The sequence below is a fragment of the Rhineura floridana genome, chromosome 9, assembly GCF_030035675.1.
Source record: "Rhineura floridana isolate rRhiFlo1 chromosome 9, rRhiFlo1.hap2, whole genome shotgun sequence".
In the NCBI taxonomy this organism is placed as follows: domain Eukaryota; kingdom Metazoa; phylum Chordata; class Lepidosauria; order Squamata; family Rhineuridae; genus Rhineura; species Rhineura floridana.
The window spans coordinates 61,490,091-61,611,986 of NC_084488.1; the positions used below are offsets into that span (position 1 = coordinate 61,490,091).

At 41.9% G+C, this 121,896-nt stretch overlaps 1 protein-coding gene and 1 non-coding gene across 9 annotated transcripts; both read right to left on the minus strand.

Annotated features, from left to right (window-relative positions):
- Positions 1-4,634: 4,634 nt before the first annotated feature.
- TMEM131L (transmembrane 131 like) lies at positions 4,635-115,849 on the minus strand. Of its 8 annotated transcripts, none has more exons than XM_061584560.1 (35): positions 115,517-115,849; positions 114,484-114,554; positions 98,053-98,096; positions 63,024-63,092; positions 60,204-60,327; positions 59,010-59,126; positions 54,015-54,125; positions 50,267-50,344; positions 47,635-47,788; positions 47,469-47,527; positions 46,268-46,376; positions 43,924-44,029; positions 43,018-43,171; positions 42,058-42,228; positions 41,436-41,508; positions 40,590-40,707; positions 38,897-39,032; positions 35,899-36,008; positions 35,251-35,323; positions 34,331-34,473; positions 32,976-33,118; positions 32,330-32,516; positions 30,434-30,619; positions 19,658-19,807; positions 18,507-19,120; positions 17,268-17,422; positions 13,365-13,489; positions 12,881-13,035; positions 11,915-12,100; positions 9,904-9,982; positions 9,257-9,342; positions 8,065-8,185; positions 7,787-7,875; positions 7,225-7,367; positions 4,635-5,052 (listed from the first exon to the last, which is right to left on the minus strand). In XM_061584560.1, exons 1-35 carry the CDS (start codon positions 115,638-115,640, stop codon positions 4,774-4,776), a joined length of 4,842 nt encoding a protein of 1,613 aa, XP_061440544.1. In that variant the 5' UTR covers positions 115,641-115,849; the 3' UTR covers positions 4,635-4,773. The 8 variants fall into 8 exon arrangements, with proteins under 8 accessions (XP_061440544.1, XP_061440547.1, XP_061440550.1 ...); XM_061584563.1 differs by lacking the exon at positions 115,517-115,849 and adding an exon at positions 114,640-115,050 and having other exon boundaries at positions 13,365-13,486; XM_061584566.1 differs by lacking the exon at positions 115,517-115,849 and adding an exon at positions 114,640-115,046 and having other exon boundaries at positions 18,954-19,120.
- LOC133364713 (small nucleolar RNA SNORA66) lies at positions 51,483-51,607 on the minus strand. Its single transcript, XR_009758012.1, has one exon. It is a non-coding gene; the product is annotated as a small nucleolar RNA SNORA66 (small nucleolar RNA).
- Positions 115,850-121,896: the final 6,047 nt, after the last annotated feature.

The following is a 121,896-nucleotide window of genomic DNA, read 5'->3' on the forward strand; positions in this document are numbered from 1 at the left end:
GCTAGGAGACGCCCTGTTCCCCTCACAGACCTCCAATCAAGGAGGCTGACAGTTAAACCAGTCTGGCCACTGGAGCTCTGTCAGCGGAACAGGAATCTCCTCTCAGCACCCTTCACAAACTACACTTCCCAGGATTCTCTGGAGGAAGCTATGACTGTCTCAAGTGAAATCAAAGTCTGGTGTGGCCCCAATTATGCAAGCCCACCAGCTGTGAGTCTGGCTTCTAGAACACTGACAGTTGGTTCTTACTGAGCATGCCCAACACTATCATTCAGTTCACTGCAAAATTAATTAAAAATCAGCCAGGCATTTTTGTAACCTTTAAACTGCAGAAGATGAAGGTCAGAGTATGGGGCAAGGTCAATAATGGGATTACAGGTACTCTGTGAACATGGCTGATTTTTAATGTATTTCAACAGATTATGAGAACTCTCACAGAAAGAAGTCCAAAAGGGCTCTTGGTTTTTTTTCTCTTTTTAGACTTTGAACTCTCGATTCTCTCTGTTTTGTGTATGGCCATGAAAATTTACCGGGTTGTTAAACAAGCGTTTCTGAGTTCAGGACTGTAAGTTTGGTAAGGTTTTGTTTTGAAATGAGCTTATGGAAAGCATCAGAATGGCATAGGGGTTATTTTCAATTTAACATTGCGGAATGTGAAAAATCCACGCTGGCTATAGTATACATCCACTCTTGTGGCTGTATAAGAACTCCTAACGTAGGGGTTGGGAACCTTTTTCAACCAGAGGACCACATTTCCTATGGGCAAACATCTAGGGTCACATGCCAATGGTGGGTGGGGAAGAGGAAAAATCACTGTGACACCTTTGTACAGTAGACCAAATTCAAGCCACACAAACACTCCTGTCCATCCATGCAAGCATGCACATTCAGGGATACACTGCAGCCTGGCAAAAGCACTAAGGAGGACATGGAGCAGGACCAGTGAGAGTGTGGCAAAAGGAGTCCCAAAGGCCAGATACAGAAGCCTGGAGGATCACATTTGCCCCACAGGCTGAAGGTTCCCCATACCTGCTCTAATGATTTGCCAGGCAGTTTTTCAGGTCCATGGCAGGGAGAGTTATACCTGTCTTCCCCATCCACACAGTCCCAAGATTGCTATTTATGTAACAAAAAATGTAACTGCAGACACGCAACTAATACTACCTCTAGTTTAGACCTAATGTAAGATAAACTCAATGCACACAGGACAGACTTGTATTGGACTTGTCCAATATACAGAAACCTAACTTGAATTCTCCATTATTTGAAACTTCTCGTTTTTAGCATTCTATTATTTTCGAGTTGTGGAATTATTCAGTGACGCAAGAGATGACAGTTACAATCTAATTATAGAAATGGGTAATAAGGCAATGGTCAGCGTCCACATTCTGAAACAAGCATGGTCACAAAAGAGTTTCTGTTCTCTTTTGGAGCCTACAGACAAGATGACTATTATCAACTGCTTGGACACTGAGATAGAAACTGGACTACTATATTTATTCCAAACTCACTCACTTGGCACTAGCCCCTACAGATTCCCATGAACTTAATTGAAGGAAAGGGTCCAATCCTCCGCATGATTACTCAGAAGTAAACCCCACTTTGTTCAAAATGACATACATCCACATAGATATGCGTATGACTGCAGCCTTAGCATTCCATTAACACTGCAATCCTATACCCGTTTACTCATGAAAGTCCAGGGTTTAGTAGCACTTACTCCCTGGGTGTGTATAGGATTGCAGCCTAAAAGAGTTAAAACAAAGAACTGGTAAAGTTAACACACACTTGGATGAAACGGATTATTTGGATCCATACCAATCGGGTTTCAGGACTGGACATGGAACTGAAACAGCCTTGGTCGCTCTGGTGGATGATATGAGGAGGGCATTAGATAGGGGAGAATTCACCTTTCTTGTCCTCCTCGATCTCTCAGCGGCTTTTGATACTGTCGACCACAGTATCCTTTTACATCGCCTGGAGGGACTGGGAATAGGAGGCACTGTACTGCAGTGGTTCCACTCTTTTCTCTCCGATAGGCATCAACAAGTAGCATTGGGGGAGGTTTCAGACCCTTGGCCTCTCAATTGTGGTGTGCCACAGGGCTCTATCCTCTCTCCCATGCTATTTAATATCTATATGAAGCTGCTGGGGACTATCATTAGGAGATTTGGGCTGCAGTGTCACCAGTATGCAGATGACACTCAGCTCTATCTCTCGTTTAAATCCTCACCAGAGTTGGCTGTGGAGACCATGTCCAAGTGCCTGGAATCCGTGAGTGGATGGATGGGAAGGAACAGGTTGAAGCTGAATCCTGATAAGACCAAGGTGCTACTCGTGGGGGACAAGGGAAGGTTGGGAGATATTGACTTGATGTTCGATGGGGTGAAACTGCCCCTAAAGGACCAAGTCCGCAGCCTAGGGGTTGTCCTTGATTCCAAGCTGTCCATGGAGGCTCAGATTTCGGCAGTGAGCCGGGCAGCTTGGTATCAATTACACCTCATACATAGACTGCAACCCTACCTCCCTGTTCATCAGCTCCCATTGGTGGTACATGCCCTGGTCACCTCTCGTTTGGACTACTGTAATGCGCTCTACGTGGGGCTACCCTTGAAAACGGTCCGGAAACTACAACTTATACAAAATGCGGCGGCTCGACTACTTACAAACTGTCGTCGCCGGGAGCACATCACCCCAGTGCTGCTCGATCTGCACTGGCTCCCAGTTGTTTTCCGGGCCCAATTCAAGGTGTTGGTATTAACCTTTAAAGCCCTACACGGTCTCGGCCCAGTTTATCTGACGGAGCGCCTCCAACGCCACCAATTATGCCACCCGACAAGATCAGCCACACAGGGCCTTCTCTCAGTCCCACCAACTAAAACAGCTAGGCTGGTGGGGACTAGAGAGAGGGCCTTCTCAGTGGCGGCCCCCACTCTCTGGAACTCCCTCCCATATGATCTTCGACATGCCCCTTCCCTGAATGTATTCCGCCAGGCCTTGAAGACCTGGCTTTTCAGACAGGCCTTCGGGACTTCCGGGGAGGGTTAATCTTTTTGACTAATTGTCTGCTACTCTGAACTGTCACTGTTTTACTGTTTTATTGTTGTACTGTATTTATTATGATGTATTTTAATTGAGTTGTACGTCGCCTAGAGTGACCATTGGCCAGATAGGCGACTTATAAATTAAAAAAAAATTATTATTATTATTCACACATCTATCAAAGCTAATGAGCGCAGGTTAAAAATATAAAATTGTCACATACAGAATCAGATCATTAATCTAGTTCTGTACTGGTAGTGATAGTGACTGTCCAGGCCCTCATGCTGGGGTCTTTTCCAGGACTGCTGACATCATTCTAATTGGAGATGCCACGGAATGGCTTAAATCTGGAGCCTTCTGCACACAAAGCATGTTCTCTTCTACTGAGCAATATCCATTGTTCCTTAATTCCAGTATGTCATCAATCTGGGTTTCTTGTAAGCAGCTAATCTAGCATAGCATTGTAGAGCTGGAAAGGGTCTTAGAAGTCATTTAGTAGCCCCACTCTCTGTTTAGTGCTGGATCTACAATGCAACTACATCTCCTCTGACAGATGGCTGTCCAGTGAAGACAACCCCAAGGCAGTCTGTTTCATTGCTGAACAACTCTTACCAATAGAAGTTTCTTCTAATGTTTAGCTGAAATCTGCTTCCACACAATTTTCACTCATCAGTTCTAGCCCTGCCCCAAAACAAGTTATGTTCCATCGTCTCTGTGGCACCAGATATTTGAAGACTGCTATCTTTGATGACAATAGCAAGACAGCCCTATAATAACAAGAGTATGACTAGAGGTGGTTGCAAAACTAGTTTCTCTGTGAACTTTCAGAAAGAGCGCCTATAGATAACAGAACAGAGAGCTGTCAGAAACTAGATGAAGTGGGTCAACCCTAGCAACTTTGTACAATGCACAGTTAATAATTACAAAATGTGTAATTATTACTAGTTACTGACCTAGTGGTTGAGAAAAACCCAACTGCAATGAATCCTTTGTACAGGGCAGCTCATACTACCAGGAAGTTCTTCCTAATGTTTAGTTGAAATCCCCTTTCTTGTAATTTGAACTGGTTGATACAGGTCCTATCATACTAAAGCAAGAGAATAAATTTACTCCATCATCTGAATAAATATTTGAAGGGCTATCATATCTCTTCTCCATGCTAAACATACCCAACTCCTTCAACTTTTCCTCAAAGGACTTGGTCTCCAAGCCTCTCACCATCCTTCTACCTTCTCACATTCCTTCTTTAACTAATATCCTTCTTAAAATGTGGTGCCCAGAGCTAGGCACAATACTCCAGGTGAAGTGTGACCTAAGAAGAATAGACGTCTATCATTACTTCTAATCTGGATGATATACTATTAATGCACCCTAGAAATGCATTAGCTGCATTGCGTTGCTGTCTCCTATTTAGTTTGTGGTATACTAAAACATCTTGATCCTTTTTACATGTACTGATATCAAGCCATTTGTCATCCATCTTATATTTGTGCATCTGATTTTTTTTGTGGCTTTTTTATAACCTTCTGTTTGGCATTATCATTTGAGGTGTGCTTTGTTTTATTTTTTTAGATACCAGAAAATCTAGAAACCTCAGTAAAAAAAAGTTTTATTTTCCATACAAAAGTGCCAAAATATCCACCAACATCGCAGTCTAGTTCAACAACCAGCTTATTCTGTAATCAAAACTGAAAGCATCTTTATTTCACATTTTAAAAACCAAATTCCTTTTCACATGTTTCCACAATAACCCGACTCCCTAGAAAGAGGGAAATTTGCATTCCGGTTGGCTGCTGAAGTCCATATGTCCAAGTTCATATAGGCACGGAATGGGTTAAATCTTGGGTAGTATTCCTGCTTACAAAGAACTGCCTGGTTTTCCACCTGGGTTGAATGTTGAGCGGTGGCACTGACTGGGCAGCAGCTTTCATAGACATCACTCTGAGGGGCCCAGATGGAACCAAACAGTCCAGACATAGGTGACAAACTCCTGGTGCTTGAGAGGTAGGACTGAAAAAAGACAAAACAAAACACCATGGCATGTGTGCACCATAAACATATACATTTAGAAACAAGGACCTCAAATAATGGTCGGAAAAGAAGTTTAGGAAACAAAGGGACTGAAATGTAAAACCAAACTCCTATCTAGTTACCTTAACTGCTAATATTTAACAATGTATATGTGCTCGTAACATCCTTTCCTGTATAGCACTTAAATGGATTAAAATGTGCAGTGCGTGTAGAAAAATAACAGTAGGGCCAAACATAGGAAGTGTGGGCCTTAGGAAGCACAATAAAATAACAGCAATACTCTTGCCTATTCTCTTATCCTTCCCTTCGCTCCTTCAGCCCTTAATACTATTACTGATGGAACCAAGCCTTCTGTACCATAAGCAGTGCAAGGGAAGCAGTAAGGCAAGAAACGGTTTGGTAGAAGAGTCCTGCTGCTGTCCAAACTGGAGGACTGAAGGTCTGCCCTGATTCAACCACTCCCCAAATTGTCTGATCAGCACAGTTTCCTTTCTCCAAGTAAACACTCCCAACACTCTAATGACAAAGCACTACCAAAAAACAGAAGCACAAAGAATGTTTCATACCACCTAAGAAATAAATGAGTTTGGATAATTGAAAATATTTGTCAAGCAAAGCATAGCTAGACTATTCTGCCTGTGTTGGAATTAGCGACAATTGTGTGCTTCTTTTTAGGTCTCCTTCAGAATTCAGGTCCAGCATGTTAGGAATAAATTTATTTTAGACCCCAAAAAGTTGCCTAGGGTTGTCAAGAGTGGTTTAAAAGAACCTACATTTCTGTCAGAACCAATGTTGCAAAGAATTCTGGACCCTAGAGAAACACAACTCAAAGTTCAGTTTCTTCCCATGAGAAATAACACCCATAGGCGCCTCTTTGGCTGGAATAATAATATCTTGGAAAGATAAAATGTATCCCAGTTGATTGTTGATAGTTTCTCTTGTCTTGCTTCATTTTTTCATACACACCCTGACATTGTAGCTAAATAGCATAACAGAACAAGTGTTCCTAAACACTTTGCTAGAATGAATCCATAGTTTTACGTCATACTGCTGACACAAGCACACTAAAGCCTCATGTTTACCTTTTCACCAAATGTCAATCTAACCCTCTTACTCGCATTTCCTCAGTTCTTATCTCATATTAAGCTGCTTAGATTGACATGTGTATGAATTATTTATCAAACTCTCACTTTTTAGAATTATGAGAAGTGTAACAAAGGATAAGAAAATGTGCTTGTTTTATTCTGTAATATTGTATTTTTATTCTATGATTTTAGTAAACATTGCATCTTGTTTTGCTTATGAAACCTATATAAATGAAGCTTTGGGCTAATAAAGTTTGTTCTCTCTCCTGACAGACTGTGGTCTGTATGGTTAGAGACCCTTTCTTGATCAAGCAAGTAATTGTCTGTGTGTCTGCTTTACTTTTGGTATCTGGCGGGACCACTAACAGGTAAAATAAATTATTGAGCTTGTGTGCCTAATTAGAATTAAGGTATACGCCTGCTCACCCCCCCCCCAGAGAAGGGAGGGGGTATTTAAATTTGTTCCTAACAAGCACAAACCCTGGAAAAAATTAACATTAAACTGATGGGCCTACAACCGAAACAAAAACATTTTCCAAAACAAAAAGAATTTCCTGCTGGAGACTGAACAAGTGGCAAATTAGATGTTCTCTGCATAACACACTAGCCGTGAAGTTGTAGATGGGCATCTGAGAATTTCCTCACTACACTTCCATTACCATGTTCCCCGTTTTTAAAATCCTGTGTTGATGGGGGTAGCAAGATGAACTTTGCTAGTATTTGAATTGCATTGTTGAAATACAAATAAAATTTCAATTTTTATCTCCAGGATGTACATTTTCATGTAGCGTTCTTCCACTTGTTCACAAATGAGTCCTCTAGAAACTGTACTTCTGTACAAACTGAATTATATAAACTGGTGCCAAGAAAATTTATATCAATTACAACAAAATTAGAATCAAACCTAGAGTGGGGAAAAAGTCTGGTCTGGGTTGAATCTTGAAATATGTCTGTTTAAAGAGCCCACTAAAAAGAAATGAGCAAGCGGAGAATGCAAGGGACAGTCACTGACTAGGTGGCTGTTATATTGTTAGATCATATTAATACAGACATCTATGATACTCACTGTTGAGTTGACATAATTGGTTGGTTCCCAAGTTGGAGGGAGGTTGAGTGGGGTGCTCCAAGTAGATTGACAGTTGTGATCAATGAAGGCTGTATTCTGAACTTCTGCAGGGCACGGGAAGCCATTATGATAGTTCATATTTTCTATAGTTTAGGAGATAGGACAATGTCTGATATTTGTCAACCAAGTGTGCCTTCATATTGTAGCATGGCTCTACATTTTTTCTTAGTTATTTCAACAGTTGGATCCTATAACCTGCCTTTTTGCTTTGTTTTGTTTTTGTAAGTCACTGGGAGAACGCAGAGAGTATAGATGGGTCTGCTAGAATATAACATCATCTCCCTAACAGATGTTCAAGGTGGACTTGAGCACTATAGTTACATAAGTCAGGGTGATGTGCTGGAGAGACAGATGGGGCAGTTGGGAGGCTGCAAGGCATGCACAGCAGCTAGGATGATGCAGGGAAGCTGATATCTGAAGGTGTTCACTACAACTCTAAACACCTGATGGGAAATGACAAGTGCCTGTTTTCAAACCACTTACTGTTTGGTAGGACACTTACCTTCTGGAAAAGCACTGTACTCATTCACTTCTACTGGACAGTATGCATTGGTAAACTGGCCATCACAAGATGCATTCCAATCAATGAAGCTATTAAAAGACAAAGCAAAACATCAGGAACACTGTAAATCCCCATTTGGGAAATATACTTGTACTCACAAAATGACATAGTGTTTTTATTATTTATTTATTAGATTTATATCCTGCCCTTCCTCCCAGTAGGAGCTCAGGGCGGCAATTAAAATAATATTAAAATATACAACAGGGGGGAAAACCTGCCCATTGTGCAATGAAGGATTTTCCTGGATCATGCATGGTATGTTGTTCTCAAGGTTGTAGTTTACACTGTTTGCCAGGCAGACAGGTTGAGGTGGCCACAGGTCTCCTGATGGATACAGTCCTAGAAGAACAAGTAAAATTGAAAGCACAATCTCTAAATTAAGGTGCTGTCACTCATTAGCATTCTGCAACAAACATTCTGGCTGCATATGCGTGCATATGTGAACAAGCAAGAGTGAAACATAATCCTTGGACTTGCATGCTCTCTTCCCCCACCGTTTACCTCCTCCTACATAGCCAGGAAGAAGAGCTCAAAAATACTTTGCTTAACTATGGTTTGCCATGTTGTCCAGACTGACAGCGTGGTTTTAACGTTAACTATGGTTTGCCATGTTGTCCAGACTGACAGCGTGGTTTTAACATTAACTATGGCTAACTTCAGAATAAGGCAATTTCAAAACGTAATTACTTAAGTTTTCTTATTTCAGTTTAACTATAGATATTAACAATCACAGCTCCGGATCCAATGAACACAACAAGCTGGGGTTAAATCAAAAGTAGAAGCAAAAGCTTCAGGGGAGGCAGGGAAATGCAGGAAGCTTCATCCTGCTCTTGTACACAGCATCAAACAACTTCAACAATTTCAAACAAATATAATTTGTACTTTACAATATGCCATATTCTCTCTTTATTTGTTACAAAAAGACCTCTAATGAAGACATCTTGCCATATTGACATAAAAGTATCAAAATACACCAAAATGTAACATTATTGGCATCTTGCACTGCCAGATGAGAAATTAAAATTAAAGAAAACACATACTTCAAGAGAATTTCTTCTGAAAAAAGTAAAAAGTTAGGGCTATATCAAAATATACCTAACCTGTTTCTGTGAAATTAGTCAAAGTGTACATATTCCACTAATACTCAACCTGGGAAACATAAAATTTCAACAATATTAAAGGAGGGCTGGATAATGGCTACATACAGAGGATTAACTAGGAAAAACTGATAATGTAGATTGTAGACTATAGTCAGCATCTGCATCTCTGTATACCCTCAAAACAGCTTGGATGAACTAATGCAAACTGGCTGGAAATATCCATGAAATAAAAGTAATTGATGAACACAATTATTGTTCCTATTTAATATTATTCAAATAGCAGTATCAGGTATTATTTGGATTAACTGACCTTTATTTTTGTCTGGGTCTACACTTATGTCAGTGAAGTTGGGACATACGTTTTCTGGATACTGAGAGGCACCATTTACATCTCTGCTAAAAATAATTTAAAACAAATTACTTTATATTTTGAACAATCCCACCATACTAGCCCCAATACAAGAGGATATATATGTCAAACAGATTTTTTGCACGCACAGGTAGTGATGGGCAATCTGAATTTATTTCAATTAAAAACAAAAACCAATCCACCTACAACACACAAATAAATGTGTATATTATTATTTATTAAATCTGTATCCCACCCAGGGCCACAAAAACACTAAAAACATCTTGAAAAATAAATCTTTTCTAAAACATCAAAAAAAATTTTCCAGCACAGATGTAGACTGGGATGAAGCGCATATCCACCACACATACCACTTGCATGGTAAGAGGGCGAGGGGAAGTCATTAAAGATCGTTAGCAACATAAAGGCTGTAATTACGTTTAAGAGTTACCACATACTAGAAATAAAAAATACTGGGGCACATTTTCTCCCAATTTTTGGATAAAATAATAAAATAAGATACAAAACAAAACTACTACTGAGTGTTACAATATTATCAGTTCATTTGCTAGTCAGATTTGAATGTAATTATTATTAAAAGTCTTTACCTGGTATTGCAGATGTTGTGAGACAGGTTTACAGTGATGGGTGTTTCAGCTGGAAAATCACTGCATGAAATATTTTCCCCTACAGAAAATAACAGAATGAATTTGAATAAGACATTTTGATAATATGATGCACAACAGCTTTGTAATTACAGTAGGGCCCCGCTTTTCAGCGTTCCGCTTCTTGGAGTTCTGCTAATATTATGGCAGTTTTCAATTACAGTAGTGCCCCACTTATATGGCGCTTGTTCCGATTTTTTGGTGTTTTTCGGCATGACGCACTCAGAGAAGGGCATTGGGTGCCATTTTATTGTCGGTGTTCCACTTTTCGGAGATTTTTGTGTTTCGGCGGAGGTCTGGACCCTAACCCACTGTATGAGTGGGGCCCTACTGTACTAAAACTGCATAGATTTACCAAAGGACAAACGGTAGCAGCCCAGGAGTTATGAACAAAATATTTATCATGCATTTTCTTCTGTACAGAAGTTTAGTTTAGCTTAGTCTCAAAACAAAAAGCCCTGAAGTGATTTACAACAAAAAATAAAATACAGTAATGAAAATACATAAACATAAATAAAAGTTTAATCAGAGTAAACATCCAATCATTGGTACTATCCAAATGCCTGGGAAAACCAAAACCTCTTTGCTGCTGAAGTGATGCCAGGTGGCCTTCCTAGAAGATTCTTCCATAGAGAATACATAAGGATGCAGAAAGTAGTTGTAGAGCTACGTGGACCAGCTTTATTTACCTTACATGCACCATTTGTTGTTATTATGTGCCTTCAAGTCGATTACAACTTATGGCAACCCTTTGAATACATGCACCATACTAACTGTCAAGTTTAGAATGTTGTTTTTAGGATCTCACAGCATAAACTGTTAGAAATAATTCCCAAGAGGCGACTGTTAAAATGTATTTGAAATGCTGCAGTAAAACATTTCTGTAGCATTCCAAAGGGGGAGACACACATCCCAAATTGTCTATGGTGAGAGCCACCTAAATTTAAACATGCAAGTAAGCTCTTTTAAAAATAGATGCCATATTGTTACAGATGTTTCTGTATTTGATTATTAAACCTATATAGATGCCTAACTAAGAATATATAAATTGTTGACTCAGAAGTTAGTTCAATGAGATTCAATTTAAAATAAGCTGCTTCTGTCTTCCCTGTCTTTTGGGGGCAGTGGAGTGGGTTTGTGCATGCATAGTTTATATATAATATTTAGTTAATATCAAATACAGTAATTCTACAAGATATTTTAACAGAGATGGAAGACTAAAACAGGAGGCCTTTTGTCACCCAATTAAGACTTTAAAAGACACTTTACTGAGAATATTCTGTAATAATCAATTACTGTACAGCCAGTGTTTGGAATTTCAGTCTCTAATGCAGCACCCTCAAGAAATTTCCTTGCGTTGGGTGGAGAGTAATAAACAGAAGTACAGTGTGTTCATAGAAATAGAAAAAATACAAAACAGGTGGTACACAAAATCCCAGAATTAGCCCTGTTAAATTTATTTTTGAATGAAAACCAGGCTCTTAAGGATAAACAGTCAATTAGCTTGGTTGCAGCCCTGGCATTGATTGCATGATTTTGGAAAGATTTGAAAGGTATTTCTATTTTGTTGTGGTTTGACGACTAGCACTAATAGAGAAATTGATGAAGAAACTGAAGATTGCAAAAGGACAAAAATGTAAAAATACATTTGTTGCAGAGTAGTGCTCTGCATAGACTAGTGCTATTACATACACCAATGAAGTAGACAATACAAACAAGATTCCCAAAGCTTTTCAAATCCTATGGATTTCGTAAAGATGGCCAAATAATAACAGATTATTTATTTGTATTTTAAGTGCAGGGAAATCTATTTTATATATGATGTACCCCCCTAACTCTCAATTAATGTATGATTTGAGTTGTTCTTAACTGTATCAGTAAATAAAAACATTTTTTTAAAAGTTCAGAGGCACACACACACACACACACTCACTCGCACTCTTACAGCACTTACTAGCAGGAAGGAAGTGCCTGCTAGGAATCATTGGCTTCTTATCGCCGTCAGAACTACTGGTGCTGCTCCAGCTACCCCAGCTGCCTCGACTGGCGCGTACACTCCCTGAAGAACTTCCACAGTCTGAGCTTGAATCCGAGCAAAACCTTTCCAGGCACTTCTTCTTGGGCCACTGATAGAAACCTTCTAGTGGATTTGGAAAATTGATAGCAAACCCAAATTTTATGACTTGTCAACTTATTCAAGCTAGCGGGTGAACATGCAATTGTCAAGACACTGGACATTCTCATCTGCTCTATATTTTGTTAGCTAGAAAAGATTTTACCAAACAGGTTTACCACACAGTTTGTGGGTAAGTGGCCAGAATATTACAGAAACCCATGTCTGAATATCTCCTGTGGCTGAGCTTCACAAGCCTTCATACAGATATACTGATGTTGCATAACGTCAAGAGGAGCCATAGGCTTATTCAGGCATTTGCTGAAATGTGCTCGGGCTAAAAGTGAGGAGGGGGTTGGGGCACATGTGCATGTCCCCACTTCAGCCTTTCCCACACTGAGGCCTTCACACATTCCTGCCTTATCCGCATTCCCAATTATGAGGAGGCTTCTAAGCACATTCACCCAAATGCCCTTGAAATCCCCCTTCAGACCTTCCTGCTCAATAATGAGGGTGCAGTTTAAGCCCTCATACATTCAGGCCTAAAGACTGCTTGCTAAGTGCATTTATTGCTGCTTTGCACTTCCCAATTTCTCCTCAACAGGTAAGAAGAAATTGGGAATTTCTCTTCATACCCAAGAGAGGGCACCACACAAAGTAGTACATGCACCCCACTGTAGCACTGTTCTATATTAAAGAGACTTAATAGGTGCTTTGACTTGAGGGCAATCATCAGAAGGAGTCAAAAACAAACAACTGAAAATGTTACATGTATTACTTGGTCTTAATTCATTTTTAACTACATACCAGCTTCTCTCTGTGTAGATAAGCCAGTTCTTTCATCTCCTTTCCAAGTTTCTCCATTGCTCTGAGCACACCAGTTTCTTATATTAACGTTAGCTCTAAGTTCAGGTCTTTCAAAGTTGCTGCTCACATGTTTCAGCTCAGTTTGTTCAGGAACTCTGGAACAGTCACAAAAACAAAACACTTGTTTCTTCTTACTACAATTACACTTGAAAGTTTTGACAACAACTCCCATCAGCTCCAGTTAATATAGCCACTGGTCAGAGATGAAGAAAATTGTAGTCCAAAATTATCTGGAGGGCACCAGGTTAGAGAAGGCTGGCCTAGAGGCTTGTAAAAGGCTGTAAGCCATTCTTGGTATTTTTGGAGGAGGGGTAGGACACAAATGAAGAATATTAATAAAATTAATTTAAAAAATTAAGTGGTGGAAATATTGCTTGTCTTTCTAAATTAAAGCATTTGAACATGAAGAGGCAGCAATACATACCGTACAGATATATTAACATGCTTCTTCTTGTTTTTTCTGTTTGTCCTATTTCTGTTCCAGTTCGTATTTGGTAAATGTCCTTCTCTTGTTTCCATAGGCCCACTTTTTCGGAGAGCATCTTCCTGCTGAAAGTTTAAAAACCAGGACTTACTAAGTCTTGCATGCATATATATATTTAAGATCAAAAGTTTGTATCAATGTTCTCAAAGTCTAACAGAATATCTGTTTTAAATGTATTTTAAAGCGACCCACTCTGGGACCTTAGGGTGAAGGGCAGCTAATTAATCAAAATTATTACTACTACTACTACTACATCTGCACAGCATTTTAATTAGCAATTAATAATCATACTTAATTGCCATTAATGTTACTGTTAAAAGGTTATAATTTTTTCTGAAACATGTTAGTTCCTCCTCCATGTTCCCTGATTCTTTCCTCAGCCACATGCCACAGAGGCATAAAAGACTGAAACAACAACAATCTATACAATTTGTTTTGGATTAAAACCAGAACCATCTGTCAGATTTATGACCAGCTCAGTTTTAAGTTAACCCACTATAAATTCTCCTTTTCATCACTTTTTTTTAACCTCATCTGTTCTGATGACCTAAATTTCTGTTCTAGCAAGGGACAAAGTTGCCTGAAAAGTTATCTCAGCTTTAGGTTATGTGGCTACAGCTATTCCTAAGTAACAGGAAATGCAGGTTTCAACTGTGAGATATTTTCTTTGGCTTTAACAACTCACCTGAACTACAAATCTACACAGGTGAACTCAATGGTTATAAGGAGCTCATGGAATACAATGCAGTAAATGTTAGCATGTCCTCAGTCTTTGGATATCTAAAATAGCTCACTATTTGTGTCACAGTATGACTGAAGGTTAAATTCTCATCAACATTTTTGAGGATTAAACACAAGATTGTAGCCAACAAGCCTTTGGAACTGAAAGCTGTTAATGACAGGTCTTAAAGGGTGCTACATTGCTGTTGCCTAATTGTATTATTTTAAACTGAGTTTGAATTATTTTAACTGTATGTATGAATGGTTTTAATACTGTAAATTGTTTAATTTGATTTTAATCTAGACTTTTGTATGTTTTTAATTATATGTGTGCTCTTATCTGGAAGCCGCCGTGAGTTCCAGTTTTGGAAAAAGGGCAGGGTAAAAATAATGATAATAAATAAATATAAATAACAAAGTTGTCCCATTAGCATAAGGACTTCTGCCTGTGCATCTGGACTTCCTCTCCCTCTTTTTTCCCTCTTCCAAATATGTTCTAGGTTTTCCCCCAAACCTCCAGAGCAGATGAGGGGAGGGGAGGAGAGTGCAGGGAGAGGAAGATTAAGGGTGTGCACCTGATTCAGCCGAGTCAGGTCTATTTGGAGGTTTGGGGGCCTTGGCCGAATTGGGCTGAGACAGCCACTGATCACTACAGGTTGGATTGGATGACCCAGAGTGATCCAGGGCTGTCAGGAAATGGGGCATCAGGCAGGAAGCAATCAGGAAGGAAAACCTGAGAAAATGCAAAAGCTGAGAAGACAGACCCAATGCTGCAGCTCTCCTGCCTGCCTGAGCACATCATACAGGATTCTCCACTCAACAGCTGCAGGAAAGCCATTTGCAAAACAGCATCCTGCAGAACTGACCTCCGCTCTTGGTCAGAAGGGGGAGAGGGAAGGAGATACAATGTCTCCTTCCACTGCCTTCCTCCTAGCCATATGTTAAATATGGGGGGGGCTACCTTAATTAAACATTAGCCCTGCCCCCAAGCTTATTCAGGAGTGGACCTCAGGCGAGGTATGGTGGGTGGTCCCTGGGTCGACCCAGTGTGGGTTGGCTTGATGGCACCCTTCCCTGATCAAAGCCACAGTGCCGACCGGGACAGGGCAACTTTGCTGGACACAACCCAATATATAACCTTTACCATATAAAAATGGAGAGGGCAGTTATCTTATTTAAAAAATGTCTCGGGGGAGGGTCACAAAACTACCAGTTCCTGTAAAAAGTTGGTTTTTTAGTGACGGTTCATATTGTAGCAAATGGTGGGGCACACTGACAGTCACATTTTAAAAAAATTGAGGAGGGTGGAAAAAAATCTTGCAACTATTTGTTCATCTCATGGTGTTAACCAGAGTCAGCATGCTTACATCACCTTGCATAGAAACGTCCTCAAATTGCCACATACTGAAACATTTGGCTATACTTCTCCAGTATCAAATTATTCCAATTTCATCATTGGTTTATTATGGTCAACAGACCAGAAATAAACCATTAAGTACAACAAAATCTTAAATATGAAAACAAATACAAAAAAAATGTAACATAGCAACAGAAGCTTAGGTATATCCAATAACCTCAGGGAAGTCCCTGGTAATAATCCTTTCCACTTTGGATGGTTAATTGGCTCTTTATTCTCACTGTCAGTTATAGAAATTTGACCACTGTCAAAGAAACCATGGCATTTTATGTCACAGCAATTAGTTAGTATTTCAAGTGTTTTTCTTCAATTACATTTAAAATTCCATTTCAAATGAATTACAAGTAGCATATAGTAATTCCCTCCCTCAGTAGGCAATAAAAAGGTTCCTATCCTTTTATATGCGGACGACGTGGCCATGTGCTCCTTGAATAGAATCGGTCTTAAACGAATGCTCAATAAATTAGATGAATATAGCCAAGTACAGAAATTAAAGATCAACCACACAAAATCTAAGATTATGGTTTGCGGCAAATTCTCTAAAACTAAGAATATCTGGTTATTAAATGGGTCCCCAATTGAACAGGTCGCATCATTTAAATATCTTGGAATACACCTGTCCAACAACCTCTCATGGGCAGCGCAAATTAAAGCCATGTCACTTGCCGGAACTCAAATCCTAGGCCTGACCAGAAGGTTTTATTTTTCGCAGGGAGGCCAATTAGTTCTTCCTATGGTTAAAATACTCAAATCTAAAATAATACCAAAGATCTTGTATGGTTCAGAACTGTGGGGCCTCTCAGCTAGTAGCCAACTAGAGTCAACTCAAAATGCATTTATGAGACTAGTATTAGGTTTACCAATGGGGACGCCAGCAGCTCATTTAAGAGCTGAAATGGGACTACCATCGATTGCAGCTCGTATTGACCTGGCCAATTTAAGATATTGGCAGAGAATCCTTAAAATGGAGGATTCAGCTCTGGTGAAACAATGCTGGTTGGAACAAATGCAAATCGAGGGTTTGGCCTCTGAATATCTAAAGTTACTGGCAAAATACGATCTCTCCCAGCCTGATGTACTGAATTTAAACAGATTAGCCCTTCGTAACTTAATTTTTGAGAATGATGCTAGCCAAGATCGAGCTTATATCATGACAGCCCCCTGCTCTCGTTGGTACCCACGCTTTAAACTAAACCACTTTATGTCCAACTATCTTGATACTCTGGATAGAGTTAAAATCAGAAGAGCTTTTACAGCTCTCCGATTCCAAGCTATGCCCTCGGCCTTTCTAGATGGCAGGTATAAAGGCATCCCTCTGGCTTCACGTCAATGTTCATAGGCTGTACTGCTGTAGACGAAATTGATCATTATTTACTACACTGTCCTCTCTATGAACAACCTAGAAAAAAATTCTTAAAAACACTTTTAGAACCAATAGTATCTTACCCTGATGAGATTAAGGTAATTATACTTCTATTGGACTACTCTACATCAGTTTCCCTCGCGGTCGCAAATTTTGCGATCGCCGCAAAAAAACTGAGGGAGCTTTTTATCCTTGGTTAACAGTTTTATAGGCGTATCCTGCCTTTTCTGTTTTAATATATTGCTGACATACTCTTAATATATTGTTTATATCTGTATATGTATTTGCATAAGGCTTATGGCTTGGATTGCAATAAAGTTTGTTTACATATAGTAATTCAGACCTCAGCAGAAAAAAGTTCCCGTTTTCCACAGCACTGTGATTTATCTTTAGCCCCTTTGTTTATCATCTTCTCTGTTGAAGGCCTTGTGTTCACCTGCTTTTTCAAAGACTCACAGTTTTCTGTTTCATTCCTGAGAGGCACTTGCTGACTATTCCCTTTAACAAAAAGAAAACAGACCCTATATTTACCTCATCTTGTAAAAGTAGGATCCACAGTTCATAGTAAATTTCAGAGAAAACTTTCAAATAAGCCCATTCCAGGCATCTGTTTACTCACTCAATTTTATTTATTTTTTTTTATTTATTAGATTTATATCTTGTCCTTCCTCCCAGTAGGAGCCCAGGGCAGCAATATCCTGCCCTTCAATGACAACTGGGCAACACCACCCCTTCCACTGTGTTACTCCTTCCTTGATTTCAGCCCTCCGTGAGCTGGAAGGGCAAAGATCTGAATGGAGGAGGGCAATTTTACTTGTCAAGATTCCCTGCACAATTTAAAACCCTGATTAATGACAGTATGTCAGAATCAGTGGAGCCTGGCAAAGCACAGCCCATTCTCTCTCTCACAATGACAACCATGTGACTAAAAAGAGTGCCTGAAGAGGGCTATAGGTGGCCAATTGGCTCAAAAAGTACAGTATTTATGTTTGTTTTTGTACAGTAGTGGTAAGGTTTCAAACAAAATCTTCATTTCCATTGTTTCAAACAAAATCTTCATTTCCTATAATGTTGGTGGCTATTTATTTTCTTCCCCATTTTCCCAACTGGCAAAAATGATGATATACTGCATTTTGCAGTTCCTTCTGTAACACTGGGTCATAATTAGTATTTAAATAAAACGAAAGCATTTAACCTTTAAAAAAATGTATAAATATATCAAACAACACACTTCTTAAAGCAATGAAATGGGTAAGTTTGATAAGAAATTATTGTATACTCCCCAAAATATGTGTTATCCCTTCCAAAAATCTTTTTAAAATGTCCCCCTCCTGGCTTCAAAATTTCCAGAAATGTTATATAGTGACCTTGCTGGACCAGACCAAGGTTCATCTAGTCCAGTGTTTTTTGCAAGAAAACCAGCATTAGGGTGTATTCTACAAACTTGCAAGTGTTTCAGGTGTAGACACAGTCTCTCATCTTCTGATTCCTGTTGTATGAACTGGCACAGAATCTCCCAATTAAGACTACACAAAATGATCTCTCTCTTTTTTTTATATACACATTTTTTTTTAAAGGTTACCATTTTTCCTTGTAACGTCTTGAAATTCTGGTTGCTGCTGAGGTGAATGTTTTGGGAAGCGACTTTCAGACAGCTTCTTTGATGACTTCAAAGGACACAACTCAGGTTCTTTGAGCTCAGCTACATTGTCTGAAGTCTTAAGGTTCGTTTCCTTAGGAAACATACTTGTTCGAAGGCCCTCCTTCAAATTACACTCTGAAGAAGTGTTTTTTATAGGTGTTGCATTTTTTAATGCACTGTCTTCTTTATCTAGGAAGTTTCCTGGCTGTGTTAAGTTCTTTTGCATGTTTACATTTATGCTATTTGCATATTTCAGGCTCAGCCAGGTCTCGCGAGCAGTGCAAATGTCCTCTTTTGGTGCCGAAGTTTGATTTTCAACTACTTGGTTCTGTTTGTCATCTGTTGTTAGAATGATGCTGCTAGTTGCTGTGTTTGATTTTTGTTTACCATAGTATACAGAGCACTTGTGCTTTTTCTGAGAATGACCATACGTTGCTGGACTCCTCTTGGCAGCGTTCTGACTCCTGCTAGTTGTCGTGCTCACAGGAAGGGGGCCTTTTCCTTTTCCTTTATCAGAAGAACCATAAGTATCTATAAAGGTTTTGCAACTGCTCCTAGATTAGAAATATAGATCAGAAATAAAGTTATTACATTTATTTATTGTACAAAGATTGTATTGCTCATAAATCATTTCACTGTGAACATATGGAAATTGGAAAACAGTCATACTACTGAACATTATTTTGTCCTGGAAACCATCTTGATAACTGTTTGGTCCTGTTTTGCAAAAAAAGTGTATTTTATTACAAGCCTTGTGCTTACTTTAGCCAATAGACTTAAAATTAGCTTCAGATTAGTATCAAGGAGGTACAAGAAGCACAAGTGACTCATGGTTCCTGTCCCCCTACATCTCTGTCATACGCGAAACACATTTTTCCTATTTCTTCTGATCCCCATGATGTGCACCATGATGTGTAATGAGCCAGTTTTTACCAGTTTGTGAATGGAAACATCAGTTGACACAGAGCAGCCATCCCTCTTAAGAAATTAGAATTTCCAACCTATCTATTCTCAGAATCAAACAGCAATGTCATCATTACTTTAAAAATATTTTTTCCTCTAGTCTTCTGTAGGAAGATTAGATTTATTACTTGTAGGATTCAGAGCTGATGGTGTCCACAGAACTGTTGCTTGGTAGTGGAGAAGAACTGGGATTCGGCCTTTGTCTTGTCTTTATGAATTCTATTAGAATGTACTGTGCTTGTTGGAAAGATATCAGAATCACACCCAGTAGAGACAAACTGCGTGAGACAGAGAAAGAGCAATGTTTACATCAAAGACAAGTTGAAATGTGGAAAAAATAAAGCAACAAGGATACTGCAGGAAGAAAGAACATCAAATTGAATGAGTTGATTGTGGACATTAAGTCGTGGCAACCAGCATTCAGGATCGATCAGACTGCTTAGAAAGTCTTCCCTCTATATCAGGGTGGGGAACCTTTTTGGCTCTATGGGCCAGATTGGTCCATTGGACTCACCTGAAGGGTGATTTTCACAGGTACGCCTGCCATCAACTTGGGCTTTACTGCCATCTAGTGTCCGAAGGCAAGAATGCACTTGAGTTAAAAGCTGGGCCTCGGGCCCCTCCCACTCCATTTCATTCGGGACGAATCCGAAGTGGCATATCTGAAAAGAACAGAGGCCGCAGGCCCAAACAGCAAGGAAAATGGAGAAAAAGCATGGCAACATGGAAAACACAGAACTTGCAACCTAAGCATAGAGGTTTTAACTGAGGGAAAACAGAGCAAGGCACAACAACTTACGACAAATAGACTATAAAGATGGAACCAATCAACCAGAGACCCCCACAAGGGAGGGACGTGATGGCAGGCGTACCTGTGAAAATCACCCTTCAGGTGAGTCCAATGGACCATTTTCCACAGGTAGCCTGCCATCAACTTGGGATGTACCAAAGCAGCCCCCTAATCGGGAGGGACTACACACAGCTTACTATTCAGAAAGGACATGTTGGAGGACACGTCTCCCAAAGGAGGTGTCAGCAGAAGCATATCTGTCAATCTTATAATGCTTCACAAAAGAGTTAGGAGTAGACCAAACAGCAGCCCTACATATATCTGCAAGGGGTGCATTAGTTAGAAACGCAGCCGAAGTGGCCGCTGATCTGGTGGAGTGAGCCGTGATGTTAGCTGGCACTGGAAGGTTAAGGGACTGATAAGCCAGGGCAATGCAGGCCCGCAACCAGCAGGACAATGTGGATTTGGAGACCTTTTTCCCCAAGGTCCTAGGGTGAAAAGATACGAATAAGGAATCTGTCTGCCTAATGTCTTGGGTGCGAGATAGATACAGTTTGAGGGCTCTCCGAACATCCAGCGAATGCTAGGCCTTTTCCAGGGGATGCACCGGCTTTGGGCAGAATGACGGAAGCACAATGTCCTGGCTACAGTGAAATAAAGAATTGACCTTGGGTCAGAAGGATGGATCCGGTCGCAAGACCACAGAATCTTTATGAAAAATGCAGAGATGACGGGCCGAGGACAGGGCGTGTAGTTCTGAGATCCGTCTCGCTGAGGTAATGGCAACAAGGAACAGGACCTTGAAAGTTAACAGTCTGAGCGGCGCTGAGGCAAGCAGTTCAAACGGAGGGCGCTGTAGGGCCTGCAGGACCTTCGAGAGGCTCCAAGAAGGAAAGTAGTGGCGCACAGCTGGTGAGAGGCGGGCGGCTCCTCTTAAAAAGCGTTTGATGAGTGGATGAGCGCCCAAAGGGGCGGTCGATAAGGAGACGAACAGTATGGAAGAGATGGTGGAAGCATGGCGACGCAGGGTGTTCGGCCGCAGTCCTTTAGACAGTCCTCTGTATAAGAACTGGAGAATGTGCTGAACAGTGGCTTGAGAAGCTGGAAAGCCCTTAGAGGAGCACCATTTGGAAAATGCGCGCCACGTACTCCGATAAATGCGATTTGTCGAAGGTTGTCTTGATGCTAGAATAGTATCCACCACTCCCTGGGAAAGTCCCGCGGCGGTCAGGTGCTGCCGTTCAAAAGCCGGCCGTCAAACTCAGCCAGGCCGGATCTGGATGCCAAATTGGTCCCTGCACTAGAAGATCCGGCCTGACAAGGAGGATCCAGGGATCCGAGACTGACAGTGAGAGAAGATCCAAGAACCAAGGTCGGCGAGGCCGGTACGGGGCTATCAGGAGAAGCCGAGCCCCCTCGTGACGGAGCTTCATCAGTGTCTTGCCCAGTAAGGAGATCGGAGGGAAGGCGTACAGGAGGCCGTCTGGCCAAGGTGCCGTCAACGCATCCACTGCTTCCGCCGTTGGCTCCAGGTACCTCGAGAAGAAGCGAGGCAGCTGGCAGTTGTGGCTCGAGGCGAAGAGGTCCACCAAGAGGGCGCCAAATCTGAGTTGGAGCAGGTCGAACACTGCTGGATGGAGCTTCCACTCTCCCGGGCGTACATGCTGCCTGCTGAGCCAATCGGCAGTGACGCTCAGCAGCCTGCTGAGGTGTTCCGCCCGTATAGATAGTAGGTGTTTTTCGGCCCAGCCGAAGATTTGGGCCGCCTCTGCATGAAGAGCTCTGGACCTGGCCACCCCCCGTCTGTTGAGATAAGATTTCATGCAAATGTTGTCCGTTTGGATCAGCACGTGCTGCAGGGAGAACAGTGGCTGGAAATGTTGAAAGGGAAGATGAACCGCCCTGAGCTCCAACCAGTTTATGTTGTGAGTTAGGTCTGCTGGGGACCACACTCCCTGGACAAAGCTGGCATTGCAGTGTGCTCCCCAGCCTGATAGGCTGGCATCTGTAGTGATGATAACCCTGACAGGCTCCCTGAAGGGCGTACCCTTGCTGAGATGTGCCGTCACTGTTCATGAGCGGAAAGATGCCCTCATAGAGGTTGCCAGCGGAATCATGCGGTGATTGGACTTGGCAATGTCCCCCTGGAAGGGTAGGAGGGCCCATTGTAAAGTTCTCGTGTGATGTCGAGCCCACGGGACAATATGAATGGTGGAGACCAGCATTCCTAGCATCTGGGCCAGAAGCATGATGTCTGCCCTTGAACGATGAGTCAGAAAGGTTGCCATGGCTGTGATGGGAGGCGATACGGTCTGGCGACAGGAAGATCATGGCTAGGGACGTGTCCAGTACAGCTCCCAGGTGTAGGAGGCGCTGGGTTGGCTGAAGATGACTCTTTTCCACGTTGACTAGCTAGCCGTGTGAAGTTAGGCCATCTAGAGTGAACTGGAGCTGTCTGTCAGCTAGGTCCCAGGAGCACGCTCGGAGAAGAAGGTCATCCAGGTAGGAGTAAATATGCACCCCTTGTAGGCGGAGAAAGGCCACCATGGTGGCCATCACTTTGGTAAAGACTCGAGGAGCCGATGTAAGTCCGAATGGCATGGCGTGGTACTGGAAGTGGTGTTGGCCGAGGGAAAATCTGAGGAAACGTCTGTGAGCTGGGCAGAATGGGATGTGTAAGTAGGTATCCTTCAAGTCGACGGATGCTAGGAAATCCCCTTGTTGCAGAGCTTCCACAATTGAGGCCAGTGACTCCATCTTGAAGCGGCGGTACTTGACAAAGCGGTTGACAAACTTGAGGTCTAAGACTGCCCTCCATGAAGAATCTCGCTTGGGAACAGCGAAGAGGACAGAGTAGACGCCTTGCAGCCTTTCAGATGGAGCAACTGGCTCTATAGCGGCTATGTCTAGCAGGTGATGTAGGGCATCCTGCATAACCGTCCTGCGTGACTTGGAGATGGGGAAGAGGCAAAATCTGTCCGGGGGGGGGTCCGCCAAAATTCTATGTTGTACCCCTGGGTGAAGATGGCCCTGACCCAGGCGATGTGTGTCAGGGTGAGCCAGGAGCTTGCGTAAGAGGCCAGTCTGCCTCCTATGGGGATGGCGTCAGAACTGCCTACGCTGACGGGCTCCTCTGCCATAGGAAGAGGAGGAGGCTTGCCTGTTTTGATATTGGGGTCTGCCCTGGAAGCGTTGTCTAGGCCAGGGTGCCCTGGAGGAGCGAAAGTCTGTGGACCTGGCGTCTTGTCCCCGCCCACCAGGCCGCCCCCCCCCCGAAAGGGCTGGAAGGAGCGGTAAGAGTAAATCACCGAAAGGGTCTGCAGTCATTCCTTTTGACTGTGGCCAAGGTAGGTTTACGATTGTCCTTGGGGTCAACCAAGACCGCTTTAAGAGCATCGTCACCAAAGAGCACAGAGCCCGAGTATGGGGCCATGGACAGGTTAGTTCTGGCAGCAGTGTCGGCATCCCAATGTCGGAGCCATAGGGTTCGTCGAGCAACTATCTCAGCAGCAAGGGCTCGTGCTCCTTGGTGGGTAGCGTCCAAAGTGGCATCAGCCACAAAGGCAGCAGCTTTATGCAATTTGAGTAGGCTTTTACGTAACTTGGCTGGATCAGGATTGGGATCGTCCAACAGGTCATCGAGCCACATCATGGAGGCGCGTGAGAAGATGGAGGCGGCGGCGGAGGCCCGGATGGAGTGGGCAGATGCCTCGTGGTTTTTACGTAGTATGAAGTCAAGCCACCTCTCAAGAGGGGTCTTTAAGCTGAGATTCTCCCTCTTTAGGGAGGAGAGATCGAGACACAAGATCAGAGATAGGATGGTCCACCCCAGGGACGTTCAGGAAGGACATAAATTCCGGGGCCAATGGGTACAGTTTGTTGGCCAACGGTGAGAAGCGACGTGGGCGCAAGGGGCAGGCCCATTCTTCCCTGGCTAGCTTGTTAATGGGATCTGGCACAGGGATAAAATGATCTGTTGATCTGGGAGACTTTAGAACTCTAGCGCCCTTGACTGGGGGGGGGTAGGCTGTGTTTGAGCAGGTTGAATGCCCAGGGTATCCATTACCCTGCGTGAGAGTGGGGGGTAATCAGCCGAGTCGAAGAGGCGATAGGAGAAGTCCTCATCTAGATCGGATTCTCCACTTCACTCATCAGGATCAGCCTGTAGGAAAGGTAAGTAATCTTGCATCTCCGAGGGCTCGCCACCAAGTCTGCCTCTAGAAACATCAAACGGATTAGGCGAGGAGGGAGGGATATCCTCATAACAAGCCGGTTGTCTTACAGAGCTAGACTGCCATGAAACTCCGGGCTGGGGCGACAGCTGTGCTTGGGGCAGAAGTTGAGCTTGGGAGAGACACCCTAGTACCTCTCGCAGCTGTAAAAGGAATTCCGGAGACAACTGGAGCCCTGAAGGAGGAGCAGAGGGCACAGGATGCTCTTGTGTAGGCAAAAGAGGCTGCACTGGAGGAGTCAGAGGAATCAGAGGGGCATCGGAACATGGAGTGACTGGGGAAGCCTTCAAATTCGTCCTCTGACGACCCAGAGGGGGATTGAAGAAGAGTGGGTATTGTTTCTTGTGCAGGTTTCTCTAAGGACGGAGCAGAAACGTAACGGGCCCTCTTAGGAGCGCCATGGTGAGATAAATGTTTAGTCTTGGCCAAGGCCTTAGAGTGCTTATGCTTGGAAGGCTTGTGCTGAGGTAAAGCGATGCGCTGGTGGCTTGGCCCTGCGGAATGCGCCTCCTGCGGCTGCTGGTCTGCCATGGTGGAGTCTAGATACACGCACACAATGGGGAAGGTGCGGTAACACTCGTATGCTGAGAGGTGATGAGCAGTAGGCTGTGCACTAAGGTGCCAAGAGAAAAAAGGCTTGTTCGCTATGGCACTGCAAAAAAGGAGGGAGTGGGAACTCACCACAAGAGAGGCACTAATATCGCCCTGATCAGTCAGGGAGCCAAGAAAGTAAGTCAAGCTGCAATATTGGCCACTGGCTAAGTACACGCACACAATGGGGAAGGTGCGAGACCGCTACAATACACTGCCAGGAAAAAATTGCCTTTTGAAAAAATGCAGTGTGGCCCAAGGCTAAATATACGCACACAATGGGGAAGGTGCGGTACCGCCAATGTGCACAGAGAGACTAGATTATCTGTAGAAAAAATTGCGTATAACAAAATTGAGTGCACAGAAGTAGATACACACACACAATGGGGAAGGCGTGGTATCTCAAAAAACACAGCTTGCTCAAAATGTGCAGCACTCCGCTGCAGATAGGTATTGCAACCCTTGGAAAAGGCACTGAAAAATAGCTGGATAATAAAAAACAAAAAGGAAAAAACAAAAGCCAGAAAACAAGAGCCAAAAAACAAGACTAAGAAATAAAAGGAGTACTGGAAACCAGACCTCCTAAAAAAGGCCCCTGCAAGGGTTAACGGCCACCAGAAAGAAACACTGCTGGCTAGGGCAGAGCAAGAAGCCCACACGTGGCTACGAGCCGCCGGAGGAGCCGCGGCGGCGTGGAGAAACAAAAAGCACTGCTTCCAGAAGACGGAGGCCAGAAGAAGCAGCCCAGCCAAGGAAAAAAGGGGACTGCAAAGTCTTGAAGAGGGTGAAAAAACGTTGCCCAGGAGCCGGCACGGGAGGACGGCCAAGGAGGGAGCCGCGGCCGCAAGCTACCCTACTTCAAACGAAAACGGCCCCGGGAAGGGGGGGGGAACCGCAGCCGTGGATCCCCCAAACAAGAAGGGAGCAGCCGCTGCTGCTAAAGGAGGCCACAGCCACGCACCCCCAAACGAAAGAGAGGCAAAAACAAAAGGGGAAGCAGCCGCGCTGCCAACACAAACTGAAAGGGTCAAAGAAAAAAGCAAGAAAAATTAGCGAAAAACTCCCGAAAGGGAAAAAACAGACCCAAAATTCCCACACACTCCTAACCAAAAAAGGGGAGGGGGGGAATACAAAGGGAACAGCAAAAATCAGAACAAAAAGAAACTTAGCTACGCTAGTCAGGAATCCAAGTTCTTCGGACAAAGGCAAGAATGGAATGGAGTGGGAGGGGCCCGAGGCCCAGCTTTTAACTCGAGTGCATTCTTTCCTTCGGACACTAGATGGCAGTAAAGCCCAAGTTGATGGCAGGCTACCTATGGAAAACTTGTGGGAGGGGTTACCCACCTGTCTTAATCTGGAAAGGGAAGAGACTCGCAAAAGCCTTCTCCATGTTTCTCTTTTAAGTCTCTGAGAACAAGGAGTTCAAGGGGAAGTGGGGAAGGAAGACTTGCAAAACGCTTTAAGACAATCCTACACTCCTGTCTGAGCAAACTGGAGCACAGAAGCTGTCTTTAAGCCTTTGCAAAAACCTCTTTGAAGTAGCATGCGCATTCAAACTGCTTCAAAGGGTACTTTTGCACAGGACTTTAGTCTCTGTTTAGCTGATGTGGAGATTAAATTCTGCTGCCTTAGCTGTGGAATCCTGTTCCCTGCTGGAATCCTGTTCCCAGCCAATGAAGGATTGAACCCTGTCCTCCCACCTATCAGCTGATACCACTAGTCATATCAGCTGATGGGTGGGTGGGTGTGGTTTGAAAAAAATGGTCACGGGGGGCATGATTGGTCCAGAAACCGGAGGTTCCCTACCCCTGCTCTATACTATATCCTTTTAGAGCTCTCTGTGGAACCTAATAGACTTCAGATAGTTTACTGAGCCTGCATATCCAGGTGAAGGGAGGACAGCATGTATATCAGCTGTAAGGCTTCCCAATAGCACTGTGGCCTTTATACCGCATTGGAGCCTGGAGCATTTGTTCTTCAAGTATGCTTCTTAATCTCAAACTAGCAAGGAGCATTACTGGTCCCAGCTTCTGCTTATCAGGCTGTTCTGTACAGGGCCTCATTTCCTGTCCACCACATTATGTGTTTAGGGTATGCTCTGAAGGCCTCATCAACACCTTGCTATAGCTAAGCAGTTCTGGGTTAGTGCCCCGGATGAGAGAACGTTTGAGAACTGCATGTACACCACCTTCAGTTCCATGACAGGAGATGGGATCTAAATGTAAGAAAATAAAGAAGTCTATATTGCAGGGCTATATTCCTACTAACAAGTTATTCAGAGCATTTTGCCCTGACAGCTGCTTTAAGGGCAACTTATTTAAATGTAAAAATGTAAATTTAATTTTTAGGTCGCCTATCTGGCCGAAGCCACTCTAGGCGACGTACATATCAAATTTCAATAAAATACAATAAAATACAATAATTACAATAAAATACAATATAATCAGCAGTAACAAAAATAACAACATATGCTGTACACAACAACGGGCATTCAGTATGTAATTAGCCCATCCCGGCGGTCCCAAAGGCCTGTCCAAACAGCCACGTTTTTAAGGCTCGGCGGAAGGTATCCAGGGAAGGGGCATGCCGAAGATCAAACGGGAGGGAATTCCAGAGAGTGGGGGCCGCCACCGAAAAAGCCCTCTCTCTAGTCCCCACCAATCTAGCTGCTTTTGTTGGTGGGATTGAGAGAAGGCCCTGCGTGGCTGATCTTGTCGGGCGGCATAATTGGTGATGCTGGAGGTGCTCCTTCAGATAAACTGGGCCGAAACCGTATAGGGATTTAAAGGTTAACACCAACACCTTGAATTGGGCCCGGAAAACTACTGGAAGCCAGTGTAGATTGAATAATACTGGCGTAATATGATCACGGCGACGACTGTTTGTAAGTAAACGAGCCGCCGCATTCTGTACCAGTTGAAGTTTCCGGACCGTTTTCAAGGGTAACCCCACGTAGAGCTCATTGCAGTAGTCTAATCGAGAGGTGACCAGGGCATGTACTACCAGTGGGAGCTGATGAACAGGGAGGTAGGGTTGCAGCCTACGTATGAGGTGTAATTGGTACCAGGCTGCCCGGCTCACTGCCGAAATCTGAGCCTCCATGGACAGCCTGGAATCAAGAACAACCCCAAGGCTGCGGACCTGGTCCTTCAGGGGTAATTGTACCCCATTAAACCTCAGGTCAACAGGACCCAACCTTCCTCTGTCACCCACAAGCAGCACCTCGGTCTTGTCAGGATTTAGCTTCAGCCTGTTCCTTCCCATCCATCCACTCACGGATTCCAGGCACTTGGACATGGTCTCCACAGCCAACTCTGGTGAGGACTTAAACGAGAGATAGAGCTGAGTGTCATCTGCATATTGGTGACACCGCAGCCCAAATCTCCTGATGATGGATCCCAGCGGCTTCATATAGATGTTGAATAGCATGGGAGAGAGGATAGAACCCTGTGGCACTCCACAAGTGAGAGGCCAAGGGTCTGAAACCTCATCTCCCAATGCTACCTGTTGATGCCTATCAGAGAGAAAGGAACGGAACCACCGTAGAACAGTGCCTCCTATTCCCAGTCCTTCCAGGCGATCCAACAGGATACCGTGGTCAATGGTATCAAAAGCCGCTGAAAGATCCAAGAGGACAAGAAAGGTGAATTCTCCCCTATCTAATGCCCTCCTCATATCATCCACCAGAGCGACCAAGGCTGTTTCAGTTCCATGTCCAGTCCTGAAACCCAATTGGTATGGATCCAGATAATCCGTTTCATCCAAGTGTGCTGACAATTGGTCAGCCACCACTCGCTCAATGATCTTGCCCAAAAATGGCAAATTCGAAACTGGGCGAAAGTTGTTCAAAACTTGGGGATCCAAGGAGGACTTCTTTAAGATAGGCTTTATAATTGCCTCCTTGAGGGCCAGTGGCATTACACCCTCCGCTAAGGATGCGTTTACCACCGCCCTAATCCCTTCGCCCAGTTTCTCCTTGCAATTCACAAGGAGCCATGATGGGCAAGGATCAATCAGACAAGCGGTAGGCTTCACAGATGAAAGCACCTTGTCCACTTCCTCAGAACGGAGAGGCTGAAACCGATCCCACTGGACCGGATTGCAAGTGGTCAACTCTGGTTCATTCACTGCATCCACGGCGTACGGAATCGAGCTCCTTAGGTGTTCGATTTTATCAGCAAAGTGCTTTGCCAATTTGTCACAGGAGGTCTTAGAATGCTCCAAGGGTTCCTGAGCAACTGGACCGACCAGGCTTCGGACCACTTGGAACAACCTCCTGGGACAGCACTCTGCGGATGCAATAGAGGCAGCAAAGAAATCCTTCTTTGTCGCCTTTACTGCCACCTGGTAGGCAGCTACTGCTGCTCTGACCTGTGTCCGAGCACCTTTGGAGCGAGATTTCCGCCACCGGCGTTCTAGTCGTCTCACCTCCTGCCTCAGATTACGCAACCGGGGTGTATACCACGGTGCTATCTGAGTTCTGTTCAGGGGGAGAGGACGTTTCGGGGCAACCCGGTCCAATGCCCTGGTGATCCCCTCATTCCACTCCATCACCAGGGTTTCAACCGAGCGACTTTCAGCAGGTTTCAATTCCCCAAGCGCAGTCAGGAATCCATCTGGATCCATCAAGCGCCTGGGGCGGACCATTCTAATAGGTCCTTTACCCCTGCGGAGGGCGTGTGGCATCGAGAAGTCTATATTCACCAGATAGTGATCTGACCATGACACAGGGGTAGAAGAAATAGCCCCCAACTTCAGAACACTTCCCTCCTCTCTCAGGACAAACACAAGGTCGAGAGCATGACCGGCTACGTGGGTGGGCTCAGTATTACTAAGGTGCAGTTCCCAGGAAGCCATGGTTTCCAGGAAATCCCGAGGGGCTCCAGTGAGAGTGGCCTCAGCATGTATGTTGAAGTCCCCGAGAATTAACAGCTCTGGGGACAACACTCGCACATCCGAGACCACCTCAAGCACCTCGGCCAGGGAGTCTGCTGTGTTGTGGGGCGGGCGGTACACAAGCAGGATCCCTAAACTGCCCTTCGGGCCCAACCTCCAGTACATGCAATCAACAAGCTTGGTCCTCAGGAGCGGAGGTCTGGTATTTATATATAATACATACGCAAATTGTGAAGCTTCTCGCCACAATCTCCAAAAAGTAAATGGATGCAATTTGTCTATCTGTAATCATCAGCATGTACCACACCAATGCAAACAGGGATAGAAAGTTCTTTGATTTGACAAGATTTTTGTTAGTGTTCACTTGAACATGCCTTAAGAATTTACTGCTATACCTGACAAAGAGCACTGTGAGTCTCCAGAAGGACTCTTCCCAGCTGGGTCCTGGTACCACATCTGCACAAAGTGGTAAAAGATGATGAGGAAGAGTCACATTGAGTGTGAAGTGGAACTCAACACCAGCAGCAGTCACCAGAGTCAGCTCACGAATAATCCATGAAGAAGTAAAATCTGGAGTAAACCTGCACCAAATAAAAGGAAAAGAAAAGAATGAAGTCAATGACATTTTAATGGGCTCTTTAGCTTTCTGCTAAATCCTCTATTTTGAGAACCAGGTCCCATGGAAGTCCTTTTTTTCCCCCTTCAAGATCAAGATCAAGCAACAAAGATGGATCCAGGAGCACTCCAGACTACAAACCTGCTCTTTCAGAGGGGGTTCGATCCCATACAAAGCATGGTAATTGACCAATTATCTGAACTTGGGAACCTCTTTAGCAAAAGAATCAGCAGGCCACATAACTACTACATTTTACTTTTTCTACATACCTTTGGCCAACCTGAATCATTATTCTCCCTCCCAGTGATATTTATGCCCAAAATAAGTAGATTCAATTTTGTTCCCCACACCTGCTGCAATCTTTGGCCCTCCAAATGGGAGTTGAAGTTCAGAACTCCCATCAGCCCTAGCAAGCATGGCCAATAGTAAGGGATGATGAGAGTTGTAGTTCAGCAACATCTGGAGGGCCAAAGAGTCTCCATACCTGCTCTAGACTCTTTCTACACTTATCTATTTATGCTAGGAACCCTGTGACTGGTATCCAAAATATCCTAGTAATTCTCCTACAGAAAAATCCTGTTCCATAAAGCAACTCAGAATTTAATCTTGATGAAATCAAATACTTTCACCTTCTATAAGAACTTAGAATCACAAGCTTAACAGCGCAACATGGGGGCCAGCATAGAAATCTTGAATATTGCCAGTACATAGATTCTAATTGAATAAGATGAAAAGTGAAGTGATGCAACAGCTGCCTGGTACCCAATCACATACCTGATCGAAAGCAAGTCAGTCACCTAACTTTTCTAACTATGTAAATACTGTGGGGTGAATTCAGACTCGCCCTTATGTTAACAGAAGGACTCCTTCCAATCACTTGCAGGACAGGTATCTATTGGAGGCTCCCTACTTGAGGAAGGGCCACTTCTCATGCTGTCCCAGAGAGTCCCCCCAATTCTCTGTTTTGGGGACCTCAGGTGGAGAAAGTAATTAGTAAAAGCACACCACCACCACCACCACCAGAATCATCCCATAAGCATACCTTCAACCACAGAAACTCTGGGTCCAACATAATATAAGTACAGATTTTCTCCTCTTTGGAGAAAAATAATTAATTTTGATTTATGTAGGAATAATGTTCACTATAACGCAGGTACAAACTGAGCTCATGGATAGAATAAAAATATTGCTAATTTTTTTCTACTGATGAAACATGTTCCCATTGCTGTTTCTAGCCAGGGGTTAGCAACCTTTAGTTGTGCAACTCTTCCCTGCCCCGTTCCATGTCCTACAATAGGAAAAGTTACTTTTTCTTTAGTTCTGCAATTGCTCTTCCTGAGTTACAACCTTGGAGGGTGTGCCCCTGACTGGAAAACACGTTGCTATGGAAAACACACCATAGACTGTGAGATCTGCAGCCAGCAAGGTAAACACCACATTGCTAATGGCTTATTTCAGAGTTAATACTTTAAAGAATAACACTATTCTTTAACGAGTACTTTAAAGCAGTCATAGAAATGAACTAAGAGAATCCCTTCTAGAAAAAATTGGCAAGTTATAATATTTTTAATGAAAACAGTTAAATGTTTCAGGGAACTTAGTGTCCTTCCTCTTAATGAGATTTACTCAATTCTAAAATAATTCAGTTTTTCAATACAAAGTGTGAAATGCTTACACAATGCTAATTTCCCGTGAAGAGTTTTGTGCCAGAAAAAAATCTTGGCAATTGAGTACTTCAAATCCATAACCTTGGCAATTGTACCCATTAATCTTCATAGAGGTTATAGTGATAGGAAGATGACCAATATTTTCAACCTTAAAATTCTTTGTGATAGATAAAATTTGCTTGCCATCTTTCAGTTCTAAAGAAAACAAAATTGACATTAAGTTATTCTCACAGTAGTCATTATAAGCCTTCTTGAGGCACAGTGTTACAGTACAAACAAGCCTTCATTTATATGACGAAAAAGAGCAGGGAGGTAAAATGATCATAAAATCATAGAATAGTAGATTTGGAAGGGGCCTATAAGGCCATCAAGTCCAACCCCCTGCTCAATGCAGGATGACATGTAATATTTCACATGCAACCTTTTCCACATCTAGTGAAAGTATGTGCATTAGTATATACTATCTATGTACAAATTGCACATGTATATCAAGTATGCACAGCAATAATCATGGTTATGTGTGTGAACATGGATTCTTATGACTTTCACACATAGCTGTGCCCATAGGTGTGGACACTTTTCCCTCCAGCCATACACATTATGTGTAGTTATAATCCCACTTGGCCCTTTCCTCTCAAACAGATTGTCACTCACGTCGCCTGCAGTCCATAAGGGTCGATTCTGGCACCTTAAATCGAAGGGATCCTCCTGGCCCTGGCAACCTTCCCCCGACTTTCAGAAGTTCTCTGGCTCCAATGCCTTCGACATAAACCACATCCAGGACAGTCAGATTATTTCTGCAATAAAGCAAGGAGGCCTTTATAACTAAATCACATTTTTTTTAGAAGGCCAATTTCTCACTATCTTACTCAACAGCAAGAGATGTGGGCATCTTCTGGAAAAACAGTTCACCACTATGCATTGCCAAAAATAAATACAATTCCTGTGGATACAGGGCATTTCTATTATTTATATATATAGCAAATCCAAACTTTATAGAAAGTATAGAAGACCAAAACTGAACTAAGGCAGTAGTTTTATGTGAGGGCATTTTGATGAAGGAATGGAAAGGGGAGGCTCATGTTCACCCTTGCCCACTGACTGGCTGTCAGCAAATCTTATTGTCAAAGCCATCACTCCTTCTACACAGCCCTCTTATATATGGGTTAGTAATGGGGTGAGGAGGGGGCACAGCTGTTGCTATTTAGGAAGTTGGATTTAACCCTGGGGCCTGAGTTGCCAATACCTAGACCAAGGCATTTGCATCTGTTTATTTATTACATTTATATCCCACCTTTCCTCCAAGGAGCTCAAGGTAGATTAGGCTGAAACACTGTAACTGGTCCAAGGTCACCTAGTGAGCTTCATGGCTGTGTGGGAATTAGAATCCTGGTCTCCCAAGTCATTCTAACCACTATACAAATTGGCTCTAGAGACAAGAGAGTGAAAAACTTCTTCTCTGCACTGCTATAACCTGACTCCTAGCCTTGGAATTGACTGTTTTGCATTCTGTTCTTATAGAGTAAGTAAATATTCCCCTTCCCTCCACATATAAACAATGTAAGTAATGACGACTGTATCTATTAAGCAACCCTATGAACCCCCTGCTGGTCATGTACTAAATGTTTTGACATTTGAATTGCAACCTGCTCAATTTTACAGGGCCAGAGAAGCTCACAACTAGAGTTTTGAGCTAAATCAACCAATATATGCATTTTAATGTTTTTTGCTCTTAATATTTTTGGAAAGAGTTTTCATTACCTTCTACATTTTCTACACTTTATTATGTTTAAAAAAAAAAAAAAAAACATTTCCCAATCACTATTATTTATTCTCAGTGACCCACATGATAAAACATTTTTATAAAAATGTTTCGTTTAAATACAAGGCAGAGTTTGCCTTTGAAGGTAGTTTTAAAAGTGAACCCAATGTATTTGAACGGAAATGTGAAACAAACTTTTCCAAAATCATGTCTCAATCCCACCACAGAACCTCAAGGATAGACCTACCTGACCAGTATAAGGGAGTTTACTCTTTTGTAATCAATAGGGGTAAAGACAACACCAATTCTCTTAGTTTCTAGTGGTTGCAATTTTAAATAAAGCATCTCCGAACTAGATCTGATGTAATCATGGCCCTCCTGTAGTTCATCCTGAAAAACAGCATAAGCAAACCATTACTATAATATTGATGTTGCTGAGGGAAACAGGAATGTGAGAACCAGAGGGGGAAGAGACTGCAGTTCCACTTGCCTTACACCCGTTCCCCCTGCCATGGCTGTCCCACTTCTCTAATGAGATAACACAGCATATTATTTGCCCCATCAGCCCAGTCACATCTCATCCTGCTATTGGGGGAAGGAAAAGCTGCCAAGATGCTTTAGCTACCAGAGGAGGGCCAAAGGAGAGCTAATCCACACTGCTTACAGTACACACACTGTGTGTGTGCGTGCGTGTTACAGAAAATAGAGGTACAGCCCACCAGTGTCTACTGAGGCTTCCAGTGCTCTGTCGGGTGGGGGGGGGGCAGGAAAGAGATAGTAAAGGCTCATTTAAAAGAGTTCCTGAATTCTTCACTGGAATTTCAAGCACTCTTGTTGTCTGCTGTTTCCAGTGAAGAGTGCAAAACACAAGTTTTAAATATTGTATGTGTGTGAAGATTTTTTTAAAAACTTGTTTCAGCAAAAAAAAATTAAATAGGTTTAAAATGTTTCAAAATTGCTTTCCATTTAATAAACAATTCAAAAGCTAAAAGCAGGTTACATGTCATGACAACAGCATCAGCTTCTTTCATGCTCAAACATATTTCCAAGCCACAAACTCTGGGGGGAAAATGTATTGCAAGAGTACCCAATTTTTAATTTAATGCATATATACTCCATTTTTGAGAGCAAAAAACATCCATGAGGCTAAGAGAAGACATGGCTTACCCTGTGAGCATATTCTTCTGTCAATTTGAATTCAGTGGTTGTAAAGTTAATGGACTGTACATTTGCACCAAACCTATATAAATCAAGATAAAAATATACATGTACATTCATAGTGTTTTTTAAAAATTGTACACATTAGAGCAGGCATGGGGAACGCGACCCTCCAGATAATTCCTTCATCCCTGACAAATGGGCCAGGCTGGCTGGGGCATGTGTCATAGACTTCCAACAAACTGTATTTCACATATAGAAAACAGAGTTGTACTCCTGTAATTCATTAAGAAGTCCTATGTTGGATTAAAAATGGAGTGTGGATGTACCTTTAAAAGTATTAGCAAAGCAACCATGAAAGCCCTTTTTCAAATATTTCCCGAATGTGTCTACTGAACGCATGAATCCTGAGGCTCTTTCACCCCTTGATCTCCACACATTCAGCAGAATGTATTGCAAAAGGAGTCAATGTATAAGAGGGGCCTTCCATGGAATAGGAAACTCTATGCCATGGCCACATAAGCTAATACCATGGAAGACCCTTTGCATGCACAGTTGAGAACTAGTCTCCCTCCCCAGCTATCCTGCGTATGTGGAGGTAAAGGGACTAATTGCAGATTAAGTAAAGTGGTATTCTTAAATGGTTATATTCATTACCATTTGCTCAGTAGACTGAGTGGAGCTTGAGGATCAGGATAGAAAGACAGAGGCAGGAGTTGCAACATCACTGGGAAAGATGAAGGGTTTCTTAACGTAAAGTATTTTACCTAGGTAGTTACAAATATATATATATCAATACTTCATGTTGTAACATTCAAGCCTCTTCCTCACTCCCAAGTTCTGCTATTTTTGATACAAAACATTTCTTAAAACCTTGATCATTTCCAAGATATTTACAAATATACAAATGTATTGCCAACTTTTATGTATGATGCTCAGTGGTAGAGCATCTCTTTGCCTGCAGAAGGTCCCAAGTTCAATCTCTGACATCTCCAGGTACGGCTGGGACAGACTCCCTGGCGGAAACCCTGGAGAGCCACTGTAAACAATACTGAGCTAGATGGGCCAATGGTCTGATTCAGTATAAGGCAGCTTCCTATGTTCCTAGAAACAATATGTCTGTCTTTTTATTTTGTGTTCAAAATGGGAGGAAATTTTGTAAAGGAACGAAGTAGATTTAAGGGGTTTTTTTTTAAAGAAAATGTCCCAACAACTTTTGAATGCATTATATGATGAGAAAAATGACAAGCACACTTCACGAAAATATACTTGTCATTTCACTCATCAGTTTGCACTTACGGCTAAAGAAGAACAAATAAACATACAGGTTCCCAGAGAGAAGATCACAACCACTTCTCTTCTGGTCCTGCTGCTGCCACACTATGAGCTAAACCATGGTTAGGCTTAAGAGTTACATTAGAACTTCGGTTTGTGGTTTATTTTCCCCAGACACACCACAAGTAGTAAGCCATAAAACAAACCTGGTTTGTTTGATGGCACAGTTCATGGTTTGTTTGAAGCAAGATAAATTACAAACCTACAAACGATGCTTAAACCACAGCAGCAATCTTCTCTCCAGGAATGTTTGCTCATTCATGCTAAGCCATAGCTTGGCTTACTGATACTTAAGAACCAGGTCAATTCTATGTTGAGAAATCATCTTATTTATGAGGCAAGATTTTATTTTAAAAATCCATAATGAGATTTAGACACAGATTTATACAGAGTTAACTGCCTGTAAACTATCATGACTTTCTGCTGGGAGCTATGGAGATAGTGTATAAGCAAAGGACCTGAGTTTTAACTGTCGTTAACAATGTGTCAAACAATGAGTGAGGTTTGTGTTTTTTATATACAGGCATAACGGCGTCAAAAACTGGAGAGTTCTAATTGGTCAGTTGGTGGATATTCTGCCACATCCTATTGGATCATGGCTATAGGCCAAAGAAGGGTCAGAATTCCACCTGAATTGCCCTGCTATAAACAATAAAAGGATGAGTTCTGGCCAAGGAGAGGGACAGAGATGGAGAGTTGCTGAGAAAGACTGTTCATCAGCTAGAAGTTGGTATCAGACCCTGGGACACTGAGGGATGTAGGTTTTGGGAAACCTGAAAGAAGCCAAGAGCTGAAGTCACTGACTAGAGCTGAAACTGTTTCTGGGGAAGAGCGTACAACTTCAGAGGTAGCCTTCAGGAGAGTAATTACAGCCACGAGTCAGTGGGTTTGCTGAAACATTGAGATAACAGCAGCTGCTGGGCCAGGGTGATCATAGCAGGAGACATTTCAGAGGTTGTGGGCCTGAGTGAAGTCTGCAAGTATAGTCCTCTGTGCCTGACTGATTAGTGGAGAGGAGTGGTATGGGGAAATTGGCTTTAGGTTTGAATAGGGAACGAACTGAAACTCAACTCAGCTATCTTTTTAAAATGACAGAACTCCTATACTGTATTTGCTATAGCCACAACCATATATTGTAAACCTTGCTTAAGGCAATTGTAACAAAAGGAAATCTAAGTTATTAAGCAACCATACAATCACCCTTTTTATACGAATAACTTATTTTAAATAAAATATAATTTACTTTGTTTTTACTTTAACATTTGTATATTTCTGCTCAACACATATCCGTAACTACTAGATGGTAAACTGAGGTAGAAAATAAGATAGTATTGACATACCTGGTGGCAGTGGTAATAAAGAGTTAGGAAAAATAATAGGTCATAGCCAAGGAAAATACTAATGCGTGAGAGACCCCTCCAGGATAAATAAATGAGCAGTGGAGGGTCTTTCCACAGGCCGTACTTAGAGGACCATGGGAACAAACTTATGCAATCTGTACTTGCATACTCATGCCTTTCCACCTCTTGCATGGCCATGAATTGCTTCAGCTTTTGATAAGCCACAGCTTGTTGCATTGTCCAAACTCTAAACTGTGGTCAGTCTTAACCATGGTTTGTTTGAAACAAACCAACTTATTTATTAAATACATTTACAGCCCACCCTTCACCACAATAGATTCCATGGCAAGATACAACATACAAGTGACATAAAACCACATAAAAACTATAAAACTGTGAAAACAATTTGAACAATGACAGCAGTTAAAACTACAGAGTAGGCTATTCATTGTGCTGTAAATGATAAAAGTGATAGCACCAAGAATGCTTCTGGGGGCTGAGGGGAGATTCCACAAATGGTGCCACCAGAGGCTTCAAACCATGGGTTATGAAGCAAGCTTGTTTTAAACAAACCATGATGAAGACTAAATAGTTTACATTTTGGATAGAGCACTAAATTACAGTTAATCAAAAATGGAAGCTCCTCCTTGTGGCCATGTTAGAGACAGGAAAGCATGCAAGCATAACGCTGGCACATGATTGTTACCATCATGTTTCATCAGGATATCTGGACACAGTCTATTTGAAGTTTCACATATCCACAGCTATCAGGCTTAAAAAGACCCATTAAGTTTAGAAGAACCCAGTGATTACTGGTTTCCGACTTGCTTCTCATTTAACAGATGTGATCGTGTGACAAAGTCACTTAAATTGAAGTCATATATAAACATTAACACTTTTCCTTTTTGAAAACCAAAAATAAAACTAAGGCAATCAAGGAATTCTGATAATAAGCTTAATAAATCTAAAAATGGCCTCACCATGCTATTCATTGGTGCAGCTGCGCTGAAGTTCAATGTAAGACCAAGTTCTGAAACCAAGTGGGGTAAAGATAATGCAAATGACTCTTTAAGATCTTTCTGATGAGAAGCTTGAATAATTTCCCCAAGATTTCTCCTGTTAATGACAATGTAAATAATTTTATAACAGAAATCTTTGGCTTGTAATATTGTAATGTTTTGACAGATAATCTCTTTTGGGGGAAAATCATTAAAAGCACTAGAAATATATACTATTCTTGTTTGCAATATTTTAACATCTTCAATTTCATTCTTATGTTTTTAAATCTCCTACTGGAGATTGGATGACTCAAACATCATCATCATCATCATAAAATGAGGCATTTAAATATTTCACTGCCACTTGTTTATTACTGAAAATTGGCAGTGGATTCTCAACAGTTTCAACGGCTGATGCAATGTTAATGCTTCAGATCTCTTTACCAGGGCTGTGGAGTCGGAGTCGTGGAGTCGGTAGAAATGTACCAACTCCGACTTCAAAATAAATTGTGATTGACAATTTTAAAAAAATATAAATTCACAATGTCAAAGAAGCATCCCATGAAGTCAGCTGTATTTGAGCATTTCACCATAACTCAGGATGGAAAACATATTGTGTGTCAGTGTATGACACAGGACCCAGATGAAGACAAATGCTCTGATGCCAAGATCAGCGCATATTCAGGCAGCAATAAAAATGCTCCTATGAGAGCTTCCAATTTAAAAAGACATTTACAGTGCTTTCCAGGGCTGTGGAGTCGGAGTTGGAAGCAATTTTGGGTGGAGTCGGAGTCAGACAGTAGAAAAATAGAGGAGTCGGAGTCGAAGGTTTGGCGTACCGACTCCACAGCCCTGCTCTTTACTGCAGTTAAAGCAATAGAATCCCTCCCATTTCTTCCCTTCTACAATGCAAATCCCCCTGTTGTTTTAACCATGGTTCAAGCATATGTTGGCCTCAGCTTTAACCACAACAAATGCTAACCAGGATTCACTATTGCCCAGGAACTAACCAGTTTATAACAGTCATTGGTCAAAGCCAATGCCAGCATCAAGTGCTGTTGCTCCAGCAGCCCAGGTTGGCTGACCGCTGACACCTGCCCAGTGCCTCACTTTTAAACTTTTCACTACTGTTTCCACCGGTGGCAGCAGTAACAACACTCTTGTTTTGGTGGCTTCCAGCCATCATGTTCGTTTCTCCACCTGCGGCATGGTAGGAAATCCAACACTGTGGCTTGAAGCCACTGAATGGGAGCTCTGTTTTTCCTGCTGCCATCTGAAAACAGTATAATCGGCAAAAACAATTTATTTTAAAAAAGTGAAAGGAGAGGTTGCAAAGAAGTTGCCACCACTGGCATCAGTGCTGGAGGCAGAACCTTTTTATAAGTTGAGAGCAGGGCAGTCTACAAAAGGGGGAAAGGGCCCAGAAACAGGAGGTACTGGAAGGAAGAAGCAGAAGCAGAAGCAGCATGTCATATCATGGTCCATATCTGCACCTTTAACCATGGTGAAGGAATCAGAAGTGCTACATCTGCACCCTCTGTAATTCAGGATGTGACTAATTAATTTCAGCCCCTAAAGCATGGACTACTAATGTTAACTGCAAGCCCACAAAGACTGTCACCACAGACAGAAGTCTAACTCTACTGTTGAAATTAAAAACAGTCTTCATACACACCTGCAAATTTCACTGTGCTTAATTTTCTGCCATTTTTCATGGAGTTGATATGCAAGGTCAGAATCCACATTCCATGTAGAACTGTCTAGAGAAAGGCTCCTTTCCCAAAGGAGGTTTGCTAAAATAATAATGTCCAGTTATATCAATATATAATATTTATCAGAGAACTTTATTGGCTACCTCCATCCCTTCAAGAATGCACCATGAGAACACATATAAAAATAAGTTGACCAATTCATAAAAGCTGCTTGTTCTGGTGATTTAAACAAACAAACAAAACAAAACAAAACCTTACTGGTGCACAACCCACAGCCTTTAAGGTTGTTAAAATATGCCCCTGCTGTTCTCTTCCTGGTGCACCATTTCACACCCACCTTCCCTTTTAGGCTCATGCAGCAATAGCACCCCTGCTATACTCACAAATCTGTATTGCTCCTTTTCCTTGTATAAAAAGGACATTTGAAGACAGATTTTATTATAAGATGTTCAACACAGCATGAATAGAAAGCTGCTAAAATCTATCATAGGAAGATAGGAAGCTGCCTTATATCAAGTCAGCCCATTGATCCATCTAGCTCAGTATTGTTTACACTGACTGGCAGTGGCTCTCCAGGATTTCAGACAGGATTCTCTCCTAGCCCTACCTGCAGATGCTGGGGACTGAACCTGGGACCTTCTGCATGCAAGGCAGATACTCTACCACTGAACTATGGCCCTTTCCCTTTATTATTAAGTTGGGCATTCAGAAAAAAGGATGCTTACTAAAGAAATATCACACTGTTACTAATCGTTATACTGTATCAATTAGTATTATAGATGGAAACATTCTTTTCCCCCTGCCTTTACCTGTATCTGACATTCTCAAGGAACAGTACAAATCACGATGTGCTATGGCTTCAAAACGAAGAAAATCTCCCTTCTGAAAAACATTGATTGAAACTTTTATAAACTAGACTATATATATTAATAAAGATAATCTAAACATAACCCAGCATGTAAAAAACAGCTCTATCGTTCTCCATAATTTGTCCCCTATTTTATTTAACACAAACAATTTTAAAAAGTCCAAATTTCAAGCCAGTTTGCACATTACATAAAGTGATGAAAAGTGATTGCAATTCTGGCAGTTTCTTGTAACCTGGACCATCTCCGTTAGCTTGCAGATTCACGTGTAGCTGCAAATTTATTTTCCACCATTTACAATTATATACAAAGTGGTCCATAGTACCCTGGGTTTGTCTTCTATGCCCTATTCAGACTGAAGCACAATACAAAATTAATTTAGAAGGAAGATTTGTTGCTTCAGTGAGTCCGTATAAATTAATACTTCAATCAACAGTTTCCCTAACATTAAATTTTATGCATAGACTTTCCAAAAATCTAATACCTAGCAGAAAAGATAGTATCACTCCAGAAATAGTATTATTCAACAAACTGTACACATATGCAGTTCAGATCAGTATAGTACCTGGGACAAAGCAGAATAAATCTGTAGTGGTAACTCAAATATTACTCCAACATTTGTGGCCACAAAAACATTGGAAAATAAACTTGTTACAGATTCTTTGATATGGAGTTTCAAGGAAAATACATTCCAACAGCCTGGAGGTAGAGTCAAAGGATCTGTGAAGTTCAGAACCTAATAGCAAAAACATTGTATCAAACTAACTGCATTTGCATAAAGTACATATATATGCAATTACTCTGTTTTATATATTTTGCTTCTAATGGAACAACGTATTAAATGCTAGTGTAGAGAGATGACTGTCACAACAAAGCCCCCGCCCTGTGCAAAAAGGCAGTCCAGTTCCCCATTGTATCAGCCTATCCCTTTACTTCTACCTCGCACACAGGAGCATGCACTGTTGACATTCTCTCCCACTGGTGTCTCCCTCTACCCCCGAGCTGTGGTCACAGGAACACCGTCCACATCTAATGGCACACACAGGATCGGTTGATCAAATTAATTATTATAAGCAGGGCTGACTGCATTCTTTAACTGTTATTCTGCACATGTATGGAATTTGATAATGGGTGCAAAATTCAGCACCCCGACACTCTTAGCTACCCATGAGAAAGATTTCAAAAATGTGCAGGCAATGCTTAGCAACATTTCAGACAATAATATAGAAATGGGAAGCTCAACAATTATTTCAGTGGTCAGGTTAGGGCTTCAATGCTCTGAATATAGCTAACAGACCAAAATGAATTATGCAAAATAAGCTGATTAATACAAATGTTCACCATTCATAAGCTAGCCACATAATTTAAACTTTTTTTGGTTCAGATCTGATGTTTTTAGTGTTGAGTGCACACGTCCAATATGTAAAAGGAGATTTTACTTTATTTTAAAAAGGAGAGCTGCAATACCTTGCTACTATTTTTTTTAAGGAAAAGTACTTAGTAAAAGCTTAAAAGAAAAACTTACCTTTAGAATATCCTTAGTTTCTCTTGAAACATATACATCAGTTAGCACAATGCTAAAATCAAAATTGTTTGTAAACCATATTGACCAAGATGCTGAAATTCTGCGATGTGGTTCTATATAAAATACCGTTGCAAATGGATCAATGCCAACATACCTACAGATGGAAAACAGTTCATAATATAGTCACAATTACACTCTCTTGTATGGCCTTGCCAGGATCTTCAAAGTGCAGCTTTTTATTACTGATGTTTATCAAATAATACTACTTGTTTTTACTATTTTATTGTAATATAACCTCATGTGTATTGATGCATTTTTATGTTCGTGTGTTTCTTCCCCCAAAATTGTAAACCACCTGGTGAGGATAGAGTGTCCAGGAAGTTGGGTTAAAAATTATTCAAGTGTATAAAATAAACATAAGGGCAAGATCACAAATTAAACAGGGCCATTTCCCATGTATATACATCATTTGACTCACAGGTAAGTTGTCTTCATTAAAAGCATATTTGATTTGAAATGGCTCTTCCACATGGGCCGAATCATGCAATGATGTTGCACTCATGAAGTGATGAACATGCACTTGTGGACAGGAACCTAGAGGTAGGAAAAGAAACAGCACAAGGTACTTGTGCTTCTTCCTTCTCTACTTCCAGTATGCTGGAAGTGTACCTCATACATGGCAGGATCCATATGCCCCAGATTTTGAATGTGGAAGTGGGATTTGTAGAGCTCCATGACATTTAAAGAAGCTCTGCAAGTCATTTAATGTTTTGTGATCATGCCACATGAACTAGACCCAAGTAAAAACATCAATCTGTTTTCACTCAAAATATTATATCCATGCACTTCAAAACTGTTATAACTTGATTTGTTTTGGTGTATGTTTAATCATTTTTAAAAACTCACCCTTCCATCACAGGATAAGAATGACATGCTTTTGGCAAGGCTGTACTACCTAACAGATTCATCCTCTCATTAACAACATGATTGCTTCCATGACCACACAACGTACCTGTGTCAAGGAAAACAGGCATCTTATTGTAGCACAAACTTTTAATATATAATCTGAGGATATATTATGAACATTGTGAAAACACTATATGCACTATCCCTGACTCAAGCTTATCTAAATTTTAATGTTATCGTATTAATCATGAAGTACTGTGAATCAGAGTTAAAGGTGAGAAAGGGAAAAATGGGGGGAAATTGGGTTTTGCATTTCTTTTTCCCCAGAGGCCTCAAATGGAAAAACTTAAAAGTTTAGAAATAACTGGAAGCCGAAACTTATAATACTAAAAATCCATGAAAGATATACAACTTCTCTTGGGTGACTGGGCTCAAAAAGTTCCATTTTGCCAGCAAAGTTATGTAGTACCTGAGGATATATTACTTAATCAAATGGAATGTGACATAAATCAAACAAATATCGGTTCAGGATCAGTAGTTCTCTCTAGTTATATGAGATTTGCTGTCTGAGCCTATGAAGAACTTCCACTGACTTCAGTGGGGCTTACTCAAGAAAACATTTGTAAGAATGCAGCCCTATTATATGTGATCAGAATATACTATTGACAAGTTGAAATTCTGACTTTATGTCAAGTATGAATTCCTTATTTTGTTTCTGCATGAGTACACTGAGGTCCACATATTTCTAAGCCCAGATCAGACATCCATTTGTTTACTATAATATTAAGAGCTTATTTTCCTCTTCCTTTTCCATTGGCAAACACCAATCTATTATTAGATATCTGAGGATACCATAGGCTGAGGTTCCTAATACTAGGTATATATAGTACAGATGTAGATCAGCTTTGTGTGAGGGACAAGTAACAAGGAAAATCAAGGTAATTCAGGGGTATTCTTTCCACCCTGAGGTAAAGTGTGATGTCAATAAATCCCAAATTGATCTGGGAGCCCTACAAAGCTGTACTTTATTGAGCTGCTATAGCTCTGTGTCTTCCTATATCTCTGTTTCTCTAGGTCTCTGGGCTGTCCAAAATGTTGCCTGTTGATCACTCAAGAGTTCTGAATTGTTTTTTGTTAAATTACAGCCTCATTTTTTAAAAAATCCTCCATTCCTCTCCTTTAACAACAATAAAAACAAAAACAGAGCTGTTCAGAACTCTGCCGGCAACATTCTAGACAGCCTCACATTGTGAGGCCAATCAGAGACATCCCATAAAGGCCTACTGGGAGGCTGTAAAGACCTATTGGAAGACATAAACTACCACCAAGAATGGCTGATGTGAAGCCACAAAGGTCAAGCAAGATTACACTCCACTCGGTCATCTCTTAACTATTTTAAGGTAAGAAAAAAGACAAACCTCTGCACCCTACCCGTAAGAGATTATGGAGGAAAGTGAATCCCTTTTGCTTCCTCCACAAAAGCTCCTTGACCTATTTGCCTGCATTTTGGCAGGCTTAACAGGCTCTGGAGAGGCTCCTAAGCCTGTAAATTTCATTCATTTCATTTTAGTCAAAAGGGAAAAATGTTATGGCAGTTTTTAGATGCCCTATTATAGTGGCTGGGAAAATACAGAGCTTCATTTTACAGTGTGGCTTAGGAGACTGAAATGTAAAGTGCACAGAGTGACTCAGAAACAGATTGGAATTTTTTTTAAATGCACAGATACGCGTCAAATGTTGGGGGTCTGTGCACCCTCTAGAAGTAATTCCCATCAACTTCAGTAGGAATTACTCCCAGGTAAGTGTCTTCTTAAAAACAGTAACACTAAGTTTTAAGTTGACAAGAATACAAGTATTTCACATGCACCCCCAAAATTGATTGTTTCCACACATGTACACACACACCCTGGAAATCTCCCCCAATAGTTTCAAGATTTCCAGAACTTTACATCTCTCCTTGAAATGTGTTATTGACCTCTGTTTTTGAACATTCATCCTCTAGAATGTGCTTCTGACAGAATGTGTAGAGAACAAATCGTTTGGTAAAAGGGTGTTGAGCACACACACACACACACACATATGCATATGGAGGAAAAACTATGTCCATATCTTGGGGGCTCTAGTACATGAAAGCATATGTCACAAGCCTGTTAGTCATGTGTCTCAGGACTTTCCCTTTTTCTGTCTTTTTTTGGCCTATGCTCAAAGCGGTCATGAAAATGGACACTTAATTTACCTATTTCAGGCAATATCCACTTTAGTTCACTTTGTCATATGGCATAATTGAAAAAATATAGATCAGACTATGTTATAATGTCCATATGCCTATTCACAAATACTATACCTTTACAAATAATAGAAGCAACTTTCGTGAAATTTGTGGTCGATGATGGCAGCAATATCGGCTCAAACAGCACAGAAAATGTTTCGTCCTGCGACAGGTGTTTTACATCCTACAAAAAAATCACATTACTGTTTTAGCTGAGGTAACGTTCATGACAATTTAAATTACAAGTCACTGCAATTTGTCACACAGAGCCATCATTATTCAGGGTAATAATTAATACAATATATGAATATAATTCTGTATACATTGCCTTTACATGTAATGGTATTATTAAACAGAAACACAGAGCATCATTTTAGAATTCCATGCACAATTTTAAAACTAACCAGAGCAAATGGGAGACCTATGAAATGTTGCTGGAAAAATATATTTAATCATCATCACATACAACCTTTCATTCACTCACACAGCAATCAAGAGTAATGCTCTGATCCCCTGTCCACTTCTCTCTCACACTTGCATGAGAAAAGGGGATGGATTGCTGAAATGTATGCTGGAAGCACATAGACAAAGTGAACCGAGAGTAATTTTCACCCTATCTCCTGAGCACCGAAACTCTCAGAGGAAACAGAGAGTGGAAATGAAGCCTAGTGCTCAATTCCATTCCCTTCCTCTCTTCCAATGGCAATATAATTCCTGGTACACACACTTCCCCCAAAGAAGAAGGGATGAACAGGCAAAGGAAGAAGCTTTATTATTAATTTAATCACTTTTATTAAATTTCTCTATAGCCCTTCAACTATAACAAAATATCCAAAACAACACATTAAATATGCAAAGTAATCACCACTCAAGAGATGTTATGAGCCCAAGAATGAGCAGTGTGCCTGCACATTCCCTCCTTCTCTTGTATACCCAACTTTGGTGTTTCTATCCAATCCAGGTTTCCTTAAACCAGTTTCTAGTTACATTACATCTGGAAATCTGTGGCTTAATCTCAGCTAACAAACCAGGATATAAAACCATGGTTCACACATGACTGACAAGCATTAATGTTTAGGTTGTCTAATTAGAGGGGGGGAAATCTGCCCCAAACTTATTTTTTGGCAAATTTCTGGGCCAGGAGTGCATCATAGCAAATCTTATTTCCCCTGCCTTCATCCAAAGTCAGTTCTGCATCCAATTATGATACTCTATACTGGCAGGTTAGAAATAGGATACAATGCAAATATCACTAAAGTATATAAGAAAGAATTACCTGCACGTACAGAAGGTTGCTCCCTGAATGTAACACATACAAGATTACTGGGGAATTGTCTGCCCAAAAAGAACAACAGGCAAGTCAAATGTCAAATCATAATTTTGGCTATTAGTGCAAGAACACACTATATGACTAAGTGTATGCAGATCCATCCTTGACTTACCAGAGGTCTGTGTTTTGTCCGTTGCTACATAAACTACAGAAAGGTTTTCCAGTAAATATTGTCTAAGGTCCACAAATTCATGCTGCATATTTTCCGTTCTGACCATTAAGCTTATTTCTAGGAGCATTAGGCTACTGGATGCAAAGCAGCAACTCTAATACAAAATAAAAGGAAATTCCAAAAATTAATCACATGAGAATCATCAGAATGTTTCATCAGAACTGCAAGCCTTGACCTGCTATTATTGTCCCCGCCATGAGGATTCCTTTAGAAACTGCTGGAGTTTGACATGACAAACAAAGAGGTGCCAGGATTCTGTAGAGAGATTTATACTCATTCAGGTAATTGCACAGCAGTGGGAAAGCATGATAAACATTCTGCCCCTTTATGATAAATGTTGTGCCTCTGCACGTACTATACTGGAAATCCTCTAGCTATATACAGTTAAGCAAAAAAAAGTAATTATGGTGTGTGTGCACATGCACACATTGTGTTATCTAACATAGCCATTAGACCTTTCTACTAAAAGTTCATTTCAACAGAACCTTCACAAAAGAATTAAAGTCTATAGTCATATCTGAACAGCAGACAATACAAAACTCCTCTTAACTCACAAAAAGATAATCCAGTAAGAGATATTCCTTTAACTACTTGGCATTTCTTAACATGGAATAGTAAAATGTGGAAACTGGTGGCAAGAGTCCTTGAGTTAATCTTTAGGCCACACTGATGACAAGGAAAGTCTTTCTGATGCTAGACCACTTTAAAGATTGTGTGTGCATATCTCCAGAAGCAAACAAGAAATCCCATAAATTAGAGGTCTAAAATTGTGAAGATGATTATCTAGGTTGTGCACGTTAGAGCTGAAGAGGCAGAAGGTCAAGAGGAAGCAATCATGTTGGAAGAAATGATTATCCACAGATAACCAACAAATATCATGCTCTATATGGTACCCATTATACAAAACAATTTGATTTTGAGCAATACTTTACAATTCCTACAGTTGCTCCGCTAAGAAAACCATTCACAGCTTTATGATTTTTCAGTCTGAGCCCTCTACCTATCTGGATGGGAAGTTTACCAACATCCCAATTCAATGAGTTTGTATCTGTAGGTCTGGTGAAGTTGAGGATATTGTACATTCTTTATTAAGCTGCCCCTTGTACAAGTCCCCAAGGTATAAATTTCTCACCTATATCCTCCGCTCCTTGTCAATCAGACCTTCCCTGGTGCAAAGATGTACACTGCTAGCAGGCAATGATGTATTTATTACTATCCAGTTGGAAACATTTGCTCTAGCTGCTAGAAAATTAAGAGTCAGGCATAAAAAAAACAAAACCTAGCGGGTTGAGTGGGATGTGCTCTTCCTCAATCATGACTGTAATACTTATACATGAATTTACTGAGAAGGTCAGTATGCCTTTTGTCCAGGAGAGGAAGCTTCATTGTAATTTTGTGGCTCTTGTACCTTTCTGTATGTTGATAAAATACATTTGATGAAACATGTTAAATTGGCTTGTATTTTTGTTATGTATTTTGTACTTTTTCTATATGTACTTTATAGGCTATTGTGGTAGTCTATGGCTCTGAGCAACAAAGATTCTCTCTCTCAAGAGATATAAAAGCTGAATAGAGTCTTGAGTCAAAATGGTAGCTTGTAATTTCAAGTGGGGTCAGTTAGTGCATTATACATGTTGAAGTGAGAAGATATGGGAATAAACAACTTTTATCTAAGGCACACAACAATCTCTAGATTGGAACATCACAGATTCACTAAGCCATTCACCATCCAGATTGGTTCTACTTGGTGGCATACAGCCCTAATGGTGGCATAACACTGACACTGCTAAGGCAAAGTCCTCAAAATTCTGTATGCCACAACTAGTTAGCTTCAGCTACCTGCACTATATTCTGCCTTCCTGCACTGTCAGCATCAGATTCTGCACAATGCATTATTAATGGCCAAGGCCAGGCCACAATTCAAAAGGTGGACGATGCCAGGCAGATCACAGTTGACAAGATCAATGAGGGAAATGCCCAGAGAATTCAGTATGTTACATAGAGTGTGGCAACATAATTTGTTCATCAGGCTGGCAGACACAAGATAACAGGGATCAGTGCTTTGAGGAGGAAAGGATCCAACAATGATAAAATAATCTTAACATACAATACAGCTTAAGCACCTATTTCCCAATGTGGTATAACAGTTAAGAGTGTTGGACTAGGACCTGGAGACCAGGGTTTGAATCCTCACTCAGCCATGAAGCTCTCTGGGTGACCTCAGGCCAGTAACTGTCTCTCAGCCTAACCTACCTCACAAGGTTGTTATGAGGATAACATGGAGAGGGAAGAAGCATGTACACCACTTTGAGTTCCTTGGAGGAAAGGCGGGACATAAATGTAATAAATAAAATAGTTAAATACACTGTCCTGGCTGTTTTCATAGAACAGACCTAAAGTTGCCATTGAGGCCCAGATGTCCTGATCTAGTCCTGAAGAGCCACCCTTGTTCACATGACACTCCCAGAATAATGGGCTACGGCTACTTCAAGACCAGCTCAACCAACTTAGCTGTGGAGTGTGCATGTGGTTGACATAATCTTTGATTTAAAAAGAAAAATAGACATCATACCTTAAAATGCTGATACAATTTGTTATGTAAACTGCATTCAAGATGAACTTTTAAGTGACTGACATTCCCAGTTTCTGCCTGGGGGGGGAAAAACACAATCTGAAAGAAGGTCAAGGAGTGGAAATGGAAAAAAAACTGGTTAATATTTTAATCTGAACAATAGTTACACCACATGGAACACTAGAATAAATGAAAAATGCCTCCTTTTGCAGCTGGAATCACAAGCTTTCCTATGTATGGAGAAATGAAGAATTCATGTCAGGAGCCCTCCAGGAAACACTGATATGTTACCTTTTTAGGGTCTTGTATTATTTGTGCAAGTATTTCTACACCAATGTGATGTAAAAGAAAAGTCAGTGTGAAGTAGTGCTTAGAGTGTTGGACTAGGATCTGGAGACCAGGGAACAAATCCCTACTAGGCCATGAAGCTCACTGGGTGACCGTGGACCAGTCACAGGTTTGTTGTGACGATGGAAGGGGGAGAGCCATGCATACTACCTTGAGCTCCTTGGAGGAAAAGCAATATAAATGTAATAATAAATTTGACAACTAACTTCACATTTTATTAGCATGTTTTTTTTTTTAAAAACCGACATTTACTTAATTCTGAGAAAACTCTCTAAAAAGTTTTGTTCTGTGCTTGAGTCATTGATTGCATTGATATGTACTTTAAATATTTTAACAACCATACACCCAAAATGGGTCTGTTTTTTTGGCATTATTATTGCTTTATATTCAAACATACATGGTACCTTAAATCTGGCCTTCAAGGATACTTATAAAAAAGCTTGTACATAAATATAAATCAAGTACAAAAAAATTACAGTTAAATCCAATCATGAACAGTAGGATTGCCAAAGTTAGCCTACCATCATACCAGTTTATTTTCTTGTTAACAATCCTTTCCGATTCCCATGAGGGGGAGCTATAGCACATGTCATTAAGCTGCTATTTAACTGTTTAATTATCTTTGGCTCTTTTTTCAATAAAGGATCTCAGTGTCTTTTCCTACAACCACCTTATTTTGCAGCCATTCACGGTCAAAATGTTATGTCAATAATTGGTTTTGGTTTTGTTGCAGTTATAAATACATGAGAACCATCAAGATCCTTCACATAAGCATTTACAACAAAGGATCACTTATCAACAACATGAGAACTGCAGTAATTCAAAAACTCTTCAGTGCAAACTCTAATGAGCTGAGCATCATTTATGTAGTTGTTATGGTACAGAATAAACAGCCTTCATATTATTTCTAAAGCTTCTGTTACCACATTTAATTTAGCAAACCTGTTCCCCTGCTTTTGCCACATCATGCAGAGCTAGTAATCACGTTTGCAATAACTTTATTAAGCATTTATAGTAACTTTTAAAGGGTAAATAAATACAAATCCATCATTTCCTCCATGTTTTTAAAATACTTGCAAACAGAACTTTGTGCAAAGCAGATGTACAAAAAGTGGCTCAACCAAGCAGGTTACGACTACCTTTGCTACTACTAATACTGAATCAGTAGCAGAAAAATGACAGATGTTTTCCAAGAAGGGAGATTCACAAGCATTGTTCCATATTTTAATAAAGGCAGGTATGTTTTTGTATGTTCTCATGTATGTTCTTCCTTTATAAGAGGTATTTAATGGTTCCAGTTAAACTTCTAAGTCAGCATGTCCTTAAGTTTTATTGTTTTATAAATGTATTTGGAAAAAACTAGTTAAATCTTTGGCTACAGATTTAAAGGTTATTTTACACTGAAGATTCTAAAAACAACATCATAATCATAAATGGAAAGTTTTCATCAAAGAACTTGTTAATTCGCTTCTGGGCCCAATTGAAGCTGCACTGGAGTTTAAAGCCCTAAATGAATTAGGCCCCAAATATTTGAAAGACCATCTGCATCCCTACCAACCTTATCAGGTGTTAAGATTCACAGAGGAGTCTCTCTGGATAGTTCCGCCACTGTCAGGTCTTTCACTGTGTCAGCCCCTAAACTGTGAAGCTCCCTTCCCACAAAGGTTTATCTAGCATCTTCATTTTACAGCTTTTGCCATATCTTGGAGATACACCCTTTTATTCTGGCCTTTAAGTATTTTGTTTTGTGGAACCCACTTCTTCTGCTGAATTTATACTGTTATGTAAAACCATTTCAAATGGATCAGGTTTTGTAATATAATGGTTTCACCTGTTTGTATAATTATATATTCTACTGTTGTTACCTGCCCTGGGAACTTATGGTGAAGAGTGAGTAAGAAATAAATGCAAATGAAATGAAATAAAGTAACCAATCTGGAAAGTGTGTCTATTTGTTTGCTGCTATCTGGGCTGTTGGCTTATTCTCTTCCACATACTTACTTCACTTGACAGCAATAAGCCTTTATAAAGCAGACATATGTTCCTTCATTACCTACATCAATATTGCAGCAATTCAACACAAGTGGACATAAAATCACGTCCAACTACTTCAGAATAATAGTGACAACCCAAGTCACTACTGACTTGCCAAAGAATATCAAGTAAAAGGTTGAATTATCAATTTCATTAAACAGTTTGCCTTATATCATCATCAGCATATAGAATGTGGGTCTTTTAAAGAACCAAGTCTGGTGTCTTAATACATTTTTCTTAAAATGGACAAAGTGATATTAGTAAATATTGAGCTGAGTCACAATCAGAAAGTAATCTGCTGTGGCAAAGTTAGGAAATAGGTAGTGAGTGACAGAGTAAGTTAATGCTGAATGTCAGATCATGCCCTGTAATGCTGGAAATTGTACTGGAATTACGTAACCCGGGGTTTTGCCAATATGGTGGTTATGGGCACACAGGACTTGTCCTTGTGCCTGCAAAACCTCTGAGCTACACACATACACACAGCCCTTTTTCCCACTTCCTCTTTTGGGTCTTAAGTGCTTTTCAAGGCTCAGATTGCCACCTGAGCTGCTGATCTGAGCCTTGAAGAGCACATACAACTGAAAGAGGAAGTGGAAAGTGTTACTTTCTCTCTTTCTGTCTGATGGGGCTGGGGAAAAGAGATTGACCCAGGGGACAGAAACAACCAGAGAAGGTGGTGTTCATTATACACTCTCAAAATCCCAAAATCTGAACCAAAAAGGGCCAGAAAAGTCTGATGTAGCCCATATCAAACAAGTTGTACAGATCAGAAGAGGCTAGCATTGAATAAGTTCCCCAAGTTCAGACATCCCAGATCTAAAGCAACACAAATAGTCTTGTGATATACCTTTGAGATTAGGACATTTAATTGCCCCACTACATGACACATTAGTTTTATTTTTAAAAGTAAGCAACTACATTGTACCTGAGGTACAAAGAAGACTGGATCTGCAACTGCCTACAAATCAACCTATAACCAGCAGCTAGAAGTAAGAAACATAGTTCTGCTAAAGGTAGCTACTCCTATTGTACTGGAGAGCAGCAAAGGACAACAGTGTAAATGTAACAAAGACATGCATGCTCAGTACAATGTTTTAGTGGTTACTCAACCCTGCAACAGGAATTACAATTACTTCTCCATTTGTTTTGTTGCAAATATAAGTTCTTTGTAGTCTGTAAACAATGCTACTACTTCCCCTACAATATTCTCCCGATAATCAATAAGAATGGCACTTAAAATCGCTTGCTATCACTTTGATTAATATAAAAGAGAAAGCTGAGTTATAGTTCTTTTTGAAGAATAATATAACCTTCCATGACTCCTAAAATGCAACCTAATATTTACTTTAGAAGTATACTATACCAGTGTTTGTGAGATCTGGATACTGTTGATATGTGGAAGCAGTAAATAAGTATTTGCTAGCTGCTTTCTAGAGTTTTCTGAAGTGGCCCTTGAAGTTCCTGTTCCAAAGACCTAGTACAAAACAAGAAATTACATTAACTACTTCCAAACAAAAATACCACATTACCTGCTAAAATAGCTAGTAAATGTAAACAGAAAGATTATGTTAAAAATTATTCAGTACCAGGGCTGCATTAAATGATCATATATAATAACACTTTCAGTATGAAAGGCCTTCCCCTACAATAGTTTACAACATTTTTGCCCATTTACTGTTGCTTCAGCAACCTTAAAAAATGGGAGAAGGTCTTCTTGACTAGGTGACCCCAGGCAACTGGAGATGACAACCATGCAAAAGATGTCAAGTAGTCAATAAGATTGGGTTATGTGGTGACATCACAATGTCAATCAGAGTGAAGGATATACTTTCTGCCTTATCAGCAGGCATTAAAAAAAATTGTCCAGAGCACAGCTATCACTATATCAGGCAATTTTAGACAATTTTACACAACATGCTTTAAAAAAAGGGGGGGGAAGTATCATTTTTTATCTACCAGGACCAGGTCAGAGAAAAATGAAATCTATGAGAATAAATTTAGGCATGTTATGCATCCAATAGCAAAAGACACATTAAAATATGCACAGGATTTTCATAATGGATCATGTGGTTTTGAAGCCTCCAGATAGGCTGCTGAGAGGAAATGGTTTGAAAGATAAGTGAACTAACATTTATTTCTGCTATTTAGATGGCTATATAAGTATTATACTGGGACAGTGGCTTTCTATTTAATATCCCTGAGGAAGAAGGGAGAAAACTATATCGCAGCCATTCTTACTGAAGTGGACGCTTCAGTGCAATTTATGAACCCCTGAAATGAGGAGAGCAAAGACAGAACAATCTGTCAAACAAATTATCATGTTTCCACAAATTCACTTGCCCATAGTGAATGCTCCTCCCTTTCCGATAAGTGTTACACAAAAATCCCCTTCCCTGAGCTCTTATGAACTGCACAGGAGTTGGAGGAAAGCAACGTAAAAGCATATCCCTCCTACCTGCTTCACTGTGAGGTTTTAATCCAAACAAACAGACAATTCTCTTCCCTCACAGAAGCTGAACTATAACTTGTTTGGTTCTTAAAGCAATTGAAGATAAGTCAAAAGGAGGGAAGGAAATGTCCTAATTTCCTGAACATTCCATGCCACCCACAGTTGCTCAGTCATCAGAGCTGCTGCCACCTCACACAAAAGACAAGAGAGATGATGATTGCCCACCCAAGAGTAGGTCCCAGGGAGAGTTACAGAAATTTAAAATACAGTATTAAAAACAATCAAAACACATTACATTCACAGGAGTAGGGTAGGTCCTGAAAACATACATCTTACGTGTCAAAGGCCAGGGTAAAGAGGTGCATCTTTAGCATTTGCCAAAAACTGTACAGCAAAGGTGCCAGATGCATCTCTGTAGGGAGAGAATTCCACAATTTAGGGGCTGTCACAGAGAAAGCCCTCTCCTGGGCCACCATCCCCTGAAATTCTGGAGGTGATAGAACTACCAAGAAGGCCTCCCACCTGAGAGGGTCTGTAGGGAAGGAGATGGTTTAAGTTATTTGGGGTCTAAGTCATTTAGGGCTTTAAACACTAATGTGAGCACCTTGAATTGGGCCCAGAAACAAACTGGCAACCAATGCAACTGCTTTAGAACAGGGGTTATACAAGTTCTAAAAGCAACCCAGCCAGTAACCTGGCCACTACATTTTGGGCCAGTTGAAATTTCCAAGTCATCTTCAAGGGCAGCCCCATGTAGAGCTTATTATTCCAATCTGGAAGTTATCAGAGCATAGAATACTGTTGTCAAGTCATCTCTGTACAAAAGGGGCCAAGGGGGCCAAACCAGCCGTGCTGGAAATAGGCACTCCTGGCCACCAAGGCCACCTGAGCCTCCAGTGACAATGTTGGATAAGGAACACCTCCAAGCTACGAGCCTGCTCCTTCCAGGGAAGTGCAACCCAATCCAGAACATGCCGTCTTCCCATCACCCAGACTCAAAAACTAGGAACACACAACACCTCTGTCTTTTCAGGATTCAGTTTCAGTTTGTTGGCCCACATACAGCCCATCACTGCCTCCAGACACCCATCTAGCACCTCAAGCACCTCCCCAGATTCAGATTCAACAGAGAAATAGAATTTACCTCACCTGCGCACTCTGTCTATGGTCCCGTTTCATCTCTTTCATGACTATTTCACAAGGAAAACACTGTATGATTCCTGAAATCTAGCACTCATTTATTTGCCTTAGTATATGAAAAAAAGGAAAGGGGCATAATTAAGTGCAGTGTGTATGTGTACAAGGCAAGGAGGAGGGCAACACTAGGCAGAGAGACGGGTAGCACCCTCTCCAATATTATTTGCATGAGTACATGTTTACTCAGAAGCGCTGATGAGGTTGTAGGAAAATATTTCTAGCAGTTGATCATGTGAGGGGTGCTATAAACAGGTGAGGAGGATAAAAACAGAAGACTTCTAACTATATTTGAGGGCCTTGAGTACTGTTGCCAATTTCTCTTAGCACTGAGCTGCTAAAATGCTAATTAATGATTACGCTTGGTGTCACAAAAACAACTGCATGTCATCTGCCGTTTTCTAATACTTCAAATATTTGAAGCACTTCATTTAACAGTTTTGCACATTTTGTTAACTAAGAGAAAAGGTGGGGTTGACATTTGTATATGTAACTTTTTACAAGTTTTTATAATGATGGTCTATATTCTTTAATTCTGACAGGAAATCTCTAAAATTTTGGCAGCCTCTTATAATGAAACATTAGACGGGGGCTTTCAATGTCATACTATTACAACATATCATATATTTATCATACCGTATCTCCCTGTATGAGCCTGCCCGGGCCCTGAGATCCTCAGGAGAGGCCCTTCTCTCAATACCCACATCTTCTCAAGTACGACTAGTGGGGACGCATGAGAGGGCCTTCTCGGTGGCTGCCCCTAGGCTTTGGAATTCCCTTCCTAGGGAGGTAAGAATGACCTCCTCTTTGCAGTCCTTCCACCGACAAGCAAAGACCTTCCTATTCCAACAAGCCTTTGGAATTGAAGGCTAAGGATAGGCCGTGAAGGGTGCTGCATTGCTAATGTCTATTATATCATTTTTAAACTAGTTTGAACTTTTTTAGCTATATGTGTGTATGGTTTTAATATTGGAAATAGTTTAATCTTATTTTAATGTAGACTTTGTATGTTTTTAATTATATGTATTTTTTATCTGGAAGCCGCCATGAGTTCCAGTTTTGGAAAAATGGCGGGGTATAAATAAAGATGATGATGATGATGATGATGATAATAATAATAATAATATATTAGTTGGTTGTGCCTATTTTGGCTTTCTTTTTAAAGCTTGATTCTATGTTATTGGCCTTTTATTCATTTGGTAAAACAAACAAATGTATCAGTTATTTTTTAATTTTCATCTACAAATTTTGCAATAAACTATTTTTTTTTTAAAAAAAACTTCTTATAGATCCCTTTAGCTCATTAACAAAGCTTTATTAAGCCAAGAAGTGCGAGCAGTCTTGTGATATAATCCAGACCACAGGGAAAATCCTTCTCTGCTTGTCCTTTTGAAGTGAATATAACTGCTCTTCAACTTGCCTTTTACACACACAGAACATAAGAAGAGTCTGCTGGATCACACCAGTGGCCCATCTAGTCCAGCATTATGTTCACACAGGCCAACCAGATGCCTGTGGGAAGCCCGCAAGCAGGACCTGAGTGCAACAGCACTTTCCCCTCCTGCGATTTCCAGCAACTGGTAAAAAACACACCAACCACAAAGTGGCATAAAACACCAAAGTTTATGTGCAGTTCCATACCATAAGCCATGCTGGATCAAACTAAATGTCCACCAAGTCCAGCATTACGTCCTCTCTGTTGCCAATCAAATGTCTATGGGAAACCCACAAGCAGAGGATGTGCACAATAGCACTCTCCGGCTTGTGATTCCCCAGCAGCTGGCATTCAAATACAACAGCCTGTGTTAATGTAGTGGTTTGAGTGTCTGACTGGGACCTAGGAGGCCAGGGTTCAAATCCACACTCAGTAATTAAACTCACTGGGTGACATTGGACCAGTCACAGTCTTCTCAGCCAAACCTACCTCACAGGGTTGTTGTGAGTATAAAATGGGGAAGGAGAGGACCATATTTGTACACCATCCTTAAGGTCCTTGGTGAAATGATGAGATATAAATATAACAAACACACAAACAAATGGGATTCTTCAACTCATCGTGCTATGTTCCAGGTCTGGAAGGAGCAGAAAGGGGTTGTATGGTTCACTGCAGTCATCCTGGCTTCAACAATTAATATATGTTGAAATATCACACAGACAATGGCCACAGCCATTTACTTTTCCAATGCAGCCTCTAAAATACACAACAAGAAGCTTAAGACCCTCCTTTATAAAACTGAGGTCCCATTCCCCACACCTGGGTACCTGTTGAACAAGGACTTTCTGGATGTCACTGCACAGAGCTCACACATCTTGCAGAATAAATCATGGTCATGTAGGACTACATCTCCTTTTAAAACTAAGATTTTTAATCATCACAAATTAAAATGGAGTACAAATGTAAATTTTTTTTTTTTTTAAATCGCAGTTTAGTATGCCTCTTTGAAAAGGTGCATGCAGATAGCTGTCTTCAAGTATCAGAACGGGAAGTCATTTACTTGCTCCTTCTCCAACATAAATGTAGAAATATTTTAGGCCAACTGATATCAGTGGAACAGATACCTTAAAGCTTCAGTCTCCTAAAGATCATAATGATCTCTGCAAATATAATTTACTCATGGTCAAGAACTACTGGCAACATTTCCTAGTTTTGCCCACTATTACATCATTTGAAAAACAAGTATCTTCTAAATCTCAAGCTGGTGAATAAAAGATTACCTGATATGAAAATACGCCATGAGATGAGGTATTTATAAATAATGAACTTTCAAAACTGCCTTCTTCTAATGGAAGAAACAGTACTCTGAAATAAATTTTTCCCATTGCTGGAATCACCTACAGATAAAATAAAAGTATCTGATGTTCAATATACTGAATTGCAATAATTACAGACTTGTACATTTTTAAAAACTGGGTCACCATCCACCCATTGGCCTACCAGCCTAAACCTAGACCCCACACCCCCGATCACCTTCCTACACATAGCCTGAAGACCAATATGAAGCTACAATGGGCAGCTATCAGAAACACTGTGCTGGGTTTCTACAGAACACAGCTAAAATGACTGCACTTTCTTCTGAGTCATAAGCAGAGACAGAGGCTGGGGTCAGATGCAACTCTAAATGTCAGGCAACTCTAAACACCACAAGAAGGTGAGCTTTCAGTTATGGTTAGTTGCAAACCATAGTTAGCCATGGCATCCAAACCAAGACAACCACTGTTTGTACTTAAGCCTGGATCTCTTCCTCTCGCACAAGGAGGAAACTGAAAGCATCAACTTTTTGGTTTAAAGTAAGAAGAGTTTATCATTACAGCTAAACAAGGAACTCTCATGAGTTTAAACTATTGTTTCTTGAAACAAGCCAGGATAAGCAACCATAGTTTGATCCTGGCTTGTTTCAACAAATCATAATTTAAACTAACCACAGATTGTTCTTTTGAGATAACCTACACGGGGGGGGGAGAAGCCAGTTAGTTAAAACAGGAGGGGATACCTCCAATCTCTTCTCACAGCCATGCTGGGGGAGAGCAACAAAGAAAAAGAAGAATCTTTTGAGGGAGCAGAAGACCTTTGGAGGATGATGGAGCTGGAAGGGCAAAGATAACTGGCAAGGATGTATTGGGATACAAATGTAACTGAAACTCCAACCAACAAGAGAAAAAGCAACAAACTACTGTGAAAAAAGGAGGCTTTTGGGGGACTCAGTATGTCCCCCCTTTTTTTGCACTGAAAAATATTCATGGGAGAATGTTCAGCTCAGTCCTAGTAGAAATAGATGGGAAGATCAAGAACGAGCTGATGGCTGGTAAAGTGGGGAAGAGAGACCAGTTAGCTAATGCTTTAGGCCAAAGAAAGCATGAAATTCTGGCACTCTGCCTCAGCATAGTTTCCAAAAGTACATCAGCACTCACCCTGCTATGAACAGGAGACACATGAAAATGTCTAGTAGCTGTAAACACTGAATTTACAATAACATCTTTATCCTTACTAGGATTGTAAGCATATAGCATTTTAGCTTTAGGCAGTCCCAGTAACCTAAGGGAAACAAAAAAAGAGAAGTATTATTATTGACAATGAAAAACTGCAATCAATTTTTCACTCCACATGCAAATATATATAGCATTAAAAAGACCCACAATTTTGGCCCATTAGAATTTAAACCAAAGATAACTCTGGAATAGCTCAGACAACACGGTATGGCATGACATGAGCAAACCTCAGCAAAATCTTCCTCTCCTCATTCTCTTCCAGACTTCCTCTTTCACTGGAAGCTTGTTTGGATATAATTGCAAATGGTGGTTTGCACATTGTTTGCGTGTTGCAATTCTGTTTGAAGGGCAACTGCAAACCATCACTTGCCAGTTTGAATGCAATGGCAAACTATGGATTTCCATAAGAGAATGACATGACAGGACGAAAAAACACATGTATTCAAGACTCACTCATGTCATACCAAACCACTAAACCTCAAACCATTAAAAGTGAAAAGGAACCTTTGGGACCTGGAAGTACAGTAGGGCCCTGCTCATACAGCGGGTTACGTTCCAGACCCCCGCTGTAAAGCGAAAACCGCTGTAAATGGCGCCGGGCGGCAAAAAACCACCGTAAAAGCGGAACAAGCGCTGTAAAGTGGGGCCTTTCTACAATTCACAACTGCTGTATTAGCGGAACACTGTAAAGTGAAGCGCTGTAAAGAGGGGCCCTACTGTAGTTGAACAATCTAAGAAGATTAAGAGTTCCCTGTTGCTTTCTTTGTTCTTGCTTTGCCCAAAACTACAACTATAATTAGCAAACGGCTTACTTATACTTTTGTTTCATCATTAAAAATCACAGCCTTTTATGGACCTTATACTTTGCAGTTCGTGTTTTCTTCTTCATGGTCACTCTGAACAAATCAATCTTACCAAGGACTTACAGCCAATATAACCAAGGACAAATAACTTTCTTGAAATTGCAATTATGGATGATAGGAAACAATTTCAGAAATTGGTAGGAGCCAGTCAACATTAGATCTATAAAAGCCTGTTTTATATAAAGTTCACCTTATTGGTTACAGCAGTTGTCAAATTTTCTACTCTGAGGGCTTGAGATGGCTGGAAATTGCTGTAGCTCACCAGTCACAAAATGGTGGTGCAGTGGCACAGTGAGACACAGAATGATGGCCACTGGAGGCAGAGTTTGGCTAAATCAGCTGGCAATTATTGGCAACACTTTCTGATACCTAACCACTTTTTGTAAATTACCAAATTGTTAGCCATAAGCAATTTCCTTGTTGGAAGGAGTTCCGTAAGTCAGCTTTCTTCAAGCCAAGTACAAACATTGACTCTCTAAGTATTGTGACTCTGCTTCCTTATTTTAGAATCTGCTGATCCAGGAGCTCTAAGTTGAGAAAGATTTTTATTCTATATTTTTCCCTCCTGCCAACCCACCCATGTGCATCTCAAAGTGTTTTTACTCATCTCCTGTCATTTGTTCTCACCTTCTCATTTCATTTCAAGCTCAACTTGGACTTCATTTTCACCCATCCAAAGGAGCCATTTTTTTCCATCTCTCCTCCCTTCTTCATTCATTTCTTCCTAAAACAGCTTTACTCTTTTATCCTTTCCTTTCTATTTGTTTGCTTATTATTATATAATAAACATTCACCTTTTAGCTCACTTTCTAATTTCCTTCAACACCTCCCCTGGCCCTTTCCCCTCAAAGAAGAGAGCCCTTCCTCCCCTTCTCCCATCCCCCAAACTACTCTGTATTCCAGTCACCATTATTCAGCACATAAGGAGGTGCTGGTGCTAGTATTGGTCCAACCTATGGGCACTGGTCCCCTGCTATGGCTGGGGTCACCAACCCGTCACCCACGGGCACCATGGTGTCGGCTTGGCTGCTCCTGCCTGTCAGTGTTACTTCACCATGACTACTCTTTCATTTTGTGTTATGCCACCCCCCCCATGGCAGCCATTTTGTGACTGGTGCCCTCATCACACTTTCAAACGTTGAAATGTGCCCTTTGATCCAAGGTTGGCAACATTTGGACTTTGGTATGGCTAGGGGGGCAAGGCAGGGCAGACAAGCAAGGCAGCACTGGGCAGGCTGTGGCACTGAGGCCCATCTGAAAGTGGCTCAAGGCCCGCTGTTTAAGAAACACTGGGTTACAGTAATGCATCTATACAGGTAGAGTAGACAATGGCCCAGTTAAGATGCTTAGTTTAGTTCTATGTGAATAAGCCTGGGCGAACCTCAGGTTCACACATTCCCAATTTCTCTCTCTGGTGCCTCTATGAGGAAAATACTGGAGGTTTCCACTTATCACAGTTTGTCATTACATTTAAACTGGGCCAAACTGTAGTTAGTTGAACCTATGGTTTATAGAAACAAGCCAAGAGCAGAACCCATGGTTTCTATAAATCACAATTTAAACTAACCAGTCTAGATGTTAACAAACTGAGTTGTTTAAACTGGGAACCAGATGATACATTAGAGGACAGGAGCAGTATGTGAACCCAAGAGTCAAATATGTGTATTCCTGTCTTGCAAAACTATGATTCAGTGTTGCATCTGATTTGGACAAGTACTATGTACTCTAAGCTGCCAAGGAACAGGACATAAAACAGAAGGATGGAAGCATTGTATGCAATGACTTATGAGAAGATGGAAGGGAATAAAGACTTTGGGAAAGAACTTGCTCTGACAGGAAATAGCCTTCACTTTATTCTCTAAGAATGCATGATACTCACTGCATTCCAAAATGGAGAACTGAAGGGTGAAACTGAAGGACTCTCCCATTCAACATTTTTGCAGAGAAGCTGAGAATGAAGAGAAGAGTAATTATAGAAACTTACCAGCAAATAAATAAAATGTAACTTAATATATAAAATGTCATCCCATCTGGTTCTTTATGTATTCACGTTGTATCAAAACTGCTAGCCTATACAAATTTTAAAACCCCAAAATGCTACATTTCACTATATTCTATCCATATTCCACCATCCAAATACCACAACCCTTTTCACAAGCGCTCAGATTGTGTGTAGATCAAATTGGCATCTTTCATTTAAGAATTATTAAAATAATGTTTGTACTGAAAATGTAAAAAGAAAAACAAGTATGGTAACACAATTTAAAATTACCTCTATCAAAAACTAGTTAAGCAGTTCTGCTCTAACATATTATGAATTCATATGCATGATCAATTCTCCTAGAAACCTGCAAGCATAAATCTGGAAAACAGGCCTCACAACAGACCTGTTCAGGCACTCAGCTGAATGTGTGAGGATATTAGTGTGTACAGATGCACTGCTCCCAATCCCCACGTCCCTGCCTGCTTCACTCCGATCTTCCTACAGATGGAGCAGGCAGAGATACTGTGTGTACCACTTGACCCTACACCATTTACAGCATGTCTTTGGCTGAATGTGTGAAGAGAGCTAATATATTAAACTAAAAGTTTGTAACAACCATATCAAACACATAAAGGATAACAGAAATAACTGGGATGGGAGAAGGGACAAAATTATTATTATTAAAACTTTTATCCTGCCGTTCCTCCCAGGAGGAGCCTAGGGCAGCAAACGAAGAACAAAACACTAAAAACATCTTAAAACATATTTAAAAAATTGTTATAGACATCTTAAAAAGCAATTCCAAAACAGACAGAAACTGGGATAAGGTCTCTACAGTAGGGCCCTGCTTATACGGCGGGTTAAGGACCAGGCCCCAGCCATAAAGCAGAAATCGCTGTAAAGCGGAACCCATTGACTATAATGGGTTGCATCGCGCAAAAATGATGCAAAAATGCTGCAAAAGCGCAAAATCAGCTTTAAAACGGGGAATTTCCCCTAACTGAAAGCCGCCGCATCAGCAGAACACCAGGAAACGGAACGCCGTAAAGCGGGGCCCTACTGTGCTTAAAAGGCTTGCTGAGAGATAATTAAGTTATCAGCAATGAAAATACCATATACTTAATATGCTCCCCATGACAGCTTAACACATTCACTCCTACAAAATTACATCTAGTTTTGGCAGTTGCCACACCAGCCAAGGGTACATTTCAAAGTATTCCCATATGTCTTGCAACTGAGTATTTGAATTAGTAAGACATAGCCCGAAAATAAATTCTAAACAGAAAAGCATAAAGCAGCACAACTTCCACATAGAATGGACCAAAAAAAAAGTGGAAGAGCTTCCACACAACGTCCTCAAGTACAAAGCCTTGCTTCACAAGCAGCTTCATGACAACTGGGGACAATCATTGTGGACACTGTTCAAAAGCAGGGGACACTAATAGCTTCTCTCAGGTTAACAATAAATGAACTCTGAAAAAAGGCCCAGTTCACACACAATGATAAACCAGGATTCCAATTTAATCAGGGATGGGGAAACGTTTTCCTGTTAAGTTGACCAACAGGAAAAGTTGGTACACGTGACCTCTCTACTACCACTTTGCTCCTCCCTTTTTGCAACAGGAAGGGGAAATAACCCTCTGAATGAGAGGTTCTGGTTTGTTGCTCGCAAACAAGCCTGGATTATAAACCAGCAACAAATCAGGGTTTTGCCTGTGAAAAAATAGAAAAAAATATGATAAATATATTTAAAGCCCATCCTCTGGCCATCCATTTGGTGTACAAAACCTAACATAAGAAAAGTCCTACACGCATGTGTACAGTCTATAATTAACAACACCACTCTGTGTTAAGACTTCATTTAAAAGTCTTACAATTATATCAGGGGTGGGGAACCTTTTTCCTGTCAAGTTGACCAACAGGAAAAGTCCATTTGGGAGCTGTAGCTGATGGGGGGGGGCAGAGTTTAAAGTACTACAGAATTGTATAGTTCTGTGTGTGCATGCATGCACTACTCCATTCTCTACCTCCTTCTCTACCTCTTGCACATGAACTTATAGACTCATGAAGTAGAAGCAATTCCCAGGGTCTAGAGAGCCAAAATATGCACACAGCTTCCAGAGAGCTGAATGACACCACATACTAGAGGTTCCCTATGCAAGATTTAAATAAAGTATAGTACATTTTCACAGAAAGCAAAGGGGCTACTACAGGACCTGTCCTCTTAGTGAGACATACTTTGTTATTGTTATGCATGTAGGGGGGAGAACCATAAGGGATGGGGTTAGCAGTGAGACAAGAGCACACCAACTACAATAATATGTTTAAAAATACTTTGTTATAGAGTTTATTAACTTGTATGTGTTTTTAATTTTTTGTGTGTTTTTAAATTTTGTGTTTTTAAATTGTTTTTTTTGTGTTCTAAAATTTTGTGTTTTTAAATTGTTTTTTGTGTTTTAAAATTTGTATATATGTTTTTAATGTTTTTAACTGCTGTAAACCGCCCAGAGAGCTTTGGCTATGGGGAGGTATATAAATGTAATAAATAAATAAATAGTGTGCGTGCACCCATTATTGATATAAATGCTGACAGATATGTGCTTGTGAGGCTTCAGAGGTTCACATACTTCATGTGCTACTCTGCTTTGTTGTTATGTGCCTTCAAGTCGACCACGACTTAAGGAGACCCTATGAATCAGTGACCTCCAACAGTATCTGTCGTGAACCACCCTGTTCAGATCTTGTAAGTTCAGGTCTGTGGCTTCCTTCATGGAATCAGTCCATCTCTTGTTTGGCCTTCCTCTTTTTCTACTCCCTGCTGTTTTCCCCAGCATTATTGTCTTTTCTAGTGAATCATGTCTTCTCATGATGTGTCCAAAGTAAGACAACCTCAGTTTCATCATTTTAGCTTCAAATGATAGTTCTGGCTTAATTTGTTCTAACACCCAATTTATTTATTTATTTATTACATTTATATACTGCCCTATAGCCAAAGCTCTCTGGGCGGTTTACAGCAATTAAAAACATTAAAACCAAATATACAAATTTTAAAACACAAAAAACAATTTAAAAACACATGCCAAAATGCCTGGGAGAAGAGGAAAGTCTTGACCTGGAGCCAAAAAGATAACAGTGTTAGTGCCAAGCGCACCTCATCACAAAGATCATTCCATAATTTGGGGGCCACCACTGCTCCCTTGTTGCCAGACTCCCAGCTTCCCTCAGAGTAGGCACCCAGAGGAGGGCCTTTGATGTTGAGCATAGTGTATGGGTGGGTTCATGTCGGGAGAGGCGTCCCTTCAGGTATTGTGGTCCTAACCCGTGTAAGGCTTTATAGGTTAAAACCAGCACCTTGAATCAAGCCTGGAAACATACAGGTAGCCAATGCAAGTGGACCAGAATCGGTTTCATATGTTCAAACTGTCTGGTCCCTGTTACCAATCTGGCCGCTGTGTTTTGCACAAGCTGCAGCTTCCAAACCGTCTTCAAAGGCAGCCCCACGTACAGTGCATTGCAGTAATCTAACTTGGAGGTTACCAGAGCATGGACAACTGAAGCCAGGTTATCCCTGTCCAGATAGAGGCATAGCTGGGCCACCAACCGAAGTTGGTAGAAAGCACTCCGTGCCACCGAGGCTACCTGAGCCTCAAGTGACAGAGACAGTTCTAGGAGATCCCCCAGGCTATGAACCTGCTTCTTCAGGGGGAGTGCAACCCCATCCAGGACAGGTTGGACATCCACCATCCGGTCAGAAGAACCACCCACTAGCAGCATCTCAGTCTTGTCTGCATTGATCCTCAGTTTATTAGCCCTCATCCAGTCCATTATCACAGCCAGGCACTGGTTCAGCACATTGACAGCCTCACCTGAAGAAGATGAAAAGGAGAAATAGAGCTGCGTGTCATCAGCATACTGATGGCAACGCACTCTAAAGCTCCAGATGACTGAACCCAATGGTTTCATGTAGATGTTGAACAGCATGGAGGACAGAACTGACCCCTGTGGAACCCCATAATAGAGAGTCCAGGGTGTCGAGCAATGTTCCCCAAGCACCACCTTCTGGAGCTGACCCACCAAGTAGGAACAGAACCACCACCATGCAGTACCTCCCACACCCAACTCAACCAGTCTACCCAGGAGGATGCCATGGTATCGAAAGCCGCTGAGAGATCAAGGAGAATCAACAGAGTCACACTCTCTGTCTCTCTCCCAACAGAGGTCATCATACAGGGCGACCAAGGCTGTTTCTGTGCCAAAACCAGGCCTGAAACCCGACTGAAATGGATCCAGATAATCGGTCTCATCCAAGAGTGTCTGGAGCTGGCCCGCAATCACTCGTTCAAGGACCTTGCCCGGGAATGGAACATTTGCTACCGGCCTATAGTTATTAAGATTTTCTGGGTCCAAAGAGGGTCTCTTCAGGAGTCATCTCACTACTGCCTCTTTCAGGCCGCCAGGGACCACCCCCTCTCGCAGAGAGGCATTAATCATTTCCCTGGCCCAGCCAGCTGTTCCATCCCTGCTAGCTTTTATTAGCCAAGAAGGGCAAGGATCCAGCACAGAAGTGGTTGTACAACCCTGTCCAAGCACCTTGTCAACGTCCTCAAGCTGCACCAACTGAAACTCATCCAAGAAATCAGGACAAGGCTGTGCTCTGGATACCCCACTTGATTCCCCTGCTATAACACTGGAGTCTAAGTCCTGGCGGATGCTAAAGATTTTATCCTGGAAGTGCCTAGCAAATTCATTACAGCGGGCCTCAGATGGTTCTACCATGTCCTTGGGGCCAGCATGTAATAGCCCCTAGACAATTCGGAAGAGCTCCGCTGGGCGGCAGATTGATGATTAGATAGTGGCAGCAAAATATTGTTGTTTTGCTGCCCTCACTGCCCCTAAATACAGCTTACTACAGGCACTTACCAATGTGTAATTGCATCCACCAGGAGTTTATCTCCATCTGCACTCAAGCCGTCTCCTATATTGTTTCATCGCTCTCAACTCTGGAGTATACCATGGAGCCGTACGAGCTTTACACAAGAGAGGGCGCTCAGGAGCAATCATGTCAGCCACCCATGTCATTTCTTTATTCCACAGTTCAACCAGGGTTTCGATAGGAATGCCAGCCCTATCAGCCGGAAAACTCCCCAGAGCCCTTTGGAAACCATCCTGATCCATTAGTGTCTGGGGGTGGACCAACTTAATAGGTCCCCCACCTTGCAGAGGGGAAAAGCCGCTGTAAGTCTAAACTTCAGCAAGCAGTGATCTGTCCATGACAGAGGGACTGATGTAAGGCCCCCCACATTCAGATCACCGTCTCCATGTCCAGTTGCAAAAACCAAGTCTAGAGTATGCCCTGCTACATGTATTGGGCCAATGGCATACTGGGACAGTCCCAAGGTTGTCATGGAAACCATGAAATCCTGAGCCGCTCTGGAAAAGGTGGCCTCGGCATGGATGTTGACATCCCCCAGAACCTAGTCCGGGGATCTCAACAGTACACCCGAGACCATCTCCGTCAGCTCAGCCAGGGAGTCTGTTGGGCAGCGGGGTGGGTGGTACACCAACAGAATCCCCAGTCTGTCCCGCTGACCCAACACAAGGTGCAAACACTCCAGACCAGTAGTCACATCGACAGGATGCTTGCAGAGGAAGATGGAGCTCCTATAGACCACAGCAAAAACCCCTCCCCAACCCTCAGGTCTCCCTGATGCTGAACCAGGTACCCTGGCAGATGTAGCTGGGAGAGACTGACTGCTTCCTGCTCACCCACTCAGGTCTCGGTTATACATGCCAGATCGACTGCCTCATCCACAAGTCATGAATGAGGGAGATCTTATTATACTCTGATCTGGCATTTAGGAGCAGCATCCGGAGGTCTGAGAGCTGGCTGATAGGGCAACTAACAGACCTGCAGGTGTGGGGAGGACTGGAACAAGGCACAGTCGTTAACTGTCTGGGCCGCATTCTCCTTACCTGGCAAGTCCTCCTCACAATGCCATATCTCCCTCTACCTGTCACTACACTAATGGGGGCCCCCTCAAGTCTCCCCGCTTAGCTCTGAGTCCTCTCTCCCAGGCACATAACTCAAGACCTGAAAGTCCCACAAAAAGCCAGGAAATCTACAAAGCAGGAACCACCTCAGCCAGCCAGCTTATGTATCCCCTCCAGAGAAGGGACAGGTGGACGAAATCCTGGTCCTGCAAGGCGTGACAACCTGCAGAGCAGAAGGGAGAGGGTGGTGGTGGTAGCTGAGCAGCCGCAGCAAGCAAGCAAGCAGGCAGCCACAGCAGATAGCTCTCCCTCTTCCCTTGGCGATGGTAGTTCCCTTCTTCCTGCAGGCACTGGGTCTTTTTCACAGTCCATGGTATGCGCAAAGCTCTCCTCCAACACCACATTTCAAATGAGTTTTTTCTCTTGTCTGCTTCTTTCACTGTCCAACTTTCACATCCATACATAGAGATCAGAAATGCCATGGTCTGAATGATCCTGACTTTAGTGTTCAGTGATACATCTTTGCATTTGAGGACCTTTCCTAGTTCTTTCATAGCTACCCTCCCCAGTCCTAGCCTTCTTCCGATTTCTTGACTATTGTCTCCATTTTGGTTAATGACTGTGCCGAGGTATTGATAATCCTTGACAAGTTCAATGTCCTCATTGTCAACTTTAAAGTTACATTTTTAATGTTTATTGGTATACTTTTATTCATCCCTCCTTCTGCTGTTCAATAATAATGTTCATAATAATAATGACAGTAAAAGAGACCAAGACGGCAATCCTATGCACGCTTTTTTGGGATAAGCCCCAGTGAATATAAGCCCCAGTGAATATAAGCCCCAGTGAATATAATGTGGGCTTACTTCTGAGTAAATATGCATAGGATTGCATTAGTTTTTAAAACAGGTTCTCACAAATGCTGCAATTATGTATCCCCGAATCAAAAAAAAAAAAAGTTCCATGGTGTAACAAATTCTTTGCTTTCTAAAATGTCAATAAATAAAATCATTTTTAGAAAACAAGAAGCAACACATACATTCGTCTGGTTATTTTTATCTGTAGTGGGGAAATCTTTCTTGCCAAGTTCTCAGAGGTTTTATATTTCAGGTTAAAAAAAAGTACACTTTAAAAAAGCATAGAGCCTATCCAAAAATTTACACAGGAGCCTGAACCTAGTTTTAATCACAACAGACACAATGCCAAAGACAACACAAGTTACTGCATGCCTAGGTTTGTAGTTTTCCCAGTTCTCTCCCATGTTACACAAGGCCTGTTTCACACACACAAGACTATTTCTGCATATGGAGCAGCTTATCAGGATAGCAGCCTACAGAGGATGCAAACAACAGAGAAACATTGCCTTATTATTATTAATTTATTGCTACTTCCACCCATCAATTTAAAAAGAGAGAGACAGACCACGGAAAGGATAGTTTAGGAACCACTTGTTCAAGATTAAGAGAAATGGACTAGAGAATTCATTTATCCTGTGCTAAGATTTCATAACATTTAAAGTGACAGTCAATGCTGTTTTCCATGTACTTCCCCTAGAGGACCATTACAGAAAAATAAGGCTGAAAACAGGAGCAATTTAGTTTATGATACTGGAAAACCTGAAAGAGAACACCTTGCCTCTGCAAAAGAGCATAAGCAGAGACAGAAAGGCACTTTAGCTCAATGGTTCCCGACCTGGGGGCCATGACCCACAGGGCCTCCCGCAAAGTCATCTCGGTGGGCCGTGAACTGTAAATAAACGAATTAGTTATTTTAAAAAAATATGCAGATGCTGTCTGTTCCCCACTGCCACTGCAGGCGACACCTCCTCCTTGCTCCAAACAAGAGGGGAGGACTTTTGCTGAAGTGGCAGAGTATATTTCAGGTACATCGAGGGCAGGTGTCTGCCTATAAAACACATGGCAGACACTGAAGGAGGCTGAGGGTGGAGGTACCAGGAAGAGGTGATTACTATTGCCGACTCCTGTCTCCTCGCGCTGCCATTGCTGACAACGCCCTTGCCCAGAATGAGAGGAGAGGGCTTTTCATGAAGCAAAAAGAAGCAAGGCTGCAAGAAAAGGCTGCTTTTCCCCTTCCTTCCTGGCAGCCGGCCTGCCTGCCTTTCTTTGGCTCCTGCTTCACTGCCACCTCCTTTTAAAAATTATTCTTTTGCAAGGCCACCCAGATCTCATCTTCAGCCCAGACAGAGCCAAGAAGCAGCGAGGAAGCGCAGGACTTGCTCACCCTCCATTTCTGAGACTAAGTGTGTGTGCCAGTGTCCCTCCTTTCTTTCACTTACACTCTGCCCCCCTAATCTCTCTCTCCAAGATGCTGCAGCAGTTGAGAGCTTCCCACCTCCCACGTGCCCAAATGTATGCACGCCTGCAGATGCTTGCAGGAGGGGCAGGTGTGTTTGTCTGTGTATGTGCTGATCTGTCTTCTGCTCCACTTTCATTCTCTAAGTGCACGCTAACCAAGTCATCAGTTCTGATGATTATCCTAAGGCCTAAACGCATTAAACCCCCTCCTCAATCTGTGCACCTTGTTGTCTGCAGTCCACAGTCTAGCATCCCCATCACCAACACATTGCTGCTTCTTGATTATTATTTTTTTTTAAATAAAAAAATCTCAACAGGTTGGCTGAGGCTGGGATACTGGTACTGCAGCAGAAATGTATGTATTTAATTATTATTGCATTTATATCCCACCTTTCCTCCAAGTTGCTCTAGGTGGTGCATATGGTCCCCCCCTTTCCATTTTACCCTTATACCAGCCCTGTGAGATAGGTCAAGCTGAGAGACTATTTGGTCCAAGGTCACCCAGTGGGCTTCCTGCCTGTGTGGGGATTTGAAACTCGTTCTTAGTCCAACACTGTAATCCACTGGTTTTGGAAGACAGGACTGTACATCTTCAGACTATGTTGGGGGGAGGGAAGGGGATACCAATTTGATTGGATCTTTGCATTAAGAAAAGAAAGCAACACCTCCCTGTCTGCAGGATGCTTTTAATGGAAAGGGATATTTGGAGATATGATTTTGTCATGCACCATTTTTTCAATTAACAGAGACTAAAATTAAAATTAGCATGGGGGTCACAAAATTTGTTGAGCTTACAAAGGGGGTCTCATACTCATAAAAGTTGGGAATCGCTGCTTTAGCTCTAATCTTCCAAGTAACTGCCACTCTTTTCCAGGTGTCAAACCATTCACTAGGGATAAGGCTGACTTATTCCTCTTTATGAGTGAATAGGACAGCAAACACAGAAGGAAATTTGCATGCATAAGATCTGGGGATTTTGACTATATTTACTGAGGAAGAGATCTTGGTTCTTGAATAATGGATAGGTTTTGTGAGCCTGCAGGCAGACACCTGTTTACTTTTATCTCTGTATAGCACCTAATATACCCTCTAGGTACATTTATAAATACTAGACTGAAATCTAAACAATGGTAAATTTCAAGTACACCCTTTATTAGTGCCAACATGGAGTAAGAGATCAGAATCAAACCAGCCACCCACATTCTTCAACCTACCCAACATTGTGTGTGTTAGACATCATGTTAGAATGGAGACTTACATGCGTAGACCAACTTATGCAGGCCTTAATCAATGCAATTTGTACAGTTCCGCCCCTGATATTAGGAGATTTTATATTTAAATCTCTATTAGCCCCTGATCTGTGAATACAGCCATCTGTTCTAATATGCACACGTCAGTTGGAAGAACGGTCTGGCATAGGCACTATGTAGTCGATGTGGTTTCTAATATTAACAAAATGTGCTTCTAGACAAAATGTGAATGCTTTTTGTTAATGCTTTATTAGTGCTGGCCCTCTTCTGTGGCAATTGCACATTATCTACTCCCCACACATGAACAAAAAAAAAGTCATTATTTTCTTCATCACCTGGAGGCTGGAAGCCAAGCCACAACCATGCAATAGAAAACCCCGAGTCAAGTGAGGGGGCACACCACACACATACATACCCCTAAAAGGGAGACATTAGAAGGATTTGAGGGAATTGGATGTTCTGAGATTCAGCAAGAAGGGAAGAACATATATTTGTTTTTAATGTTTTTAGTTACTGTAAACCGCCCAGAGAGCTTCGGCTATGGGGTGGTATACAAATACAATAAATAAATAAGAACTCTCTTTTATTTCCACCAGCAAAACAGTCACCCAAGTTTGTGATAGTAACTACAGTGCCTTTTCTGGACTGCCGAGCTTCTCCTAACACTAGAGAGGAGCAACTACCCAATATCCCTCCACCCTCCTGGCTCCAGGCATGCTTTACTGCCATGCCCCAAACTTCCTTCCCAACCTCTCTCCTTCCCAGCTCCAACATAAGACTGCAAGTGCAGGTATCTCTGAATGCCTATCATGAGGTTGAAAGCTAGAGGGCAGCCTGGCTGGCAGGCAGGCAGACAAAAAAAACTTGGATCAATGCTGCTCAGAAGTACCAAGCAGGCACTGTTGCTGGGCTGAGGGGAAAGGATCAAGCAGCTCTCTCTTCCTTCTCTCACAGGATCTGGTCACCACTTTCTCACTACCTGCAATCCTGCTGCTACTCTGATGACATTTTTTAATAAAAACATATGGGCATCCATGCACATCAGCAGTGGTACACAGAGAAATATTTTTAAAAAACAAGATGTACAAGGCAGGTGCGGTAATCACAGGATTTCCCACACCCAGACACCTTATCGGTTTTACTCATGCAAGAATAAAGAAAGATGGTGGTGAAGTCACTGGCATGGAATTGTGTTTCCAACAGAAACAAACCTGTGATTGACAAGCACCTTAAAAATATAAAAACAGGACCTGAATGGGCCAACATATGAAAGCAACTGTTTGCGAGAATGTTACCTGGATTCTCTGTAAAAATACGTCAGCAAATAGTGCCAAATAATGAAAAAATGCTAATGTGGAAGCACTCTGTTTTGGAACACTCTAAACTTAGCAGAAAGAGAGACAAAGTAATGTCAGCAGGTGCCCACACACATAATTCTCTGGCTAATCATATTAGCAGTGAAATGAATACAAATCCAAAGGAAAGGAGCAGAAATTCAGAACTGAGAAACACAAGAGACAGAAGAGTTAAAAATACATTGCATTGACAAAACAGTATGTTTAATATTAATTAGGGTTTGTATTGACATTAAAGTTAATTTTGCTTAAATATTCTCAGTAGTCTGAGTTAGGCAGAACTTTCTGCCAATTCAAAACAGAGCTTTAATGTTTTACTTTCATGTATATGTGTTTTCCACAGTAGTCTTTATGAACATAAAATCTCATCTCTTAACACAAACTGGAAGATAGAAAGAAGAAATAGCTGCAAACCAATAGGAAGTCAGCACACTTGTTAAAAGTGTCATTATATCCAATCAGAAGTTAGCTTGTATCTCAAAAGAAATTGGGAGACTAAAAGGTAAAATGTAGTTTCAAAGAAATAGGAAGTTAACACACTTGTTAAAATTTTAATTATATCCAGCTACACATTTTTGTTTCTCTGCTAATGCAATCCCATTTTCACCTTTTCAGAAGAATGTAAATTAGGCCATGAAACATTACATAATCTAAAAGATAATGGATCTGCAAAGTCAGGTAGAATAATTTAATCATTAACATCTACAGTCTTATAATAAATCTCATTATAAACTTTGCTTTCAGTTTAAAAAGATAATCTGGACCCTTCAGTTTCTCAATAAATGAAATACTACAGCCTCAAGAAATTCCAAAATACAACTTTGTACTGACAGTCCATAATGACCATGCAAAGCTTTCTAATATTTGCAGTTGAGGGGTGAAATAAAACACAGAGACGTCAGCTTGGGTTGAACAAGGGCCACTTTATTTACATTATAGAACAAAACCCAATTTAAAGTGACCTGCAGAGGAAAATCTAGGTGCGGGAACTGTCTATAAGCAAGTAGCTTGCCATACAGCTCTCGGGCGACCAGCCCCTGCTGGGGCAAGGGCAAGCCCATCTGCTTACCCTTTACCCCAGCCACACCCTGCAGGTGAGTAGGGGGGCCTTCCCACATCATCCCCACCCAGGGCCGTATAACCCCTGGGTAGATGAGGATAAGTTGGCCCCAGAAGCAGCCCATATCCTGCCCTAGAGCCGTAAAGCCCTGAGAGACAGGCCTCTGGAACCGCCAATCACCTCCAAAGGTGCCTAAGGGGGCCACCTCACTGTCCTTACCTATTTCCCTTCCCGCACCTTCCCGCCACAAAAGGGGGACAAATCTCTATTTAGTCCCCCTTTACCCCACTGCCGAGAAACATCTCTCGCAGACACCCCTGCAGGTCGCCCAAAATAAGTCGTTACCTGCATGAGACAGGTGAACGCCATCGGCCCTGTACAGTTCACCCTTCCAGTGCTGAATGCGGGGATGCGGAATGGCCAACCCCCCCTGCCCAAGAAGAGCCCACCGAATTTGCCGGTTGACCTTCCATGCATGATCAATTCCAGCTGGATCCCATATGCCGCGCCGTGTCTGACCACATCAGACGCACCAAAGGCCAACGCTGCCTTATCACTTGCATGTCCTTACATGCCTGTATGCTGAGGGCCTTGCCCTGCTTCACGCCGCGGTCATTACCACCGAGGTGGATGACCATTGCCTGCAGAAATATCTGCACCACACCTTGCTGGAACAGAGCGGGTAGGAGCCATTCCCCATGCATTCCTTGCCGGTCCAGCCACTGCACAACAGCCCCTCTACTGAGGCCCAACTGCGAGGCCATGCTCGAATTCGCTGCCCTCCAGGGTGCCCGGAAGACCATGCTGTGGCCGCATATTATGATGTGCATCTGCTCCATCCCTGTCCAGCAACCTGTCAAAACAATGAAGATTGTGAGGCCGCTACATTCCCTTGCCCTCTAAAAGTGGGGAATATAGCCCTTGTACGCATCAGAGGACCAAAGTCCCACGCCCTGTACCAGTGCCTGTGGGAAACTAAAACCTGCTGCCGTAAAAGCAGCCCCAATTCGAGATGAATAGGTTCCAACTGTAAGGTGTCGTACCCCAGCCCTTACAATGCTCGTTCGTGAGGCTGCCGCATCCCCCTGCCCTCTAAAAGGGGGGAATATAGCCATTATATGCATCAGAGGCCCAAAGTCCCACATCCTGTACCAGTGCCGGGAGGAAACCAAAAACATGCTGCCATAGAAGCAGCTCCCATTTTAATTGCATAGGTTCCAGACTGGAAGGGGTCATACCCCAGCCCCTGCAATGCTTGTTTTGTTAACGCCAAAACTGGTATTGTTGACCCAGACAGGCATATATGGCCTATAGCTAGGGGTTCCAGATTAGCCTGGGTGAATAAATATCCTTCGGCAGAGGTACACCTCTGGTCCGTTCTAGACCTTCCACGTTGAGCAAGCATAACCCCCCCTCCCTGGAAACATCAAAACTGGAGGGCATGGCCTATAGCTAGGGGGTCCATATTAGCCTGGGTGAATAAATATCCTTCGGCAGAGGTACACCTCTGGTCCATTCTAGACCTTCCACGTTGAGCAAGCATAACCCCCCCTCCCTGGAAACATCAAAACTGGAGGGCATGTCGAGAGAGGTCTCACATAGAGCCAGCCACCACCTCTTTTCTCCTGGAAGCCTCAAAACAGTGTATGAGCCACTGCCTGGAATAGCTTGGGTCTTCACTGAAGGAACAGACCGTTTCCCACTGGTCCACTACACCCATAAAATGTCCAGCGAGAAGGGTCGATGGGGATAGGGAAAAAACCGCCAGCCTGGCTAAGAAAGCTTACCTCTAAGTGTTCCCACTGCCATGCCCCTTCTCATGCCGTGCCGTCTATCAGGAATATCAGCAGGTGAGTCACCGGAAAGGCCACTCTGGCATATAGCCCTTGCCGGCCCAGAATTCCTGAATACCTGTTTCTGGAAGCTGGCGAGCATGCTGGGGGCAATGTAACCCATTGAATCCAAGGGAATTCCAGCGCGCAGCTCACAGGATTAGCCCCCCTTCACACTGCCCCTGCTGCCCTATTCTGCATTCTGATAGCTGGTAATCATGCTAGGGCAATAGATAGGCTTATGGCCTTCTCTGACTCCCTGCATAAACTTCTCCCAGAACAACGGGACAGGCAAGGGCCATGAATTCTAGTGTTCCTAATTATAAGAGAGTTATGAGACCCGACCCCAGGCCATGAGCTCTTCTGTCCAAAAGTCGCCTTCCAACCCCGGAAAAGAGTTAATGAAAGGTAACATTCATAGTTAAAACCCCTTCCTGAATCCAGGCTTGCAACCGCAGGAAAGGGAACCACACGGCCAGGTCGGTGCATAAGGCAGCCATAACCCTGAATTCGTAGTATGGGTGTTCAAGCCCCATCGTAGCATAATAACCCCATTAAAAGACCCCTAACATCAAGAGGGCCAAAAGGAAACACTTCATGGTCCCAATCCAGGATCTCATCTGGGATGGTTCAAGCTTGCCCCTGTGCAGCTTTCAGCCCTGGGCAAGAGTCAATCTTGTTACAGAAATGTGAACACCGGGGCAGGATCCTTCATACTATAAGCTGAAACCTCAGGTGCTAACATGCCTCTCACAAGCTGCCATACCTATGAACATCCACTCAGACAGATAGTGCCCCACTGCTTAGGAGCCCACTTGTCTCCTGACTGCCCCCTCACGGAAGGCTCTGAAGCACTCCATGCGTGCAGCTCACTGATCCTAGACTAACTAGTGTGGACCCCTCACTGCCTGCCCCTTTGAATAAGACTGGCGTGACCAAGTGTACTTCTGTACATTCTGACCACAGCTGTTATTGCCATGACTAAACGGGGTGAAGATTGTAGGCCATGAGGGCCAGCCGTGAGTTGGAGGCCATGAAGGCCAGCCAGGAGTTGGGGTATGAGACTGGGAAACAAAAGGCAAACCATAACATAACAAACCTCCCCTTAAACCGGGTAGCCTGCTAACCTAGTTCATAGTACCCGGAGTCTAACTGGGGGACACCTGTCCCTAAGCAGCCGGTGGCTCCTTCTTACCCTTTTGAAGGCCTCTTGCCTCCTATCTCCCTGTGATGCTGCAGCAAAAAGGGCAAACGCGGTTTTGGGCTGCACAAACAGAGCTATAGCTTCCAGGTCGAGGGAAGCAATAGTCCCACTATATTCTGCATTAGTCAGGCTTCATCTGCGTTCAGTTCTGGGCGCCTCATTTTAAGAAAGATATAGACAAGTTAGGGCGGGTTCAGAAGAAGGCAACGAGGATGAAGAGAAGGCTGAGGGGTGACATGATTGCACTCTTTAAGTACCTGAAGGGTTGTCACATAGAGGAGGGTACAGATTTGTTCTCTGCTGCCCCAGAGGGTAGGACAAGATCTACTGGTTTTAAGTTGCAGGAGCGTAGATTCAGATTGGACAGTAGAAGGAACTTCATGACAGTAAAGGCAGTTCGGCAATGGAACCGACTGCCTAGGGAGGTGGCGGGATCCCCTTCGCTGGATGTCTTCAAGCAGAGGCTGGACAGCTATCTGCGGGAGATGCTCTAGCTGTGGATTTCCTGCTGTGAGCAGGGGGTTGGACTCGATGGCCTATAAGGCCCCTTCCCACTCTATGATTCTATGGTGCTAGCATCAACCCTTTTTTCCCAGGGATTGGCACTGTAAGGCAGCTGCTAAGATCTCACTGCCTCAGGTAAACTCACAGACACTACTTGGGAGCAGCAGCTCCTTGGAGTTACAAGCCCCATTGCGTGGGTGGGTGGTTGTCTGCTATGCCTCCCCCCCCACTTTGTGCCATGCACAGCAACACCTCCTTCTCAGAAGTCCGGCGGCACAGGGCAATTGCTGCTCTCGCGCCTCAGAAAGTGAGTAGTGTTGCAAGGAGCAGTAGCCACTGCCTCCAGTGCCACGCCTGCCCTCTTGCTCTAGGCCTGCCTGTGTAACAGCAAGGATGAGGAGCACTGAACTGCCACGGAAGACAATGCAAATGAGGAGGAGGTGGCGGCAACTGATCTTGCCTCTGCCCCCCCCTCTAATTGGCATGGCAAAGAGAACTTGGAACAAAGGGGCATCTAGAGAGAAAGGAGGCAGGGGAAAAGAGTATAACCCCAGACAGCACATGCTGAGGACTAGGACCTATGCTGCTGCCAGAGATCAGCCTCTGCCTGTTCACTTGTTTTCCCTTGTACGTTTTGTCTCAGGTTCTACAAATGCTAGAAACGTACTATTTTTATTTTTATTTTTATTTTTTAAATGAAAGCTGGGAGCATTATTCACTCAGGAAGGAACAAGTGCCCCCTTGGCCTCTCCATTGGGGACGCCCATGGTTCACGACCTGCTTGCGAGCTTCCCATACAGGGCATTTGGTTGGCCATTTTGAGAACAGAGCCCTGGACTAGGTAGGCCTCTGGCCTGATCCAGCAGGGCTCCTGTTATACCCACTGTCGCCCTGGATGGCGCCTCTGCCACTCTCTACTTATGGCCGCCCATGGTGGCCCCTCCCTGCTCCTTGCCCCCACCGCCGCTGGGGGTGGGCATCTCCCCCCCGCTTTGGGGGCCTTTCCTTTCCCTTTTGGCCCCCCTTTGTCCTTTCTTGGGTGGCATATCTAGTTGATTTGGGTCTCCCTGGCCCAACCCTGTCTAGAGAGGGAGATTGGGGCCCCGCTTACAAACGACGTGATTTCAAAACGTTGTGAAGGGGCCCGCCTGCTTATTCTATACCCCCTCCCGGCACCCAATTATCCAGGGGGGGAGCCTAATTGACCTGCACGCGGCAAGGGTTGATGGTTGGGGTCATGCACCACCTACCCCCGCGTTAATTAAAATTAAAATTTAAAAATTGCCAGCCAAAGGCCGTCTCGCCTGGTCCTCGCCGCTGCTGGCTCCGATCCTGCACTGCTGCCTCGTAGTGACTGCACTGCCGCCGCTGCCGCCGCAGGGCCTCCCAAGGCCAGAAGCCTCGCCCCGTAGGCCTTGGTGCCAGCCACCAAGCCTCGCTATGCGCCACCTCGCCACCGCTGCCTCCCTGTCTCCCGATGAGGCTGGGGGGGGGCTCGCCGCCGCACAGTCAGCCTGGCCTCAGAAAGCCTCTGGAGGCACACGTGCGCCGGCAAAGGAGCCACGCCGCGCCGAAGCCGTCGAGCAGCAGAAGAGGAAGGTGGAAGGGGCGGATGGACTCAAATAGTCCTATAGACCCCACCCCTTACACTGCACGTCGCGCTGACGTCACGGGCGCGACGTGCGACATTGCCCCATTAACAGATGGGGACAGCGTCTTCACCCCCACCTGCAATCATGCCCCGCTCGTCAGCTGCGCGGCGAGCGGAGCTTCGTATCTGATATATGCTAGCATGAAGAAGTAAATCACCTCCCTTCCCCTGAAACTTTCCTAAAAAGGAAAAACAACCAAATATAAACCTAAATAAATACTGAAATATGCAGAGCCAAGCCTTGTGAACTTGCAAATTCTCATGTGGTTTATACATTTCATATATCTCAGCCTCATCAAAAAGCAGTGTGCCATTTTAAATGTCATGCAAGATTAAAAATTCAGCAACAACTGGACTGTACAGAATAAAAAGAACATCAGCAAATGTTACATTCAAGAGCAGTGTGATGCTCTCTCAAACATCTTCAGTATGAATCTTAAAAACAGGAAGCAAGAGTTACATGTGGTTGCGAGCATGGCATTTGTTTTTGGGAAATTCATGCTACAAATGTCAAATCAGCTTTGAACAGTTCACTGGATAGCCTTAGTCTCTCCTTCAATTTCAGGATCCCATCTGGGATGAGGGCCGGCCCTATTAGAAACCACACTGAGCCATTATCTTACGACAGGGGTTGGGAGTGGCAACAGAAACAACACATTACTACTGACTGGCTGGGTGCTCAAAATCCACTCCAACACCCAGCCAAGCTATGGAACGTCCCACACCACTCCTTTCCCACCAGCTACCTGGTGGGTGCTCAGTGGACAGGCTAAAACCCTACAGGCTGAGTTATGGAGCACCTCTGATGGGTGCTCTTACTTTTCTGATTGAAGTGCAGCTGCACACTTAACAACAGTTGCCACTAAAGCCAGGCCACACAGGAAACAGGCCTTACACAGGCCTCCCCTTAAGTCTCAATAGACCAAGCCTCATAATACTGTGCCACAGGCTTGGAGAAGTCTCACAAAACCTGGAGTGGCTGTGGCAAATAGCAGCTGGTGGTAGCATAGTCTACTTCAAGCAGTAAAATAGCTTGGGCTGGCCCTGTTTGGCATATGAATATAATGCCTGGCTACTTTACAGAGTTGTTTTAAGGACTATCAAGAGAGCATAGTGAAGAGCATTACGAACACTTTTGATATTTTTTCTTACTGATTAAAAAAACTTTAGTTTTTGTTATCTTATTTGGCATATTTCAGCTATTCATTAAGTCATCTGACTGTGGAACAGATTAAGTGTTAAGTATTTACACAGTGATTTAACAGAATAAATCACATGCAACTTTATCTCCCAGAGTTGTTTGTGAAATCACTATTCACTCAAACCAGTGATATTTTACAAGCATATGTATGTGTGTCATATAACAATCAATACCAGGGTGGGGTGTTTCATTGTGCACACAGAACTTCGCAATAAATTTCGATGGAGAGGCAGTTCTAGGCTTATTCTTTGTGCATGCAGAGCTGCTACCCTGAAGCAAAACTCTACTCCAGGAGCACCTACAGAAACACAAACACTGCTACAGGTGTTAATTAACTCAAGCAACGCTAGGATATTTGAGTTATTTCATGCTGTTGTGGAGTAGCCACTGTGCACATGTTTGCATATGTTTCAGCTTTAACATGATTATCACAGATTTTTTTTGCATTTCATTTCCATGTGTATTATGCCTACCAACTGAACATAACACTTCAGCCATATGACCAAGTGGACTCTGGCCCGTAAAAGTGTATGGCATGACGTAATAAATTTGGTAGTTTAAAAGATGCCACAAGTCTTCTTGTTTCTTTATTCTTATTACTACAACCTCATACCTTACCTACAACCTCACAATTCTATATTGCCATTTTGCATATCCTACAAAATAAAAGCCTAATTGCTCCAATGAAATGGGAGGGGGGTTAAGCATAGGGTGGAAAAAGCCAACAATTTTATGCTAGGAAGGGGAGATAAAACAGATTTTTTTAGCTCCTTCTATTGAAATAGTTCGCAAAGCATATTTCATATCACTCAGCACCCCCTTTCATGGCAAGCTAAAGAAAAAAATAGCACAACTCACTGCTAATAAAGAGACCAAGATATTTTTCTATCATTCTTACAACTACAGCTGAAATTCTTTGTTATTCAAAACCCTACTGCTAAAATTATAAAATGCACTAAAATAAAAAGAAAACCTATCAGCTAAATAAGTTTGCAATACTTCAGAAATGCAAATCAAGTGATAGCATTACTGTTAGCATATCAGTCATGGTTGATGTAGAAATCAGCACACTCTTACTACATTTCTAGGACTTGTACACTATTGTGTGCCCAGATTTCAGCACCTTGGCTAATCACCTTTAGAACAAATTAATCCAAAACAGTGAATGTAAAAGTCTGTAGTATTAAATCAGGCTGAAAAACTTAAAAAACAACTATTAAACTTTATGCTAAATAAGAAAATGTTATTCTCTTACTTCAAATGTCTTCAGAACAAAAATAAAATAAAATAGGAGTTGTGCAAACCATGGGGTCAGTACTTTCCTCTTGTGCATCAATGGTGTTGCTTTAATCTCATAAGCAATGGCACTTCCAAAATGAACACCGGATATAGAGAGAATGATTATCAAAATGACATGGCAGAACATCTTTTTCCGTTACTGGCCCAGATTTTCAGTTTCTGATAGATGCAATGACACACAACATTTTGCAGATAGATATGGGGATGTGTCCTATCATATTTTATGTTTAGATCCAAGGAAATTAGCCACAGGCAGAGTTAAATGTTGTGCAGTGGCCTCTAATGATATTGGGCAAAATCCAGCTAAGCCACGCTCAAAGTAGACCCAATGAAATTAGTGGACTAAAGTCGACTGATTTCAATGTGTCTATGACTAATATTGAATATCAAGGCACTATTTTGTCCCCAATGCTATTTAATTTCTATATGAAGCCACTGAGAGCAGTCATTAGTAGCTTTGGGGACAGTGTCATCAGTATACTTATGACAACCAGCTTTATTTCTCTGTTAAATCTGAGTCAGGAGAGGCTGTGCACAAGCTGAACCAGTGCCTGGATGCAGTGGTGGGATGGATGAGGATGAAAAGCGGAATTCTGCTAAGACAGAGACCCTCTGGGTGAGTGGTTCCCAGATCTGAGAATTTGCCTGTTCTAGACAGAGCTGGACTCTCTCTGAAATAAGAGGTATATAGTTTAGGAGTGCTCTTGGAACCATCTTTGTCCATGGAGGCTCAGGTTCCCTCCATGGCAAAGAGTGCCTAGCACTAGCCTTAGCTGGTGCATCAACTGCATGCTTTCCTGGACAAGGATAATTTGGCCATTCTGACACATGCACTGATGACCTCATGTTTAGGCTATTGTAATGCACTCTATGTGGGGCTTCCCTTACAGCTGATCCACAGGCTGCAGTTGGTACAGCATGGTGTGGTACAGGTGGTGAGTGGTTCTCCCTATCGGGCGCATATCACTCCAGTACTAAAGGATTGGTACCAGCTGCCTGTTAAACACTAAACCGGTTTTAAGATCCTCTTCCTTACATACAAAGCCCTAAATAATTGGACCAGGTTACCTGAAATCCTGGGCAGTGGAGGGCAAGATGGTAAGGGCATGAACATCAACACATGGAACCCAGTTAGTTTTGCCACGACCTAATTATTGACACTGCTAAAAATTTATCAGATCTTCATATTGGAAATAAATTGTAAGGATGGGTAGAATAAATCAAGAAGGCACCGCTTTAAAAGACATATACATACATGTTTCCAAACATAACTAAACATTCATGTTATCTTTAAAACAGAGTATAAAAACAGAGACGTCCTGAGCTGCAACCTTAGAAATTTTACCAATGCTGTAAAGTGAATGATTACTACACCAGTAACCTTACTGGCCAACAAGACTTATATACAACCCAAAAAAACACCAAGAGACTCCAAGTGGAAACACAGTAACAGAAATCAAACTGGCACTGAAGAAAAGCAGCTAACAGCAACAAAGCAAGTAAGCCACAGGTCAAGGAGCTGGTCAAGTAGAGCTCCTTCAACTCCTGCCATTCTGTCGCTACTTGCCAAGAACAAGGCTTTGACAATGACAAGCAGCAACATATTGTGGAAGAGCTTTTCAACACAAACCAACCTCTCTCAAATCAGCACATTTTCTATGTTGTTACAAAAACATTTTTTTTAAAGTTACTGCACTGTGCTTTAGAGAACACCTCACCTCTAAAAATAAGATCAGGCCAGGTCTACTAACTCACTCAAAAACCACAAGGAAAATGAAATCTCATTAAGTTTGCAATTTGTCTTGTCAACACAACAGATGGTTTAGAACATTTGAAATATTTAACCTTGTTTATATTACTTGATCTTCTCAGTCTGTTTTCTTTCATTTCATTTCAACTATTTCATCCCTGCAGCATATTTTTTCAGTTATATTATATAGATATCACTGCTTTAAATTAAAATATTAAATATCCGATTTTTTTCATCCTCATCTTCTTAAAACTAAGAGCTTGCCCACCAGGGTTATTGGGTTTAGGCATAATACTAAACTATGGTTCCATCTCTCTCCCTTCTCCCCTTACAATGCAGCTGCAAGATCATATCGGTTGTCACTGTCAAGATCACTGGGCCCCAGACCCTTGGAAACCACAGCTCTTTAAAGCACCCTCACTTACCAATCTTACCAGAGCTAGAAAACAACCAAAATCAACCCTATAAGGTAAACCACGCTACAACCACCCCTTCTGTCCACCAGCATGAGCCAGGGGAAACCGAAGCCTTAAATTACTCAATCGTCCCTGGAATTCCAAGGAGGCAAGAGCTAAAAGCCACACTCTGCTTCCTGGATCCCTAAGCTGAACATACTATTCAGCAGACAGTAGCCAAAGAGGCCTAGGTGCTAGTATAAATATGAGGTAGATTTATTAAAAATATGTGTACAAAAATATCAGCATAAAAATCCTCAAACCCAGAACGCATAGGTATAACTAATCAATACATTAAAAAAAAGTTGAGAATTGAACCACAAGATAAAATAACAAAACTAACTATTCTTAACTCTAAACATGCCAGCAGACCTTAGGATAACAAGAGATATCTGACACCCCTAGGAACATCACCCAAGATGTAATACCAGAGTAATATGTGGAGGGAACTAGACAAAGAAAAGCCTAGCTCTTATAGGGTAAGGCATGGCAATGGCTAAAGGGGTCTAACAGCCAATCACAAGACTTCTGGAAAGTGGAATATTCTAGGTTCTCGCACCTTCTCAGACATGCACTCCCACAACTTAGGTTGGTGACCTGGAGAACCAGTCTACACCAGATAACACAGGTGTCTTCAGCTATGAGCTCATGATTCAGCTAGTGGGAATAGATTGCTTCTCAGCAATAGGTTTTACCCTGCACCCTGCAATTCAGCAGCAAGATGATACCTGCAATACCTCATAGCACAGCCATGTTTTCTGGCCAAAGAAACAGATTTCGTAACAGTCCTTTTGTCCAAACCCAGATAAATTGTGTTTGCTCTTAACTAAAAGGGACAAACCATCTTCAAATAGTGGTTTCTGATTCTGGCTTATTTCCCTAAACCAGGAGTAGCTAGCATGGTGCGCTCCAGATGTATTGGACTGCAGGGATCACGGGAGTTGTAGTGCAACATCTTCTTGGCACCACATCGGCTACTCTTGCCATAAACCATAGTTAAGACTAAACATAGCTTGTCCAGGTTCAGAGATAAGAACTGTGTTTAGTGGGGGGGGGGAAGGAAGAGAAAGCTTCTAATCTGTTCCTTGCAGGTACACTAGAGGAGAAGGGTATGGGAAGTTCAGTCTTGTTCACATTACACTAAGCCATAGTACAGCATTATTTCTAAACATAGCCAGCAAAACATTTTGATTTTAAACAGCTTTAAATTATCTCAGAGTTAAGTTAAGCGCCACTTTCTTGTTCAATCCCCTTCCAACGAAAGTGCCAGTTATGTTTGCTTGCATTTTTTTCATGAAGTATTAACATTTCCCTTTAATCTTATCTTTAAAATGGAAGTCATTAAATGCACACAAAAGAGAAACAACAGTCAGAAAAATAATTAAGAGAAGTATTAGCAATGGAAAGATGGCATGTATGAAATGACTATAGTACAGGATGGAGCAATGGGTTATTCTGACACTTGACTGCCCTTCCATGAATACCCAGACAAAGCAACTGTCATTATCTATAAACCTAAGAGACTACGTTCTTTCTTTTGTCCTCAGATGCTATTTTCACCATCTGCCCCCTAGGATAATGTTGAGAAGAAAACACACACCAGATAATTAATTTGAAGAAATTTCATCTTCCTTCTCACTTTGATAAAATTTTAATGCCACCAACAAAACTGAATGCTTACCTCTTATTTGTATATGTTGCACCAGTTCAAGAATTAAAACAAAAAGGTAAACATATTTACTTTAGCAAAACAGAGTAAAGTAACATAAGAGAATACAGAAGAATGGAATATTGTTCTATAAAACTATCAAAAAGTAGTACAGTAGAATAGGTTAAGCACATCATTACAGAAAAAAAATGAATTTCCTTGTCAGGCTTCTCCTGCAAGTTACCAAAACAGCAGAAGCCCACTCCACAGTAACTTCTAGCAGGGCTTCCACTGTGGCTGCCCGTTCTGTGGAATAGCATTCCTATTATGATACAAGAGGTGCCCATTATCTGAACTTTCCCCCTGAAGACTTTTTTTCCCAATGGGCTTTCCCAGCTGGATGGATATGTCTCTGCCATGGATTTGCAATGTGCTTTGTTTTGTTTTAAATATACCTGCTTTTTTGTATGTTTTTAGCTATTTTTATTGTAAACTGTCTTGGGACGATTTTGCAGAAGGCAATTAAAAATTAGTAATAATTAAAAATAATAACCAGCTAATTAACACTCAACGTGCATTTTCAAAAGAGGGCGCTGTAACCACTGACAGCTGACCGGCAGTTAGTAACCTCCTTTGACTGGTGGGTAGGTGGACCCACTCACCGTCAATCACTATCAGTCACCTGATATCACAGCGATATCATATGGTTCGTACATGTCAGAGTTCAAAGTTGGCCCACCAGGGACACGGAGAATTAGGGATCAAAGTAACAAAGAGCTATTCCCGAGGGACAGCGTAAGCATGGGAGTCCAGCAACCTGGCAGCTACTGAAGCTGCTCCTGCACAGCCTCAATTCCAGATCCTAAAATAACCAGATCTCTGTTTCTGCATACCCTGATCTATAACCTATACAGAAATGCTTCCAGATGCCTCCAAAAATTGAGCTTTTTCTTCACTAGCCAGCCAACAAAACTAAATTGGCCTTTAAGTTTGGTGAAATGTCTTAAACTTTAATTGCTTCCATTCATCACAAACACACACACGCACACCCCACAAAGCCTAAAAAAGAAAGAACTGAAACACAGTTATTGTAGAAAGCAGAAGACGCAATAGGCAGCTTCTCATCTAGGCCCTAGTCTCGAGAAACCACCATTTTATATCTCTCCTGTGCAAACCGAGATAATATATAAATGGTAATGACAATGAAAGCAGCATAATGAAAGGAAATGTTCTAGCAAAGCCTCTGTTGCTTCTCAAACCACGGGAGGAAGGGGATAAAAAAAATAAGAGCCCTTCTTTGTTTTGCATTAGTGAATCAGTGAATACAGCCAGTATTTGCTTGGCCCTTCAACCCTTACTCAACTAAAAAAAATGGCCCCATTTTAAAATTATATGCTCACCAGGGCTATACAGAAACATTGTTTTTAGTAACACAGATCATAAAAAATCTCACTCTTCAAGCTAAAATATGTCTGATTGTTGAGCAGCAGTGAAGACTGATGCATGGAAAGTAACTGAACTTTAGATAAGATATATAGTGTAGATAGGATATCTTATGATTTTACAGCAACTTCTGTGATTTTGTAAAGTTTTCCCCAGTCCTGACATTGAACAGTCTTAACTGAAAGAGATATATTAACAATGCAAACCAATGCATGTTTATTCAGTAGTAAATCCCACAGTGTCCAATGGGCAATTCTGACTCTCATGTAACTGGATAACCTCAATATACACAGAGAAACTCATCATATTATATCTATAGTTCACAGTTTACCAAGTGTATGCAGTATTTTAGAAAATAGCTTTTTATTTACAGCTTCAAGATGTTCTGACCAGCACCTGTGTGTTCTCTACATCTCCAGAGATCTGCAATATTATCGAAAGAGGGGTGGCATGCTCCAAAACTACTGTAATATATTGCATAAATTGCTCAAAACAATCAGAACAAGTTACAAATTCAACTCAGTAGGCTATACCTCTACAAGCTATGACCACCAGCTTTCTATAGGTACACTTGTACCCAACTCAGCAAAAAAACAAACAAATGAACAAAACATCCAAAGCATATTGGAATTTAGTAAAAACTGGCCAAGTGCAGGAATGGTTGAGTGCAACTAATCCTGGCAATGTCAGACATAGGCCTGTTTCACACATGGTTAAAGCCAACCATGGTGTCATATGAATATGCAAGCCTCCAAAGACGACTCTGCAACCACTTTGCTCCTCCCCGGTCTTTTTTGCTGCTGCACCACGCTGAGCTAAGCTAAGGTTTGGCTGAGCACATTGTCTGAACTTGATTGGTTTAGCTCTCCAGACTATGACCATGAGCTGTAACCAAAGTTTATTCTTGGGTTACTCCAGAGAGCTAAAGCACAGATTTGGACAACATTTTAAGACAAACCTTGGCTTAGCTCAGTGCAAAGCAGCAACACTGGGAGTGTACACACTTGTGCATGCACACTAAGCCAACATTTGGCTTATTAGCATTTCATGTGAACCATGTCACAGTATAAACTTGTGCTTCTGTGCAATTCTAATTCTTTCAAGTGGGCTGTATACATGAAAAGCCTTTGTACATTACATTCATGTCTGAATTTGTACTAATTATTTGACCAACAAATTTTAAAATCACCCATTTCACAACCAAGGACGTGATTAAAAAGACAGTAAATTGCTGAACAGTGCTGGTAAAACTCTACAACAGCATCTCTGTGAAACAGACTGACAGAGCAATCCAATTTAGGGGAAGCCAGTGCAAGTTGTGCTGGAGCAAGAGAAGCTGGCATAAAGTTCCGTTGCATCCAATTCCCGTTCAGAAGCCTCTGGGTGGCTGAACGCCAGCTCAGCCAGGGGCTGCGCACAGGGACCAGAAAGTAGAAGCCTCCACTTCCAAATACCTCTGCCATGGAGTAAGCCCTCTCCATTGACTTCTATTGCAATTATTTCCTTAGCCTGACCTTTTTTCCAGCATAACTTTTGCCTGGATTGGGACCTGCAGGAGCGCTCTGAACATAAGTTAGATATGACCGAAATTGCCTCACCTTGGCCCCTCCCCTGACACCACCCAACATGCCCCTTTTTCAGGCATTACGCTGGCTTATGCCCTGGCTGAGGGACTTACACCAGCATGGTCCGGCTGAGCCAGGACCCAGCCAGCTCAGCTAGAGATCTGCCACATTCAACTCCTCTCAGCCCAGCGTAAATGCAAGTTGGATTGCACCCTAAATAATAAAAGTTAGTTAACTTACGTGAGCCAAAAGATGGTGAAAGATATGCGCTTATACATATTTAAAATCAGAAGAAATCATATAAAGAAACTCAACATTTTAAAAAACCAAATTTAGCTAATGAAGATACCCTCACTTGCATGTGTAAGCAAAAGAAAACCTTATCTTCTCAAATTTCAGTTTCAATCCTTTCCATATAGGGATGTATTTCAGATATCTAGAAATGTGGCAATATGGTTAAAACATGAAATTACAAGAATATGAGGTATGAAATAACTGCAAGATACTGCTGGCATTTAATATCACAACTTCTGGTAATATGTACTGTAATGTCAACAACAGATATTGGAAATGTGGGGGAAATGAAGCACATTATATACGTGTTTAGTAGATTTGTGATAAAGTTAAGGGTTTTCGGGAGAAAATTGCAGAAGATATGATTGGCTGTTCCATACCATCAAACCCATTACATATCCTTTTAAGTTATTTGAAAAATGAAGTACATTCAAAACATATTTTAGTTAGAAATCCAGTAACAGAAGCAAAAATGTTAACAGCCACCAAATGGTATAAACCAAAAAGTGCCAATTGCTCAAGAGTCCTTTAATAAAATATGGTATGTTGCTGTGGTGTATAAGAGAAGGGAGGCAGAAATAAGAACAATTTGAAAGATTTTGGTTACCCTTTATTAATAAGAAATATTAGCTTGTAACTATTTAAGAGAGAAGGAAAGCAAAAGGAGATAAAGAGAGAAGGAAAGCAAAAGGAGTTAAAGAGAGAAGGAAAGCAAAAGCAAAAGGAGATAGAAACAGTCAGAACCCTAAATGCAACAATACAGCGACTAGTACGTAGGGACAATGAGAACTATTCCAATAGTTACTGTATAGAAATGGAAGAAAACAACAAGGGAAGAACAAGAGCCCTATTCCAAAAGTTTAGAGAAATGAAAGGGAAATTTAAACCAAGAGTAGGGATGTTGAATAATCAACAGGGGAACACACTGACCGATAGAGATGAAATAAAACGAAGTTGGAAGCAATACACTGAAGAACTCTATAAAAGAGATGCAAGAATGACAGATTCATTCACAGAGGAACCATATGATGAAGAACCAGAAATTTTAAAATGTGAGGTGAAAGCTGATCTTAAAATACTTGGAAGAAACAAATCACCAGGAACAGATGGCATATCAATAGTTTCAAACCACTGAAACTGAATCTGTTCAAATTTTGACAAAAATTTGTCAAGAAATACAGAAAACTAAACAAAGGCCCACAGACTGGAAGCGTTCAATATCCTCCCAGTTCCAAAGAAAGGGGATCCCAGGGAATGCAGTAATTTTCGAACTATTGCCTTCATATCCCATGCAAGTAAAGTAATGCTCAAGATTCTACAACAAAGGCTCTTACCATATGTGGAGCAAGAAATGCCAGACATCCAAGCTGGATTTAGAAAGGGAAGAGGAACCAGAGATCATATCACAAACATACATTGGATAATGGAACGGACTAAGGAATTTCAGGAGAAAATCACCCTGTCCTTTATAGATTACAGCAAAGCATTTGATTGTGTAGATCATGAAAAACTATGGAATGCTTTAAAAGAAATGGGGGTGCCACAGCATCTGATTGTCTTGATACGCAACCTATACTTTGCACAAGAGGCTACTGTAATGAGAGAATATGGAGAAATCAATTGGTTCCCAATCGGAAAGGGTGTGAGACAACGGTGTATTTTATCACCCTATTTGTTTAATCTATATGTAGAACATATCATACAGAAAGCTGGACTGGATCAAGATGAAGGAGGTGTGAAAATTGGAGGGAGAAATATCAATAATTTAAGATATGCAGACGATACCATACTACTAGCAGAAACCAGTAATGATTTGAAACGAATGCTGTTGAAAGTTAAAGAGGAAAGCACAAAAGCAGGACTACTGCTCAACGTCAAAAACACTAAAGTAATGACAACAAAAGATTTATGTAACTTTCAAGTTGACAATGAGGACATTGAACTTGTCAAGAATTATCAATACCTTGGCATAGTCATCAACCAAAATGGAGACAATAGTCAAGGAATCTGAAGAAGGCTAGGACTGGGGAGGACAGCTATGAGAGAACTAGAAAAGGTCCACAAATGCAAAGATGTATCACTGAACACTAAAGTCAGAATCATTCTGGCCATGGTATTTCCCATCTCTACGTATGGATGTGAAAGCTGGACAGTGAAAAAAGGAGAAGAGAAAAATCAACTCATTTGAAATGTGGTGTTGGAGGAGAGCTTTGCGGATACCATGGACCGTGAAAAAGACAAATAATTGGGTGTCAAAACAAATTAAACCAGAACTATCACTAGAAGCTAAAATGATGAAACTGAGGTTATTATACAGCCACAAGAGTGGCTGTATACTATAGCCAGCGTTGATTTTTCACATTCCACAATGTTAAATTGAAAATACCCCCCATGCCATTCTGATCCTTTCCATAAACTCATTTCAAAACAAAACTTTACCAAACTTAATAGTCCTGAACTCAGAAATGCTTGCTTAACAACCCTGTAAATTTTCATGGCAATACACAAAACAGTCAGAGAGAAGAGAGTTCAAAGTGTAAAAAGGGGGGGGGGAACCAGAGCTCTTTTGGACTTTTTTCTCTGAGTTCTCATAATCTGTTGAAATTCATTAAAAATCAGCCATGTTCACAGAGTACTTGTAATCTTAATACTGACCTTGCCCCATACTCTGACCTTCATCTTCTGCAGCTTAAAAGTTAAAAAAAATGCCTGGCTGATTTTTAATAAATTTAAGAATTTTGGCTGGAACCCTATGATAATGCGAGGCATGCTCAGTAAGGACCAACTGTCAGTGTTCTAAAAGCCTCACAGCTGCTTGGCTTGGCTAATCAGGGGGCCACATCCACACCAGACTTTGATTTCACATGAGTCAGTCAAGGCTTCCCTCAGAGAATGCTGGGAAGTGTAGTTTCTGAAGGGTGCTGAGAGGAGTCTCCTATTCCACTGACAGAGCTCCAGTGGCCAAACTGGTTTAACAGTCAGCTGCTCTGATTGAAGCTCTGTGAGGGGAACAGGGCGTCTCCTAGCAACTCTCAGCACCATTCACTAACTACACTTCCCAGGATTTTTTGAGAGAAGCCATGACTCTCCAAAGTGAAATAAAGGCCTGGTGTGGATGTGGCCAGGGACAGCTTTGGTTTAAATTTGGGTGGGAGGCTACATGTGCCTGTTGTAGAATAAAAAGGTGAGGGAAACGCTGAAAAGCAATGATACTTTTCACAATGTTTTCCTTTTGGAAAGGAAAGGGTTTTCCCTCTGCCCAGTGCCCACCCACCCAATCTCCTCCCCTCCCCCGGGTCTGTGTTGGACTAGGACCTGGGAGACCAGGGTGTGAATCCACACACTGCCATGAAGCTCACTGGGTGACCTTGGGCCAGTCACTGCCTCTCAGCCTCAGAGGAAGGCAATGGTAAAACCATGTTACCAAATTCTTCCAAGCTACACAGGAAGTGTATTGGACTGCGAAAGACCAACCCAAATGGTGTTCACATTTTGACAAATTTGTAGGGCAGTCCAATATCTCAGAGAGGAGGTCAGGTCTCCTGCTACCCTGGTGCATACACTATATCTGCCCAATTTCCCTGCTTTTTAAAGTTTGATAGAAATATCTGTGGGCTATAGGTACATTCTTAAACCGCAAGGTTTTTTGCCTATTAGTGAATAATATCTTGGACACATCATGAGAAGGAAGACATGATTCACTAGAAAAGACAATAATGCTGTGAAAAACAGATGGGAGTAGAAAAAGAGAAAGGCCAAACCAGAGATGGACTGATTCCATAAGGGAAGCCACAGACTTGAACTTACAAGATATGAACAGGGTGGTTCATGACAGATGCTACTGGAGATCGCTGATTCATAGGGTCACCATAAGTCGTAATCAACATGAAGGCACATAACAACTATTCAAGAGTCAATCTGGTATAGTGGTTAGAGTGATGGACTATGACATGGGAGACCAGGGTTCAAATCCCCACACAGCCATGAAGCTCACTGGGTGACCTTGGGCCAGTCACTGCCTCTCAGCCTCAGAGGAAGGCAATGGCGTACCATGAAAATCCTATTCACTGGGTCGCCATAAGTCAGAATCGACTTGAAGGCAGTCCATTTCCACTCAAAGCTTTCTCAGTGTTGAAGTAATTTAGCAGGTGTGGGAACCTTTGGCCCTTCCAATGTTGCTAAACCACAACTCCCACCATTACTGGCCATTGCTAAGCTGATGGGAGCTGCAGTTCAACAACATCCGGAGAGCCAAAGGTTCCTCAACTCCTGTAATATAGTATAATAGATTATTAAAATAATAGATTATGGTAGTTGATAACTTTAAAATATTTGAATCGTTAAACATGGAAATAGTTTTTATGTTTTGCATGTTTGGTTAATAGTATTATAATTAACAATAGATGCCTTTGTAAGAATAATAAATAGTTGAGCATTCTAAAGCGACATGTTCGCTAAGCATTTTGAGGATAAAATCGCTTCCATTTGCCAGGATTTGGACTCCACTGTTGATGCTGATGATCCAAGTGAGGTACCTGGAGGGCCTTCTTGTCCGATGTCATTGGATGAGTTTCAGTTGCTTTTGGCCTGAGAAAATGGACGAGGTACTTGTTCTGGTCCATGCAACCACCTGTGTCTTGGACCCTTGCCCTTCATGGTTGATAAAATCTGCCAGGGAGGGGACGGCTAGGTGGGCCAGGCAGATAATTAATGCTTCTCTCAAAGAAGGAGTGGTCCCAGGCTGCCTGAAGGAAATGGTGATAAGACCACTCCTGAAGAAGCCATCCATGAACCCAGAATATCCTAATAATTTTAGAACAGCAGCTAATGTCTCCTTTCTGGGCAAGGTTCTTGAGAGGGTGGTTGCCAAACAGATCCAGGTACTCTTAGAGGAGACAGATTTTCTAGATCCATTTCAATCATGATATAGGCTTGGGTTTGGTACAGAAACTGCCTGGTCACCCTGTATGATGACCTGTGTCAGGAGAGAGACAGGGGGAGTGTGACTCTGTTGATCGTGCTTGATTTTTCAGCCGCTTTTGATACCATTGATCATGGTATCCTTCTGGGACAACGGTCCAAGATGGGTACTGGGGGCACTGCATTGTGGTGGTTCCATTCTTACTTGGATGGATGGCTACAGAAGGGAGTTCTTGGGGAGCACTGCTCAGCTCCATGGGCTCTCCAGTATGGGGTCCCGCAGGGGTCAGTTCTGTATGCCATGTTTAACATTTACATGAAACCACTGAATGGAGTCATACAGAGTTTTGGAGTGTGTTATCATCAGTATGCTGATCACACACAGCTCTATTTCTCCTTTTCATCTGGAGGTGAGGCACTGGATGTGCTGAATCAGAGCTTGGTTGCAATAATGGACTGGATGAGGGCCAATAAACCGAAGCTTAATCCAGACAAGACTGAGATGCTGTTGGTGGGTGGTTCCTCTGACCGGCTGAGTGGTGTTCAGCCTGCTCTAGATGGGGTCACACTCCCTCTGAAGGAGTTTGTGGTATGAGGGTTCTCCTGGATCCACTACTGTCACTTGAGACACAGGTGGCCTCAGTGGTACAGCGTGCCTTCCACCAGCTTAGTCTGGTGGCTCAACTACAACCCTATCTGGACAGGGATAACCTGGCTACAGTAATCTATGCTCTGGTAACTTCAAGGTTGGATTATTGCAATGCACTTTACATGGAACTGCCTTTGAAAACAATTCGGACGTTTCAATCAGTGTAGAATGTAGCTGCCCGATTGTTGACGGGTTCAAGGCAAACATAGCATATAAAACCTGCAATCAGAACTGCATTTCTAAAGATAAAGAATTACATTTTTTGTATGTTTGTTGGTGGTGTTCTTACTTTGCTTATTTCCTGCGTTACTACTGTTTCTACAGAGAATCTAACTTAGAAAATTATATTTCGCTCATTATTCATTCTAGAAATCTGTGTCAAATTCATTTTTATTAATTTCAAAGCTTTTTTATTGGTCAGTGTGATTCTTCCAAATTCTTCCAAGCTACACAGAAAGTGGATTGGACTGTGAAAGACCAACCCAAATTGTGTTTGCATTTTGACAAATTTGTAGGGCAGTACAATATCTCAGAGCAGAGGTCAGGTCACCTGCTCCCCTGGTGCATTCACTATAGCTGCCCAATTTCCCTGGTTTTCAAAGTTTGATAGAAATATCTGTTGGCTATAGGTACATTCTTAAACTGCAAATTATAAGTGAATTAAAAATATATGTACTAGCTAATGGCAAAAGCTATCCCTGGTCTGAGATGCATGTCCTGGAACAGGAGAGCTGTTGGAACAGCATGCAGCTGCAACATGGGACACTTATTTACATTACCAAAAGGCCTGAAAATTGCCAATGAAATGTCAAGTAGATTCCACTTTGAGAAGGTAACATTCAGAAAAGTAAATGAAGTAATACAAATTTCAGAACTTCCTCTGCTGAAAAGAAAATTCTGCTTTTATCTGGCAGGAATACAAGGAGCAGTGCAATTACCATCTGCTCTAGGCATTAATTGTTTGCTGGCAAGAGGAAGGTAGAAAGAATTGCTCACACTTTCAGATAATAAGACTGAAATATGCACAAACAAGGAAACCTGAACTCAGTCCTAAATAAAAGAAACACCAGAAAGACTCCTCTCTCTCTTCTGCATTGTACTTCGGTCATTATGGATTCTCTGAAAAGAAAAACTATTATATTCAAGGAGGTCCAGATAGTTCAACATTTAAAAAAGTTAAACTTATAGCTCATGAATAATGAGCACTGCCTAAGAAGCTTATTTTATTATTTATATAGCATCATTTATTTATTTAAATATTTATAAGCTGCACTTTCATAGGAAATATTGTAAGGCAGTTTACAACATAAAAAATATAACAAACGCCATTAGTAAAAACATCAGTAACATATCAATAACTTGGTTGTTAAAAAAATTCAAATGCCAAAGGCCTGCCTAAAAAAAAATCTAGCAGTTTTGCACTGGGGCCAGGTAGACAGTACAGTTTTAAAAAAAAGGGGGTGGGGAAGCAGGGATGACTTCTGTTGGCAAGGAGTTCCCACAGGCAGGGCCTGCCACAACAGCTCAACCTAACAAAGGCTGACTGAACCTCAGGGGGATGAGGGGTCACCAAAAGTGTCCCATCAGATCTGACCATCACTGTGAATGGTGTTTTTTCATAGCATGTGACAGATCAAATAAAAAAACCCTGCAGTCCAGCATTCTGTCCTCATGTTGGCTGACCGGATGCAAATGGAAAACCCACAAGAATGTGAGCAGATCAGCACTCTTCCCACTTGCAATTCCTGGCAACTGTTATTCACAGACATATGCCTCTGACACTGGAGGTTCTACATAGTCATCATGGCTACTAGCCATTGATAGCCTCCCTCTTCCATGACAGATCCTTGCTCCTAGGAAGGAGACAATACAGAAATAGGAAGTAACATGTTATATACGCTCAGTCTTAGTAACAGACTGAGCTGCAACAGCAGATGGGAACTGGAGGTTTTGCCAAAGGCTTCACATCAAAGATGGGTTTTAAGGAAGGATCTGAAATGAGATAGCATGATGTAGATGTTCTGGGAGACAGTTTCAAACACATGGGGCAACAAGGGAGAAAGGGTCTTCATTAGGTACTGTAGCTAACTGCAAAATGGCAAGTCAATTCTATTATTCAGTATATCACAATAAGAATATATCTCTTTATATTAACCCTCCTATAGGTAAGCCACTCTAGCACAGCATTTAAGACTGCAATCCTATGCACACTTACCAATTACTGGGCTGTGTGTTTTATAAAACTCAAAATGACAGCAGTGCAATGTGAATGTCAAAACTTATAAACAGCTCTATTGAAGTTATTTCCTTTATAAGAAATTTCCCATGAAGCGTCACTTGGAGTAAGAACATACGGTCAAAGTTTATACAAAAGCAAAATGTGTTAGCTGCTAAACTTAATATCTCAGGTAAGCAAGCAACATAAATTAAATTATTCAAGGTAATCAACTTCACTTAGCTGTTACCGTAGGGAATAATGCAAAAGTGATTTACTGCTATATCATCTAAGATACTTCTTTTTATCTTAACATTGCTTACCTCTGCTCTTGTGGATGTTCTTCCACATCCTCATCTGATTCAGCCTAGTGAACAGAGAAAATACCATGAAAGGTTTTCAGCAACAAATATAAGTTTCCAGCATACACTTGTATCTTAGCAATCCTAGAACTGTTTGATGACACTTTGTAAAACGGGACTCTCAGTACTAAAAGATGTTTGAATCAGACCCCTTTACTTTTGCTAAGCAGTGAGTTATCAGCAAACACCACAAATTTAAGAATGGATTCTAATGAATACAGTATAGTTGAGGAAATTGGACATAGGGAGCAATCCAAACCCAAGACGTCCTGGGATGAGTGGAGTATGGAACTGGTGGATCTCCAGATGAGCCAGAGCTCAACAGAGGCTACACTTGCTGAAGCCTCTCATCCACTTCAGCTGGAGGTGTAAATTCTCAGCTAAGCCCAGGCAAGTTCCCCTAAAACAGGCATTGTAGGAAAGGGTCAGTGGCATGGCGAGGCAGGGGCAGATGTCCTCTATTCCAAACTCCATTCACTTCAATCACATAACCTAGTAACCCAGCAGACATTACACTGGCAAACAGAGTGGTGAGAGTTAAATTCTCTTTGAAAGGCTTGTTTTCCCTCTGCCAAGCTTAGCCCCACTCCTGAAAGGAGTTTGGAATAGGGGTAAATTACGCTCGCACAATTTACTCCAGCATAAATTACGCTGGCTTCCTTTCGTTTGGAAAGCTCTGCCTCTCTGTTTGTTCAGGTTCATTACTTTAACAATAATGTTAAGCAAACAAATAATATTTTTGTTAAATTAAATTCATTCACCTATCCAGAGCATAAGCAACATTTTTTTCTTTGAAAAAGAGGTCAAGTTGTGAAAGGAAACATGCATCGCTACTGAAAGTAAAAGCAGTCAGGCTATTTTAAGAAGGCAGCATGGATAGCTGTGCCTTATTTCTTCCATATGAAGCTTCAAACACAGCCTTTAGAGAACTCCACAAGCTGGTTGTGGCTATAAGCTGTGAACACCTAGATAGTAGTTCTAATGAAAAAGGTTTATTTGAAACTAGCTAACATCGAGTTACCTTAAGGGTCAGAATGACACAAATCTAGCTGAATGTTGCACTCTGTCAATCAAGAACTTGGACAAAATGAATTTTTATTTGGCATCCAGAGAAAACATGTACAAGTTCAAAGCCACTACCCACTTTAATTATACAGTAAGCACCCATACGTTTTGCTCCATCTGAGTTCTCATACAGACAAACCACCACAGCCTCCCAAAATACAAGCTTTGCTCAGAAGAAAGGCCCAAATATAAAATGATACCACAGTTCATAGGTCAAACACATATACTGTAATTCTTGCATTTCCACCTCTAACCCATCCCCATGTGTCTAGCAAGTAATATGAGAAAACATTCAAAAGTTTAGATAGCAGCTGATCCAGTTGCACCATCATCTCTACTTTCAATATGGAGCTTTGACCAACACTAGCTACTTTTATAAGTGTACCTATATGAACACATGTATTTGTAAATGTGCGCTCATTGAGATTCTTGATTTTTTTAAAAAAAATAGGATCTTATAAATTGCAACATGCACAAACTAATGTTGTTTGACATATGACATCATTTCAGACCTCTGATTTCCCTATCTATTTAGAATTAGTCTAATATGTGAACCTACCACTGTACAGCCTAGATAACGTTGGAAAAATCACTTATAAATCAATGTTGCCCACTACTCTGCAGTCACAGGCATCCAAAATGACTTTTCTTATTAACATAATGTAAAATACCAGGGATAAAAGCATCAGTCATATTTTTTAAAAAGTGGGTAACAGACTATGTGTCAGCAGAAATTTATAGCTGCTTGAAGACTCCTGGGAGAGTCCTGGAAATCACAGCTTCATACAAGATGGGAACTGGCATTCCATTCATATGTTCTGACCCTGGGAAACCAATATCCTCAAAGTCCATTGCAGGCATCTCAGTGACTCATTGAAAGTGGTGAATCCTGAGTCGCAATTTTGGAATCTAAATGGATATGCGTAAATTATGTGTGGATCTCCCAATTCTCTCTTGAGTGAGAAACAGGAGTGCGCCTTAGAGTTGGCTATATTCTTGCTTAAGAGATATGACGTCCTGGGGGGAAAAATGAAAAAAAAAAACAGTAAAAACAGGGAGGTCTGTTTTTCCCCAAAGCCTTTATTTTGTTTTCCCCCCAAAAAATGGAAAATTGTGGTTATGAAATATTTTCTTTTAGACTGATGAATAAAATGTTTAAGACAAGGTGTTGATACATTTACACCCTGAAAATTATTTCAAAAGCCAAGTAACAGGAAGAGTTAAATAAGACTATGTACCATATCAAATCATTACAATTCCTGTACACTGAGGATTAGCAAGTCCTGTGTACACTGAGAACACAACTCTCAACTGCAAGAACAAGATGCATTTCTTTTTCTAAGAGGCACTGCCACTGAGAGAAGGAAGGAGGATTCTTTGCTTTTTTGCCTGTGAGATTCCTCTTGATGGCATAGTTGGTGATCTGTTTCTGTCCTCTTGACTAGGCCTCAAAGGACTGGGAGTGGAAGAAAATACAGAGCAACATAGACACAGAAACTGATACTGATGGAGAAAATTAGACTAATTAAATTTCATGTAGTATTCATTGAGACTTGGTTCCCCCACCCCCTATTTGCTCAGCTCTTTCTATAGAGATTGGTGCATTATGTATGCTTCAAAAAGTAATTTCTTTTTTTTTTTTTTTTTCAATAATTTTTATTCAGATTTTCATAAAACATACAAGACAAAATCATAAAACATTCAAAGACAAAAAACAAAATCAAAAATAGTTAAACAAAAAGAAAAAAAGAAAAAAAAAGAAAAATAAAAAATAAAGAGTAAAATATTGACTTCCCATTTGTCAAAGATCAAATCAGTTATAAGTCTATAATATATAACAATCCTGTCTCTTAAGTCATATTATAAAATCACTTTCCTCCAGTAGTTATCTTACTTAATCATCAAATCTCATAAACATTACTTTATTCTTTCCACAAAAAGTCAAAGAGAGGTTTCAATTCTTTAAGAAATATATCTATCAATTTTTTTTTCCAGATAAGCATATCGATTAATCCATCTCATTACTAATTATGATAATCTTATTGTCATAACCATAGTCAAAATAAACATTTCAATTAATCCATCACATCAGAATCTGTTAGGTTCAGTAATTTCAGTAGCCATTGTTCTATTATCTCTATTAGTTCCATTTTCCATCTTCCATCTTCAGTAGTCTTGTTAAGTCCAGTAATTTCAATATCCAATCTTCCATTATCAGTATTCCATAATAATCTTGCTGTCAAAGCCATAGTCATATAGTAAGAGTCTGATGGGAATTACCTCTATCCCAAATATTTTCTTGCCATCCATTCTGAATAGGTTGCTGAAATACTGCTGTAAAATCATATCTCTGTTCTTTTTTTCAAAATACACTGGGTCATCTCTTAAAAGTTTTTCCATTGTCACATGGCTGCAGTTAATTCCATAGATTTTCTCTATATTGGGCTCCATCACATCATTCCAGTCCAGAAGATTATCCATGCCATTGATAACTTTATCTCTAGAATCTTCATTAATTTCTTCAGAGATAACATTGAGTTCCAAACAATAAATTTTATTTCTAAAGTCCATAGACTCCAAATCTTGTTCCTGTTCCACATTTGTTCCAATCTCCGGGATCTCCTCTCTCACAGGGACCCCTATTCCAGTCTCCAGGGTCTCCTCTCTCACAGGGACCCCTGTTCCAATCTCCGGGGTCTCCTCTCTCACAGGGACCCCTTCCAGGGTCTCCTCTCTCACAGGGACCCTTATATCTTTAATCTCCTGCTTCATTTTACTCAATTCAATTTTCGTTATCTCAATCTCATCCATTATTTTCTGAAACATAGTTATTTCCAGATTCTCAGCCACTTTCTTAATTGCCATTTTAAAAGAAAAATATAGGAAAACCACTTCTTATTTCAGCAACAATTGGGTTAATACTCCAAACTTGGTGACATCACAGTATAAACAGAGCAGACAGCCTTATCTCTCCAATAGTTAAGTAAACAAAATGCAGTTCCCAGGATCGAAACAATTAATGGCAATCGTCAAGAAACAGATTCGTCAAAATAAAATAGACCAAAAAGAGAGTAGTCTCAAAACAGTATAATATTTTTCAAAATAAAAATCTGGAATAGAAATCCCTCTTCTGTGTATATCTTTAGAATGCAAATCCAGGACAGCTTTTTGCAACAAAAACAGAGATAAGCTATTAATTAGTGCGTAGCAGAGAGAAGTTATGGCTCCCCAGTGAGATGTCAAAAACCGATCAATCTGGCAAATCTCTTTTAAACAGCAACAATTTAAGTCAAGTAAAAGAAAAATATAGAAAGAAGGGTGCTTGCCTGTTAGTGCGTTCTCTCTTAGAAGGTAAGATGAACGTTCGCTTTAACAGATAGAGCTTGCTGTTGAAAATCCGTCCCACCTTCGTCGGCTGGACCTCGTCCCATAAATTAATGAGATCTGGTCGTCCCAACAAAAATAGGCTTTGAGGTTAATCTCTTCGTTTCTCCCTACCCGGGAGAAGTTTAATCAGTCAAAAAAAAAAGAAAAAACTGACTGATATATCTGAATAAGCTTCTTTTGAGGCAGGAGCCCGTCTCAAAAGCAGGCACAGGCTAAGTCACCCTTCCCGGAAGTCGCTTCAAAAAGTAATTTCAATGTTTTATTATTGTCTGAATAAACTGTACTTTTAATATACCAAATATGATAATTTTATGGATAGTCCAAGTTATACATAAAACTTTTTTTATGTTCCTAAAATAACAAAGTGACTCTCAGTCTGTAAAATGTGCTAAAAAGAATAAGTTCTTGGAAGAAAATTGGGAAATTAAGTTTCTTTTCCCATGGCTTCAAAATTTCTGGAAATTTTACATCTCTGTTCTTGCTCCCAGGTTCATTGACGACTGCCTCTAGAATCTTGCCTTCCACTACAAACATTTGCTAGGCTTGCTCAGCTGAACTACACAGATTCCCCTCATAAACCATTTCTTTAATCCTTTAGCTATGGGGAAACATAGAACAAAGTACTTTGTAGCACCTGGTCTCTGCTTGTGGCATATTATCAGGATAGTTTAGGTTAATCTGTAAGCGAGTTTAATTGTAGTATAAGTGTGGTTTAACAAAGACTAAAATGACCTTCAGACCCCTTCTAGGTTTTTAATTCTATAACCATATTCAGCTATGCAGACTTCATATTTGGGGTTATTTTCAACCATCAACAGCACTTCTTCAAATTTTCTAGTTATAAATAATACACCTAAAGATATGACAATGTGTTGTCAAAATACAAATGAAGGAAAGTTTCATCGGCAGTCCTACACAAGCTAGTGATTAACCTTATCTGGATATACTGCTTCATGAAACAAGCAAAATTAAAGGCAGAGCTCTAATCAGCAGACACCCTCTGTCTGCCCCAATTTCTGCATGTATCTGGGCCAGTGTTCATGTTTGGATCAGCTGCTGTTATTGCTGCTGCTTTATATTTTCAAGCTTGGCTTTATCCACAATATCTCTTGGTTTCTTTTTCATTAGTATCAAATTATAGGTGTATATTTCATGTCAGTCTTATTCCAAGAACTTTGAGAAAAGTCTACAGTAATTAAGTGTCTGTGGAAGTTTACCAATTGGGACAAAAATGCATTTTTCATGCCTTTACAGCTACTCCACTTTAATCTTTGTCCACAAGTAGTACTAAAAGAGGAAATACCATCCCTTTAAAGACAGATCAACCAATGCTCCCACAAAAACACATACAGGGTTTTTTGGGCTATTTGTGGTCGCTTTTATATGCATTTTGATGGCTTGTATTTAAACATAGCAAAGTATAACTCAGGTTTTGTGAACCCTGGATATCATGAGGTACAGTTAGCTGAGAAGGGGCATCAAATACAGTCATTGCCATAAAGTCATTCCTACTTCCATAGGAATGTATGACGCTACCTTATACCGAGTCATCTGTCTATCTAGCTCAGTACTGTCTACTCTGACTGGCAGCAGCTCTCCAGGGTTTCACACAGGGGACATTCCCAGCCCTGCAAGGAGACACCAGGGATTGATCCTGGTACCTTCTGCATGCAAAGCAGATACTCTACCGTTAAGCTATACAGTAGGGCCCCGCTTCCCGGCGCTTCGCTTCCCGGCATTCCGCTAATGCGGCGGCTTCCGTTTTCTATTTTAAAGCAGATTTTTGCTCTTTTGCGACGTTTTGGAGTCATTTTTGCGCAACGGCCCCATTGTAGTCTATGGGTTCCGCTTTATGGCGGGGGTCCAGAACGGAACCCGCCGTATAAGCGAGGCCTTACTGTAGCCCTTTCCCAAAACCTTCCCTAAAACATCAGCTGAAACCTGTACACTAAATGGGCTGGGCCTCATTGGAGAATATTCTTCATACAGCTGAGGGCATACAAATAAATTCAGATAAACACAGGCACACATGGGTACATCCAAAATTTATGGACAAATTCTCAGTGGATATGAGGACTTATTCTCACAACTTCATACCCTAATAGAGGCTAACAATATGGTCACTCACACATTGCCTGGTGCAATGAGGACCATTTCCATGTGACCTGGTAAACCTAAGTTGGGTACAAGAGAGAGGGCATTCTCAGTGGCGGTCCCCACTCTTTGGAACTCCCTCCCACAAGATCTCCGGCATGCCTCTTCCCTAAATGTGTTTCGGAAAGCCTTAAAGACCTGGCTCTTTCAGCAGGCGTTCGGGGTATCCGGGGAGGGTTAATTGTTATAACTGAAATGCCTCCTGCCCAGTTTTAATATTGTTGCTGCAGATGTATTGTTTTTATATTGTATTACTGTATTTTATCAATTGTATTTTAACAATTTTGTAAGTCGCCTAGAGTGGCCATTGGCCAGATAGGCGACGAAGAAATTAAATTTATTATTATTTATTATTATTATTTTCTTTTCAAACTGCAAATGACTAAAATAGGTATAATCTGGGCGAGCCCAACAACATTATTTCAACAGAGACATTCTTGAACTGCCTTATCCCATGCGATAGATTTTATTTGATCATGTTTGCATTATATTCTATCCACCCAAATATGCACCTATATTTCCTTTATCTCTACTTCTTAAGAATATGGCATTACAAAGCCATGCAACAATGACTGAAGTTCCACCAGTTCTCTTAAAATAAGAACTGTGGCAGCCGGGTATTTTGCAAATAAGAATTTAACCCTCAGCTCACTTTTGAGCCTATTAAAATATTTTGTTAATAACTTGGTATTAAAAGTACAAACAAGCTGAACAAAAAATTACAAGCCACAGGGAAAAATAAAATGATATGCATCTAAAACTGAACTCCTTCCTTATAAAGGCATTTTAAGAAGTAGCCAAATACAGATCAACACAACTCTCCTGTTTGGAATCCACTTCTAGCTCTCTCATAGCAGCTATAGCAAATAACTATAAAGACATGTCATCAATTCAGTGCTGCTTTTTAGAACTGTCAACAGTGAAAGGTCCAAATGAGTTTGATTCTATTTTGATACTAGCATGTCTGCCAAAAAAAAAAAAAAAGAGTAGGAATTCATCCACTGAAATTTTTAATAGTGAAGTAATATAAGAGACTGAGGGAAGAACTTGCCTCATCTAATACTTTGGAGAAGGTCCTTGGTAGAGAAGGGGAAAGAATATCTTTTGTTAAGAATGAAAGAATATTTTCCTAAATTGGCATAAAAGAAACAATATTTGCATTTATGCAAAAATTATCTTCTGGAAAAAATCCAAAGAGGGCAAAAAACCAAAACTCCAAAATAATGCAATGGCACAAAATGTAAGTGAATGAGAAAAACTGACAACTGGGTGGCAGAGGGAATGGCATGGCTGGAAAGGAAGGAAAAGGCACACATGCATGCAAAAGGGGTAGAAAGAACCATCTCATTGTCTGGATGAGTCTGCTCCTGGTTCACACTGAAAGGTTATCTAAAAATGCCTCCAGGGACAGAACAAGGAGCTGACCAAAATCATCAAATAACTGAATGCAGCTGGGATTTGATGCATTAGCCACACACATCCTAAATGAACCTAAAATAGGCAAATGAAGACTTGAGCTTGCTCTGTGGATACAGAATGCTGAGCAGCTATGGGTTTGGGTTTTTGTTTTTTTAAAAAAGGGAACACCAGGGCAGGAAGAATGGAATGGAGTGGTCCAGCTTGGAATGGAAGCACTCCACACTACAGCATTTTATTGTCGATCTCCACTTGTGCATATCTAATTGCCCAAGCTTTACCACCAGGACTTAAGCAATCCCAAAATAATAAGGAATCATGAACTGACCTCATCTACTGAGTCAATAAAATTGAAGTACTGAAAGGGGAACAGCCTCAGCAGCTCACCAAGTCACCCCTCTGCCAGTTGTCAATCTCTGTTCACCTAACTCCCCTTGATAACATCAGCACCACATTTAACAGAAGCTGGCTAGGAGTGCAAAAAACTGAGCTGTTCAGAATCCATTTGGATCAGATTACACCAATGTAATTAACAAAATGATCAGATTTATTAACAAAACACATGGAATATGAAATTGTGACCATGAAATAAAGAAAATGTTGGTTCTAACTTCTAAATTTGCCCTATCATGTCAAATCATATATTTTATGCAGCAGACTTTCCAAATTAAAAGGCAATCGTTGTCAGGAAATCTAAAGTTAGAGAAAAAGTTGTCCTCCTATCAGTGTCAGAAAATGCAGCACAGATTTCAGGAAACAAAACGAGCTAACTCCAATTGAAGACACTCAGCATACAACCAAATTTTACATTTATAGGTCTTTGCCTGTGAAACTGATGCAGTGACCTGTCTAGCTTCAAGATACTGGGGAGGGGTGAAACAGAGGTCAATCCAGCTTGCAATGTACAACTGTTGTTCATCTTCAGGAAGTCAGACAAGAAGGAAGTAACGAGGGGGGGCACTGGGGTGAAACAAAGATCAGGGCACACTTACCAATTATAAGTAATACAAATTATATGTAATAACCTGCTGCATCCCTAACTACCATGACAACTACAGTTTAGATCAGCCTTCTCCAGCCTGGTTCCCTAGAGGTGAGAGGTGATGGCAGTTGTAGTACAAAACATCTGGAGGATGCTAGGTTGGTGAAGACTAGTTTAAATTATTGTGAACAAACCACAGTGAGCCTCAAGCATGAAAACAAAAAACCCTTCCTTCCTCCTCCGCATGCAAGCAGGTGTGAAACTTTCCGCTTTCACATAGAGTAAACCACAGTTAACAAATCAGACAATCAAACCACCATAATTTCATTTAATTTTTACATTCTGCTTTTCTTTTCCAACTAATACTCAAATCAGCTATGTAAATTGGTGTCATAATACTAATATACACAAGAAAAAAACAACAGTTCAGTAACAGCTGAAATACAACACAAAAACATATTTATCATTTGATTTATATCCTGCCCTTCCTCCCAGCAGGATCCCAGATAGAATCTATCATATAAAATATAAGACTATTGACATCAAAATAGTAATAAACCCTTCTACGCATATATCCCAAAAACAATACTATCCCAAGAACAGCTGCAGATTAAGATATAACAAGTGCAATAAAATAAATATAACTACAAGACAAAATAAGGAAATAAGTACAGTAGCAATAAAAGTTCATGCTTCATACAATTAATTCATTCCACCCCACCCACACATCTCAAGTGAAGTTCTAGAATAAACTGAACACATTGGGACTCCAGATACTCTGCAGCACACTCTCCTATCCTGAGCTATCATCTCCCTTCTTCATAAGGGACCCCCTAGACAGCAGTAGTCAATATTGTGCCCTCCAGATGTTGGACAACAACCCCTTCATCCCTAAACATTGGCCATGCTGGCTGAGGCTGATGGGATCTAGTGGCCAACAACATCCATCCATCCATCATCAGATTTATATCCCACCCTCCGTCCCAGTAGGAGCCCAGGACAGCAAACAAAAGCACTAAAAACACTGTAAAACATCATAAAATATTTAAATATATTTAAATATATTAAAACAAAACATCCTTTTTAAAAATGGTTTTGTTGCTGTTGTTATGTGCCTTCAAGTCGATTACGACTTATGGCGACCCTATGAATCAGCAACCTCCAAAAAATCTGTCATGAACCACCCTAGTGACCTCCAATAGCATCTGTCATGATCCACCCTGTTCAGATCTTGTAAGTTCAGGTCTGTGGCTTCCTTTATGGAATCAATCCATCTCTTGTTTGGCCTTCCTCTTTCTCTACTCCCTTCTGTTTTTCCCAGCATTATTGTCTTCTCTAGTGAATCATTTCTTATTATGTGTCCAAAGTACAGTAGGGCCCCACTCATATGGCGGGTTACGTTCTGGACACCCACTGTAAAGCAAAAACCACTGTAAAGCGGAACTCATTGAATAGAATAGTGCACGGTACCAGAAAACTGCTGTAATAGCGGAACAAGTGCCATATGAGTGGGGCTTTAGTCTAATTGCGTCTAATTGAGACCGCTGTATTAGCGAATCGCTGTAAAGAGAAGTGCCATAAAGTGGGGCCCTACTGTATGATAACCTCAGTTTCACCATTTTCGCTTCTAGTAACAGTTCTGGTTTAATTTGTTCTAACACCCAATTATTTGTCTTTTTCGCAGTCCATGGTATGCGCAAAGCTCTCCTCCAACACCACATTTCAAATGAGTTGATTTTTCTCCTACAGTAGGGCCCCGCTTATATGGTGGGATAGGGACCAGGCCCCCGCCATAAAGCGGAACCTGCTGACTATAATGGGTCGCGTCGCGCAAAAATGCTGCAAAATGCCGCAAAATCACAAAATCAGCTTTAAAACGGGGAATTTCCCCTAATTGAAAGCCGCCGCATCAGCGGAATGCCGGAAAACGGAACGCTGTAAAGCGGGCCCCTATTGTATCTGCTTTTTTCACTGTGCAACTTTCACATCCATACATAGAGATCGGGAATACCATGGTCTGAATGACCCTGACTTTGGTGTTCAGTGATACATCTTTGCATTTGAGGACCTTTTCTAGTTCTCTCATAGCAGTCCTCCCCAGTCCTAGCCTTCTTCTGATTTCTTGACTATTGTCTCCATTTTGGTTAATGACTGTGCCAAAGTATTGATAATCCTTGACAAGTTCAATGTCCTCGTCGTCAACTTTAAGGTTACATAAATCATCTGTTGTCATTTCATCTTTTTGACGTTCGGCTGTAGTCTGCTTTTGTGCTTTCCTCTTTAACTGTTAAACTTTAAACTTTTTAACATTTAACTTTTAACTTTTTTAACTTTTATCTTTTAACTTTTAAAAAAAGGTTTAAAAACATATTAAAAAGAATAGACACAGACTGGGATATGGCCTCTACTTTAAAGGCTTGTTGAAAGAGGAAGGTACTAACTAGACACTGAAAAGATAACGGAGATGGAGCCTGTCTAACATTTAAGGGGAGGGAATTCCACAGGGGAGGTGCCACTACACTAAAGGTCTGTTTCCTGTGTTGTTCCTATGTTCCTGATAAGATGCATCTGCAAGAGGCCCTTACCTACAGAGCACAGTGATCGACTGGGTATGTAAGGGGTACGACAATCTTACAGGTATCCTGGTCCCAAGCTGTGTAGGGCTCCGTACACCAAAACTAGAACCTTGAACTTAGCCCGGTACCTAGTAAGTAGCCAGTGCAATTCATTCAGCAGCAGAGTGACATGCTGGTAGTACCCTGCCCCAGTGAGCAGTCTCGCTGCACCATTTTGCACCAGCAGCAGCTTCCGGACCAACCTCAAGAGTAGCCCCACATAAAGCACATTACAGTAATCCAGCATGGAGGTTACCAGTGCATGGACAACAGTGGACAGGCTATCCCAATCCAGAAATGGCCACAGCTGTCTTACCAGCCGAAGCTGGTAAAAGGCACTCCTAGCCACTGAGGTCACCTGGGCCTCTAGTGACAAACATGGATCCAGGAGCACCCCCAGACTATGGACCTGCTCTTTCAAAGGGAGTATGACCCCATCCAAAGCAGGCAACTGACCAATTATCCGAACTTGGGAACCACCAACCCACAGCATCTCTGTCTTGCTAGGATTCAGACTCAGTTTACTGGCCCTCATTCAGCCCATAACTGAGTCCAGGCAATGGTCCAGGGCTTGCACAGCGTCTCCAGATTCAAATGTTACAGAGAAACAGAGCTGGGTATTGCCAGCATACTGCTGACACCTCATCCCATATCTCCTGATGACCACTCCCAAGTGCTTCATATAGTTGTTAAACAGCATGGGGCACAGTATGGTACCCTGCGGTACCCTACAGCACAACTGCCAGGGGGCCAAAAGACAATCACTGAATGCTATTCTCTGAGAACGACCCTGGAGACAGGATCAGAACCACTGTAAAACAGTGCCTCCAACACCCATCTCACCAAGTCGGCCCAGAAGGATACCATCGTCAACAGTATCAAAAGCTGTCAAGAGATCAAGTATGAATAACAGGGTTGCACTCCCCCTGTCCTTCTCCCGATAAAAGTCATCCATCAGGGCCAAGGCAGGTTCAGTCCCATAACCAGGTCTGGACCCAGAATGGGATGGGCCAAGACAATCTGTTTCATCCAAGAGTATTTGCAATTGCTGCACCACAACCCTCTCAATCACCTTCCCTAAGAAGGGGGTATTTGCGACTGGTAGGTAGTTGTCACAAACCAGGGGGTCCAGGGTGGGCTTCTTCAGGAGCAGTCAGATCACTACTTCTTTCAGGGCGGCTGGAACCACTCCCTGCCGCAATGATGCATTGAACACATCCTGGTTCCGCTCAGTCAAACCCCCTCAGCAAGTTTTAATGAGCCAAGAAGGGCAAGGGTCAAGGGGACCTGTTGCTGGCCGCACTGTCGCAAGCACCTTGTCCACATCAGGCCACATCAACTGAAACCGGTCCCAAGAAGTTGCAGCAGACATTGCACTGGACACCTCACTGGGAACTAAATGTGGATGGGACATCAAAATGGCTATGGAGGCAAGCAACTTTACCCTCAAAGTGCCTTGCAAACAATTCACAGTGGGTCTCTGAAGAGTCTAAAACTCCATTTCCTGGAGATGATGTCAGCAGACCCCTGACGATACAGAAAAGCTCCACTGGACGGCTACTTGAGGATGCAATGGTGGCAGAGACGTGGGCCTTCTTTGTCGCCCTCGCCACCACACAGTAGGCATGGTTATGTTTTACTTGTGCCCAATCAGCCTCACAGCACGTCTTTCACCACTTGTGCTCTAGCTGTCGTCCAGCCTGTTTCATTGCCCTTAGTTCACTGGTGTACCAAGGTGCAAACTGGGCTCCATAATGTCGGAGGAGGTGCTCAAGGGCAACCATATCGCTGTTTCACAGTGTGACAAGGGCTTCAACCGGGTCATCTGCTCTATCTACTGGGAACTCGCCCAGGGCATTCAGGAATCCAGTGGATTCCATTAGTCTCCAGGCATGGATCATCTTAATCTGTCCACCACTCCTACAGGGAAGGATTGGAGCCATAAGTCTAAACTTCACTAGGAAGTGGTCTGACCATGACAATGGGGTGACATCCACCCCCTCCTCCATCTGGATCAAAAACCAAGTTGAAAGTGTGCCCTGCCCTATGCATTGGGCCGGTGACTACTTGAGACAGCCCCATGGTCATTATGGAGGCCATGAAGTCCTGAGCTAGAACACCAGAGGCAGCCTCAGCATGGACATTGAAATCATCCAGCACTATCGTTCTGGGCTCCTCCAATACCACAGCCGAGATGGCCTCCACCAGATTTGTTAGAGTAGCTGCTGGGCAGCAGGGTGGGCAGTACACCAGCAGCAACCCTAGTTTACTGTCTCCTTGGCCTCACACCAGGTGCACGCCCTCAAAGCCATCTCCAACACAGAGTGGTTTCCTGGTGATAGAGATGATAGTTCTGTAGACCACAGCAACTCCTCCCCCCCCCATTCCTTCATCCACGATCAAATAATGGATGAGTGTGGTCTTATTGGGTACCAATCTGGTGTTAAACAACAACACACACAGGCCAGGGGGCACAGCAGATGAGCAACAAGGAACCCATCCAGGAGAGGAGTGGGAGCGAGGAACAAGGCGTAGGTAGCCTTGCCTTCATCTTCTATGGTACTTCACCACCTCTGCATGGCTATACCTCCCTCTACCCGTGATCACTGAAATTGGGGTGGCATCACCCATGTTCCTCCTTACTAAGACCCCTCCTAAATACCTAGTATGAACCCAACAAGAGCCCACCAACAAAAAATACTTGAACCAATTATCCCAGTAAACCTCTGCGAGAATTGGGAACAGTCAGAACCACTCAATATCTTTCACACAGGGAACATCTACTCCCCCCCGTCTCAACCCAGGGAGGGCCAGCCTTCTGCCAGTTGCAGACTCTCACTCTGAAGGCATCTGGTGACTGTTTCACTGCACAGATTCTCACCCTGTGCAGGAACCACACATGCGCCATACGCCCTCCCCACTACCAATTTCCCCTAGATTGGTTAAAAAAATAGAAGAGGGTAGCACTCTCGCCCTCAGGACTCCCCAAGGGGTGACCCCCATGAGCGGCAGACCTGCCACCCAAGGGCAGCCAAGCTTTTATGCCCCCTGACCCAGTCAGGAGCTGATGCAAGAGGCTGCAAGATTGACTGCAGCCTCTCTCTGGATTCAGTGTCAGGCAGGGGTTCCCAGTCCTTGCAGCACTTACCAGGGACTTCAGCTGTCTCAAGAGACAGCAACCCAGAGGAGCAAGTAAGCACCCAGATGCTCAGATACTCACAGGGCAGATCTTCTCCAGTTCCCCATGCTATAGCTGTGCTCTAGAGAGCACCAAGTTGGCTGCCCCTGCCCTAGGATATTCCCCTTTCACAAGGAAAATGCAAGGGACTTGTATCAACCCACTCAGTATGAAAGAGAATAGTGCCTTCAACCCTGTATGTTACATTAAGAGGCAATGTACAGAGGGGCAAATCTTCAGAGTTGACCTACCACCCGCAGTACCTCAGGTAATATAGCCTTCACTAGAAGTCAGAGCAAAATGAATGTTCTGCAGCATATGTTTTATTAGTTCAAAGGAGGATCTTCCACACAGATGGCAGGGGTGGGTCCTAGCTTGAGTGCAGTGATGGTAGCATAGAGCATTACTAGGGGAAATGGTTAAGTTAACATTCCTCTCCCAGTCCAAGATGCTCCTGCACATAACTTCCGGCTGTGGTTAACTGGCTGCATCAGCCTCAGGAAATATGCACCCTCCCTGGAAGTCACTGTGGAGCAGCACAATCCTATATGTGTGTACTCAGCAGACATAGGCTACAGGTGTAGAGAACCTTTGGCTCTCCAGATGTGGCTGAACTACAACCCCCATGAGGCTCAGCAAGCATGGTCAGTGGCCAGGGATTATGGGAGTCGTAGTTCAGGAACTTCTGGGGAGGGGCTGCAAAGGTTTCTCATACCTACTTTACTAGACCAGCCTACTAATCGCTTGACAAGGCTTTACTAGACCAACGTACTAATATTATTGCAAAAATCTCACTTTGCCAATGCCATGTACAATCATACATTTCTCCCAAAACTAAGTTTACTAATATTGCCTTGGGTACAGCTCTAGACAAACCATTAAAAAACAGTTTACAGCTATTTAGATTTTCAAAAAATCGTAACTATAACTAAAATATTTTAAAAGATACTGCCAATTCTCCCCTACCCTCATACAACCTACCAATTAATGTTTTTTTTAAGTTTAAAGAAATTAAAGAGTATTTCATTTAGAAACATTCAATATTAATGAAACTGAGGTCATTCATTTTGCTTTTGACTTTCAGGTGTCTCTTGACAGGCCTTGCTGACAGGCCTATACAACTGTTTAAAATATTCTGACTAGCCAGTCACTTCAATAATTATTTTGTACTGCTTTCAATTGTGCTTTTATGTATTATCTTTGTATAGCTAGGTTTGTCTTACAAATATCAGCTGCAGTTGGACTTCAAAGAGTCTCCCAGGAGCACTACATGCTACTTGATGCCTACATAATTTCCCTTTCAGAATCATAATGAAGTAATAACTGCATCTGCTGCCAAAATCCTTGCAAGGTGAGGTAAAAGAGCTGCTTCCCTTAATGACCACTTATGCCCATCTCCAAATCCAAAGTCACCATAATTCACTAAATTATATAGAGAAAGAGGTTGCAAAAGGACAAACAGATTAGGATGGAAGGGGGCACTGCTGGGGAGGGCAAACTCCAGCTCTGGCCAGTTAAAGGCCAGATGACTTCCCCCCTTTATGCCCTTTCTCAATGTCCTACTTGCTTGCATCTCTCCCTCTAGATTTCCTTACCTGAGCAGGCATCAGGAGCTCCCCTTCCTCAGCTTGCCACAACTCCACCACGTTGGGGACAGGATCAATTCCTAGGAGAAAACGAAACAAAAACAAAAAAAGCCCGTTCAATGGCCAACCGCAATTTCAATCGAGGGCAAGAGACGATTTGCTCACCAAGCAAACGTTGTGAGCTGGTGGAGAGCCTCCCCTTGGCTAATGGGCCTTTCTCAGTAAGAGCTGTGCGCAGGCGGTCGGGCTTTGTTTTGTTTAGTCCCTGAGGTAAGAAAAGAGACGCTTCCATATTCAAACGCTTCTACTGCTGCAGCAGGTCACATATGAAAGAAAGGAGGAAGGCAGACCGGGCGCACAAAAGGTGCGCTTGGAGCCAATTTTTACAGGCGAGGGTAAAGATCAGAATAGGGCCGAGTCCTAACAAGGCCGCCTCCTCCTCCTCCAAGCGGTGGCTAGGGAAGGCTGCAGACGGGGCCCGCATCTCCTCTTCGGCACTACGAGCCCGTGCAGCCTGTTACACGGGAGGGAGAGAGCACCACCACGCCAGGGAGGAAAGGACAATGGAAGGAACCCCGCATTGTGCGAACGTTGCCCGTTCTTCTATCCGCTTTATTTACTACCCTGTCACAAGGTCGCAGCCGCCCTTCGCAGCCAAAACGAGCGCACTGTTAAAAGAAAGAAGACACGAAACGAACGACAGAGGAAAGGGAGCTCTCAAGATGAGGCAGGAAGAGGAACAGTGCTCGGTCTTCTCCTCTCGCCTCAGCAGGGCTGGGAACCATTAAGACGGCAACACAGAGCTGCGCTGCTCCTCTCGCAGCACAAAGGGAGGGCAGAGAAACGGCTCTTGGCCAGCCGCTGTTGCCCACGGCCAGGGAGCTGTTTGCGGGTTCCCTCAGCTTTCCCCTTCAGAAACTCACGCTTCCACCACCCAAACAACAAAAAGGTTCACCTCGGCACTGCCGCTTCCTACATCTGCAAAGCCCGCTCCCTTAGAAAAAGGCTGGCTTTGTTTTCTCCCCAAGCCGTTCATCCTTACCTTGGCCCTGCGCTTCTCCCGGGCGAAAGCAGGGCACGAGGACCTGAAAGACGCCAAGCAGGAGGTTCATGGCCGTGACTGTGCGGCAGTAGCTGCTTTGCAGCGGGTAGCGCAGCCCCGTCATGCTGCGGCTGCTGGCTGGCTGCTCGCTTGCCTGGCTTCGCTGCTCAGGCTCTGAGCTGGCTGGCGGAGGTACAGCTGTTGCTGTGGTGGCGGCCGCCGCCTCCCTGCGCTCTGCGCGTGTGTGCGACAGAGATAGGGAGGAAGAGAACGCCGCGCTGCACAGGGTGGAACATTGTCAATGAGAATGCAGCCTTCCCCTCCTCGCTGGGCTCCGCCCGCAGGAGGCGGCAGCGGCGGCTCTTCCCCAGAGCACTTGCAGAGCGCATGGAAGGCAAGCCAGGCCGATGCACAAGGAGAACGGCGGGGCCCGTAAGAGGGGCGAGGCCCTCCGTAGGCAGAGGGGGGGCACGGCTTTAAGCCCCTTAGTGAAGGACCGCTGCGCTGCAAAAGGAGACTAAGCCCCCCAGCGCAGTTTTCGCAAGCTGTGTTGGGGGAGAGGGAAGACATTTCTGCCAACCGTTATCCTCTGCAAAAGCTGAATTTATTTGTCCAGAACATTTGTGATTGTTTGTGTATTATATTTTCCCTCCAACGACCTCAGGGTGGCTTGGATTATAAACCTTAAAAAGTTCTCCACCCTTTCCCAACCATTTTATACGCACAATCATCCTATGAAATAAGGTTAGGCTGAGAGAGAGACACTAGTCTGAGATCACCCAGTCGTGGCTGCGTCTGCAATCCAATATACGTCTACTCAAAAATAAGCTCCTTGGGTTCAATGGGACTTACTCCCAGATAAGTGTGTATTGCATCCTGAGTCTCGAGTCTAAGGCCTTAATTAGTCCAGCACTTTAACCACTATTGTAGCACCGGCTTTCTGAATTGGAATGCAGTGGCTCTTCTAAGGCATGTAGCTGTGAACTGTAGGAAGAAAGGTTCTGAATTAGATGGACTTTGGGTTTGACTGCGTGAGGCCTCCTTACATTATTCTGTTAGAGCGCAACACAATATAGGGTCTTCTTGTGGCATCTTAAAGACAGGGTGCATCTAGTCCACAAACGTTTCTGCCTTCTTAAGGGAAACATAACACAATCTATTGTTTTTGCTACAACAAACTAAGGCAAAACAATGTATCCAGATTTTAACTGACTCCAGATAACATGTTGGCTGTTTCTTATCTCTATGAACATGGGGCCTATAAATGTACAAGCACAGGGGGACTTGTTTGGGAACATGTGTGGCATGCATGTAAAGAAACATTCTCCCTAGTTGATGCATTAACTACTTGCAGGCTAATGCCATTGAATTAAAAGAAACTTACTGGCTGTTTAGTGTAACAGCTCTAGAATGCAAATACCAAGTGCAAATAACACATTAGAGGCAATGCTTTATGACAGCAGTTCTGCAGTAAAATAAGTCCCTGGCTGTTCATTATTCTAGTTTCACACAGGATCAAAACTCATATAAAAACTGAAACAATAATACCTCCTACAGATCTAACTAATAAATCCTATAATTTTCAGAATGTGTATAAACTAGTATGTCAGCAAAGCTGATGGGTACATTTAAAAAAAACACAGCAAACAAGTATCATTCCAACAGGTTACACTTGGACAGCATTAGTCCATTTAAGAATGAAATATTCTTAAAAGGGGATCTTTCAGTGTTTCCATCTTCACACCAGCCAATGTGGTTACACTGAAAGAGCAGAAACAGGACTGGACAGAAAATATGAGAGAGAAAAGCAGATCCAATTAAGTCTAGTAAAATAACTCTTTTACTTAAACATGCCACATTTCATTTGATTTCCATTCTAGAAATCAGCCTATTTACTCCCAACTTGAGGCTTGTCTTTCTTTCTGTAGTTTTGTCTTGAGTAGAATTGCCCCCTTTTCTCTTTCCATCTCCTCCCATAGCCTCTTATTCATCTATAAGTGGGTGGGTAGGGCCAGAGGCAAAAATCGGCAGAGCTATGGTTGTGACTCTTACCTTTGTGCAAAAGGCTACATACCAGAGGTACAGGAGTCAGATGTGCATATACTTACATAAACAGACACCCCTTCATTATTGTAGTTCAAAGGCGCATTCCACCCAGGCAAAGCCACTTGAGGAGAGCATGAGCAAGGCCAATGACAAGAGTCTGTAGGGGCAGATGGAGAGATCTGGAGTGTCACATTTAACCCTACTTGAGGTTCTGTACCCCTGATCAGTAAACTCCACAATATTAAAGCCAGATACATGCTCCAGAGCACAGAAGTAGGTAGGCAGGCTCCCAACACCAAGTTCCATTGCTCTCTTGAACAAGCAGTGTCTCCCTTTCTTAGATCATGGATAACTGCTAGTTTGTTGTTATTTAAATTCAGCATTCAGAGATTTAACTAATACCGTTCAGATAACCCTGAATACCATGGACTGCAAAAAAAAGACAAATAACTGGGTGTTAGAACAAATTAAACCAGAACTATCATTAGAAGCTAAAATGATGAAACTGAGGTTGTCATTCTTTGGACACATAATGAGAAGACATGGTTCACTAGAAAAGATAATAATGCTGGGAAAAACAGAAGGGAGTAGAAAAAGAGGAAGGCCAAATAAGAGATGGATTGATTCCATAAAGGAAATCACAGACCTGAACTTGTAAGATCTGAACTGGGTGGTTCATGACAGATGCTCTTGGAGGTCGCTGATTCATAGGGTCGCCATAAGTCATAGTCGACTTGGAGGCACACAACAATAACAACAACATGGAAAGAGAGAATCCTGGGAAAGGTGGTGCTTAGGTTTTCTTTCTTTTTTTAAAGTGGAAGAAAATTCATCAGAAACACCCAAAATGGGGGAAGGGAAGAGGAAAGCATGAAAAAGCAAGTATTGTTTTGTTCCAAGATATATTAGAATATGGATTGTTTTTATTCAATGCAGAATTGCTTAGTATTGTTACATATTTCTTGGTTATTATTTTATTATTACATGTATTTGTATCAAAGCTTTTGTTAAAGGTATTTCAAATGCATATGTGATTTTTAAAATGCAGAAGAATAGAAATAAGTACAGGGGTAGTCATACAATAAGGTACTTAGAAATGTTGTAAGACCTAATTCATATTTAAGTAAACTAGACTTGCATAAAAATATTCCAATTAAATCAGTAGGACATATGCATACCATCATCCTCTAATGAACACAAAACTTTGCTTTTCATTACGTTCATATATATATATATATTAATATATATTATATAATATATATTAATTTTCCTTTTTAAAATGCATCCACTATTTGTCAAGAGAAATGGTTCATTCTATATATTTTTAAAAATCACTTTGCTTCAGGGGGTTTCCTCCAGTGAACATAGAAAAATTCCTGAGTTCTTTTGGTTTTTGTATAGTAGAATGTATAGCAAACATATGGATGTTTCTACCAAGTCTTAGGGATTCCCCTAACTGATTGTGGAAGCTTAGCTTCATCAAGGAAGCCACAGTTTGCAGGCTAATTACTTTTCCCCAGCCTAAAAGAGAGTCCCAATTTGTATACACCTGCTGCAAAAGCCACTTCCCTATTATGCAGTTTCACATCTCTGAAGGACTAACTTACATGTTACTTTAACAACATAATTAGCAATCATGTCCTGACTGTTTTGAAATGAAATACCAGGCAGGAAGGCCCCCAAGTGATCATCAACTGCTATCTTGGTACAACCCCCCCATTGGCAACTAGAATGTAGGGGGGAACCCCCAATGACATAATTTTTCCTAATGCTAATTGCCACATGGGGGAGGGGGATTTTTACTGGGAACACAGGAGGGGTTGGAAGGCTTAAATCACACCTCCCTATGCACCATGGCACCAGTGATAATCACCTTCCCGTTTTTTATTTCAAAACATCCTGGACATAATTTCTAACAAATTGTTAATGTAAAGTGTAGTTATGCCCTCAGTGTGTGATTGAAGCACTCACATAGCCTGGGATATTGTGTCACTGGTCATCCATGTATTTTATGTTTGTTTAAAAACATACATCCCATGTTTCCATTACATTAGTGTCCACAGCAGCAAACATCAAATTCCAAAACAAAACAGAAATCAGCTATAATATAAAAATCCAGTGTCAAATGGACAAGCAGTAGCACTGCAGCAAGGCAACTAAAACTAATAGTAATGATCCACCAATGGTTTCAGGGAACATAAGAACAGTTTGCTGGATCAGGCCAATGGCCCATCTAGTCCAGCATCCTGTTCTCACAGAGGCCAACCAGTTGCCCCAAACCCACAAGCAGGACCAGAGTGCAAAGAGCACTCTCCCCTCCTGAAAGTTCCAGCAACTGGTATTTGGAAGCATACTGCCTCCAACTATAGAGGCAGAGCATAGCGATCATGGCTAGTAGCTATTGATAGCCTAATCCTCCATGAACTTGTCTAAGCCTCTTTTAAGCCACCCAAGTTGGTGGCCATCACTGCTTCTTGTGGGAGCAAATTCCATAGTTTAACTATGTGCTGCGTGAAGTACTTTCTTTCGTCTGTCCTGAGTATTCCAACACTCAACTTCATAGGATGGTCACAAGTATTATTAGTATTATGAGAGAAAAACTTTTCTCTATCCACTTTCTCCATGCCATGCATCATTTTTATACACGTATATCATATCACCTCTTACTTGCCTTTTCTCTAAACTAAAAAGCCCCAAATGCTGCAACCTTTCCTCATAGAGGAGTCACTCCCTTATCATTCTGGTTGCCCTTTTCTGATCTTGTTCCAGCTCTACAATATTATTTTTGAAATGAGGTGACCGGAACTGTACACAGTATCCCAAATACAGCCACACCATAGATTTCTGTAGCAGCATTATGATATCAGCAGTTTTATTTTCAATACCCTTCCTAATGATCCCTAGTATGGAATTTGCCTTTTTCACAACTGCCACACACTGGGTTGGCATCTTCATCAAGCTATCCATTATGACCCCAAGGTCTCATTCCTGGTCAGTCACCACCAGTTCAGACCTTGTGAGCTCATATGTGAAATTAAGATGTGTAGATATGTATGCATAACTTTACACTTGTTTATAATGAATTCCGTTTGCCATTTTCACCTGACACCTAAAAAGGAGCTAAGAAGTGAGGCTGAGAAGTAAGAAAGTTCAGAGTTGGAAAAGACACTGAGAATTCAACCTGCAACTCATTTGTAGTTTCATATGGGAGAAAGCAGTTCCCTAACCCCCACCCTGAATACCCTGGCTCGGACCATTTAAGATTTTAAAGGTAAAACCCAGAATTCTGAATTGTGCCAAGAAAGAAACAGAAAGCCTGTGACCAACACTGCGAGACACAATCATTGCAGCACATGCTCATTTTTTAAATTGTTCTGAGAAACAATATAACCAAATGTATAACCCTTCCCAAGAGGAGTTTACAAAGCATACAAGACTTTTACATTTCATTATTTGAGCATATAGTATCACAATAACCATGTCATTTAAGCTACACTTGGCAGTTAGTCATTTTCAATGGTATATTCGCAGCACATGCTAGTTAGTACCAGATTGCTGTATCCTGAGAAAGTTACTTATCATAGAAGTCCGATGTATACTGTGTGGCAGTAATCACCAAGGTGTATATGACTGTGACACACACACCATTCTACTGATGCCTCTGCCCTTGCTGTTTTCCCTTCTTCCTTCCTGTTCTAACCTGGCCTGGCTGGTGGGAACAACCAAAAGGTGAAAAGAAAGAATCCTTCTCTGAAAAGTCTCTGCTGAGCAACAGATAGATACGCAAAAACCTTACTCTCCTGAAAGACAGGATAACAACTGCCCTTAACCAAATGAGGCCCAATCCCTTCTTTCTTGTCTTCCACCTTATGTCTGACAATTAGCCACAGGAGGTATAAGCTCACAACAGGCTGAGGTACTTAATGATGGAAAATGTCTTAAAGAATGTCATTTATAACATGAAAGATATCCAGACAGGAATCCACATTTAGCAACATTCCTAAGGTAATCCAGAAGGAATTGCTATTATCTAGGTTCTACCTTCATAGTTCCTACCTTCTGCCTCTACCTGAAACTGACCAACTTTATGAGCTGTGCTAGAACCTCTCCTGCTGGCTGCATGGTAATAAGTTGTGCTATCAGCTGTGGTCCAGCAAAAGAGGAGGCCATAATGAGAAAAGAAGTGCGCACAGCCCCCTATCCACATACAGTAATGGTGATGTACAGATCAAGTGCTGTGCAGGGTAGCTTCATAACTGAAGAAGATTTCATCCATAAAATCTAACAGAACATCTAATTTAGGAATTTTCTGTGTACTTGGACCCACAATCTTG

What these genes read in the sequence shown, in the direction of transcription:
- TMEM131L (XM_061584559.1), bottom strand. Translation starts at nt 114,766, where the DNA reads ATGGAAGCGTCTCTTTTCTTACCTCAGGGACTAAACAAAACAAAGCCC. An exon ending in AATTGTATCAGCATTTTAAG is followed by an intron (nt 47,789 to 50,266) that starts GTATGATGTCTA and finishes ATTTTGTATTAG; the next exon opens with AGTTGCTGCTTTGCATCCAG. An exon ending in CTGCACCAATGAATAGCATG is followed by an intron (nt 36,009 to 38,896) that starts GTGAGGCCATTT and finishes GTAACTACCTAG; the next exon opens with GTAAAATACTTTACGTTAAG.